Here is a 144,179-nt window from a genome sequence, read left to right on the forward strand (position 1 = left end):
ATGTATATTTTTTCATTTATGTCTGTTTTATGACCTTTTTCTTTACTTTTTGTAACATTTTATATATACTTGTAGACAAGCAGCCATTGCATTATTAATTAATATAGTATCTTATACAATTAACTTGTTTTTACAGATTGAAACTGTAGAAGATCCAGATACACTACCTTTTGAAAATTATTCATATTTGAATAATATGTGGAATCCAGTTAACATAAATCATGATGAATCACCTGAAGTAGAGATACCATACTATAAAGAATCACAGCTTGTTCAACAAGGCTCTTTAATTAAAGTAAATTATTTAAACAATTAGGAGATAACATGAAACCAAAACTAGCATGTAAGCGCTTAAACACACACACATACATGCATGAAGTAATCTAATCAGGTTAAGTAAATTATAAGAAAATATCTATAGAAAGTATAGAAATAATCAATACATAGTCAGTATTACAATCAACTGTGATTATATCTCTTGCGGAGACAATTTGCTGTGGTGAGAGCTGGAGATTGGTGACTGACAATTCTATACTACAATACCTGGGAGTTATACTGCACAAATAGTTAACCTTGAGGGCCAGAAGGGCAAAGGCTGCCAGGGTCATGCTAAAACTAGTGCTTAACCATCTGAAGCTCTATCCCAGTAACCACAAAGATACTTATTTTCAGGCTGTACGTTCTACCTACAACCCGCTTATGCATACTTAGCACAGGGGATGCTAGTGAGTTCAGACCTATGCAAGAGGCTGAATCCATGCAATATGTATTGAAGATGATATTTGGTGCACTGTAATTTGTAACAATCACAAAGATTCCTTGAAAATGCTGCTGCATCTGAGCATCAGCATATCAGAGATATCTGCACAGGAGATGCAATCCTATGTTATGAAAAGGTGTTCGATGAGCTGTAGACAATAAAAATTGGTAAAAAAACAACCTGCACCCTGTGATTACTAGGCCTAGAGTGTCACTACCATTTATTCAGTCCCAATTTTTTTTTTATGTTCCTGTTTCAGATCCTGCTCATTCAACATCACTGGATACTTCTAGCCTACTAACCCTGACTCCACATCCTTAAATTGTTTATGCTGCAAAAATAAAATGTGATGTTACAATGAAGAACAATTTATTCTCCACTCTAATCCTGTACAAAAGAGCTCACAGTAAATCTAACGTTAAAAGACTGCAAAAAGATTTCTTCCATCTAGAGAGTCAGGTAAGGAAAAAGAAGAAAACAAGCAAGAAAGCACAAATGACATTTATAAACTAGAACTTCTTTTTGCTCTTCATTACAGACTAATAGTCAGCTGTCTGCCATCAATCAATCCTACAAATCTTGCTGTATTTGAACAAGTTCAAATAATCAGGGTCTATAATTTGTAAGGAGAGTAAAAAATTGAAATAAGCTAAAATAAAACTCATCTACTTATTTTCTCACTTAACAATAAAGTATCGCTCAACTACAGTTACCAATGACAGTTGAAATTTACAATTTAAAAATACCAATCCTGGACCAGTATATGAACCCAGAATGTTTCAGATGAAAGATAGAAATGTAATTACCCTGCTCCAGAGGTTGTTAAATTTTATTGATGTGAGTAATTATGAAATGTTAACACACCATAATTTTATAATTTATTAATATTTATTTTATTGCAGATAAAGGTTAAACTAGATGTTCAGCTTCAGCCACAGGTATTAAGTGAAACTCTCCGCTATTCTGAATGTTATAATCGTTTAGTTGTTATTACAAAGAATCAACAAATTGCTTCACATATATTAGGTGTAAGTGAATATTAATATTTTATACGTAACATACAATTCATAGTTTACATCACAGATAAATAACATTTGCATGTAAATTCCAGTATTTAACCATTGGAAACAAATATAATTTTACAATATAATTTCTTAGAATATGTGCTTTATGAACCCTCTACAATTACATTTTCGTCTGAAGTTTGTATAATAGTCAGAAATTATGGATCTATGTACAAAAATGTTAATTTTATGAACAACCATCATTAATCAACTTTTTTAAATTTTACTTAAAGTTAGCAGCCTGAAATAAAAAAAGGGATCTAGAAAATGACATTGAATAAATATATGATCTTATTTTTAGTTATTCCTCTGTAGTGGCTAAATTAGATATTTTATAAAGTAAATGGTGCTCAACACAAATTAAAAATATCTGTTGAAGATGCTTTTCATTCATTGTTTTGGAAAGGATGAAAAAGTCATTGTTTTAACTAATTCTGTATCTAATTGCTCCATTCTGTTTGATTCAGTAACTTCTATTGTTGATTTTGACCACCTCTGTATCTCAAGAAATAGTTTTGTGATATCTTTTTTCTTCCTCCAGTATTCTTTAATTAAATTCTTTCTTTCTTTCTTCTGACCAAGTGTTTTTTGTTTTTTTTTTTGACTTCCTGGAAATCCTTAAAGTTGTTAATTTTTTCGCCTAAATTTTTCCTTTTTAAGTCTTATCTTTTAAATGTCCATTTCCTCTGTTTTGTCTTCTTGTATCTGTTTCAAAATTATAGTTAAAATATTCTGTAAGTAATCTGTCTTCTTGCATCTGGATTAAATGTCCATAACACATTATTCTTCTTTTTCTGATATCTTATTTCAAATATATTTCTTTACTACTTCTTTTTCTATATCTGTCTTCTTCTTTTTTGTGTTCCAAGATCTTTCTCAAAATTTCTCTTTTCTTCTTCTCCAATTACTCTTTTTCTCCTTTCCTCGATAAACATTCCAGTTAGATAACTGTCTAATTTTTGTTTTTATGGAAATCGTTTTTTATCGAAGTTATTCTTTGTCAATTGAAATATTAGTTCTATTTTTTATAGCTTTGGTTTTGTCAGTTTTCCAGATTATATTCCCTAGTTATTTAAATCTTTCTTCTTTATTGATCTTTCCATATTTTGTGTTTAAAATATTTAGTAAAGTTTTAATTTTTGTCATAAATTTGATTTTCTCGAAGGATATTTGCATGTCATTCTTTCCTGCTATTTCTTTTAGTAAGTTATTTTTGTTTTGCTTTGTTTCTGCATTTTTAAAAAAATTCACTAAATCAGCTACAAATGCCAAACAATTGATCAATAGATTTTGATATTTATACCCCAATTTAATCTATTTGCTTATTATTTTTACTTTACAAAACATAATCAAATAATAACAGTACAAATTTATCTCCTTGCCAAACTAGTTATAATCACAAAGGCTTCTGAAATTTCAATTATAAATTTAATTTTAGAATCTGTATTTGTTAAAAGTTTATTTAGTTATCATTTTAGTCGTATCATCTACCCCAAATAATGATTTTCTCTTGATAGTTATAAGCTTTCTTGTCATGCTGATAAAAAAAAGTATAAAATATATTGAATGAGTTTTAGCATAACAATCAATATTCTATTTTATTTACAATAAATTCATCTCAAATGTTAACAGTTAACCATAATTAATGTTTATTATAACTTCAGAACCATAAATATGTTTTTATGACTAATATTGTTGACTATCAAAACTACTGTATTAAAAAAAAAAACTTTCACACAACAAAAAGTTGTGTGAAAGTTTATTTATTGCTCTACTATGTGACTCTATATGCTCATGCACATAGAGACTACTGCAATCTTCTGGAAAGTTACTGTGTAAACTATCTTCTTAGGTCAATCAATAGCTTTCAAGGGCACCTGATGTTTAAAATTATACTGTCTTTAAGAACTTAAACAATCAGAAAAAATAAGTCATTAACTACTACTCATAATTTGTACAACATATGCAATATTAGAAAATGTTATTTCATTTAACAGAATGAATTTAAAGCAGTGTATATCCATGTGTATTTTAAGAGTTGCTACTATCTTTACTTTTGGAAAGAATTGGTGTTACCTATGCCATTTTATAGAAACAAAATTATTAGACTGAATTTTTAAAACAATACTTTAAATAATAATGTTTAAACATAAGATATTAAAACAAACTTTATTGCTCTTTTACAGCCTGAAGATAAGTGTGTTACCTATAACAAAATAGTACCACAACACATACAACAGGCAAAACCATGAATTTTTTGAGAATTGTTTAATTTAAAAAAAATAATTACAGCCCTCCAAGTTTGTTGATCTCAAATGGTCATATTGTTTTCTCTTGGGATTTTTGAAAAATATTATTTTAAATAATAATTATTTTTAATTATAAATAAAGACTAGAGAAGAACTAAAAAATTAAGAACTAAAGTATAAAAAATGAAACTGAAAAAAATTATAAAAAGTAAAAAAAATATTAAAAAGATTTTCTGAAGGTAGATAGACATTTTCAACAAATACGAAAAACTATTACAAAAACTGAAAATCTGTTTTAAAATTAAATCAGACAGATAACTGAAGTGACTTTTGTCATAATTTCTATTTGATAACCTCAACCTATTTCTGGTTATAAGATAAATGACAGTGAAAACTCCAGACCATAGTGATTATGAATGGCCTAGCCATGAAAGTAACTAAAGCCAAAAATATGTAAAATATTTTTCTACTACTTTATATTTTTATTTTTTACAGCAATTGATAGTAATTAATGAGACTCATGATAGCAGTTGTGATGGAAAATTAACTATGTTATCGATGTCATCGCTTACAGTACTTGATGTTAACAAAATACAGCCTTATGGGTTACCAAACAAAAATCAAACATCAGGGTTTGCATCCCAAAATCAGTGTTCTATTCAGAATCTTTCTTCACTGAGTATGGGTATTAATAGTAATTCTTCAGATGTAACTTTGTCTTTAACAGGTGTGTTTATAAGAGCAGTACTATTATGAATATTTCTAATAAGCAGTAACACTTTATAACAAATAATTTTGCACATTGTGATGAAAATCACAATTTGTTAAGAAAGAGATTTTAATATTATAAATACGGAACAAAATAATAGAAAAATAAATCAAACTGAAGAAATAAAAATTAAAGTTATTACGTTAAAAAAAAATTAAAGTCAGGTCATTGTTACTGACCCACTGGTTGGTCTAGTGGTGAATATGTCTTGGCAAATCAGCTGGTTTTGAAGTCGAGAGTTCCAACATTCAAATCCTAGTAAAGGCAATTACTTTTATACGAATTTGAATACTAAATTGTGGATACCGGTGTTCTTTGGTAGTTGGGTTTCAATTAACCACACATCTCAGGAATGGTTGACCTGAGCCTGCTCAAGACTACACTTCACTTACACTCATACATGTCATCCTCTGAAGTAATACCTGACAGGAAAAAAAAAGGTCATCGTTATTATCAACATCTGATATTATGACAGCTAATCTCTTAGGTCAGTGTTTTCTCCCATCCATACTTGTTCCAAGCCAATACTTTGTCTCATCTTCTTCACCTCATCTATTATCCTTTTTCTTCTTTGCTTTCTTTTTCTTTCCATAATCGTTCCAATGCAGTTTTCAAGATTCCACTTCCTATAATCAGTTTCCTTTTCTTTACAATACTGCCCATATAAATGCTTTTTCTTTTTTAACCCTGTTCACTACTTCCTCAATTTATCTTCCACGTTACTTTCTTCATATACAAAATTCAAAAGCCTCAATTCAGTCCCTCTCTTTCTTCCTCTTTATCTTGTTTCAGTTCCAAATGTAGCACTTGGCTAACTCTTTAATGCAGCTTTTATCACAGGAATTTCCTCTTCTCACTGAAGGCCACTGCTGTCCTTTCACTTCCTTGTCCTTACCAATAAATCCTTTTTGTTGTTTACTTCTACAAATTAGTTTTCCTATATATATTTTCATTCCATACACTTTCATTCCTTCATCCACGACTGTTAACAATCTTTGAAGCATACGTACAATGAGCTTGAATTACCACATCATCAGCAAAACTTCATCATCCTACACTTATTCCTTCTTCCCTTTCTTCTAATACATTCCTGTTACACACTGCATACGCAAGTAATATCATTTAGTTTATACTTCTTCTTAAATGAAGCAATGATTGCAGTGTGACCCTAAGATTCATTACAATTGCCTTTAGTACCAAAATAAAATGATAGTAGAAAAATTACAATGAACTTCAGAACTGTAATTTAAGTAGCCAATTAATTAAAATTTTTTATTTCTAAAGACAATTTGTTATATTTGTGTACAATATATACTATGTTATGCTGTGTAATTATTTTATCTCTATATTATTTATTAATAAGTTTGGCATATTGAGTTTCTCTACATCCAAACTTTAAAGTTTACTAATTCATATCACATCACCTCAACAAATGTTTTAATTATTAATTTTTTTTTATTTTATCTTTTTATAGGGTTTTTAATTGATTCTGTAGATGAGATAATAATAATGGTAGAAGGTTTATCCAATAAGACATTTCCAAAAATTTTAACTCATGTTTATAAGCTTGATCCAAAAATAAGTAGAGTACTTTTTAATACCGATCTTCTATTTAAAAAGGTATTTTTGAAAATATTTAACTATAATATATTTGAAACTTTATAAAGAATACATGAGTGAATAAATAAATTTGATTGTTTTTTTGTTTTTTTTTCTAAGTGAGCTAACTGGACTGTGTAAAATGGGTTAGATTTGCAAAAGTTAATATTAGGAAGAGGTGGGAGTCGTTAAAAGTCATAAAAAGTGTGTATTATTGTTTTTTAATAACAATACAAATTAAAATATTGATGAAAGTTAAAATTTTTTATAATCCATGATTACAATAAATGATAAAATGTTGATTTTTAAATTTTATCTAAATAAATACAGTAGCCACTACGTAACTGCGAGCTTGGAGGATCAGCCTACACATCATTGTTCTCTGAAAAATTGGCATACCATGATTAGTCATATCTTATTAGCATAAACATGACGCATATGTTGGATAAAAATTGTTGCCACTCCAAGCTCACTGTTACTTGGCAGTAACTGTACATCTGATATTTTTTCGAAATGAGATTTCTATGAACAAACAATAATCGTACATGCAACTTTATAAATTCAAAGCAATACAATGAAATTATAGATTTCAGTTTTGATTATTTGAAAAGACTAAAATTTTAATTGGTGTACAGTTTCCTTCCTGAGAGGGCTTTTTATCTCATTTTAAGATTATTTAGAAATAACCTAATTTGAGACATCTAATACACTATCATCTAGAAGTTAAAAGTACAACAATAATCTTTAATGATTTTATAATGAAATACTAAAAATAATGAATGATGCCACCAATATGGATGCAATGAAACTATCGCTTGACTGTGCACAACAATCTTGTGGAATGCATACATTATGTGACCTTGCATTATAAATTTAAATTGCCCAGGAATTTTCGTCAAATCCTGTGTAATAATAAAAAAATTTTGGACCAGTTGTTTTTGTTTCTCTGGGGTGCTAATGTTTTACATACTTTTTAATAGTATTTTAGAGTAGTTATATGTTTTGTGTCTTAACATTTTAGTTTAAATTTTTTTGTTTTTAATATGTTTTGATTTTGTTTTTAAATTTCTACTTTTAAGTCTTTATTTTGTTTTAATTTTTATTATTGTACTAGGTTTTGTCTTTATATTTCATGTTTTTTTTTCTGGGTATTTTTATTTAATCTTTAATTGTGGATTTTTAACGTTTATATACATTGTGTTCAGGCGATGATAACGCCAAAGCATTTTTCAACCAGATAAAAGCCAAATAAAAAAATAAAAGAAAATGAGGTATCATATCCATTCTTTATGGCTACTTTCTTTATATTATTTATTTCATTATAAAAGTCTTTTTTATTGTTTGTGTATTTTATTGTTCTATTTATCACGTTTTTAAAAATATTAATTTTTTGCAACCAAGGATGGTTGGAATTTTTGTTTATAATTTCATTATATTTTATATATATATATATATATATATATATAACATTTAACAGCAGAAAGCATAAGAAAATAAAATAATGTATTTATTTTTTTCCAGAGAATTTATGCAGAATTTCTTTCAGGAAGAAAAATTGCTGTAATTACATTGGCAGAATCCTTGAAGTCACTACTATCTCGTTACCAAACATATTTAGAAGGGAATATTCCCATACCAGCTTGGAACGTAAGTAGTACTAATAACTCATATTCATAATTTAATTTTTATTTTACTGACTATTGTAGTATAGAAAAGGAAAATAAAGAAATTGTTTTTTTTCATTTCTTGGTATTTTTGGTCTTAAAATGTAAAACTGGAAAAAATGACGGGTGGAATTATGCACGTATGACTAGTCTTAACTCAGATGAAAGAGTGGGGTAGTTAGCTTTTAACCAATGGTGGGAGGTTAAATTCAACTATAAAAACTGTTTTACATTGTTAGCATACAAAAATACCCTTTTTATACTTTTCTTTACAAGTTTAACCATTTTTTTAAATGAAGACATGGATAATCCAATTAATAAAGAAAGATATCAAACTATTATCTCAATAATTAATTAATTATAATTACTTTAGATTAATTCAAACAAGATGGTGCTAAATTTATTTACATAGCTTTTCTTTGTACAAATACAGATTTTATATTATATTTCCAACAAGAGGTAAAACTTTCGATTCCTTGAAAGTGGTCCACTTCGTGTAGTCCTTTTTAACCATTATCAATCAATGTAATCTTTATTTTCTTCCTACAACATTTAAATTTTTTTTCTTACTTTTACAATTGATTTGTAACATACAATGCTATATCCCAATAAAAAAATCATTTAGAATTTTATTTCTAATTACTAAATTTAAGTATGATGTCAGTAAATCTCTTTACTATGGGAAAATTATCCCAGTTGTTTTTTCTTTTTGATATTTTTACATTCTGTCCATCATTTTCAACTTGTCAAATAACAGTTTTTTTTTTGTTTTTTTTTAATAAAAATTGTAAATCAAATTTGGTACTTATACTTATTAACTATTTGTATTAAACTATATAATATAAATACTAATGTTCTCTTCTCATGCCACCACTACTAATAGCATTACATCTACTCAAATATAATTTTTTTGTTGACTTTTGAGTTGATCATTCAAATCATCCATGGGTGCTAGGGATGGCCCTTGTTGTTAGGGGGTAGAATGTTTTCAATGATGTTGTTGGTCGCACCCCTGTAAATTATTACACTGGGTGAGAGAATAATCTACCCAAAACTTCAGTACCACTGGAAGAAGGAAACATGTGTACCACAACTAAGTTGAAATTTAGAATTCCTAAAGTTTTCACATTATACATATATATATTCCTCCTGCAAAAGTGTTAGTGAATATTTTATGATGAAATTATAACTTCTCACATTAACAATGATTACATTTGTGTATAGGTTTCAGTATTATAATTGAACTATCAATTTAATTGCTTGATTTGCTGTAGAACGCACAGTAACCCATTACATTAAGTTAAGTAAGCGTACTCGAACAGAGCAAACGTTTTGTTTCTTTGCTCCACGTTTTTTTATAATTTTTGTTGGTTTTCAGTTTATTTTTTCGATTTGGCCTATTGGATCTGTTGGTGATTATATCAGTGCATGTGTTTTAAAGGAAATTTTGATTAAAGGATAACGGGCTACTTTTTTATAACTTTTTTTCTAACGTCAACCTTATTGCATTAAGGACTATATTGAGTGGCTGTTCTTTTTACAAGATTCGACAAGCAAGCAAATACTATAAACAAGGACTTAGGAAATTTTCTTCAATCTTCGCGGTGAGAATAGGAATCTTCAAGTCCGGAGATAGGAATATAAGGGGGACACTTTTTTCTCAATAGATCCCTTCCTGTACTTCCTATCCCCAAACCCCCTGGGCGTATGGTTGCATAAAAACCGATTACATACTGTACACTTGAACAAGGTGACTAAATGTGCAGAAACTGTCATCGGGAAATTAAAAAGACTGATGAGTAATCACTGGGGACCAAGCCCCAATCTAAGAGAAAACTGATACTATCCGTAGTCATGTCAATAATGTACTATGCCGTTCCGGCTTGGGTGGAGGTGTTTGATAAAAAATGAAACCTTCAATGGGTCTCATCTTTACAGTGTAGGATGAATATAAGCATAATATCGGCTTACAAAACTGTTTCACAGAATGCACTCAAGGTGATTGCGGGAGTTCCTCCCGTACATCTTTACGTCCTGATGTTGAAAAGGATACGACATGGTGTACCACGCAAAGAAACCCGAAATCAGATGTTGGAAGAATGGCAGACATTACTGGTTATTGGACAAGAAGGATGATTCCACGAATTGACTCGTGGGTCTACAGAAATCATGGGGAGGTGGGCTTCCATCTCTCTCAATTGTTTACTGGGCATGGAGGGTTTGGGGCTTACCTTCACCGCTTTGGCAGAAGGCCTGAACCGGTTTGCCTATACTGTGAAGAAATAGATACCGTGGAACACACAATATACTTGTCACCGGTGGGACGAACTGAGGCATACATGGGCCATTTAAGGACTGACACCGGATAATACTGTACAATACATGTTAAAGGGACATCGTGAATGGAACGCCGTAACAACCTTAAAAACATTCGTAAGAAATTCCATACATATACATGAATACTATAAAATGAAAATACTCTTACAAAGAATATATAAAATAAATAGATTTATACTTTTCCATCAAATCAGATTTAGTTGCAGTAGGATAACACTTATAATACTACTCCAGTACTTGAAGGATGTACGTTAACTATTTTCATCCTTGGTGAGTAAATTATTATACTGTCTCATAACTTTGACGCCACGCACTGCAACTTTATTTACAATTTCAAAGTTTTTAATTTTGCCATCTTTAATCCTGGTATGTACAATGATTCATTCTCTCAGATTAATGGATCTTTTTTTTAGAAAAGTACCTGGGATTCAAATTAATCAAAAAATTTCTTAGTTTCTGGTGAAATAACCTTTCCTCGCTAATTCAAAATAATTTTCAATATTCTGTGTTGGAATCACAAATTTTTTTCCCAACACTTTCTATTTGTATGTTCTCTAGATTTTCTACATATGTCTATTTGTCTCTGAACATATTGCTTGATCAAAAAAATATAAAGCCGCACATTCTACTGTAAGATATCAAAGTACCCGCTAAATTTTTGTAATCTAACATTATTTATATTCTTATATTTTTTTCAAAAATTCAAAATTTTGTTGCCGTGCTACTTCAGACATTAGTGCATTGACCATTGTCGAATATATACATTAGCAATGAATATACATAAATCTTTGATACCTAGCATGTGGTCACACTCTAACACATGTTGTTCACTAAAAATAACATTTTTAATACATTAATGGATTTAGCCATCCACTTAACCTAGTGGAAACCTCTAGGCATGTGGGATGAATTCTCTCCAGACAGAGTTCCACCTAGAATTCTAAAAATTCTTCAAACTTATCTTTTGGATGATTTTCTTCTAGATTTTTCAGGCAAAAGTTTAATGTTAATTCTACACCCTGTAATTTTTCATATACATAGTGGTTGTTAATACTTTACTAACAATTTGTTTTCATCTCATAAATATAAATGCAGTAGATCCATTAAGATACAAGTTCCCTGGAATCGTCCCATATCACTTGCTTTATTTTATTGTAGCAAAGGGCTTGCACCCTTGTGGATAAATTCCATTCTTCCAGTAAGTTAAATAAAGTTAACACTTGTTCTCTTCCACTACTTGTTGATATTTTAGGAACTGCTAAAAGTTTTTTACTTTGGTCATATGCAATTATAACATGTAGCCTTTTTAATGAGTTCTTTCCTTGTCAAGCTTTGTAATATTTTTCCATCCCAATGAACTGTTACAAACTTAGATTCTTTTGGAAAGCTTCTAGTAATTTCATAGCTCTTTCAGCTTGCAAAGGTGAATACATCTAATTGAAGAACTAAATCACAACTATCATTCCTAATGCTTCAGCAACAGCAATAATACATACTGCATCAAAATCAGTAACTTTACAGGTGTCCAAAGTTGCCATAAGTTTATCGATAATCTATTTTGTTCCCTTCCTCTTCTTTGGTTTACTTCGACCTGGATCTTCACTGTGGGCATCAAAATTGCCCATCGTAGAACCCTTTGAATGTGATTAAATCTCCTCCATCAATTTCTCTTTTATCATTTGAAGATGTTGATTGAGTTGCATTTTTCCTAAAATATAAAAGAAAAATTATTTCATTTCTTCAAAGGAATGAACAGGAAATGGGATTTATCGAAAATATACTATTATATCTTACCTTTATTTCCTTCATTTTTGAGATCATTATATACAAAGTTCTTCTTTTTTGTTGTCGAATGATTTGCCATCTTTTTTTAATCCTGGTATTCCTTTGATTTAGAAGAAAAGGCTTTACCTTCTGTTTTCATAAGTTCTTTTGGTTCCTTGTGACTGAATTCAAAAAAATCATTTAACGATTCCACATTTCTTTACTTTCTGCTGCTGTAGCTCATTTACATCTTTCAATACTATGATGTGTGTATCTTTCTATTTTCAGAATGTGTGCCTTTTCCCAAAACACTTCCCAACTTCTTTTAAGACGGTGGCAGCACTTGGTCAAAGCTCAAGTTTAATTTTACATAAATTATAAAATAAAACGTGTTAAACTTGCCTGTTTCTGGGAAGTTTCTTGCCAATGATTTGACTTTCATTATGTTCTACAAGAAATATTTTATTATCACTTCTAAGCTCCATTTTTTAATACCTCAATGCACTTTCATGATACAAACATGCAGGGGTATCAGTCAATACTATGGCAAGAAGGTTGTTACGCTATCAAGGCTAATTAAATTCTTTACGATGTTTAAAGGAAAGGATCTCCACAAGCAAGAATCAGAAAGGCTTGAAGAAATAGAGAATAGAGAATAGGGCTGCCCCTTGCTGCAGCCCTATGTTATGGTTCAGATGCTACGTTGTATACTAGATTTTACCATTACTAAATTGGTTAAGGAAACATTTCTACTTCCAAAGAAGAAGAACCTTCCTAGTGTCCATGCATCTTTTGAATGATCAATTCAAAGATATCAACAAGAAAATTATCTAGCAGATTGCTTGTCATACTAGAGTGTCTGTACAACCACCAAAGAAATTAAAATTATATCTATATCACATCTTGGAGAAATTGTGAGCCTGATTATGAAAAACGACTCCATTATTTTTTTACAAGTGTGACCAACAAAATTCAGAAGTTGACAAATAAGGACCATCCTAATGGGCACATTCTAAAATGAATAACTGTGTGAACTTGTTGACATATTGGGTACGTTAACCAATAAAAACTGCAGTAAAGTTTGATTGAGATTGAAAGTGATACAAATATAAATGCATATTGAGACTGTTTAAAATGTATGATAATCTTTTTTATAGCACACCTGCTACTAAAAGGCAAAATAAGTAGAGATTACTTGATTGTTCTGGGTACAATTTTTCTACAAAGTCAAGGATTACTAACTTACCCATTAGTGTCAACCAAAAAGCAAATTTTTCACTTCAGTGGATTAATGAGTGTAGGGTTGTGCAACTATTTGCTCACAATGTACAATATACGAAGAACAAACCTCTCAAATAAAATGAGCTTACTTTATTTTTAAAGAAAAAATAAATTCATTAATTTTATTATATTATTACTGTACCTTTAATATATTTCCTGTAAGATAATTTTTCATACTCATCTAAATTCATATAATGTTTATTGACTTTGTTAAGTAGTTTTAAAAAGGAACTGAGGAAATTAAAATATAAAAAAAACAAGAGCTATTAAATTTATGAATGAAATAAAAAAACTAAAAGTTAATGAGAGTAATTCTAGTGAACTGCTGTATCAAAACAAGTAACTTTTTATTGGTGTTTACATATTTTATACATTTATATTATAAATTATATAAAAAATGTATAATAACATTTTTTATATTATATATTAGTTTTGATCTCTGGATAAACTATATCAAGCAATAAAATTAATAATATAACATATGAAGTATAATGAAAACTTACAATACAATTTAAGTTAGCAGATCAAGATCTTTGGTTTTGTTTCACTGCAGATGGAAAAAAGGATTCCATTTACTACAGTAAATCTGTCTACCAGGAATTCTGTACAAAGGTAACTGTTTTCAGTATTCTACATCATGAAAGTTAACTGTACTGTGGTTTAGAAAGGAAAAAATTATAATTCGGTTAAATAAATAAATATATATATATATATATATATATATATAAAAAATAATATTTTATTAAAATGAGTATTCCATTTTCATTTAATAGGGTATTTCAAAATCTAATTATTTTCAGGCACTTTTAAAATTGGATGTTTTACGTAAATCATATACAATCAATGCATTATGCAGAAATAATCTCTTACCAACAGTAAAAGAGCTCTTATCATTTGATCTTGAATTTGGTGTACCTATACAAACATTATACTAAACTACCAGAACAACCACTTTCATTATCATAATTGAATAAAAAAAATAAATATTGAATAAAAAATTGTTAAAATAAATCAGTATAATAATAAAATTAAAAACCTTTTGCAAGATCTACTTTTTGTTGTTTTATTTTTCCTTTTGATAAAGAATCAACTCATTTTAATCTAGAATATTACAAAAAAATTCTACTGCGACTCACTGCACATAGGCGTGTATGAAATATACACCACTATACACTGTCAACATAACCTAATTTTACTTATAATTTTTTTGACCTTAAATTGAGCCTAACTCAAAAATGATTTGACCAATCTTCATCAAATTTTCACAAGTACAACTTCAAATACACTACTACAGAATACCTATATTTTCATTAAGATTTTTGAGTCAGAAATTTTAAGTAAATGGTATTTTTGTATTCCTCATATCTCAAAATTTAAAAGAGTATTAATTTTCACCACCACTTCCACCATGCAAACGAAAGTAATACCATACTTTTCTTCGAAAAATCAGTAAAAACAGGCTTTAAATAACTATAGATTCAAAATCCTTTACATTTCAAATTTTTAATGTTGTGGCAAAATAAAAAATGAGTAACTACAAACTAATTAGTTTTTAAATTTGTGGTATTAATTATATTAAGTTGAAATTAAAGTAATCAAAAAAGCAGCTTGCAAAGTGTGCTTAAGGCAAGAGACATGCATTTGGATAAAAATAAGAAAAGGCAAGTAGAAAAATGATGTTTCATACTAATTGAGAATGATGCATGGTGTATTACCATACAGATCATAATCATGAACAAAACATCTTTACATTAGTATGTAGTCATTGTTTATATAATTTTCCACTAGTGTTATATGGAAAATTAAAATGGAACCACCAAAGAAACTATCTCAACAAAATAAAAATAAAATCATCCAAGAGTACATAGGTCAAATTGAGAACCTCCTTTTTTATATTGTTTAAAAATTTTTTAAATCCATTTCAAGACTTCACAAATGTATTTTAGATAAAATGGGAACAAGTCTCAAAAAAGGAAGTTACTGAGTTTGATTCAGTTGCCATTCTCGTCTAACCAGAGGCGCTAACCCCTAAACCCCTGCACTGTTCGTTATCCTCATAATTTTGAGAATAATACTGATTAATAACAATTAAAGTATTCAGGCTTTATAGAAACCTGAAAAAGAAAACTTTGAGGAATGAATGAAGAAACCTTTTTTCCTTAATGAATATCTTTAATTTACGAGAAATTATATTTTTAACAATTTAACCTTCAAGGAAGCTGGGACATTGGTCTGTGGCTTAAAACCTTCCATGGTATAATAAGAATGTATCCTGAAAATTTGAAAGCAATTGAGTAATTTTTTGTTTATCCTTAACAAACAAAAACCATTTTCATCTTAAGTTACATGAAAATCTTTTTACAATTTGTCAATAACACTTTTTTTACGGTACTTGTCTGTTATTTGGATGCCAGCTATTTTTCACCTTTTTTTGTCAAAAACTGCCATTACACTTTAAACTTAACATTAACTTAATATTAAAAATGTTTAGTTCTAAAGATATAAGACAATATTATATAAAGATAAATAATAATGCAGATACATCCACAATACTCAACAAACAGCATGCATCCAGATATCCGATAAGTACAGCTATTTTAACAGTTTAAATATGATAAATTTGCTGAAAAGAATCCCATTTCATTAAATACTGAAGACAAATATTATTTTTTTTATTTCTGATAACGAATAAAAACAATTGGCTAAAAAGTCAATTCCCTTGCATACAGATTTAAATTTTGTAACGCACAAGAAATGTTGTTTTTAACAGTAATTAACTGATATAATTACTCTAATTCTTATTCAGTTCATTTTTGAATTTGTATTGAGAGTAACAACAGTTATATAGATAAAAAAAGAATGAGTTTTTTATGCTTCAATTTCAATAATGTACTTAAAAAATAATAAGAATACTGCTGCTACACGAATGAATAATTCCATGGAGAAGAATACAATTCCATGCATGATTTCCTAAGCCTTTAGAAACAATCCATCAATATTTGTAAAGCTGAACTTAAATGTGAAAATAGTGGTGGCATTGGACAAGGTTAATGAAATCAGACAGGCCTACTTAGTAGTACTATTTACACTTCAAAAAAATGATCAACTTATAGTGGAGATATATTACTATAAAGTTTTCAAATTTCCATCAAGAAAAAAAATTTCGTTTCCGTTAGGTTGGAAATAGCAAGATAAAAATTAAGAGAGATTCTAATAGGACTGAAGTTTAAGTTTCATTATTAAATATTTAGCTGAAGAGCTCTATTATAAATTTATAATTCATTCAAAACAGAGCCTTATTATTCAGGTAAAGACAGGACGCTGTATATAAAAGATGTAATAACAGTTAAAAAAAAAATTCTCTTATTAATGGGAGAAAGAACTTTTAGGCTACCTGGAATAATATAAATATCACTGCTTAATAAGTAATTAGGTACTTTCACACTAAAAAAGTAAGTCAAAAATTTTCATACATATATTTATAGAAAAAAGATTATTAAATGACATCAAATACAGTAATTAAATATTGTTTTATCCTGTTACTGAATAGATCCTGGTGAAAAGATCTTTACTTGACGATCATTGAGTTTAAAGTGATATAAATCATTAATAGATTCTTTACAACTGGTTGAATTATTAATAAACTTTCTGTTAATATTAATACAACCGGAGACATCTGATGAAAATCCAGTTTTGAGTCCGCTAATTGATATACAATAATCTGCTACAAGATATAAATTTTTAAATAAAACACACTGTTCTTGATCCTTTTCATTGAAATATGTACCAATGATTAAAGATACACCATTATCGGATAGTAAACTTCGACAATATTTGACAAATAACAACACACTTTTCAATGGTAAACCTAGAAATAGTAAACTACTAATATCATCAATAATTATACAAATATTATTATTGTTATTATTCTTCTTTAATAAATTTACATTTTCTTTTATTATAAAAAATAAATCTTTCAAAAAACCCATAAAACCTTTATTGTAAGTATTACTATTGTTAAGATATTCGTTTACAATTTTAAAACCTTCTAACATAATTAAATTGCCGTTTTTTATATAACTACTGATATTAAACCCAAGTTTAATACTGATATTTTCATAATGTTCTAGACTATTATGTAACGATAACAGACACACATTGTTCTGAATTCCATCATGCAGTGACTTACTACACAATCCTTTCCACAATAAACTTGCTATCATAAAACTTGAATCACAGCCATTTTCTTCACTAATTACTACAAATTTATTATTGATATCATATTCATCAAATCCAAGTGAAGCACATAAACTTGATGCCATTTTTTCTTAATAAATAAATTTCTGATTATCTGAAAACAAAAACAATCAATTACTATTAATATTAATTAGTAAAATATTTGAATATGTTATTTAATTGTTAACTAAATTAATAAAAACAATTAATATTAAAATATTGTTAAAAAGTTTATACAAAGAGTGTAAATCAAAAGTTCACCTTTCCAAAAGCGATATCAATCATCTTAAACAGCCAACTCCCAGTCGAACTCTGATAACAATTAAAGTTTGTTTATGGTTCATTTCTCTTTCCATAAAACTCTTAACTGTAACCCTACACCTCTTCCGAGAACAGATTAGTATCTGAACAGGTTTTGATAACTAACAAAACTGATAACCAATTGACTATGCGGTGCATTGTTCGACTTTGCACTGGTCCTGTCTAAACCGTCTTTCTGTCACTGCTTGTGACACTATCTTGTTTTTTCCTGAAGCTAAGCACCTACTGTGATATATTAAAGAATGAACAAAACTGAAGTCAATTAACTGCTCAGAATTACCAAAAATCTAAATTGCACACTATAATTTAAGTGATCAATATGACCACAAACAATATGAAGATTTATCAATAAAGAAATACTATATTCTTATTCAGATACCAAAGAATGTTTAGGAGGGAAAGAAAAACAAAAAAATCATATGAAAATTTGATCTTTTGAAAACCCAATCTGTATTTCCTTAATTAACCATATATTGAAAAATCAAAGGACAATAACAAACATTTTATAATAGTGTCATATGACTACACTGTAAAGTAATTCAGCTTTCAAGCAAGTCTAGAAACTGACATTTAAATTTTTTCTTGGTCTATAACTTTGACAGGCAAAAATTTTAACAATAAAAAAATTCATTAAAATAATTAGGCTGAACACAGTATTAACCAAATATAGTTTGGCCAGATACCAAATGCTGTCGTTAAAAACTTCTACATTAAGAAATATAATGAACATAATTTCTTAGCCATATCTTCTGTATGGCAAATATAATCACATTCACAAGAAAAGATAACTTTTACTGCTGATAGCAACTGCGAATCCTACGGCTTAAAACAGAATATAATTCATTATATATTATTGCTGAAAACGTTTTTTGGAAACCTGAACATTAAAAAAATTAATTTCTAATATTTATGAGAAATATTTCTACACAATTTCTCACATTTTCTACAGATTATCTAAGTATTTGGGGAAATTACATCTAGGGGGATGTATAATCATATTAGTATTTTATATAAACTTAGTATATAGTATATTATATAAACATATAATATATAATTAATATAAACTACTTCAAATAAATCTGTATAATTATATTAGGCCAAATTTGTCTGCAAAAGTGTATTTAAGAAAAGATAACCTGCATTTTGAAATAAATTTAGAATCTATACATTGAATTTTCCGCATTCATTAAACTATTTAATCCATAACTAAAAACAAATACACAACTTAGTTTCAACATAACCAACTTACCCGAAAGAATCTCATATAACATCATCCTCACATTAAGACTCACTGTTCCCAACACTGTAGCTAAATAATTAGTAAATTTTCATAAACATCTTTTAAACTTTAGTAAAAGTAAACTTGATAGACTTAAATAAAATGATACAAAAAAAAATCGCACTAAAAATAATATAAATACGTCTTTTATTTCTTAATTAAATTTTGACTACTATACCATATAAACTACCAATAACTTGCTAACCTTTAATTTAGCGCCGATTTAGAAAGTCGAAAATTGAGAATTGAACTGGAATACTTTTTACGTGTTAGTGGGTTTTTAAGCTTTCGTATTACTATTTTGCCGTTTATGTTACCTAAAGTATTGTAATAGTATTTAGAATATGAGAGAACCTTCAAACCTGATGCTTGTGGGGAAAAGCACTTCGCAGAAAACGTAAAAGGAGAAAAATCTGCGTACTTCCTTGTCACGAGCTAAGTTTGTCTGGAATATTTATTATATTTTATTTAAGTTTACTTAGCTTCATTTGAAATACGAAGTCAAGGTAAATTAGGACAGAATGTGTACTAAGCTAAACATGTCTAGATACATTACCCAAGTGTATTTAGACACTATTTTAAAAATTTTCAATCAATTTTCGTGAAATTTCGCTTGAAATTAATTTAAGATCAGATTGAAATAAAGCAAAGAATTTAAAAAGATGCTTAAAAATAATGACCACATAATATCTAGTTTAAAAAAATCATTCATTTCTATTATTGAAAGATACTTTTTATGTAGGAATGGTTACTAGAAAAACTAAAAATAATGCATATACACACATATAAACACACAAACCGACTGATAAATATGATTGATTTTCATTTATCTGTGTATTTTAGCAAGTGTATGCTAACTGCTTTTTACAGCCACTGATTTGAAATAAATTTTGTATCACGTGTGAAGTACTAATATTGATTTTTAATCGAATCCAGAAACTTTTAGTATGACAAAAGCCCTACCACTCTGTCACGGTGGTTGGCAAAATTTTAGGATTTAAGGTAAACTTAAATTAATGAAAATTATAAAAAGCGTTCTTTTGTTTACAACGGTGCCACTAATGTTGGGAGGTTATAACCAGCGCAACTGGTTATAGCAAGCTAAATAACTATGTTCTGCTTCTTATCAACTAGACAATAAAATAAAAATGTTTAAGTTAATGGTGAACTTTAAGTAAAATGTGTACAGTTAGAATTTAGGATCTCCCACATTATGAAGAGGAAGCTGTTAGATTTTTGCAGGTTAGGTTAGGTTAATTTGAATAAATATTTCAATTTCTAGTTTTGTGTTTCTACTTTATTCCTAACAGATTCCAACAGCTATCATAAATTTACAGGCCTATTATTTAACCTTCCAACCACAATGGCACTGTTTTAATACATGAGTACCAAAATAGGTTTGTACAAAAATAATTTAATATTTTTTATTTAGTCTAAAGGTAAGCAATACTCTGTATTTGGTCTCTCTACTGCTGATTGGTTGAAGTGTATTATTTTGTGATATTGATTTTGATACATAATGTTCCTGTAAAATTTTATTAGTAAGTGTATTGGGTTATAATGGTTTACTTAGGTGCCTACTATTATAACCCACTGGGTTGATGTAGTGGTGAATTGTCATTGCAAATAAGCTGATTTTGAAGTTGAGGTTCAAATCCTAGCAAAAGCAGTTACTTTTATACAGATTTGAATAGTAGATCATGGATACCGGTGTTCTTTGGTACTTGTTTCAATTAACCACACATCTTTGGAATTGTCGACTGTACAAGACTACACTTCATCTACAGTCATACATATCATCCTTTGAAGAAATACCTTATGGTGGTTACAGCTAAACAGAAAAAGAGAGATAGGACCAACTTCTCTGCTATTTTAAAAAATTCCCAAAAAATAAGCTTTTTTTTTTTTTAGCAGCATATTGGGTTGTTCATTACCCAAGATCATAGTTAGGAATTCAACAGAAACTAAAAACTGATTTGTAATGTTACGTTGTAGGGTATGAGATTGGTAAGAGGGTACTGAATTTAACTGAGGTATATATTAAAATAATAATAAATCTATTATTAGTTTCCTAAAAGAAATAAAGAAGTACAAAGAAATTACAAAATGATTAGCTTTCATCATTTACTTTTGTTTCACTGTTTTTTTGCTTGATTGATACTGTACTCTTGTTTTCTTTGTTTTTTATGTTCTGAAAGTTCTTTGGTCTTATCTTTCTATGCACCTATTTATGTTTAATATATATTTATATAGACTGTAGAAGATGTATAGACATATACCGTTCTTTGAGGATTTCAATTGAAACCTCTCTCTGCATATCATTTTTTTTTTATTCAAATTTACTTATAGTTCCAGTAAATTGGGAACCAATTGTAAATTAAACACTGGGACAAAAAAAAGAAAAGTTGATCAATCTAATTACATTTTCCATTCCACCCTTTCTTGGCATTTAACATTATATCATAAAATACCGTAAATATCACTCTCCATCTGCAATATTTTTTTCACCAATGACCAGTAGAAATCTTTACCATATGTATTTCTTTCCAGATGGTATATTCTGGGGTATATAATATTGTTTAGAAAAAGCCAATTTGACTTCTTTCTAATCCCTCCAAATATCATTGTCCTCAGGCTTCAGACTCAATCTTATCATATAATCTATACATTCAGTTCATAGATTTTCAAATTATTTATTATGCATCTGGCTAAATTTTTAATAATAATGAAAAAATAATAATTTGGGCTCTTCACAGGAGTCAAAGACCTGTTGAATTATATAAGTATAAATGAAATTTAGAAAGGTATATTGAATATTCATAAATATGATAATAGATATATAAGTTTGTTACCTTAAAAAGAGTAAATAAATAAGGATAAAAAGCAGTGTCAGTAATTTGTATTTTTTTTTTTTAAATAAAATTACAAAAAAAATTTTTTTACAAACAATTTTTATTTAAAAAGATATGCAGAAAAGTTTTACTTACAGAAAATTCTATTAATTAAAATGTAAGTAAATTTTATAATTTTGATGTTACGGTAGTAAATTATAAACATACATTTTTTAATTATGGTGTAAATGTAGAAACTATTAAACTTTTTTAATTTTGATACATTACTTGTAAATTTGGTGTAGTTTGGAAATATTTTAGTTTATGATTTTTCCAGCAATGATTAATAAAATTATAATGATGAATTTAGTGATGATTAACATGATCAGTGGTTGGTGGGCAATGATGCCAAACCCAGTTGTGAGCAAAAATCCAAGCACTTTAACAATCATAAGTAGAAATAAATGAATTATATAATTCAACATACTTAATTTGTTATATCTCCTTTTACTTTTGTATCTTTCCTTATTCTGAATTAGAATGATTTTTAATAACTTTTTAATATATGTGATTAAATTAACAATGATGTAATACATTATTATTACATTTAATATTATTTCATAGATAATATTATTTCGGTTAGGATAAATTAGAGAATTTGTATTCTTTTCAGTTCATTTATTGTTTGGGGTTGCCCCATTAAGAAATATTTAAGGACTTATACCGAGACTTTAAAAATTAATCATCACAATGAGTAAATACAATAGATGATAATGAAAAAATTAAACATGGGACTTTGTGTTTAGCTTAAGCATAAAGTATGAATAATTAACTCTTTTTAATATCTCTATAGTTATAAGAACTAGGTACTTGCTGTTGCTAGTACTTAGTAAGTAGTACCTAGTACTAGTGCAAACTAGGTACTTTTATTTTTTTTTTTAATTAGTAGAACTTATATTAAGTCTACATGGATGTGTAGTTTAATTTTCTGATATAAATTAAATTATGTTTGTCATTATTTGCTGAAATTATTTTTAAAATGATAAAAGGGTTGATAAACTTTTTTTCTACGGATGTGTTATAATGTTTGAATTACATCTCTGGAACCTGTATCATAATGAGGGTCATTATGATACTGGTGTTCAACCAATCAAAAGCCTGCTATTTTCAACCGTTGACCAACTGAGTATTGTTAAATATATCAGTTGATTTTTTACTTAGATTTTAATCCAATTTAGTAGTTAGCAAGCAGAGATTAATTTGAAAGTATACCAATCTGTTACATTGTTTATCCTTTTGTTAATTATGTCAGATTCTAAGGAAGAAATGCCTTTAAACACTGATTACCACAGGAATGTAGCCTATTGTTTAATGTATTTTTTTGGGAAAGTTAAAAAAAAATTCCGTAAACAATGTATTATTTTCATAAACACGTGTTTATAAAATGTATTATATTCCATAAACAATATCAATATTTTCAATCAATATCAATATTTTCAATCAATATTACCATTATTTTTCCCCTCATAGAAAAAAATACAGTATGCAACTCTCTATAATGGCTATTAATGCACTCCTGAGATGTTTACAACACCTACCAAGGCTTGTTGCATAATGTACTACTTATATACACTAGAAAAAAGATGGGCCTATGGCCCGCCGCGAAAATGTTAAATAATTTATATTTTGTTCAACATGATTTTGTTGAATGTTTTTGTCAACTATAACTAAATAACGTTCATGAATTTAGCGTACTAACAACAAAAACTTACAACGAAAAGCTTCAAAATCCAGAACATTTTTAGCTGTTGCTTAAGTTATGATTTACGCGGCTCTTATCGCAGTGTTTTTTTTTTTTTTTTTTTATCACCAAAACCCAAATATAATTGTAGTTAAATCGTTCGTATAAAAATTTATAAATTGTTCGAACGAATGAATCGTTTGTAGATTACGTTGCCGCAGTGGTTGCCGCCCGGTGCAACCACTAATGCAACGTAATCCACTCTGCGATAGCAATAGCAGGTAAAATAAATATATAAGCACGTACATTAAACAATCCTTTTTTCATAGGAAAGATGCCTGCAGATGAAATTTTATAAAAGATTGGATTTACATTTTTTTAATAATTTTATCAAATCTGACGATTCTCAGTAGGTTACGTAATTAATAATTTTCTAATTACATATTTAGTATGTAAATACAATAATTTTTAAAGTACACTTAATGAATCTTCTTTCGAGTTGTAAAAATCCTAGACGGATCTTTGCTTCTTCTGCATCACTCATTCATTATTCTTGAATTTCGTTGTTTGTCAACAATTATAGCTTCCTAAAAAAAACCTTCATATCCTACAAAATATCTTGAAACTATCTCGTTCTAGTTTCCCTGTATTTCTCCTTCACTTTAATTCAAAACTTGAATTTAAAAAATATGAGTAAAAATATTTAAAGATCTATGTGTTCCCATTCACCCTTCCTTTATATCTTCTTTTTATGTGCTTTTCTTAACTAAGATATTCTCTGGGATTTAATGAAATATCTTCACTGAACAACATTTCATTGTTGTTTTTTAATCTTGATGGCTTCTAACTCCGGCTTATTTTACTTATCAGTTATCTCAGTTATCAATTTTTTTCATTACATTTTCGCCCTTATATTCTTTTCTGCTTTATTTCCAACAGAAAGTTTCAGTAGTTATAATCAGTGTTTTATATGTGTATTTTAATTTTGGTTTTACATAGAATTAACCTTAATTCTGTTATCTTTATATTAACATAAAGGGTCATCTTGTTTCCAGAGTTTCTAAATATTACTCATTCATGTATTTTTTTCTTTTTCATTATTAAAAATCTTTCAAAGAGTCTTTCAAATTCTGTTTTTTGTAATGTTTTATTTTTAATATTATTTTTTTTTTTTACTTTCTGCCATTAAATTATTTAATTTACTTTATATCACACTTGATACTTTTCTATTTTACTCTTATAATTATAAGTTACTAAATTACAGAACAAAAAATATATCACTTTTTATCCATGATGTGATATAAAGCCATAAAAAAATAAGGAAAACTTATAAACAGTAAATATTCTATTTTGGTGAAACATTACTGATTACTTAAGTTCAATTGTTTAGAAAGCCTAAATTAATTTATTTAGGAAAAATAAATTTAAAAAAAACATTAATAAATATTTTTTTTTTTATCATGAACATCTATTAAAAAATATGAAAATGATAGTTAACTAAAAAATTATTTCATGTCTTCACATGAAATAATGATTTCATGCAGTTTTATAATAATATTAAAAAAAAGATAGAAATGTATAATTTCAGTGTTGGCTCTCAATGAAATTAATGGATTGGCTATAATTTGTTACCTTATTATACCTTGATGTTACAATTGAAAATATTTTGGTAAAACATTTATGTTGTTTTCATAATTTTATCAGCTTCTGTCATTCTCTATTGATTCTATATCATACTCGGTATAATAAAAAAGTAGATTTTGATACAGAAGTCTCTGAAGTATAGTCAATACTGCCTTTGTTTATTTTATCTTATTCAAATCATCTAAGACAAATTAACCTTTGACTAATTTGTTCTGTTGTCAGTTCAGAGGAATTAATAACTGACAAATTAATTAAAAGGATAGACAAATTAATTAATTTATTTAACAATTTCAACCAGTACATAACTTAATATGGAAAAAAATAATACAAAAGTAAATAAAAATTTAATTGATCTAATGCCATTATTATAGCAGCAATTGAAATAACAATGAGAAATGTAAATCAGGTGTGTTTGTCCTTAACTGGTGATTGGCTGGAATATGTTACCTCATGTTTTGTACAAATGATCAAAAATATATTCTTAAGATTTTATTGATTAAGTTATATGCATTTTATTTTCAGTTGCCATCTTGATGACATTTTACTTACCTGTAAAAATTTTCAAATAAATTGAGATTCAAAGGTATGATTATGTAGTTGACAGACAATCTTCTTTATCAATTAATGAATTGTTTTATATGTATTGTTTAATAGCTTAAATGTTTTAAACAACAGAGCATATTCAGACTTACTATTCTATTCACTCAGTTCAAAGTTTAAGTGATACAATGTTTAATTCCTTGTTCTAATTTAATTATAAGAAAAGGTGCAGGAACAGATTCTTTAATCATTCTATTCAAATATTTGTTTATGAAAATAAATATTACTTAACCTTTAAATCATATACATTCATTTATAGAATTAGCAATCGGTTCAATGCATTAGCCATGCAATTAAATGCATGGCAGGATTTGTACATTCTGTCTCTTCATGTTGATAGCAGAGGCAATATTGATTGTCTATTATCTCATTCAGTGTTGCAATCTATAATATTTCTTTAAAATCAAATAGGCTGCCAGATCTTATTTTATGTAGATTTTATTGGATTCTTCTACTTTTTTATAATAATAAAGATGCTGATAAGTTGATCTCATTGAGGCTTCATTAAGTATACAGTGTACTATGCTTTTAAATTATAGTAAAATGTTTTGTTATTTTGTTGAATTCCATGAATTTAAACACAAAAATAATTAGTCAATTTCATTTTTATGTCTGCAATGAAAAGTAAAACTAGAAAGCTATCCTGCTGATTATGTATTTCATTTTATATAAGTACAGCTGATAGTATTATTAATATTTAAAGATTAAAACTAATGAATTATTTTCTTGAAATTTTATTGGTTACGTGCATTTATCAGAATCTCTTTTATAAGTTTATTATTGCAAAAAAAAAAAACGAAACAAAAATTTTCAGAAAAACTGGTTGTGACATAATTAATTGTTATTAATATGTTGTTTGGTAACTAGACAATTAATTGTATATAAAGTGTCTGATAAATCAATACATATTTTGAACTTGATATTACATTATGTTACAACATAATTTTAAGAGTAACTATCACACAGAAAGCAAACATATTCCTCACCAATTTAGTTTCAGGTAACTGAAAATGCCTCCAGTTCTTAGCAAAGAAGAAAGAACAAAAATGCAGCAAGCTATGAAGTATGGAAGGAAATCAGTAGTTCAAGCCCCGTGTTGGTGGAAAGCTGAGAATGGTAAAAGTGCAACACTTGTGCAAATTAATAACAACAGGTATATACTGTATTGGATTTGGTATGTACTGGTCAATCATTAACTTCACAGTCTGAAGAAATTGTTACACAAGTTCGAGCAGTCTTTGAAAGAAGTCCTACTAAGTCCATCTGTCAGGCATCCTGAGAAAGTGGGGTATCACGCTATACCACTCACACTGTTTTAAATAACAATTTAAATTTTCATCCCTGGAAGCCTTATTATAACCAGCAACCCTTTCCTGAGGACTGCGACCAGGAATTTTCATGTTAGGTTGGAAGGAAGATAATCCTAATTTGTTTGATATCATTTTATGGATTGATGAGGTAATTTTCCATGTTGATGGTTTTGCTAACAGGTATAACTTTCAGTGTTGAAGTAATGCTGATCCAGGTGCTACTGTCGAAAACAGTCACATTCAAAAGTAATAGTGTAGTGTGGAATAACATCAACTAATGGTTGGTCCTTATTTATTTCTACTTTCCTGTCTAGCGCTATAGCAGAGCTGTATAGCTTTAGAAGGGAAATTATTGTAATCAGTCCAATTTGGGCATACACGGTTTTCACCGGTTCTTGATGTTTTGACACCTAAGGAACACAAAAAACACAAAAACTGGATGGAAATTTTCTGGATGTTTGTATGTACATGGGTGTGTTTAGTGTTGCACCCTAAATCACCTGAACTACTTGACCGATTTTGAACAAACTTGGGCAGATTACTAATATACACGGGACATTGGTGCTATTAGATTTTCAACTTAAAAGGTCAAGAGCCCTGTTGTAGAGCAAGATCACCCTCAGTATCTCAAGATTTTGGCTAACAAAGGTCTTAATTTTCTTAGGCACATTTGTTAATTAAAAAATAATATTTGTAAAAAGAATTTTTCAAAATTGCACCCTCACCCCAAAAAATGCTCTAAATAAAACTAGTTGATAAGTATGTATACTGTGTTTATAGTACACCTTCTCACTACAAGGAGCGCTAGTGTAGCACTGATGTATAGCTGTTGAAGTCATTTAGTATGTAGTAACATCACAGGTGAGTGATAGAATTAAAAAAATGAATAATTTTTAAAGTGTAAAATAATATTTAAATTAGCCGCTAGTACCACCATACCTGTGTGAATGAAATGTGGTATGGGCGCGCGCTTTAGTTAGAGCCATTGAATTAAATAAATAAAAAATACTGTATTTAAATAAAATGATAAATATTTATTAAGTTGTATGTGTAAGCCATGCATCAGAAAAAAGCTGCTCAATGGGAAAGCAGCTTTTTTTAGAACACAATGGATGCTGAACACTACTCAGTTATGTTTATGAAATTATCTGTCATGAGTTATGTGTTATATATCATTACTCAATGAGATATCACTGCAGAGTTCATATTTACACAGGATGGTGCACCTCCACACTTTCCTTTTGTTGTTTGTGACTGGATGGACATTCTGTTTCCAGGGAGATGAATAGCTTATTGTGGACCAACAGAGTGTCCAGTTAGAAGTCCTGACCTGATAGTCCTGACTTTTTCTTTTGAGGCTGGGTCAAAGAAAAAGTTTACAATATTTATCCAACTCTTGATGAGGGTGGGTCAAAGAAAAAGTTTACAAGATTTATCCAACTCTTGATGAACTTGAGAAAAGAATTCATGATGTTTTGAATGCAGTACCTCACGATTTCTTAAGAAAAGGTTTGGATAATGTACCAAAACGTTTACAAAAATGTATTGATGACAATGCTGGTCTTTATTTTGAATTCTAAGGGGAATTATTTGCAATGGTAATGAGTGTCGTTAAGCTTCCATGGCCAAATACATGGTAAATCTACATATTATATACATATTATAATAATATATACATATTATTTTAGATGCAAGTGAAAGTAGGTATTAACTTATTAGACATTCTGTAGTTAATTAACCCTCGCATTACCAAGTGGGGTATTCTGACAACCCCAGGTTGATTTTTTTCCCTGTAATAATTTTATCTGAAGAGATACATACTTGTGGTTTCATGACTTTGTCCTAAAATGATTGAAATTGTATTCACAATCGTGACTGATCCAATATTTTTTTTTTGTTTTTTTGTTTTTTTGTTTATTGATGGGATATATTGGTGGGGTTGTGAGATACCTCGCTTGGTATGAAATATCTTATCTTCTTATGTGTCAAAAATGACAACTGATAATTTTTTCACCAGTTTTCCTTTGACTGCTGAACTACTAAAACAAAACACGACACTGGTTGATACCCTATGTTCCAATAAGAAAGAAATTCTGGAGGAATTTTTGCCCAACAGAAAGAAAGAAGTTCATTCTTCAATTTTTGGGTTTCACAAATGACTTTACTGTAGTTTCCTATGTTCCAAAAAGGGGCAAGTTGGTAATCTTACTCTTACTCAGCATCATAAGGAGCAAGTGAGTGGTGAATAAAGTGAATACAAACCTGAAATACAAAACTAAAGGTGCGATAGATAATGGAGACAAAATGTCAAGAGAATATAGCTGTGTTAGAGGAACCAGGCGGTGGCAACTAAGACTTTTCATGGAGTTTGTAGATATTGCAGCACTGAATGCATATATTCTGTACACACAACGATTTCCTGAGTGCAGGAGAGTAATTGGAGCCGACGGAAACTCTTCATGACTGAGCTGGCATTTGGACTCAGCAAAGGCAACATCATGGAGGAAAGAGCTAAATATATAAACGGTTTTCATAAGGATCTACAAGATGCACTAAAAGCATATGGTATTGAAATTCCAACAGCAATGATCGAACCCCAGAGTTCCAAGGTACCAACACCACAGTCAATATTGCAAGAGGAACAAAGATTGTAAAACAAGATTCTGTTGTGTAATGTGGAAGACTCCTGTTTGTAATATACACAGAGAAGAAATGCATGTTGTACAGAAATGTACCTGAATGATCAGTTCAAAAATGTTATTTCTTATTTTGAGGCATTTTTAGTTTACTTCAGTGGCATCCATTTTTAATTTTACAGGTGTCCAGTATTGAATTTCTCTTGTGAATGATATAAAATTTATTATACTTTGCATCTATGTTTTTAAATACTTTTAATGACTGTATTTTTCAATACTAAGTAAAGCTATTCATTGAAAACAACAGAATCTAAAAACAAAGCACAAAATTATATTGGTGTAGTCAAAATACCCTGCTTGGTAAAATAAAGGTGTTGAAAAGCTTGGCAATGAGAGGGTTAAAGAGATGCCTGAGTGATTCTATACAGCATGAAATAATCATGCTGTCTAATTTTTTTTTTTAAGATGCTACCAATTTTATGCAAAAGGTGCATAAATTAAATCGTATAGGGCAATCTTAATTTGAGTTTTCAGTGGTTATGAAGTTGTTAAGCTAAATAAGTTTTTGATTGGGTTTATCTAAAATGACAACAGATATGTATTTTTTTTAATTAGAAGTATTTACTTTAGTATTTGGTAAATTATTGCCTAATTTTTAATTAATATTATTGATTTCCCATAGTTGAGCTATTTAGTTGTACTATATAGCTCAGCATACTTCATTAGGAAAGTATACTAATTGGGTCAAATTTTTCTTGTCAGAGTTTTTCAGATCTGATGCTTCATGATCTCCTTTAATAAAAAAACTTTCACTTGAAGGGAGGGACATACGTTGAATTATATTTGCTTGATATCTTCATTCTCAATGTGCTGATTTGGAGGAAATTTAGTACAATGATTTTTATATGTGAGGTTATTGACGCCATTTAATTTTGGGGACAGTCAAAATTGGTCAAAGGGGATTCAGACCTCATGAGTTCCAAGGGTAGGTAAATTTTTCTATATAATTTAATATCCTTAGGTAGTTAAGATATTTTTGTGATAGTGTTTGGTGGTGTGGTTCAAACCCTTGTAAAGTGATAGGGAACGAAAACACTTTTTTAAATTAAAAACTTTTGTTACAAGGATCTGGCCAGTTTGCGTAGTAAGTAAACTAAACTGTTAGTAAATCTCTTGTTTTCTAACTTAACCCTAATTCATATATTATAGTTTTTTCATGTAAGGAAAATGGAAGAAATACTTGGCTTAACTTTCCTGGAAGAAAGGAATTACATTATTCTTCACTATTTTTTAAATTTATTTGTTTGGTTTTTCATTTATTTTTTTAGTTTTAATTTATTTTTTTGTATAATTTTTTTCAATATTTGCTGATGATGTGATTGTTTAACAATCAAAGTAACCAACTAAATTAAAATAATCTTCTGTACATTGCACAGCTTCAGTAAGTGTGTTCAATATAAAGATATGAATCAGTAAAATAATTTATTAACTTATTTATCAAAATAAATGACTTATTTGTCGTGAAGTAAATATATTGAAGACTTATGTGGTTAAGCAGCAGTGGTGTATTTTGTTTAAGAGAATTTTTTGTACAAAATAAATTAAATGCAACAAATAATTTTGATCTAAGTTAATGTCACATATTATTTATGGTATCGTGTCTTGTTCATTATATTGTCATTTACAAAACTTTTAAAAATTTAGGAAATAAGTGTTAAATCTATGCAAAACATGAAATGAACTAATAGAATTATTTATATAGGCTTTTGTACCATTAGATTTAATGACGGTTTTAGTTTTGAACATGTAAAAAAACTGTTATGTATGTAAAATGTTTCTCCTATAAAGTATGGATGGCATCATGATCATAATACTATATAATTAATTACAACTAAATTCTTCAAAGAAACATAAATTTGATGTTATGTATCAACTAAAAAGAATTGCTCTAAAATTAAAATGAAATGCCTTAAACTATTCATTTTGAATGACAAAAACATGTAAAAACAAAATAAAACTATTCTCTAAACTTTTACTTTGTATGATTGATTTAGTATTTTAATAAATTTCTTCCTGTCCATAAATCATTTCACTTTTAATACTAAGGTTACCACAATCAGCAACAAATTATATATCACATCTAGAAAATTTGTCAGCTTATCAACTAGTTCAATAGATGATAAAAAATTTCCCTATGTTAAATTTTTACTAGATAACTATGTACTGTGGGCTAATAATAGTTTTGGGTAACTTATAAAAATAGAAAGCTTAGGGATGAAATTAGTAAATTCACAAGTCTTTGATAAACATTGAATCATGAAGGATAAATATTTTAATCAATAAACAGTAAAAGTTACATATTTCTTAAACTTTTGTGTAAAATAAAATATGAGACAAAAAATTGTGGAAATAATTGAAACGTAGTACTGATGGAAGTATTATTTTCTTTCATTAAACTATTTTTGAAATCTATAATAAAATTTTGTATTATTTTTTGTAATTTCTATTTTTTTAATGTTAACAGAATATAAGAAAAGATAAGCTTCGTAATAAATTATAAAAGTTATTGTTCATATTATTTTGTATAAATTTTAATTGATCGATTATTGTTATATATTTTTAAGAAATAAAAAATGCCGACCGACACTCAATGTTATTAATTTAATTGTGAAGTTCTGTAAAACGCGTTGCCATAATCGTACGCTATATTATTTTTTAATTTGTTATGCTTAATCAGGATCGATTTCTAATGATTGCTATATTGTATATACCATATTTTTGAAAAGGTTAGTACGTCAATTGTATTGATTCTTCCCGTTCTGTTATTTTGACTTGTGTATCTGGTGGGGCGCGGGTGTCATACCGAGTATGTGCTATCGGGTAGTTTTCATTGCTTCAGTATCAAGAAATCTTATGCGTCCACACACATGCTTATAACGCTCTCGCGACGGATAACAGTGATACTGATAAATTTAACATAATTTTTGCCTTTACGTAACAAACATTTTTAAATAAATATCTGAATAATACGTTATAAAATATGAATTAAAAAGTCGTTTTACTATATTTTTATGAATACTTAACTTACACAACATTTGCTTTATTTTTTGTTGTGTATCTAATTTGTGATCGCTTGGAATATCTTAAAAGCAGCACGGGTAAGTATTTTGATGTTAGATACATATTTTATTTATTTAATACATTGAATACATTAATAAATTATTTTTTATAATACATTTTTTAAACTAAAACAAAAATACCTGCACGATTGCTCGTGTTCACAACGTTCATATACAGTCTTACACGATTGCCATTGTTTTATTTCATAATGGTCAAACACGCAATTGGTACATTAAATTTATAATTAATTAATCGTTATTTTATTTGGGCCCAGATCGCATTAAATATGTAAGGTATTATACCGTGTTCAAAAGAAACATTGATGTAATTTATTTTTTTCCCGTTTGCAAGATGAATTGTAATCTTACAAATTCTTGATGATTAGCTTTTTTTGTTATTTGTGTATTTTCACCAAATATCTCAATTTCAACAGGTTTCGTAAGGTGCTTAAATATGGGTTATCTTATTTACTTTATACTCAAGTTGTGTCCGAGCAGCTATCACCAAAAACATTTCGTTCAAAATTGATAAAATAAAAGGTACAATAAGATAAAAAAACATAAGATAGAGATAAGATTACCTTTAGATAAAAGGTACAATAAAACAGATAAAATATTTTGGCTCGTTCTACTGTTCGCGATAAGATAGAGTTTTGAATGGAAGCAAGTAGGCTAAATGTAAAATTCTCAGTTTTGATGACATTCTATTTCTCTAGATTGTAGGATATTAAATTCTCATAAATCTAGATTGTAGGATATTAAATTCTGATAAAATGCATCGTGAAATGCATAAATAAAGTGTACAACATCTCGTTACCGTAGAATGTTATCAGGAGAAAATCGAGTGTGGCACGTATTAAGTTAAGGACTGGTTGGATATTGGTAATGGTTTTTGAACATTGATCCCAATGAAAGAAAATGATAATTTTTATTTCTTACAGAAGAATTAGATGATTATTACATTTTCTTGTTTTACATAAACAGTGAATGTCAGATTATTTATTTCAAATTAAAAATTTTCATTAAATTTGTGTTTTACCTTTTCAACCCGCATTGTATCACTTCAATGAAAACTGTTCAAGAAATCAAACAATCTATTAAATACAATTATTCATAAAGAAGTAATGTACTAGTTGTGTCAGGTTTTTTCTGTGGTTTTTACCTATTCAGAGAAATTAACAAAACTGTATTGTTATAGAACAGTGATCAGTTCCTTACTGTTGCTGGGGGATCAACAAGCCTTCTGCTGTTTTTCTAAATATTTTATTTCATTGGTATTCAAACTAATTTGAACAATTTTAGTCTACAACATAACTGAAAGTTTTATAGATCATGTGTAAAAAAGATAATAACATTGTTTTATAAAAGGGAATCATTTTTCTTCCTAATATTCCAATCTACATAATGGAGTGATAGGGCCTTTTTCTTTCATCTGAGAGGTTCTGGGTTCAAAACTGGTCACACATAATGTTTTTCATAATGCTAAACAAAATAATCTCCAGTCCTAAAATTAAAATACTTAACCATAATGTGTTGTTGAAAATATGAATAAATAAGCAGAGTATTCTTGATTTAATTGATGATATACATCATTTATATCAATTGTTATTATTATATTAATGATTTGATAACATTATGAAATGATAAATCTCTTGTGGAAAAGATTTGGAATGTGCTACTAAAATTATCTAATGTTTAAATACTTGACAGGTTTTGTTTTTTATTATGACTTGAGACATTTTTTAAAGAGAAAGATAGGTGGTATAATGATGAGATAAAAATATGCCAGACTCTTGATAGAGCTTGAACTTGGTATGAATCACAAATCACTATTTTAGCTTAAAGTAAGCTATTTTCAAGAATAAAAACACATGCGTTTTATCAGGGAACGTGAGGTGTAGAATGGTTTCCCATTGATTTCTTCACTGAAACAAATATATTATACTGCTTGTTAGTTTGCCAGGCTTATAGAACTGCATATGATATTTATTCTGGCAAGAAAAACATTTACTCGTATCATAGGCTTTATTGTTCACTATACATAGTGAACATCATTACTTTAATAGAAATCATATCTGCCCATTATATTTAAGTGCTTTACATTTGCTATAGCTATAAAAATGGGACAGATGGTAAAAAAGATGGATTAATGTACCAGTCTGACATGTTTACTTATACTACATAAACTCAGAAATGTAATATGCCACATAATCCATTGTAAAATGTTTTTTTTTAATTAAAATTTTTTTAGATTTTTATGTACTGAAGTTATATTTATTTAGGTATGACTGCCAAAATGCTACATTAAAGTTTGTTAGTATGCATGCATGCACATCTTTTAATTTTAAAATTAATTTAATGAAGTATATCTTTAATTTTTTACTAGATTTATAACATAAGATGGCATTACCAGTGCGGACGTGTTTCAATGTATTAACATTAAGACAAGGAACAATTCTAATAGCAATTGTAGAACTGGTGAGCAAACAATTTTGATTACTATTATATTAGCAAAATACTTAGATGAAAGTTTAAGATTTTTTATTTTATTTATAGTGTGTAATTTAATTATTTATATATATATATATATATTAATTTTTATTTTTTTTTATTGTATTCACTAAAAAGTAGGAATAAAGTGCTGAGAATAGAATTCTATTTTCTCTTCAGATATTTTTTTAACACTTATTCCATTTATCCTTAATAATGCTAAAGTATCCTTAACATGTACTGGTTTACTAGTTCGAAAACATGAATATAGAGATTAATTGCAGACGGTACATATGGATAATTTGATTAGCTGAATGAATAGTATGAGGGCTATTAACTTCCGATCCTCTGTATTGTGCGAGGGAGTGTGGGTAGCAATTCTATCTTTGTACAGTTGAATAGCCTGGTTCAAGTAGTGTAATAGTAGTGCCGTTCTAGTAGTGTTATTGAAATATCACTTGCTGTCTTGTTCATACAAAACTATCATTCAAATTAGCTGCTGTCATAGAAAATTCCGCCGATTGTGAAGTGCATGCCGTCATCTGTTTCCTTCACACAAAATACCTGTCAGTCACTGAAATTCTTCATGAACTTTGTGGAATATACGGTGCCGTATGTTTTGGGAAGGTCAAACAAACATTCATGACAATGAAAAAAGTTATCGACCCTCATTTGTAAGATGCAAGTGTCGATGTGAAAATTCAAGAAAGTTGTCGATTCACAATAACAGATTTATCCGAATTTTTTCCTCACATATTGCGAACAGTGCTGTATGAAATACAGAACTGTTGCGAACAGTGCTGTATGTAGGTTTATAGACTTGTGTTTGAGATTCCTGACTCAAAATATTGTTTTTAAAAATTACTCTAGGTGTTTTTTTCTTACTGAAAGTGGTCAATAAAACAGGGTTTGAACTTTTTTTCTTTCAGGGTGTAATTTTTTTACATTTGCAATGTAAAAACCTTTTTTTTAAATTTAAACTCTGTTCATTTTTTGGTGGTGTCAATGATATCATGGACACTTAGGTAAGACGCATTGTTTGCGAAACCTGTAAAGTTAGAAATTTTTGAAATTAGTTTTCAAAAACAATGTTGTGGTTGGAAGTATCAACTTTTTAATTATAAACAATGTCTTAATATCACTGAGCTGATATTATATGATTAATTTTTAGAAACTGATCACTGCCCCAAAGTTGAAAAGGCAATAAAATCTTTATATCCTTGTACCTGATTTGATATAAGGAAGAAGAGATGGTAATATGAAAGGTAAAAAGTTCCAGACTTTGCCACCAGTAAACTGAAGATTATTTAATTTAGAAGTTGGTCCAGAAATTTCATGATGTAATTGAAATTCTGTTTGATCAAATAATTTACTGAAACCAAGTAGTACTCCTTATAGTTTGCCTATAATAGACTAAAAATATGTTTATTTTTCTTCATTAGCAAATTACATTCATCAACTGTATAACACATACTTATAATAAATACCACTGCTATATTATTTACCCTATTCAGTAAAATTCAAGAAAGCTGTTCTTACTGTTTTATTGGTTCAATTTAAAATATCTTCCTTGTATTTTACTATTTAAAGTGGATTATATAATTTTGTTTTATTTTATAAATACTAATAACTATATTATTAAAACTTATGATTATTGTCCTCCATTTTGTGTTTTCATTGTTTACAGTTTTTGTCAACATTTTTGTTATTTCTTCTGCTGCTATGTAGTGCTGATGCACAAGAGATGGCTGCTGTTTTGGAAGCAGATATAGAAGATAGTGCACAAAGGGAAGGTATAGCATTGTCAGATGATACTTCATTGATTGAAATTGCTCCAATTGGTGGACACAGTCAGAATAAAATACGTCTTCATAAAGCACAACATCTTGCACTTGGTCTGTATATTTAGATATAAGTTTAAGTTTTTAAATTGTTAGACATATTATCAAAAGAAACTGTCATATACATGTGCATGCCATGCTTTTCATTATTTTGTACATTTAGAAACTATTATGCAAAGAACACCATTAGTAAATGTAGATGCCACTGCAGTAAATGTAATTATAAGATCATAATGCTGTCTTTGAATCTTTTGGTATCCAATCTGATATGTTAATTTGGTGAGAAAAATTTAATCAGAAGTGTCAGTTTAAGCCACTATGCAATGCTACAATTGGCTGTAACATATAAAGCTTACTCAACAGTCAGAATGAGATATCAAATCATTAGTTTATTCAAACTGAATGATGACATTCATAAAAAATATCACACTTTTTGAGTGCTGTTAATTTGTAAATTAAAAATTCGATCAATTTATTTTCTTTTCAATTTTACCATAGTTTTTATATTCCAACAATAAGTCTATACACTTTATGTTCAATAGAATAGGATTCTGTAAGTTTTTAATGTTAATTTATAAATAGTCATACTAATGTTAATTGATGGTTTATATATATATACATATATTTACTAGCGGATCCAACAGACGTTGTCCTGACACGGCATTATTCTGTAATAAATGCACAACACATAAATATAAGTAACTTATTTAAGTTAAAATTAGCAGGAATGTGTTCGAAATTTCATTAAAATGACTATTAGTATGATATTTTCAGTGTGTGATTGTTGTATTATTGTAATGGGTTTATTGATTAATTATGTGTAGTATGGGTAATATTTATTTCCACTAAATATTGAGATGTCCGATGAAAATTGAATTAAAAAATCTAAACGTCGTAAAATTAATACTTAGTGTAATTAATAAATTTTCATCCACATTACTACTAATTTTCACTTAACATCATTCTAAAAAAGTACCTCCTACATATTTTTTTTTATTTAATAATTTTGACATTTCATAACCATGTAACAGCTTAATTAATAAATTAATAAAAAATTAAAGCACTGTAAAAAAGCAACGTAGTTAAAATTTTAGTAGAAATTTTTATCATTTTTCTCATTCTTTATTTTAACATCTATTTTATCAAATTTTAGATAATTGTAAATAAAAATAAATTTAGAAAACTTTTTATAAAATTAATCACCTAAAACATTATAAATTTCAATTTTTTAAATATACTTTAAACTATAATTATTATAAGTAACTTATATTTTAATTTTATAATTGTTATAGTTTATTTTACAAACTTAGATTTTTATTTTCAAAGAGCTGTTCAATACTTCATAAGTTACATAGAATCAAATGAGAACTGACAATTTAAATTTGTAGCTTAAGTTGATTGTTATTGAATGCAAGTATATACATCATTAAAATTCATGAAAAATCATGTAAAATACTCACTTCAATACTGCACCTTACAAATTTGCACAATGTACATTTTTTAATTAAACTATAAAATGTTATTTCCATAAATAATAATATAATATAATTATCTCAATAAGCGCGCAATTCTAGCAGACTCGGCAATGCTTCGTTATTGCTAGATTTGAGTATACATACAGATTAAATGAACACAATTGAAAGTTTCATAAAACCTTAAAAACTGAACATTAGCAATTTAACAAAATTTAACCATTCACTTTATAAAAGTCAGAATGTAAATAAATCCAAATGGCAAAACAACAGCACTACCTATCGGATTTAATTCAAACTATTCTCTAAACACAGTAGTCCGTTAAAAATACGAATTTTAATGTAGGAAACAACACTAAGCTACGACGCAAGTAACTGATATGCGAAAAAGCAACAAAATAAAAAAAATTCCTAGAATCCGATCGCAGCACCAACTACCGGGTTTGACTGATAAGCCAAAATTTAAAAAAAAAAACTTCTAAAACGCGATCGCAGCGCTGCCTACCAGACCCAATTGTGAACCTTAACCATCCCAAGATCAACAACACATAAATAAATTTTAAAAAAAATTTTCACTTCAATACTGCACCTTAAAAATTTGCACAATGTACATTTTTTAATTACACTTTAAAACAATATTTCAATAAATAATAATATAATATAATATTTCTCAATACGCGCACAATTCTAAACACGATCGCAGTGCTGCCTACTGGACCCAATTGTGAACCTTACCATCTCAAGATCAACAACATATAAATAAATAAATTAAAAAAAACATTTTCTATCGGTTCAAATTGTGAATCTAAACCATTCTCTAATCCCCTTGAACACACACAAAAAATTTCATCAAAATCGGTCCAGCCGTTTAGGAGGAGTTCAGTGACATACAAACGCACAAAAGAAATATATATAAAGATATATTTTTACAGTTATTATTTAGAAGGTAAATAATGATAAAGCAATTTTTTTTTTGTTGCAAGATCCTTTATGGATATCAAATAGTTTGGCTTCCCAAGTTATTCAGAAATACACACCCTTAGCTGTGAAAGAAAATTAATAAAATACATTGCTGTTTTTATTACATTTATGTTCTCTTTCTTAACTACATTTTCTTTTATTTGTGCTAAAAGTTTTAAGAATTTTGGAACCCTATGTATTATATGTATTAAATATTGTGCTGTACAATGCATCTATGACTGATCAGATATTTGAAGCTAATTAAAATCAAATAAAAATTAAGAAGCTGAATATTTATATATAAAATTCACCGGATTAGTCTAGTGCAGAAATTCTCAACCATTTTAGCTCCATGATCCCAAAAAGTAAAAAAATATATATAATGAATATTTCCCGACCCCCCCCCCCCTCCGCAACCACAACCTAACGAAACCTAATTAAAACTATTTAGCTGTGTTGATAGTGATGAATATGAACATACATGTATGAAGTGTACAAATATGAGCAATTTACAGGTTCCAACTTGATGTGTACATGCTCCTTATAATTTGGTCTGCTTGCATAATATTCGCTGTGAGAGCTTCACATTCGAACATGCATAAGATACATTTGAAAGAGGCGTAAGGGATTGTAGAACATGAGTTTACTTTTGAATGTGAAGCATGTGTCTGGTGCCCCCCCCACACACACATGCACACACACACACACACACACACACACACACACACATATATATATATATATATATATATATATATGATATATGCATACACACATACATGCATATACTCATACACACATACTGCAGTAGCTGGAAAAGTGGTTTGATATATATATATATATATATATATATATGTAATCTACAAGTTGTGTATTTAGTCTTCTATCAACTATATCTAAAAATCTTTTGCCTGACAAATAACTCACGATTTGTTTTTTTTTGTTTACATCAAAATATTACACTTTCTTTTTTTTTTTTAGTCTGATAAAGTTAGTAAATATGTTGGAGATCAGGTTATAATTATTTCAGTGAAAAAAATAAATAAATAAGCTATTCTCTGGAGGAAATAGTTTGGATTTCTAATCTTTCTGCCTCGTGTTGAAAAAATTTAATTTTTTTATTGTATACTAGTTAACCTGGCAATGCTTCGCCATTATTAGATTTGAATATATATATAGATTAAATGAACAAAATGAAAGTTTGATAAAATATTAAAAAACTGAACATTATGAAACTTCACAAAACTTAACCTTCCCTTTTTCCCTTCTTTTCTTCTTTCCTTTTTCTATTTTTCATAAAAATATCTCAACCCCAGCACCACCTAGTGGATTCATTTTTTGCAGAAGTATTTCTTTCCATGTAAGTAACACATATTCTGAGTATGAGCCAAATTGGACCATAAGTAACATTTTTTTAAATATCTTGACTCCAGTGTTACCTAGCGGGTCCATTTTTTGCAAAAAAATATTTTTCACGTTACTAACATGTATTCTGAATGTGTGCCAAATCAGATCATAAATACAATTTTCCGAAATATCTCCACCCCAGTACTACCTAGCAGGTCTAAATTAATTCAGAAACCTTCGCGGGTGTGTGCACAACAACTCACTAATGTTCATTGCAATCAGATGAATGGTATAGGAACACATACAGGACAAACAAACATTCATTTATATATAATGTTAGCAGATAATTAATGTTACCCGATTCATTTTGTAGTAGTACTGCATTGATTTTCATTCACTCATCAAAAATTTGTTATGTATTAACTTCTCACATGCTTTAATTACATCCAGAAAATTAATTAAAATGTATTTTAATTGTAGTTAGTTTTTTATTATTATATTTAGAAATTTTGAACTTTTTCTGATTATGACTTCTTAATTTATTTTTTGTATTTCTTGTTAGCAAAAAAAAATATAATGCAATGCATTAACAATGATCAATTACACTGGTCAACATGATTTTTGTCTCACGAGTTCCAATAGGTACTTAATGTAGTTTTTATCTGATTTTCAAATATGTATTCAGATTTTCTCCATCACCTGCAGTTTTTATGTTATTTTAATTTTTTAAAATATTTTAAAACATCTTTTTGTTCATTTGTCCATTATCACGTAAAAGCTCCTAGAGTATTGAAAATATGATGGAACCAAATAAGTTAACTCAAAGGGTGCTATGAATTTTATTTTGGGTGTAAAGTTGGGGACCAAACAAGGACCTGGGCCCCCACATATCTGTTAATCATGTTCTAGGCTTCTTACTGCATGAACAAATGGCGCACACCACATGCCATTTGCTATCCTTATGATTTGGAGGAAACCCAAAGATCGCTCTTCTGATTTTTATTTCTGCTTAACAAACATTAAAGATACTACTTCAAAATCAAAACATACAGTTTACTCTAACTTGCAACCTGCAATGAGAGACCAGTTCCACATTGAAAGAATTGCCCATACCAAAAACTCCAGAACATTTCATGTGACATTAGATGAAGAGTCTTCAGAGTATGATGGAAGTAAGGAAGAAAAAGAAAACAAATTCTTCTGATACAGCATTGAATGGAGCAGTTTATCTGAGCCTCATTTACTGACAAGAAAATCTTAACAATCTCAAACAAGATTTAAAGTTATCCAAAAAACAGTCTGAATTGCTTGCTTCCTGGCTAAAAGGATGGAATCTTCTTCAAAAGAATAAGAGTACTTATGACATTTTTTCTCTTACAGGGACACCTTGTAATGAACATAACCCAACAGAATGGGGCTTGTTCATTGATTCCTCTAAAGTTAGCTTAAAAACTGTGCTTCTGTATAATGGCATTAAATTCCCATCAGTACTTATGGCTCATTCTACTAGTGTGAAAGAAACATGAAAACTTTAAATTTATATTGGAAAAGCTTCAATATGCAGTGTACGAATGGAATATTTGTTGTGATTTGAAGGTAATTGTACTTATTCTTGGTCTGCAGCTTGTGTACACAAAGTACTGTTGTTTTTGTGTGAATGCGATAGTAGGAACAGAAAAAACCATTTCATTAGAAAAGAATGGCCTGAACGCAAATCACTCATACCTGAACAGAAAAATGTGTAACATGACCCATAGTGTAATCCTAAAAATGTGTATCTACCTCCATTACTTATCAAATTAGGTTTAATGAAAAAATTTGTCAAGGCCACGGACAGTACTCCTGGTTTCATATACATAAAACAGAAGTTTCCTAAAATTAGTGATGCAAAAATTAAAGCAGGAATATTTGTGGGTCCACAAATATGATCATTAATGCATGATGAAAAGTTTGAGAAACTATTGTATCGACTGGAGAAAGCAGCTTGGCAAGCATTCAATTAAAAAGATTTCTTCCTGGAAAATCTTGGTGCAGTGAACAATGAGCACGGGGAACACCTCCATCAGGAGAGTTCAGCTATGGAAAAGTGGTATCAAAGCAAATGGAATCCTAATATGCTGGCCGATTATTGTTGGACCATTAAGAGAGATATTCCACAGGCAAAATTTAGCAGAAAATCGTCATTTCTTACTTTCTAGGTGATTAAAATGTTTGAATATTGTGTCGTTAAGAATGCAGAAAGTATTAAAATGTTTGAAATTATAAATGCCTGTCTCTTGGAAACCTTGCGTGATGGGGAAAAACCGATATCATATTTGAATTCAGGAAAAAACTATCAGAATCACATATTTTTCTTTCTGAGACAAAAAATTCTTTTTTTGTTCCCTAGTGTTATTTATATGTAGGTTAATTTTGAATTTAAATTTAACTATTTGTTAAAATAATACACTGAACTAAAATAAATTTGCGCTTCATATTATTAGAAATTAAATAATTTGATTTATTGTAATTTTAGATTTAAAAAATTTAATAATATTTTTAATTTTCTGTTAAATTTTTTCAGTTGTTATAATTTGTTTGTACATTGGTGTAATAATAGCTACAGTCCATTTGGTTTCTGGAGTACTTCTTTTGTACGGAACTATTATGGTAATTGTTACAATTTACTATTTCTAATTAAAAAACTGTATTTTTAAACAAAAAACCAACATAATTCATTTAACTCTTGAGTATTCAGTAGATTGATTATCTGTGAATGTCAGATGTTAATTCTTATTTTTGATATAATGGTTAATGCAAATAATGGTTAACAGCAGACAACATAGAAAAAATACAATTTAATAATTATAGTAAAACTGTGAAGGAAGAAGATTGTATATTTATGTATAACAAAAATCAACTCTTTCATTGTCATCTATATCTTGGTGACCCAATACTCATAATGGTTGAGGAGTGAGGCAGTATAGTAAGTTCTCCAAGGGTCATTTACCTTCAAAAGTAGATGGGGAGATATGCTTGCTTTTGCAGCTCATCTCATTACAATGATTCTAATGGCATTATTTTGGTGGGAAAAAACCGATGTACTTAATAAAACTTAACTACAGGAAAATCCTCAGCAAAATACTGATTAATCAAGCATTTGGCCCCATAATTTATATATAATAAATTCTATTTCTACTAATGTATTAAGTACATACGTATGTACATTCTATTTTATTATTATAAATATATATATAATATTGTATATATGTATATTTTTTATTGCTTTTCCAATTTTTACATTAAGAGCACTTTTGAGGGTTCCTCTCATCGTCAGTTAATCAAAATTTTCTAAAAAAATTACACGTTAAAAATTATCACACATTGTAAAATATGTAATAAAAAATTAAAATAAAATAAAATAAAGTATTGCCACTATATTATATATATATTGTTAGTACAGTACTGTACTAATATTACATGGTACTGTATGTGTGGCTGGCCACAGGCGCAATATTTTATTTTATTTTAATTTTTGATTACATATATTACAATATGCAACATTTTTAAAGTGTAATTTTTTAAAAAAAGTTTGATTAACTGATGATGAGGGAAACCTTCGAAAGCGCTCCTAATGTAAAATGTAAAAATTGGAAATGCAATAAGATAAGGTAAGAAATATTGTTAGATTCTGTACTGTTTGTGGAAAGCAAAGTTTTACTTTTGTCTTTGATATAATTAGTACAGAGGAAGATATGGACAAATGCAATAAAAAAAAATAATTAATTGTACTCAAGTAATATAAATATCTATTTTAAAATTCAATGAAGTTTATGTTTTCTGTAGTTAATATGTCTGTCTACTTGTAGTTCAGTTCATGAGCTTACAATAAATCTATCCGATTTAATTTTTAGTGAATACATAAAAATGTTTTTGTTAAATTGTTGACACATCATTTGTATACATAATTGTGCTTCTCTTACCTGTGTTAAACTTGTCAGTTTAATGTTATGAATAAAAAATAAAATGAGAGCTGGAAATAAAATGCTGTAAAAATCAGTATATCATTTTAAGACTAGTGTCTGATAAAATAGATTATTTTTAATAAATGGGTGATGAGTGATTATAGCCATTACTGAGTGATGAATTTTTTATTGATCAGAAATAAAGATATGAATATTTCTTTTTTTGTACATTCCTCGGAATCTGTCTTATAGAGATATTCAAAATTATGTCTTAAGTAAAGACAGATGTCGTTTGCTATACTTAAAAATTAACAGATTTTATTCATTTAAAAAAAAAATATATATATAATGCATCTGATGATCTGATGAAGTAGTGATGGCTACAAAAATGCTCTTGGAATGCATAAAAAAAGCAGTAGGTAAACCTTAAAAAAAAAACAAAATTATATGTATATAAACAAATTTAAATGAAAAATAATCAGAAAATATAACATAGCAATCACCTTTATAGATTTTAAGAAAGCTTACAACTCAATTACAGAATATCATTATTTAACAAACAAGAATTTGGTGCAGATAAGAAACTATTAACTCTCGTAAACCAAACGCTAACAAAATTGAAAGTCAAATTCAAAGGAGAGGTCTTACAAACAGTGAAATTAATCACAAACAGATGTTAGACAAGAAAATGGATTATCCCTACTTCATTTCAATTCATTCTTAGATAAGTGTATAAGAGAATGGAGAAAAATATTTTGAAGAAAATGGGCTTTTCTTTAAAAAAGTCCAAATGAATGTAGTTTTTTTAAACTACATACAAAAAAGAACAACTGAACATTCTAAAGGAGACAACAGAAAAGACTGGGCAGCTGATGTTTTTTGAAAAAAAAAACAAAAAGCAGAATATATAAGAAATGTAAAGTAAGTTAATTAGAATTAACATTTTGAAAAACCAAGAAAGCAGAGAAATTCAAATACATTCATTAAATCACTCAAATGTGTTAGATAAAGAAGCAAATAAAGTAAGGATCAGCAAAAGCATAAAGCCTATGCCTTGACAAAGAATATATACAACGAAAAGTTAATATTTTTTGTAAGGCATGGTCACTGCACCATAGTGTACAACCTGAAGTTCTGTCTGTGCAGATTGCATAACACTGCATCTGGGAGAAGTAGACAAAATATAAATTACTGAGAGAACGATACTAAAAAAGATACTTGGGTCAAGGAAAATGGATGAGGGTTGGAAAATTTGGAAGAACAATGAATCTACCTCCAAGTAGACTCGCAGGCTATATGAAAATGAAGACTAGCCTTTTATGGACATTTAACAAGAAGATCTCAGAATTTCAAATATAAAACTTAAAGATAGAGAATAGAAAAATGTTTAGAAAGAATGTACAAAATTATGAAGGGATCCAGAAAGGAAACAGAGGGTGTAATAGCAAGTAGTCAGAAGAAAGAAAGAAACAACACGGCTTGAAAGTGAAAGAGAGATGGGAGAATAAGAATTGAGACTAACCAGAAATTAATTATTTAACATGGTTCTGTAGTGACTGATGATAATCCAAAAGAAATAAAACAAAAAGAGATCAAATACATATTTTTAGAAATTGTTATCCAGATTAGTGTTTTGTTTGGATTTTAATATAACATATTTGTCTTGTTGCCGGTTTGCTTTGACGCCACGTGGCATCTTATGAACAACCTGACAGCCCTGAAAAGAGCTGTTTTGAGTTTTTTAGTGGTGGCTCTGAAAAGGGCTGTTTGTGCATTTGATGAGGTAGCCATGAGAAAGGCTGAGTCCAGTTGCTCAGCCTTTCTTCTTTGGTGATATCGGCTCCGCTCGACGGGTTGTAGTTGGGAGATGCAGCTCATATATTGGAATCAGACCAAGCTTCCCTTCAGTAATAGTTTGGACCCCACTACAGCATGACATTAGTGCCCCCAGAGCCCTGCAGTGTTGGATCAGTGTCAGTCGTCTTTTGCTGGTGCTCATTAGGCTCATCTTTATTGCTATGCTTTCTGATGCTAGTGGGCTAGTGCTGGGCTTGACAGGCCTGGTGCTCGGGTGACGATGTTGGCATTTGCTGATGAAAGATTCCATGTTGGCTGGCTAGGGGATTTTTTCTTCTTCTCTTGGTGGTGGTTAAGAAGCGAATGCTTTCACATTTCTGTGTTGCTGCTTATAAAGTTGCCAGTGTGTTTTGGGGTGCTGGGCGCTCAGCTGGCAGATGTATATGTAAACTGCAACTTCCCCCGACATGTTACCAGCAAGCATCACACTCGCTGATTTGAAGCACAGCATGTGGCAACGATACAGGCAAATAGTTACGTATAAGTTGAAATTTTTATCTATCATTAATATTTCTTGATATTTCACTTTTTTATTTATTTTTTTTACAGAGGTTCCGTCAGTTGATGCTTCCATGGGTAATGATTGAATTGATTGGAATTGTGCTGTTATGTACAGCTATGTTTGTTTTCATGTTTTTAGCACACAGTTATGTTTCACTCATAATATTTGCAATTGGAAGCCTTATAATTGGTAAGTTTGTTAATTTATTTCAAATTAAGTTGCTTATCAGTTAATTTATAAACACATTTTATCATCTGTTTCCTGGCTGATTGTTAATAGTTAATTGTTAGTCAATATTTAAGATAGGTATATTTAAACTGTACTATATTTTTTATTAGTTTCTGTGGAACAGAGATGCTAATAATAAATAATTATATTTTAAACAAAACTATTACTAGGTTAGTAATTTTTAAGCAGCTCTTTAGAAAGAAACCAGAATTTTTCGCTAGAATTTTCTAGAAGAACTTTTCTCAGTCTGCATCAAAATGACTAAAGTGCCTAAGCAAAATAGTCATAAACGTTATGAAAATGACAAGTTTTCAGTTAAGGTAATTAAAATTAATTGAAAACCAAATTTTTGGTTAATTTTTGTAAAGTAAAATCATGTAACATAAAAATGCCCTTTTTATTAATGTGTACATCAGATACATACAGATGTATATTGAGTTCAAAATATAGAGCAATATAACCAAACAAATTGGAAAACGATTAATTTAATATTATCTTAATAATACTGAGTGAAGGAGTTACTAATACTACTACTATCTTTTAAAGCAAGCACTGAATTCTGTTTACCTTTTCATCTTTCAAGATTCCAAAGCATTCACCCTCTTTCTCTTGATGTTAGTTATGTTAATGTTTTTATATTTGTTGTTAAGACTTTAATTACATTGAAATACAAATTTTTCAATCCAGGTGTAAACAAAAAAATTCCTGCAATTTAATTAAATATTACATTAAACATACTGCACCAAAATTTACCCATAACTGTAAAACATAGCAACATATATACGAGGGTGAATCAAATATAAACCAGAAATTTTGTTTTATAATTTATTGAAGGATAATAAAAATACATTCTCACAATATTATTTTTCTACATAATTTTCTCTTTCGGAAACACATTTTTTGCAGCAGGTAGGTAGCATTTTGATTCCATTATTGTAAAATAAAGGTGGGTGTGACGTGACGTCAACCAATTGTGCACGAGCGCTTCAACAACAGCATTGTCATCAAATTTCTGTCCTCAAAGTGCTTCTTTTAGAGGCCCAAACAAATAATAATCACAAGCGATAAATCCAGACTGTATGGAGGTTGCTCAAATGTAGTCCAGAATAAGGATGCAATTTTTCTTGAGTTTGAGCAATGGTATGGAGGCAAAGCATTGTTGTGAAGCAGAATGATTTCTCAGATTGGAAATTGTCTTTTTTGATGATATGCGAGTTTAGCTTTGTTTAAAAGTTAACAGTAGTATGCAAAATTCACTCCATGACATTCATGGAGAAAATCAACTTGCAAAACTTCTTTGAAATCAAAAAAATACTGTGGCCAGAACATTTTCAGCTGATAGTCAAGTTTTGGCTTTAATGGAGTTTTTTCCTTTTTTTACTACTCCATACTTGCCTGTTTTAATTCTGGAGTTTAATGATGCCCCCAAGTTTCATTGCAGGTCATGATTCGATGGAAAAAAAATTCTCCTTTAAACAGCTCAACAACCGCTGGCACACCTCTAGCCAACAGAGCTTCTGACCTATGGTGAGAAGATGAGGGACCCCCACCCTGTGCTGCCACTTTTTTAAATCTAAGATCGCAGTAATGATTGCCATACTAATAATTGAGCATTGCCATAGCTTATTCTGATTACAGAAGCAGTTTCTCCAATTGTTAATTGATGGTCATCCACGATAAGGTGATGAACCATGGGAATGTGAGAATGTTTTCAGCAGTAGCACTTGTTCTTAAGCATTGTTCTGAAAACTGCTTATGCCAGTCATATACTTGAGTCTTTTTAAGTGTGTTGTCCCCTTACTGTGCCTGAAACTTTCTGAAAATTTGAGATGGTTTCATTCCCTCTGCCATGAGAAATTTAATAATAATAATTTGCACAATACACTGTGATATACCTCCTGCTCTGACATTGTGATACTGACTAGAAAAAAGTAGTGAGCTGGTTTTCTAAGAATGGGAGGATCACCTCCACACATCCCTACATACAACACTGAGAAGCCATGTCACTCTCCATTAACCATGCGTAAACTGACAACAGAAATGCAGTTTATATTTGATTCACCCTCGTACAACAGAATCAATTTTTCCAAATAATCTAAGAAAACAGGACAAACACACAAATATTTTTTTAAATGGGTAAATTTTAATTATAGAATATAAAAACTATGTGCGCATTATGCCCAGAGACTAAGAAATTCACAACCTATTACCTACTAAAACAAAAATAAAATATTTTTTGAGCAAACAACCCAGTCAAAAATAAACTTTTTGATTGTGTGCTGTACAGGGTTTCCTTAACTCTAAACTTTTAAATTTTAAGTTGGCTAATGTGCAACACAACTGATTTATATATTCATTTATTAGTATACAATAAGGATACTCAATTAGGATGTATATTAGTTACAAAGTTATCAAGTATTTAGAAAAGGAGTTGTTTTATTTAAATCACTTTCTCAACATTTGCCTTGCGATTTTATTCCTTATTAGAGATAGAAGAGCTAATATTTAACTTAATGCTGTACAATTTGATAAAGTTTTACTTTGATAAAGAATAGATCTGTTTTTACTTATTTTATACAAATATTTTTGCTTTTTAAAGTATTTATTATCTCTTGAATAAAAATAATAAAGTTTTTTTTTTGCAGTGATTTGCTTCTATAATTGGATGGTAGTATATAGCCATTACATAGAGCTATGCGAGTTGGAAGAAACAACGTGTAATGTGAGTCATCATACATTGAAACACAGCTATATCAGATTTAATGAAAATGCATACAACCTTTAAACAAAAATTAAGGAACAAAAAATGTAATATTATGCTATAGCTTTCAAAATAAAAGTAAGTAATAAAATTCTGTGGTTATTAAAAATGTTAAACATAGTTTTGTTGCTGTTTTAATGGTCTTTTAATCTCAGCTTTATGCATGTACAACATTGAAATAATAGATTGTGAATAAGAAATTAAATGAAGAGTAAACTAAATTTTCAACAATGGTTTAAAATAAATGCATAAATGATGTTATTTTAAAGTTTTTTTTTTAAGTTTAAATAGTTGACTGTACCTAAAAATGATACTGCTTGGTACCTCAGTAAGGTTTAAAAGATTTCTGATATTGTTGATAAATACAAACATTTTGATTTATTTTAAAATGAAACACATTTAACATATTATATCTAAAAAAGTAAACACATATTATTTTTTAACATTTAATCGTGTTGGTGTTTAGAAACACACTACCTGATTGAACGTCAGTGAGGTGGAACTTCAATTTGGTATGGTTCTCAACTGAGTAGATGAACAATACTGAACAGGATATAGATAACGCAGCAGAATAGTGGTTTAGAAGATGGAGATTTCCAAGAAAATTGGATGAGTCTATTTTCAGTTGTTTGAAGAATGATATTAGACATTAAGGCCTTTTCTTGGAAATATTTATCAATATTAAATTGCCTGTTATCTAAAAAAATTCTTAGTACTAATTTGAGAAAAGTTTTTAATCTCATCTTTCTCCTTTGCAGGTTCAGAAAAGGGAAGTTTTACTATAATAATAATAATAATGTTACTTATAACAATAATTAATGTTGTGCATAACAGTACACATACTTTTATGTTGATTTTAGTATTTTTGTTTTGTTTTTGTGCGAGTCAGTTACTTGAAAGTATTGATTTGTTGATCTTGATTTTTTTTTTTTTAATTTTTTAAGTAGCATAGTTCATTTTTTTTTTAAAAAAAGGTTGAGTATAATTCAATATTAATTTTACTTTTTTTTTCAGGAGTAACATGTTTATGCAAAGTTATTTCATCTGTTATTGTTAAATAATTCAAAGGTTGTTCCGTACTTGAAGAAAACTTACTATATTGGATAGAAGCTGATTTGTTTGTATATAGGAAGGTGATATATAATAATGCGTGCGTTATGTTATATATATTTATAACGTGCAGTGATATGCAACGGTATGTGATAATTATGGTATAATATGAGGATTAATTTATATATATATAATAAATTATATATACTGTATATAACATGTAAACAGTTATATTATAATTTTATGTAAAGATTAATTACTTTTTTTTTAATTTTGTGTAAATGAGTTTTTTAAGTCAAACTTACATTGGTATCATCTTAATGCCTTTATAAATATTATTAAAAAATATTTTGTTATATTCTTATTCTTAAACCACTTCCATTTTAAATTTTTATCACATTCAAGATATATTTAGCTTTATATTTTTAGTTATTTTCTTCATCATTCTTTATACTTAGCACAAATTTATTTTAACATCAGTAACTTTGTATGTTTTTATTAGAATTCAAATACAATATTTCCAAATTTCTTTTACAATAAGGATTTATATCATGTATTCTATTCATTAAATAGTATAGTGAAACATGTAAACAGTTATAAATTATGAAATAATAAATTCCATAGAATAATGCAAAATAATTTAAAACTAATGGAAATTTTTGTTCTGTAGGACCAGCTAATTACAGCACCTTCTTTTGCAGCATTACCTTCTTCATTGGTAAAGATACTGTAAATTAGTTACAAAACGTCCTATGGAAGGAAAAGTTCCTATGTTATGAAAGTAAGTGGTTCAGTAATTTTATAGTATTTTTTATTTTTAGTAATAAATAGATAAATTAATTCAAAATATGTTAATTTGTTTAATTATTTAAGATTTTCATTGTTTATCTTTTTTGTGGTAAAATAATACTTCTCTAAAAATGTTAAAGCTACTAATTTTTTTTTTATCACACACATTTTATTCTTAAAATAGAATGACAAATAACTCATCCTGTTAGGTTGTAAATAATTTTTTTTACAACTACAAAGGCTGTGTTTGCATTTCTATTACTCATTCTTTTATTTAAAATGATTATTTGGCAAAATAGGGTGATTAGTTTAGAAATAACATACTTTGTCCTTAACATATTTTTTCATTTTTTTTATATATATAATGGTTTTATATTAATAAAAATTTAGATTTCACAAATTCACAATTTTACATTAAGCAAACTTTGATTTATTCGCATGATTAAATAATCTTGATGTTCATTCTGTATTTTTACTTGTAGTCATTGATAAGTGAAATGAAATATGGTTATAATTAAACACTACTATATGTGATTCATTCATAAAAAGGTTAAGTTACCAAATATACAGGAATGTAAAAACATTCAGACATGCAGAAAACGTACAAATTAACTTTTATTATTTTTATTTTGTTTTTTTAGATGTAAAGTGTTAAGGCTTTCATGATATTTTCTATTTGTGATTTAGTATATATTTTTCTAAACTTTTTATTTAATTTGTATTTTAAAGAATTTCAATCCTCTTTCAAGCGATGCTGAGCTTATGTAACTATACAAGAAACATTTAATCTAATTTTCACTTGAAAATATTCCAAAGTATTGTACTGAGGAAAATAATTCATCATATACTTGTCTGAACAGCAAGGTACAGGTCAAGACTACAATTAAATTAAGAGAAATTGTTATGTTATCAATGACTCTTAGACATCTAAATCTGCTAAGAAATTATTCAAGTGCTGAAAAAGTTGTTTTCCTGAGTAACTGCACGTATAGGTTTTTTTTTAGGAAATTCCACTTTTTCAGTAGCATATACATGTGTATAAAGTTTATCTTTACTATAAATTTGTAATATAGATGTAATCCAGACATTTTCAAGTTTATCATACTTATAATGATTTCACCAGCACCTATAAATATGAGGATAAATTTGTGCTACACTGTTTTTAAAACATTCTGAGCTAGTTTTTGAATGAATAAAGCAATTTCTTTCTTATGTTTGGTAACTAGAATGACATACAATAAAGGGATCAAATAATCTTAAAACTTATATTTTGATTACATGTGTTGTTGAAATCTTTTGTTTTTTTGACCTGTAACTTCTCATTTTTTCCATTGTCTTTAATGATTTTTGTTGAATTAGGTTTATTTATTGTAATTAGTTTTTCAAGAAAAATTATTAATACAGATGCCAACATTAAAAATCCCACTCCAAGAAATTGGAGCAAGATTTCTGTTGTTAAGTGAGCTCGTAACAAGCATAATGAAACTGGGCATAAATTTCCAGGTTGAAGCCAGGAATATTATAATTTATAAAACCAGTAAGATTTTCTTAGTCTCCAGGTCTAGTTTTTTAAAGTATATTTAAGGAAGGTCCTAATTTTATTACTGGACGTAGATCTTTCCAGATGTATTTTGTGCTATGAATTGATTACATTCCAGGTTGATGCACTGTTTATATCAGTTCCTAGGGACTCCTGATTATACAGTAGAATATGAAGCTCAGGATCACTTTTTTTTTATCCTCAGGATCACTTTTTCTTTGAATGTGATATTCCAGAAGGCTAAAAAGGGTCAGTGATATACACCTGAATAAGTTAGGTTAGTTTTTGAGTGGGCACAAAAACATTCACAGCTGAAGTATCTTGGGAATTTACCCTTGATTTCACAAAATATAAATTTATACGGGAGTTTAAGAAAATTCAAAAGAAATAAATAATTAAATTTTTTATGGTTTTACTTCTATTTAAAAATAAATTCAGTTGAAGAATTTTGTTGGTTGTAAATACAGGAAAAACTACACTATATAATAACATAATGGAATAAAAAATAATTTTAATACAATAGTTATCAGCAAGTGATTTGCAGTTCTATGTGAATAATTTTGAAAACGGTAAATTTTAAGTAAATATATTTGAATGATAATTTATTGTAGTGTGTCAATTATTGATAGATATTTTTATTGAATACTAAACCTTTCATCTACATCATAATTATAATTTTATATGATTAATAAAACTCCTTTAATATGTATTTCTTTATTTAATTTCTTAAGCAACTGCAGAATCATATTTAGTTTACAGTCATTACATTTCTACTTTTTTTTTTTTAAATAATAAGAGTGAGATGAATCTTATAATGTAAAAATGGTAAGTTAATTATAAATTCCTTTCATCCAGAACCTTATGGATGAAAAGGGAAAATATTTCATTTGAGAAAAAGAAAAGTCAAAATATTCAGTACTGTCTTCTGCAAGATTAATCATAAAGCTCATGATACAACTTTCTAACTATAAGGTGTCTGTGTTTCTGGTGTGGGCCACAGCTATGAAAACAGCTTGCTTTTTTTATATTTAACCTAATTTATTTGTTATTAATGAATAGTTTTTTTCTTAATGACTCACTATATTGCTTTTAATTCAAATTTATTCATGAGTGTTCATAGCAATAGCTACTTCATCAGCTAAATTAATATATCTGTGAAAAAATATTAAAAAAAAATATTGTTTTTAAAATACGGCTAAAAGACATTTGATAAAACTGTGATTTACATGCTGTTATGATAATATTTTATGCCAAAGATTTTTCCTAGTTTGTTTTTATATAGAGTATTTGATCTAAAGTGGATTAGTGCAACAAGCAGAGAACATGGCAGCAGGAGGTATACTATGTGGACAAAACTATATGCCAAATCATTTAACAGTCTTGAATGATTTTAATCTTTACAGAATACTATAATATGTAATAACACTTTTATGGCTATGGGACTTCTGCTCAAGTCAAGGTGACTGCGCAGTTAGATATGATAATATACATTATCATTACTTTTGTTTTTAATTTCTTAATTTCAAGTTGTGTTATTATTCTTACCACTAGAAATACATATTATTCTTCCTATTTCATTATCTAATAAAATAAAAAAATATAAAAATGAATTCAATACTCCTTAATTTATATTATATTCATTATTATTGTGTTATTTTTAGAATTCTAAAACATTTAGACATTCAAAGATTTAGTGATTTTTTAAATTTATTTTCTTATAATTATGAGTACATGCACTTAATTAAATTTAGATTCAACTGTATAATTGATTAGAGAAATTAGATTAGAAAAAAATAATAATATAGATTCCAATATTCCTTTTCGATTTAATTATGAAACTAAATAAATTTACTATATTATGGTAGCTTTCTAAGGAAATTAAAAGGCATTAATAATTATTTAAGTTGCTATGCGTGAAAATCAGAAAATTAATCTTTCAGTTCCAGTACTTTTAAAAAAATTTTTTTTACAAAAATATTTACACGTACTTGATTATGTACATTATTTTTGTATCATATTCTCCCTCTCAGTTGATGCATCTGTCTAGGATGAATTCATGAATCAAATCTGTATTATTAAGAGATGGGAAATTATTGATGCCACCATTCTCTCTCTTTGCTCTTTTTTAGGATGCTCCCACACCATGAGCTGGGATTTTGTTTCAGGACAGTAATGGATTACACATACTTTTCATCAGCAGTAATTATTTACTCCAAGAGTTTATTGATTTATGTAAACTGGAGATGATGAGTAACGTCCAAAACCATCTGCTACACTTATTTCTGAACCCTAGATAATCATGAGTAATGCCCCTGACTATGTAATCTAGGAAAGTGAATTACACTTCCAAATATTTGAGTGTTATTTGGCTATTACCACATAAATCTTGTTTAATTGCTGAAACAAGATCTACTGATGTGGAACGGCATTTGGTTCTTTATTCATTCATCACACTTATTTGACTGTTACAGTATCTTACCTGATGCATACTCATCACATTAAGCCTATAAACTACAAGAAGTTCTCAGTGAATTTCAACCTTTACTATTCCCTGTTCCCACAGAATGATAATTGAAACTTGTTTAGCAAACAGAAGATAAAAAAATTGAAATTGTTGAGCTATTTACAAGAAGATATAGCTGGGACTTTATTAATCACTCACTCTATCTAGAAGACATCTAATTTAAGTGTTTTCTGAAAACCAATTTATTGTATTATTTAGTACATCAGCAGTAGTTGTGCCAGGGAATTATTTTTCTGTCCTCCCCTTATACAATTTGGTAACAGAATTTTTTAATCCAAAATGGTTTTGGTTGCTACAATCATTACCCATTAACAAATGCCAAAATCATGCGATGAACTGAATCTTGTGCTGGATTCAATGGGGATCAATTGGAACTGATTATTAAGTATGACTTTAGCCATTGTAATGTTATCTTACATGTGTGTTATCATGTGGTGTTAACATTTTGAAAGATTTCCAATCTCAAATGTAAGGAAATTCAGTTTACATTCTTACCAAAAATTCTGTAAAATAATTAATATGTATATATAATGAAATTTTTGGTTTTCTGTAATCTGGGGAAATAATTATTTAAGTGCCTAAAATTATTATTTTTTGTTTTTCAAAAGTTATTAAATTTAATAATGGAAAATAGTTTTTATTTATTTCAGGTTACTGATTAAGCAAAATTTTGTCAGCTCCTTTAAAAAATATATTAATATTACATTTTTTAATTTAAGAATATTTGACCACTTATATATATATATATATAGAGTTCAATAATAGTATAAAAAGTTGATTCTATCAGTAAATCATAGTATCATTTCCAGTTTTTTTTCAAGTCCTATTAAATCTTCACTTCTGAATGAATAATTACAAATTGTTTGCTAGTTCTTTAAAAAATTAATCTTAAAATAAATCCCACTAAACGCTATGATTGTGTCAATGAAAATTTGAAATGATCATAAGTTCAAAAGCTGTTATTACTGAATGCTTACTAGAAACCATTTAAATATGAACTTTATTTATTACTGTGATCTAAAAATTTTAATTTTTTTTTAACAAGCTTAACCAATTATAAAATATAATGTAATTATTTTATTTTAATCAAATTATTTTAAGTATATTTCAGTAATTTTCATCAGACTAGTCTTGTTATTGTTGCACTGCAATTTCAAATAAAATTATTTCTAATATATACTGGCCACAGAAATAATCAACAAATCTTATTGGTAGAATATTTTTAGAATCTTCTACAAATATTAGTTACATGAAATGTCTTGATTACTGTAACTTACGATATGTAGAGAATAAGATCTTAGTTTGATTAAAAATTCCATTACATTCATTAAACTGAGTTGATGCTTATTGTAGACAACGTATGTTCAGCATTAATTTATTATTGTAGAATGGTTGTAAGTCAACTCAAATGCGACACTAATTTGAAGAGCATGATTTGTTGTGCATTACTGAAAACAATTTGAAATAAGTAAAATACTTCTACGTTATCTTTAATTGAATTCAGTCTACAATACAAATATTTATTTTAAGTAATTTCTTTTATCGTCTGTCATAAAAGAATTTTTGTTAAATTTTAATGTCAATTCCTGGGACCACTGTCAAAAAAAAAAAACAACCACTAAAAGTGATAATTTATTACACGTTATTTATTATTATTTTATACATAAAGGGTACACCTACTTTTAAGAAATATTTCAACATAGAAATTGTGTCCAATTATGGTTGTAACATTTACTTCTGACATTTTCTTTTTTAATATTAAATGAAAGTAATTTATTGCTATTATCAGTATATTTAAATATAATTTGAAAAAAAAATTGTCAGCTTTTTATATTAAATTTTACAACTTTTGTCTATAATACAATAATAAATAAAAAAACAAAAACACCATTTATTAATAAGTTTATTGTTGATGTGAAAAAGCCTTTAATCTTCCAGCTTCTTAACTTTCTCCTCCCGTTGTTTCAATAGAGCCCACATACTTTCTTTCTTTTATTTTTTGTTTGTTCTTCCTTTTTTTTTGGTCTTCCTTATATTTCCTTAAAGTTATATTCCTCTAAGTTACTTATAATTTTGTCTCTTTTTTATGTTTTTACTAAAAGTAACTTTTTTTTTAATACTTAATTTTAAAAAAATAATTTTATATTAAAAATATATCTTGTACTTTACAAACTTATTTATATTTATTTATGGATAAACACAATATTAATATTAAATAATAACTTAATTTTGTTTATTATTTATAACATAAAATAAAAATAATTATAACATGGTCAAGGTGATCATTAAATCAGTTGTTAGTAGAATTTGTTTCAATGTGTGTAAGATTGATACCACTAGTACAGTCATGTTTATGTGTTGAGAACATAATACACTACTAACGGCACAAGCTGTTTTTTAAAATTACATTGTGTACTGCTAGTGATGAATGCTATTTGTACAGCTAAGTTGTACCTATTTATGGTATTTCAATAATATACATATAACTATCTGACATTGCTAAATCTGTGCTCTTGTAACTTAGTGTACACGTACAGTAATGAATTGATAATTATTGAGTATTGTGGTGGTTATGATCAGAGAATTTATAAAGGCTGAAAAATGCATGATATTTTCAGTAATATACTCGTACCATCACTTTGAAAATTAGCTAATTTAACTGATATTTCATGAGGATGTTATTTCTTTTTACTACATTAATAATTGCAACAAAAATGTATGTATTGTTATTTTAGTATAAATTATTAGTAAATTTCTATATTAAGATACAATGATATAGCTTCGGTGTGTCTGGGTTAACGATTTACTTTCCATGTTATAGTTTTGTAGAAACTATTTACTTTTTTCCATATTATAATTTTATTTTGACTTCTATTACCGTAAAATTCACTTCACTTCTTAAATATAATTAATATAATAAATTTGTTAAGACGTTTAATGATTAATTCATTTTATTTGTGATGCTATAATAATGTATTTACAAATTTTGTGTAATAATTATAAGTTATTTATTTAAAGCATTTCACTGTCGTGCACAAAATGTGATATTCTATATATTTACAGTAAAAAGAGATTAAAAACTATTATATTTATGATGAATTTATTAACAATATTATTATTATGCCTGATATTCTTTATTTATTCTGAATTAATTACATGAATTTTTTAACTAATCTTATTATCTAATGGCATTTTGGTCTTTTTTAAGAGTATCATCTTGGATAATCAGGGTTTGTGAGTAATAAGGAAAAGAGAATTTATATTTTTATCAATAAGTTTTGTTAAAAAATTTGATGTTAAAAATTGTCCATAAATAAATTTACTTTATTTCAAGTTTTTATCGGTAACTACATGTAAACACTATTTCTCTCTGCACACGTTATTACTAATATAAAAACCAAAATATGAGTTTTGGATACATTTAATTAATTTAAATTTTAAAGGGCCTCTGTATACACTTCAGGATCTTGCTATCTCCTCCCATGAAAATTATCTGCAACTAGGCATCACTGGGGAGGAAAATTACAAGAGAACAGTCTCCTTTGTGTTGGTTTCAGTAAAATTCTTCATCATAATTTAAAATTCAAAATATAACAAGTACATTATATTATATAAATGTAGGCACTATATTATATAAATGTATCGGTAAACAGCATCATGAAGATAAAATTACTTGGAATAACATATATAATTAATATGTAACAATCGATATAAATACATTTATTTAATTTTATAAATAAAGTCGCTACATATATTTGCATTTACAATATGTTTGGTTGTTCAAAACCATAGAAAGTTAATGGTTGTTCCAAAAGGTGTACTGAATCAGCAGTCTTGATAGAATACATGATGCATCTTCCTACAGATGAGATTATTTTGGGATCATTTTTATAAAAATTATCTGTATTGACAAATATTTGCATAAGGAACGTATAAACCAATGAGTTCAGTAAATCATTCAATATATTTATGCAGTAATTTATAATAATAAAACACTAATAAACTGGATGTTCAAACAGACAAACCAATCTTTTTTACATTTTTTGTAATTATGAAGTAAGGAATTAAGTAATTATTACATAAGCAAGGTTTAAGAAAGCAAAGAGAAATAATGTAGCTTCTTTCCGTTCTTTCAGAATTAATTTAAAAGTAAATACTGTTATTAAGTATGATGTATACTTTAATGGTATATATATATATATATATATATATATTCTTTTTAAATAATGATTCTGATTACCTTTAATTTTTATCATCTGTGAAAAAAAGATAATATATCATGAAATCTACATATATATTTTGTTTAAAGTGATATTTTGAAAATTAAAAAAAATACAAATTTATTTTTATGCTAATTAAAAAAAGAATAATTTTCAATATATTTTTAATTCTGGTCTAATTTATTTGATATTATTTAGAAAAAGAGGTAAAACTTAACATGTGAACTATAATTGTGTAGTTATGTAGGCACTTATTTAGAAGATTGATGCCTTACAATCATTTTTCTTTTTTGTAAGAAATTTAAACAGTTAATGGTAAAAGAAGTTGCTATATAAGATTAAAGTCCAGTTTTAAGGGGTGACAGATAATATGATTATGCAGTATGCATTCAGAAAGTCTCTGTAGAGTTTAAGTATCTATGAATAACACTCCCTACTTTTTATTTTTCATAAAACTTTATAAAATTTCAAAGATGTGTTTGATATCAGTAGATTACAGTAGGTGACTTAATCCATTTGATGAATCTAGTAATTTGCAAAATGTGATAACATTTGAATACTATGTATTTAATGAGGCAGTACAACATACTATTACGACTGACTTTAAAAGTTGCAAATTGTTCTATTTTCTATAGAACACTGTCGATGGCTACTTGTGTATTTCAAACCAACTTTGTAGTTGCTGGACTTTGCCATATCTTTCACTGGCTAGTTCTGAGCTCCATGCTGTATAGTAGGTTTCTATGGTTGGTTAATTATTAGTGAAATGAGTGGAACCAAATGACTACCTTAAAGAAAAAATGGAAATCCTTTTAGCATTTGGTGGACCCAGGCTGATTCTTAAACATCTGTTGCTCTTGCAGAACTTCACTGGAAGAGCCCAGAGAGGTTTGATTTATGTATCGTTTGCTGGTATTCTGAATGCATATTGGAATTTGATTGGCAACTAGAAATGCTAGTGAGTGAACAGAAAGAAATTTTGTTCCTCAGTGCATGGTGATATCTGGATAGCTTAACTATAACATTTGGCCTACTAAGATGATAGCTTATACTATATTTATGTATTATGCTGTTGAGGGCAGTGGATGGATGCAGTTAGGTCACACAATGATAGGTCCCTAGAATTAGTGTAATTTCATTTATTGCTTGTTCACTGTAGAATTGCTGCAATAGGAAAATCTTCAAAGGATTTCATCCTGTATCAACAGGTGCAGCCTAATTTTTTTTTACACAAAAAAGTAATTCTGAAAAAGTGTATTTAATTATTGTAATGAGATGGCAGTTATTTTTATAAAAAGAAATCTTTCCAATTTTGGTAATAAGTTAGTTGCTTCATAACAATAAAAATGGAAGGGTTCGTATTATCCAATTATCCAATGTTCTTGTACAGAACGCCTTAATGATTGTGTCTGGCCCTGTATGTAGTATTAATGCAATTCTAAATTATTTATTAAACATAAAGTTATATAAAATACTTATAAACTATCAATTAATAAGTTACCAAATAATGTTGTCAACACTATCAATCATCTTAGTGAAGACACTCTACTTGAAAACCTTTTGTGTACATAGGTAATCTGAATTTTCAATAAACTCTTCTTTCCTATCAAATATCTTTCACTATTAATATTTCTTGTTTCTTGTCCTATCTGAATTTTGATTGTGGTTAATGTAATAAATGCAAGCCAAAAAGATTTGATTATTTTTGTAGTTAAGTTGCATTAACAAACCATTTAACTTACATTTAACTTTACAGTGATGGACTACACTGTAGAAACAAATTCGATGACAATTAGCTAATAAGTAATTATAAAGTCAAATTTTTTGAAGTATATAAATATTATGACATTAAATTATAAAAAATAATTGTTAAACTTTAAAAGTGTAGATAAATAATAAGCTATTAAAAAATGTTTACATCAACTTCCATGTTAGCTGCTGGATTCTAGTACTAAAGTAGTAATTCATAAACTACAATAAATACAAGAACATAATTTGAAATTAAATCATCACAAGTGTTATTGATTCATTGCTAGAACAGATAAATTATTTTAAAAAAATGATAAGTTACGATAGACACAATATCTAAAAGAATAAAAATAAATTTGATACAAGAACAAGCTCATTAATTATAATAAGGTAATAACTGAGTAGATAATAGAATAAATTTTTAAGTTATTCTGCCTCACAATAGGCTGTAATTCATCAACCCAAATATTGTTAGATTTTGTATACTTTCTGCCCAATCATTTCTTTATAGATTAACTTAATTGAATGCCAGTGACCAGTCATATGAATAGCATGAATTACTAGAGAAATGCCAATGGGTAAATCTATAAAAGGAATAATTTTCTATAACTATTAATAATTGCTTTTTGTCTTATCATTAAAAAAAAAAAAGTTTACATTTGATGTCGGTCTTCTAAGTAAGTACCTTAAATGAATAATTAATACTGCTAATCTAATTTATTTTTATACAAAAAAAAAAATATTAGTGCTCTATATATTGTTAATAAAAAAAATTATTTATTAAAAAATAAGTTTAAATAATGTGTTCTTATTTTTGTGCCTCATGTTATTATCGTACTGTAACGCACTCATATTTATATTTAAAATTTCTATAACATACCTCTTATTTTCATTATTAGTTAGAAAATATACTTAAAATTATACTTGTTATTTACTATTATTTTAATGCCAATGAATTTTTAATAATTTAGTACTGTTTGGTAGGATATGTCAACTTATCTACACTACAATAGACTTCCACTCTCTTCCTTTGTAATCATCGTGCAATAGTGGTATAATGCCGTATAGTTATTAAGTAATCATCATCCTGCCAAATCGGTGTTTAGACTAATAAAAATCACTATTTTATTTAAATTTATGGTGAATTATTTGTAGTATTATAGAAGATAAATAGAATGTTATTTGGCTAACAACTGTGAAAATAGAAGTAAGTAATAGTTAATTTAAATTAAATAACTATATGTATATTATTATTTTCATACATAATATTCCAGTTACTATATATATATATATATATATATATATATATATGTATATATAAATAATGGTTTAAAAATATATATATTAAAATGGTATTTGTTTATTATCGCACTGCCACTTTTTTCACTTTGAAAAAAAAACAATGTACTATTACAATGTATTAAAAAAAATATGTCAATTAGTGAGTGAAGTGAGCGTAGATTTTTGTTTAGAATATGTTGACTCCATGTACTGACAAATCGTACATATTTCAATATAACTTAAAACATAACCTACGCTTGCTTTGCTCACTAACCTAGCCTAATTAATGATAAATAGCATATTATACGCGTATTGTGTGAGGCTTGGCTGATAAATTTTGGACATATTTGCGTAGCATGGGAATGAAAAGAGAATGAAATAAAAAATGAATAAAAGTACAATACCTTAGCTATAAAATGCAGTATTTGTTTTTCAATATAATCTCCGTTTACACTGATTCATTTTTCCCAACATGTAACAAGTTTTTACATTCCCTTTTACTGAAAAATTCTGGTGATCTTTCTCGTATCCGAGTGGTCACTGCTTCCTTCATCTCATCATTGGTGATGTAATGATTACCTTTAAGATCCCTCTTAAGATAAAGGAAGAAATGGAAGTTACACAGAAACTACCAAATCTGGTGAGTATGGCGTATGTAGAATAGGCTTAAACTTCAGTTTGCGGAGAGCCGTCTGTGAGTTTGTGTGGTATCCATTGTACACAGATTTTACCGTAACCCAATTGCTCGATAATATGGCCTACTCGTTCTTTAGATATGCCTAACTAAATAGTGATGCATTTCTGAGTGATTCGCCGATCACTTTGAAGTAAATCATCCACCTCCTTTCGATGTTTCTCATTAGTCACAGAAACTGGTTGCCTGCTGCGAGGTGCGTCCTCATTTGTCGCTTTACCAGGTTCACATTCTCAAAATTTCATTGCCCACTTATTCACAGTAGTCCTGTCAACAGTTTCACTACCATAAACCAGTTTTAAATTATGAAAAATATTCGTAGGATTCACATTTTCTGCCATTAAAAATTTGATCATTGCGTGCTGTTTTAACAGATTGGCCGTACACAGATTTCAATGCATTATCACAGGTTTGTAGAGGGGGGGATTTTAGGTATCATGTGCTGCCACAGCCAACTCGTACAGTACCTTTTGTCTCTGTAGCATGCTAGTGTGCAATAATTTATCAGCCAAGCCTCGTATAATAAACATTATTCATTTTTCTCATGCTGAAGAAGTTCAAAAAAAGGTGAAAAAGTGGTTGTGGGATAACAAACAAGTGTCATTAAAACCATCATTTTAATCAGAAAAAACAAGAACACTTTTAATATATCTTAACACTTCAATATGCAACATCATACAATATATACTGTGAAATATATAACATCATTAATTATTACTTCATTTTCAGCATAAAATCTTGCGTTAAAAATGTACGTATAATAAAAATGCATAATACTTGATTAATATTTGTCAAACCTCAATGGTAAAGTAAAGCATTTCTGTCTTTCATCTTGAAGGTATAGTTTCGAACTTTGATCAGGCTAGTAATTTTTCACTCATTACAAATATGTATCGTATGTGATATTTTGATGCACAAGTCTGCAGTCTTTTTTTTTAAGATAAGTGTTAAAAAAATGCTGAAAATGAAGTGTTTTAATGGTAAACTATCTATGAAATTTTGTCTAATGGTAAGTGTTTTAATATTTCTGACTATATTTTTGTGGTTTTGTTATTGACATACATGTTATTACTGTAATATCTAGAAAATTAATCAGTGTTAATCGATGATTGTCAGAAGTAGTTATATACATATATAAATGTTTATTACAAAAATGTAATGGTTTGCCGTTCTCTTGCTAGAGAGCTATCTCAGGGATAAAGGAATTAAGGGTAAATGAAAGAATATCTATTGCCCAGAAAAATGCTTCGACCAATTTTCTGCATGAATCATCATATAAAAGGGTCTTAACTGTTACAATGTATTTTGATATTTTTATCACTGTTTTCTTGTCTGTATATATCATTTTAATATTGATAAAATTACAACTGAATCTATGTATTTAAAATTTGAAGATTTTTTATAAAAAAAAAATATTTTTGATATTTTACAGGATTACTTTTAACAGCTATTGTCTTAATGCAATCTGATTTTTATATCTATACTTGCACTTCAAAAAATTAAAAATGCTGATTTTGTATTTTTTAAACCAATTTTGACTGTAATGGTTTACAGAATAAAAAAATAATAAGTTACTACTATCCATTCATTAATGATTTACAGTCTCAAACAGTGGTTATCATAGTTATTTCATATTCTTATATTTTCCAAGATGCTAATTCTTGTGGTGCTTCACACATTACATCACCATCTAGTTGAATGATATCGTTCTATTTTCATTTGCTTTTAATTATTTAAAAAAAATATATATAGGCCTCCAATTATTGAAATAGAGTTTGTTGCTAAATGCTTATTTTCAATGATGGATTAGAAAAAGTTTTACATAATTCCAAACTGTTTCAGTGATGAATATTGTACTTTTAATTTGCCAATCAAAAAAAAAAAAACAACAAAGGCGTATGTATAAATGTTGATTTTTCAATTTAAATGTAAATGAAAAAGTATACTTTTCTTGAGCTGTGTAGCAGCCTAATCAACTAAAGAACAATAGAAAGAATCACTTAATCACGTGTCATATGTTTTTATGTTAACAGTTATCCAAACCAGGTCGATTGTTGTTCAAGAATCAAGATATTTAGCATGTTTCTCTAGGTATTACAGTGTAATAAAATGTAACTAATTGTATCATAAATATACTATATTATCAAACACAAGATAAAATAAACTTGACTGCAATATGTTAATTATTATAGTAATAATAATAATTATATTTTCTGATATAAACAAATTAAAATATATTATAAATGAATTACAAATATATCATAAATAATTAATTAAACAGAAATAGTTTAATAATTTATTTTAACCCACATAATACACATCGCAAGAAAATAATTAGTCCTGATCTGAGATACTTTTTTAATTCCTGAAAATGCTCATTCCCAGATATAACAAATATTGTGTCCATACTTATTAGGTCATATAAATGCTAGGTAATTTTTTATTCTTTCTTTTATTAATGGAATTTACTTTTGTAAATCAATACAAATCCACTAAATGCAGATGATATTTAGCATTGCATTTCATTTCTATCTTTTTCCTGTTCATCATAAGTCTAGGTGTATAATGAACAATATTATTTACAGAGAAGCAATTCTGACTAGTGCTGCTTGGATCCTCACAAGTTTTACATGCACAACAACTATAAGAAAGATAAAACAGAAAACAGCAAATTAGTTTTTTTTTTTATATACATATTTTCCCACCTACTCCCAACAGATCTACAATCAAGTTTCACTCGAACCAGAGGAGTGTTGTTTACTCTAGCTCGCCTCCCCGGGCTGTATGTCCGGCACGGCAGGTCAGCTCACCGGTTAGCTCTTTTATTTATTTTATAGATGTTCATCATACACTGATTACTGAGAGTCCACCATCCTTGTTCTCTCAGCAACAGTCACCCCTATTCTTTAATCTCTCTCTTTTTTTATATGATGTCATACCAACCCAACCAATTAGTTTAAAACTAAGCCACGGAGTCCTCAGGTTTCTTCACCTCTCTGTCCATCCACGCAAGCACGAACGAGCATAAGCTCCACCTTCAGCTGTCCGTCATCACAATCGAGTAAGAATACCACCTTGATTTAAATTAATCTACATATACTGTCTTAATCTGGTAAAAGAAACTTATGAACTGTTTAACAAATTTTCCTTGGAGTTAAAGAGTTTAGTTGTAGCATATGCAGCTGCAAGTAAGACTTATTCCCCCAATGGGGAGTCTTATTCTTTAAGACTTTGGGGGTTGGCATCCCCATGGCCCTAGCCTAGGCAGCTTTTCTTCCTACTATACCCTGAGCTGCTGAACAGTTTACTCTTATACATATTCACTACAACAAGAACATTACACAAATTACAACATATACTCTTACACAACTATACAACATCCTACACTTTCTTCTTACATTTACACTGTGGTGTTGCGACATCGTATTTAAGTCAACCGTAACCTAAACTGGAAACTATTGGGGCAATGGGTGGATGGTTCTATGTAGTGAGTCTTGAATGATGTCCTCTGAGCACCTGAGTGAACCAAGATCTAGCTACTGTATGTGTGAGCTATGGCCGAGGTGGTCTTGTATTTTCCCGGTACTGTGGGACCAAAATTAGTATTCCATAGAAAAGCCTTCCCATCACAGTATAACGATAGTGCTGATGTCCTACATCAACTTACCTCTTTTACCTCCCTGGAACTCGAGAATGCTAGTAGAATCGTTCCACAAACAGGAAATCCAAGCTGCCTCTCCATTCCCTGGTGGAATAATGATTGCCAAAACACAATTAGGAAACGACGACAGACACTGTGTAATTTTAACTGGAGATCTACAAGTAAACATTACATTTTTATCGTTTACAAATTTTAACATTATACTTATGCGGGGTTTGTTCCCGGCTCCTACGCGGAACGGAATGAGATTGCGTTCCCCTTGTTAGGTGACCTAAACTGGTCGACTTAGTTGGGTGTAGGTCTGAATTTCTATGTTGCGTAAAACATAATTTTGATTGGTATGAATGTAGCTCTGATTTAACTTTATACTCGTTCGTTTTCTGAGGCATTCACAGTCTCACAAACTGTTGTCAAATCTGTAATTAGGCGCCTCCGCGGTTTCGGTTAGTTACTTTGAGGGAATCATGTTAGGTTGGATGTAAAGATGTCCGTTTGAGGCCTACATGAAGGCGAAATTTGATATGTGTTGACTGATGAAAATGTTTGCCGAGGCATTTACATCGGTGGCATCCCGACCGAGGCCTGGCTGATGACTGTGAGATGTAATCAGTTAGAGGGTCTAAAGACGACCTCCGGTAAAGCCCCTCACAGCTCGGAACGGAGAGGGTGGTGTGGAGACCGGTAACGTCACAAGGTGGGTGTCTTCCCCCTACGGGGTTGTGATGAGGTAAATAGTACACCAACAGAATGCCGTCTTTGTTCCAGAAAACGGAATCCATCATATTTTTGGCAGATTTCTGGGCACGAAACTTCTTTGGCCGAATCTAAGGAACTTTTCAGCAACACCCCCCCTCCCGTACTGTATGTACGTACTGTCATACATAAATACGTACGTACAGGCGTCACTCTGAAGCTAGTCAAAATGGATATTTCCGTTGAAATCTGTAAACCGAATTTTTCGCGATCACAATAATTCATTTACATCGTATAAGAAAGTGAAAATTACAGTATGACTTCGTTTTATTAGAAGAGATGAAAACCGGGAAACATTTTTCGTTACCGTAATACGAAAACAATGCGTTTCCAGACCGTTTTTCATTATTTTCACCAGTAGAACATGTCCTGCAAATTTTTTCTTCGTGGGACACTAATTGTGTGTGTGTATATATATATATATATATATATATATATTATGTTTACGTATAAAATATTAAGAAATAATCGGGTATGTAAGTTCTTTATCTTACAAATGCTCAGGTCATATTAAAAATAAATAAAATACATCTTACTACCTCTTACGTGAGTTATCTATCGGTTCATTTAATATGAAGTAAAAAATTAGTGCAAATATTTATAAATACTTTGTTTGATAATTTTTACGGAACGTTCCATTTTTATAACTAATATATTAATGCGTAAATAATTAAAATATGAATGCAACGTAATAGGAAGTATAGGGCAATTAATTTTACTGTTTAAAATAATCAATATATGTGTAGAAATAAATACACACAAAAAACTAATATCCGTTTGTCAGTAATTTACCTGATGGGTGTTTATTTTATGACTTAAATGGTTAATAGCTTTTCCCATGTTTAGTTAACTGTGACGTATTCGAGTTAATATAGCCTATATTAACTTAGGTTTACTTATACACAGGAAAAGAGAAAAGAGAGAGGAGACCAGAAGGCGAAGAAGGACGGGATAGATAATTTTTTAATTTACATTTAAATTATAATTATTATATGATAACAAACTTTGTTATTTATTTATTAAAAGTAGATTCAACTACTATTAAAATTGTATTAACTACAATTAAGGAAGCCTATTAAAAATAAACCGATTTTAATTAAATATTAAATAATACGAAACTAATAACTAACCTGTTGTCTATATTCTTTACGTCTATGTATATGTATATATGTAATTACAATAAATAGTACAAATTATTAGACATCGTTTAGGGTCTGTATTTCAATCTTCTCCAACCCCTACCTTTATAAAACTGGTTCGTTTATATTCTCTGCTGCAATATCTAATACAACATTTTCTATTTATAATATTTGTATTTTAATTAACTTCTCTATAAACGATATGTTTCTTTACGTAGCCGTAAGTTTAAATTAAACATGTTTTATATTGATAAACTATTCAAATAATACATTTACAGATGGATAGGTAGGTGGGTTGTCGCTGCTTACACCCGCGCTATGTGCGTGTAGAACTTCAAAAATTGGAAACAGTTTTTTAGTAATAATGTTACTCTCGAAGTTTGCTACTCACAAGTTACCGTTAAAAATAGATTAATTTGGATGAATAACAATTTTTCAGTAAAATAAAATTGCATGAAAAGTAATAAAATTAGATAACTATAAAACTTACGAGTAAATTATATTTATTTTTATATATTTTTTCTTTTTCAATTTATCCTCCGGAACCACCATAAGGTTATTACTTAAGAGGATGATACGTATAAATGTAAATGAAGTGTAGTCTTGTACAGTCTCAGGTTGACCGTTCCTGAGATTAATTGAAACAACCACCAAAGAACAACGGTATCCACGTTATAGTATTTAAATCCCTATAAAAGTAACTGCCTTTACTACGATTTGAACCTTAGAATTCTCGACTTCCCAATCAGCTGATTTGCGATGAGTTCACTACTAGACCAACTCGGTGGATTTGTTTATATTATATTAGTGTAACTAATAGTAAGAAGGATGAAGCTAATCAAAAACTGATTTGAGACCTAACATATTTCTCGATTTTGAGCCGCCATGCGTATTCGTTGCGTCTTTGTTAACCCTCTATTGTAAATGCACGTTGTCTACTATAATAAATTTTGGTAACCCTAAAAGTTCTTTTTCCTATGCGTGACCTCACCTAAATACGGATTATGAAAATATTAATGTCGAATTGAAAGTAGAATCTATTACCAGTATTACGGCTAATTTTTTTTTTTGTTCAGGTTATAAAAATCTACAGTGTTATTTTACTCGAATTTTTTTCTAGTGTGTATAGTGCAATCTATTGAACTAGAAAACAATAAGCAATCCCTCAAGGCCTAATGGCATGAAGTTGATATGTGTGTGAGAAGTAATGAAGTGAAGTCTTGTACAGACTTATGCCAACCATTGCTGAGACGTGCGGTTAATTGAGCCCTAACCATCACAGTTCACCGGTATCCACTACCTGGTATTCAAATCCGTATAAAAGTAACTAAATTTTACTAGGATTTGAACCTTCGACTTCGAAAATCAGCTATTAATATGCAACGAAGAGTTTACCATTGCCAGCCCGATGGGGTAAATTGTAATACAAAATAAAAAAAAAAAAAAACTCAAATAATAAATATTTCAGGTTATTTACACAAAAATTAGTTTTTAAAAACTATTTAGTAATTAAATGTCTTCTTGTGTAATAAAGGTTGAAAGTTATTTTCACTCAGACAATGTTTCATTTAGAAAAAAAATGTGATGTGGACACCACATGACTTCCTTGTACGCCTATTAAATTACATATACACATTTCTTGCTGCACTTTATTTAAACTTATTTCATTTGAAAGTGAGATACGATCCTCCAATTCTTTAATAAAGTTGACCGTTACACAATTATTAATATATTAGTTATTAACATTAAATATTTATACAATTATTAATTCAACAATCTTATCTGAAATATTAAGATAGAATAAAAGTCCCTTTATTGTTCTTTAAATAAATGTATATCTTATATCTATCTAAAACTATGTTTTTTAAATTATTATGATGTAACCATCAACAAAATGAAATCAAAAATGAATAATCGGATGTTTCACCAAATCTGATGTGGATATCACATGACTTACTTGTACGCCTATTAAATTACATATACACATTTTTTTTAAATGAAAAGTACATAAAATTTTATTTCATTAATAACTTCTGATGTATAATATATATATTTTTTTATTGTTATTACTGAATTATAATTTATTGTAAAAATATTTTTTCAATCAGATATTAATAATTATTAATAAATCGATATATTTAAATTAAAAAAAAGTTAAAAAACAAGAGATGAAGTCTGATTCGAACCGATGTGCCTTCCTCTTGTAAGATCCAAATATTTCATTAATTAAAATTTCATTTGGCTATAACTCCGACACCAATGAAAATAAGTACCACTTAAGTAACATCGTTGAAAAGCTCTCAATGAGAACTTATTACTGCTGTTAAGGAAGAGTCCAAAATTTTTTTTAGATTTTGGGCTTTTTTGGACACTTTTGGTTCAGTCGATTACAATCAAAAGGGGAGGTGCACAACTAGACAACAGTTCTAAATCCATAATTTCAACATCCTACGGCTAATCGTTTTTGAGTTATGCGAAATACCTATGTACGCCGAAACTAGTCAAAATGGATTCTGGGATGGTCAATAGGATATTTCTGTTGAAATCTGAAAATCGAAATTTTTCGCGATCACAAAACTTCCTTTACTTCGTACAAAGAAGTAAAAATGATAAAAGTTTTTTAGAAAAGTTAATATGAATAAAATATTTTTTAATATTTCCATATTATTTGTAATGAGTGAATATTTATTATATTAGTTAAAAAAACACACAAAAGTAGAATTTATATGAAATTCAACATACTTTCAAATATAACATTTCTTGAATAACTACTTCGCTCTTCAACCGATTAAAAAAAATAATAAATCAGTGTTTCATATACAACGGGATTTTTGGCTAATCTATATATATGAAAATGAATGTTTGTCTGTATGTCTCTTATGCCTTCCTAAACCGTTCATCCGATAGCGATGAAACTTTGGAGAATGGTTGGACGCTTGCCAGGGAAGGTTTCTGAATTAGTTTGTACCCGCTAAGTGGCGCTGTGGTCGAGATATTTCCAAAAAATTGGATTTATGGTCCGATTTGGTTCATATTCACAATATAAATTAGTTACGTGAAAAGAAATATTTTTGCGAAAAGGGTAAGAGGAAAAGAGATGAAGACGTGAAGAGGGATAGGGGAAAGAAGGAAAAAATGGTTACATTTTATGATGTTCCAAAATGTTCAGTTTTTTAATATTTTAACAAACTTTCATTTGTGTTCATTTAATCTGTATATATATATATATATATATATATATATATATATATATATATATATCTAGCAATAGCAAAGCATTGCCGGGTGTGCTACTTATTAAATAAATTTCAACTGTTACACCCGAAAAATAAAATTTAGCAGATGTTTCTGTCTAAACATCTATTTTTCGGTATAAAATCATCATATCCCAAGCACCCTAGAGCCTTCAGGGGGAAACAGATTCAACATTTTAAATGGAGAGGGTATGATTATGATAAAAGTTTAGTTTAAAATAATAAGAATGAAATTTATGTAAAAAACATCGAACTACGTCCACCCTTGGCAGAATGCAACAGTTTAATATGTTTCACCGGTAGTTTCAAGATTGGTCTACACTACTTTTGAAATAGCCGATCAACAGTGACCCAATAAAAAAAATAAAATTCATCAAACGATTCTACTTCAAAACGATCTATTTTTCATGGTATGAGACCAGTACTTTGGATGTACTGTAGGCCACTTTTGAAACGAGCTATGAAAAATACTAAGCAGCTGCCAGTTTGATTATGGTACTCGTACTTCAATTTTTACGTCAAGATTGTTTTTTCAATGCCCTTTAAATTGATGTGTCACAACCCTATCTTTTTCATTTAAAATTATTTACTTTCCTTACCCTCTATGTGGGCCCCAGTGGGTGCTTAAGGTCGATGGTCTCGACCGAAAAATTGATCGTTTCAACCAAGGAATATTTGATTAAATATAATATTTATATTTTTAGCAGTGAAAAAGTTATTTAAAGATATCCCTATTTTTTTTAACAATCTGTATATGTAGATATTATATAAACATATACGTAACTATTGTAGGCGATCAAAAGTGAGTCTCAAATCCCAAAAATGACAGTCATGTTTAAAACAAAAATAACAGTATTTCGTGCCAGGTTTACTAGGGAAAGTGAGGAATAGAGTGGTTTCTCGTTAACGTTTTTGCTGAATCAAATATACAGTTGCATATTAATACGACAAGCCCACAAAAAAAAAAAATGATATTCAACCCTGCAAGTGGCACGGCTATCCTGTTCATCGCAGTAGCTGACCGACTATAATGAACATCATTACTCTCAGGGAAAAAACTAACTGCTGCCATAAAAAGATTGATAATTTAAAGTAACAAATTAATATACTCATTCTTATAGTATACAGTCCTTAAAATAAGTAGAGGGTATATATGTGCATGTCACTCGCCTATCAATTTTCATGAAAAATGAATAATCAGTTAAATATTTATGAAAGCAGATTTTTAAAAGAAAAATATACGGTATTGTAGTCTACTGATTCCAAAATAGGTTTTTCTCTTTTTGTCAATTTATTAAAATGACATGTTGAGAAAACCTTGTGACATATAAGTAAAAAACCTAAGTAAAAAATGCATAAAGTAAAAAGCATTTTTATAAATCAATTTAATTTTTGTTTATTAATTATTTTATTTGAAAAAAGTTCCGAAAAAAAGGAAAAATTAAAAATAATTGCTCCAAAACAAAGCATTATTGTTAATGTTTAGCTATTATTGTTTATACATATCAAGATAACGCAGAGAATAATTAATAGAATTTTTATATAAAATATCGATAAATTAGGTAAATGGTTCAATTATATTTTGGTTCCTCAGCTGTATTCCAGCTACTTACTATTTGTTGAGCTTTAATTAAATATAACTCGCAATGTATTATTAATCTTTTACTTTTCCATCTAGCGCTATAGCTCTAAAAGGGAAAGTATTGTAATCGATCCAATTTGAGTATCCGGTTTTCACCGGATCTTGACGTTTTGACACCTAAGGAACCCAAAAAACCGGATGGAAATTTTCTGGATGTTAATGTTCTTGTGTACGTGTGTGTTGTTGACCTATAAATCACAAATCTTCAGATCTACTGGGACGAATTTGACCAAACTTTGTCAGAATACTTCTATATATGGGGAATTGTTGCCATTAAATTTTCAACTTAAAAGGTCAAGGGGGTGAGGCTGTAGAGGAAGGTCACCCTTGATATCTTGGGATTTTGCCTGAGGTCATATTTTTTTCTTAGACACATTTGTTAACGATTGAAAAATAACAATATTTGAAAAGAGATTTCAAAATCGCACCCCTACTCCAAAAACTTCTATGTTGTGACGACACAGTTGAGCGGTAGAATGAAATAAATGAATAACTTTTAAGTGGTAAAAAAGTAAACTCGGTCTGACTGGGTCTCGAACTCGATTGCCCGGTTGACTCGGTACGTAGTGCGTTAAGCCTCGCGGCTACACCAGTCTGCCGGGGTATAAGCAAATTTGTTTTATTTAAGTTGTGAAATTACATTTGTTTAGTTTGTGTCTACTTTTATCTACAATTCTGTAAAAGCTTTGCGGTTTTGGAACTTAATACACATATAAAATTAATAAATTTATTTGTATATTAATTCAACAAATTAAATAATTAAAGAGAATTTTAAAAAAAGCGGGAAAAAAGAATAGTAGAAAATCTACAATTTTTTATACAAAAAATAGTAGAAGAAAAAATAAATTTTAATTCTGGGTAGCCAATAACAGTTTTTATAGCGCCGCTCCGCCATCAGTCGGGTGGATGTGTTAAATAAGTCATTAAGTAAACACAAATGCAACACTCATGTATCTATATATATATATATATATATAAAAAAGGTGAAGTGAATGGCGGATGTCAATGTAATTCATTACACTACAATGACTAGGAGGAACTCGGGGTCCGTTGTGTGGTATATGATATCAGTAATGTCATTATAATGTCAGTTTCGCGTGGCACTATATAACTCTTGGAAAAAAGAATAATATAAACTTTGATACAACTTAATACGCACGTTTTCTTTCCAATGTAACTTAAATAATAATAGTCTTATATAGTAGTACAATTTCTTCCTTTTTTAAATATAATATTTCTAATTTCCTTTCAATCATTATTATTATAATTTTTTATGGGTAAATAATCTGATAGATTATTATCATTCTAATAAAATAAAAGATTCTTTTTTAAGAAAATAAATCCGATTTAAAATAATTAAATAAAAAAGTAAAAATAAATAATGCTTTTTTTTAAATTTCCATTTTTGAAGTTGCCGTCAAATTAAAAATAATTACCATCAAATACTAATCATTTGTTTATGCCGACTTAAAAAAGACGAATTTTGTTGTAGTATTATTTTTTAATGTAAATTATAGATGTGTTAACAAAAAGTGCTGTCCGTCTGTACAGAAAACCGTTTGAAAGAAATAAAAAAGGGGAAAACTTGCGTCCTGATAAAAATAAATAAATAAAATATACAAAGAAACGAAATTTAGTAAGCTTTATCGAACATAGGTTAAGCTCTCTAGATGTTCGGGGATATGAACTATTATTTTAATTAAACATTTTTAGCTAATATGTTGAATTTTTATTTGAAAATATATAAAATATCAGAAGAATATAAGATTATATAATCATATTTCTTGAAATAATTCCTAGTAATAATGACGAGATGAAATTTAAAAAATTTCAAATCTTCTACATAAACAATAAACTTCTGTTAAAAAGAAATTTTTTTTAAAATTATCAGGAAAATACTTTAAAAAATTGTACTAGAGAAACTACCTCTAAAAGTAAATCTTTAAGAGGTTAACTCTATTTGGTGAACTCTTTAAGTAGTTTAATAAAATGATAAAATTTAACGTTAACAAAAATAATAATTTTGAATTAGTTGTAGAAAGAAACAGAAAAATAAGTATACAAAGTCTAGAAAAGAATCTAAAAAAAAAATACACAAAACAAAAAAAACCAGAGACTGGATAATATACTGTGATTCGATTATTGATTTTTAATTTAAAAATGCTCTTTTACAGTCTCAGGTTCTAAAACTTGTATTAACATTTCATTCATCCTGTTACCTGATAAAATAAACTTATGTATAAATTCAGATTCCAACTTGCATTTACAAAAACAAAAAAATAATCTTGAAGAACAATATGTTTCGCTGCAGTAGCGGCTCACGTATGGGCACTGTGGAACTGCCGCACCCCCTATTTCTACTTGATATTATCGATAACATTTAATATAATTAGTCCTTTTTTCTTTAATTCTTTCTTTATACTTGTACAATATATAATCCTTAAGCTTAATGTCAGTAGCCATCCTCCACTTTATGAAAAAGTTACAAAAATCGTTGTATGGAACTGTGCGCTTCACAGTTCCAGCGGCGTGGTTTTTGGCTGTTGTTCGCATGCGCACATGCGAGGCTGCGAGGGAGAGAGCACTATCGCTTCCGCAGTGTTGGCCTGGCGTGCTGGTGGAAGGTAGTTTTTTTTACTCCGAGTGTGTATGGAACGTTCCTTGTCGTTCCCTTTTCTAGTTTTATCGGTGGAAAGAATATGAAAGCGGTTTAGTTATTTCCTTATCAGAAGATGGAGAGAAGCAAGGGTTCTTTGGTTGCCAAATCTGTCCAAAAACACGCTGGAAGGGCGAACGAGAAGGTAATAAGTAAAAATTAATTATGTATTTGTTTCTGTGTACACAGAAATTTAAATTAAGCACCGTTGGACTATAATGTTTTTAAGCGGACATTTTATTAAGTTATTACCTAATAATACTAAAAAATATTATTTGTATTGACATTTTATTATTTATTCAGTTGAACCGAATACGATTTGTAAGCACAATGCGCTTAAAAACCGTGTACCATATTCTTGAATGTGATGAAGTGTAGAATTAGATTATTATCCTGCTTCTAGCTATTCTATTTGATTCATTTTTGTTCGTTTCTTTTGCAATGGGAAGAAAGGATTATGATTAAAGGAGAAAAAATATTTAATCTTGTGATTATATCATTAAATGAAAAGGATGTACAATCTTAATTGCTGCTAGTGGTTTAAAAAAATTGTTAGCTTATAAACATGATACGTCAAAATTATTTTACAACAGTTACTACTGCTCAGTGGGAGGAATCATTCACTGATTGATGGGCGTGGCAATCAATGTGGAAAAGAAAGGTTACTTATAGAATGAAAAGCGGAGAGGACTGAGGACCAATAAGCAATCAGTATTTCATTCGCCTCCGATTTTCGCTATTCACCTATTGCAGTTCATAAGTGAACTTCTGCATATCTATTAATTGTTGTAAAATTATATACTGAATATGTTTTTGTACATTTCAAACTACTTGATGTCTTTGTCCTTTTTATTTTGTTTGCACAGTATTTCAGTTTACATCAATGTGCATCTGTGTCTCTATATAAACGTTTCCCTGTTAGATGTGTTTTGTAAATTCACCGCGTTGGTCTAGTGGTGAACTCTCATCGCAAATCAGCTGATTTCGAAGTCGAGAGTTGTAAGATTCAAATCCTAGTAAAGGCAATTACTTTTATACAGATTTGAATACTAGATCGTGGATACCACCGGTGTTAGTTTTAGCGGATAGGTTTCAGTTAACCACACATCTCAGGAATGGTTGATATGAGACTCTACAAGACTACACTTCATTTACATATCATCCTTATTTATCCTCTGAAGTAATACCTTAAGATTGTTCCGGAAGCTAAACGGAAAAAAATATGTGTTTTGTTGCTTTACTTTGTATAAGCTCTATTGTATATTCTTTGAAAAATGTAAATAATGATCTACCTGTCTGTCCAATATAAAACTTGGAGGAAGTGATTAGAAGTAATCTTATAAACTGTAGTGAAAAGTAATTCCACTGAGGGGTTTTAGGCATAGAAAGTTTTTTTTAATGTTCTAAATGCGAATTTCTTTTTTTTTAATTCCTTGTACGAAGTAAAGGAAGTATTGTGATCGCGAAAAATTTCGGTTTGCATATTTCAACAGAAATATCCATTTTGACCATCCCTGAATCCATTTTGATTAGTTTCAGCGTGACGTCTGTACGTATGTATGTATCTTGCATAACTGAAAAACGATTAGCCGTAGGATGTTGAAATTTTGGATTTAGAATTTTTGTACTATGTAGTTATCCACCTTCCCTTTTGATTGCAATCGACTGAACCAAAAATCTCCAAACAAGCCCAAAATAAAAAAATAAAAATTTGAATTTTAGACTTTTCCTTAACTGCTGTAATAAACCCTCATTGAGCGCTTTTCAACTATATATCATAAGTGATACTTATTTTTACGTTTCCAGAGTTATAGCAAAATAAAATTTTAGTTAATGAAATAATTGGATCTTACAAGAGGAAGGCACATCGTTTCTGTATATGTATATGTCGGTGTATATGTAATTCAATAGACGTACAAGAAAATCATCTGGTGTCCATATCATTTTTTTTTAATTTTAGTTACCTATTCTTACATATTAATTTTTTGGTTTACAATATTTCTTCTAGTCTTCTTTATATTTGTGATATATAAAAAGTACCTGATGTACATGATTATCAATTGCTAACGGCTTTTTCTTAAAGTAATGATGTTCAGTATATAGCCAGCTCCTATGTTGTACAAAAATGTTAATTGCACTACTAGATGTTACCAGCATATTGGAAAACGTGTCATGGTGATATGAAATAGTAAATATTCAATCAAAAAACAACGATGAACAACTTTATTTCTCTTGTTTCCTGATCAAGCTCGGTATGAAATACTTATTTAGGTATCTTTCAAGGAACGGATTGACTAGTTTGTAATCAGATAACTAAAATGATGTGGTTGTTGTGTTTAAAAATAATAAAAATTAAAAAAAATCGAATTAAATATCTGCGTATTAGTAAAAAATAACTTTGTTTATCTGGTTTTTTATTCAGATTTCTATTAAAATTTATTTTCAAAATAAAAAAAAAAATATGTAGTAAAAATATTTATTATAGAATGAGTTTAACAAATTGAGAAGAGAGATTTAAGTGTGAGAAAAACATTATTTTAATAACATTATTGTTGCCAATCGCAATGACAAAATATATTACAACATATGAAATGTTAATCAGCACTGATTGAATACGAAAAGATAAAAAACTAAGGTGAATGGTAGACAGAAAGAAAGACAGTTAAAATAGATAAGTTAGTTGTAGTTATACATAGTAACTTATAAATAATAAATATTATAGACACACCGAATCTCAGTTCATTTATCTAATATGATAGACAGACGGTTTTTAACCACTACAACAGAATAATCATCGTCTTCTATTCTCTTGATTTGACCGGCTCGTTGTTGTAATAATATTGAAAACAAATTGAACAACACCTGGTCTCTAGATATCTTAACTCGCACAGCTCACAGCTTACAGGCAGCAAATGGTACAAATCATTTCTGATGCCAACCTGTTTTCCAACCGTAAGTAACTGTCTTAACACTGAACCCGAATACAACAGCACCGGCGTAAAATAACTAGATTCATATTCATAAACACTTTGCCTATATATATATTATATATATATATTCACACCTGTAATGTATATATTATCCTATTATAACATAGCATTTCTTTTTCTTATATTATAATATACTTGTTAGTCGGGATGTGAATGTATTTGTCTAAATTGAACTGTGGCCTCTTCTTTTTCTTCCTCTTAATTCTTTCTTTTCCTTCGTATATAGTTCTGTCTTTACTCATTCTATATGGTACAACACTCATTTTTCTTTTATTTTTATTGTTTTCATTTAACGAGAGTTATGCATAGAAAATAATAATAATAGTGTAATAAAAGAATGAATAATGAATGCTTGTTAAAAAATAAAAGATTGCTTATACTGTATTTTTAAAATTAAATTAAACGCTTTTAACAATATAATCAGTCTTTGTAGCATGCAATATATATATATATATATATATAAATATATATAGAAATAAATATAAAATATATATAGAAATTATAATTAATATATATATATATATATATATATATATATATATATATATAAACTATAAATTATTAATATTAATTAAATATATTATCAACTGTTATATAAAGACTAGGATGCACTGGAAAATTTACTATGATTAACAGATTGGACCACACATAATCCTCGTTATTTAAAATTACAAAAATCTAATAATACCTGATAAACTTATAATCTTCCTTCATCCAAATATATATTTTCATCATACGATAAAAGATTTATCATACTTTGATTTAATATTATTAAAACGTTTATGATAGTTTCCATCCTTTACTTTCAAAACACTGTTGCTATATTTAAAATTTTACAGTTTTTTTTTGTGATCAATAAAAAAAGAAGAAGGTGGAATTATATAGAAAAATATATTAAATAATATTAACAGTGAAAAAAACCCACCTTACCAGTACATTAAAATAAACTCTAGATGTTTCGACTTACTTGAAAACCATCATTAGGAGTTAAAAATATTAAATTAAAGTCAAAAAAAAAAAAAAAAATCATAGGTTAAAATGTATAGCAGTCATGACTGTCCGGTTTTAACAGTATATTGAAGGAATATATATGTACTATGGTGGATTAAAATGAAATCAAACGGAACCATATTCCCGGCGCGAGATGCTAGCATCTCAGCGTTTCATTTGAAGGTCCCGGGTTCGAATCCCGGTTAGGCATGGCATTTACACGCTACAAAAATTTTCATTCATCTCATCCTCTGAAGCAATGAGCTGGTGAAAGTGCACCAGTTAAATCGGAAACATTTCCATCTGCAATTATGACTATGATTTTTTTGGATTCTCTTGGTGTGGTGCTCATAGACCAACTGGAAAAAGACAGGAACATCACCGGAAGTATTACGCTTCCCTAATGGACTGATTGAAGGGAATTATTCAAGATAAACGAGCCACATTTGGTCAAAAATGTAGAGCTCTTTTACCACGATAATACTCCTGCACACATCTCGGGTTGTTGCAGCAAAACTTCACGATCTCTATTTCGAAATGCTTTTCGTACATGCGCCGTATTCACCGAATTTGGCCCCCAGCGATTACTTTCTTCCCAAACCTGAAAGAAATTGCTCGTTGGACTAAGATTGACTTCCAATGATCGGTCAAAGCTGAGACAACTGCTTAATTTGCAGAGTTGGACAAATCAAATCTTACTAATGGTATTCAAAAGTTGACAAGTGATTGGTCTAAATATATCGAATTGCAAGATGAAAAAAATCTGAAAAATATTGTTTTCTTCGGTCAGGCAGAGAACTTTCCGAACAGTCCTCGTACTTAATACGAGGGACGATCAGAAAGTAAATTACATCTTCTCTATGAAACAAACATATATTTATGACAATTTTTTTTATTGAAAAAAAAACTACATATTTTTATCTATTTTTTGACATAATCACCAAGTTCTTTAAACATTTTTCATATCTTGTAACAACTTTTTCAATTCCACTCTCATAAAGACTTCAAAAGTCCAATTTCCTTCAACCATTTACCGACCGCTTTCTTCAGTTCATCATCATTAGCGAAACGCTCCCCTCACAGGTCTCGCTTGAGAGGACCAAACAGGTGGTAGTCGCAGGGTGCTAGATCAGGGCAGTAAAGCGTATAAGACCACACTTCCCTCTTGAATTTTTGCAGTAACTTAACTCCTTTGTCACATGAGCTGAGTGAGAAGTAGTGATGTCGTGAAGAAAAACGATTCCACCCAAAATCATCCGGGTCTTCGATCTTTAATAGCCTGACGTAATTTTTTGTAGTTTTACAATAAGATTTGGCATTGACTGTTGTTCCTCCGGGCATAAATTCATTGTAAATAACTCCCTTAGAATCGAAAAAGACTGTCAGCATAACCTTTCAAACATTTGGGGATGTTTTCACTCTTTTGGCTGCGGCTAATTTTTGTGTCTCCACTCATTTGATGCTCGCTGTATGCTCAGGAGTGTAACGAAGCACCAGCTCTCATCCCCTGTGATGATTTGTTTCAAAAACTGTGAAGACCAGACTTGGAATAACGTTGAAGAAAAGAAAGAGCAGACGCAAAACGTTGATATTTGTGGTCCTCGGTCAACAGATGTGGCGCCCATCGTGCACACATCTTACGGTAACCGACCTGATATAATAATCAATAGTCAATAATCGCAAATACACTCCATAACTGATGTTAATTTCGCTTGCAATCTCTCTAATTTTAATGCACCGGTTATTCAAGATCATTTAATTCACGCGTTCCGCGTTACCCGTCGTGTTTGCAGTTGAAGGACGCCGAGCACGCAGTTCGTCACTCACATTTGTTCTTCCGTTTGGTACCATTCTGTGATCATGGGAAATGACGCTGCATTCTCACCTTATACCTCAACAATTTGGCGATGAATTTCACAATTGTAAATTTTAGCCACTACTGAACGCACTTCTGTGCTAGACGAAACCTCTAGAGGATACAACAGATTGACAACGACACTACATACGTACTGAATGTCTTACAGAATTGCTGCTGGGGTAGCGGAAGATACCTACACAACCAGTGCTGCCACCACAAGACATTAACATATCCCTTTCAGTTCAAGAACACGGCAAGGGTGTTACTTATTTTTTGATCCACTTCTGTAGAATGAATTAAAAATTAATTTTTCTTTAATTTATAAAAACATTAATAATGGCATAGTATAATATTAAAAAAAATATTGTTATTAAGATAATAATAAGTATTATACTTTTTGCTAAGTTACATTAGAGGTACTTTAAAATTTCTGTTAGGCTTTATATAATGTCTAGTCAACGCCCCTTCCTTTATTTGACATCATGACGTATCTGGCCTTCTCTTGTTTATTTGTTATTGACGGATGTACTTATCTTTTAATTTTATTAATCTATTTTCAGTAAATTGAGGTTCTTAAATAGCACAACCGTTTGATTGTTGATCTGTTCATTTGTGGTTGTTTTATTGTTGCCTTTTAATTTTAAGATTTCTAAATTTTATAAAATGTTCATTCTTTTTCTTTAATACACTTATGAATTAATTTCATTGATTCTTCCGTTTTCATTTGGGTATGTCTTTCTTTTATTAAATGTGGTGAATCTTTTTTTTTTTTTTATTTTTGTAAGATCTCATGTGTTCGTGTTCTCTTAATTTTTATTTTCTTCCCGTTTGTTCAGTGTATGTGGCATTGAATTTATATTTTATTTTGTATGTACCATTACTGTTGTATGTATCTTCTTCTATATTACTATTAAAAATATTTTTTAATGTATTATTTGTATTTATAGACATTTTTATATTATATTTACTAAAGAATTGTTTAATTGGGTAAATTTATTTTTCCGTAAAAGTTAATTTACTCTTTAAAGGTTTCTTTATCGTTTGTTGTTTTAATTTCATTTCTTTTATTTCTATTTTTATTCATTTTTCTGATCATTTCTTTCTTTATATTCGTTATTTTCTGCTACATGAAAAATAGTGTTTAACTCTCTTTTATAAGCTGGTTTCTTTAATAGTAATTTTCGAAGTCATATCTACCAGTACAATAAGTTCTGATAATGGAGTTATTCCAAAACGCGTCAACGTATAATAAAAGAACAAAGCTAAGAAAGGTAACAGTACTCAACATAGAAATCATAAAAACAATTTGTTCAGTAAATTTGTTTATTTTGAAAAACTTCCCCGTCTTTATTAGAAATTTATGGGAAAAAAATTTTGTATTGTTAGGTATTTACTCGTATGCACTAAGCAAAAAAGATGGAATATAAAGAATGAAAGAAGCTTTAATTTTTATTTTAAATTTTGCAGTCGTTGCATCAACTAGTTTTACAACAAATTCAAACAAATTTACTCTTTAAAAACGGGATATATTATTTATTTTCGGCCTAGTATGATCCAAACGAAACAGTAATGTAATATTTTATATAATATCTGATATTACATATATTATTTTATATTATTTATTATTTTATATAATATATTTGATATAATGGTAATTTTCCCTTGATTTATTTCTATATAAATTAAAAATTTTTACAACAAAAATATTGTTTTCTTAATTTTTAGCTTTTAAAACACAAGTAAGAATTTCTGTATTTTTCCAAAAGGTAATATAATTTTAAAAAGATATCCGTTATTTTTTTTTTAAGAAAAATTTCAATAATGAAGTAAAATTGAATGGGCTAAGATTACAGAATAAAAAAAATCTTTGATTTTTTTTCGTTATTATGAAGTAAGTAATTACATTTCAAATTCATTGGTAAAGATATAATGTGAATATTAGGCTATAATATAATAGAAACAATATTAGTAGGTGTTACCTTATTAAAGTCACATATATATACTAGCACCCCCGTCGCTGCTTCACCCGCTGTATGTGGTTATTTGCGTTTCCCTCGGGGTTAATTTTTTTTATTTTATGTTTTTAAGTTAAGTAATCGGAGGCAGGTGCGTCGCACATACAGTCCCTGTGGTTGGTGTTGGTTGACTCGCCGCGCCTTACACTGTTGCACCCTTAAAAAATCAAAGTAAAAAAAAAAATCGAAAATGGTTTTTATATATTTTACTGAAGAGTATTTTTAAGCCAAAATCTTGTGAACATCTCGTTTAGAAGTCACAAAATTTGCAATCTGTAAACATTTTTTTACTTTTCTTCACTTCCTTTAAAGGTCGAATTTCAAAATATCTAAAAATGGGTTTTTAGATATTCATATGAAGATTACACATACAAAAAATCAACTTGATATCTTCATTCGTTAACGAAAATTAAAAAAAAATAAAAATAGCAAGATTTAAAAAAAATCAAAAAAACAATTCTAACCCTTTAAACTCGAAATTAAAAAAAAAATCTAGAAATTATTTTTTAGATATTCACATGATGATTACAGACACCAAAAATCAAGTTGATATCTTGATTTGTTACAGAGAAATTCAAAAAATAATACATTTTATTGTTACTCTATTTCAACCCGTTAAACTCGAAATTAAAAAAAAATCCTTTTTTAATGGGCAATTAAACCGTAAAAAGAACATGTATACAAATTTTCATCAATTTATCTTAAATAGTTTTTGCTGAGCGTTGATTAAGAAATTACTCAAGACATGCTCTTTTCTATATATACTAGGTGCAAGGCGTGCCTCGCCTCCACAGCTAAGCCCTCCGGGCAGGTTGCCCTGGCGGACGGCGTCTCGGAATGCTATTATTAAATGTCCAAAATTGATTAACTCTTGTGTAAAAATGTTTTTTTTTTTTTTTTTTGAGTGATGAAAATTATTGATCAAGTAAAAGCGAAAAAAGGGTTAATCATCGTTCAGTTAAGCACCCTTCCTCATTAGGAAATAAGTTTTAGGGTAGGTTACCATCATCGCGTTTTCTAAAACCAAAATGACTTCAAAACAAAATCACTTTCAGTACATATCTAATAATATTTTTTAAAGATTGCACACTGTCAACATTTTCATCAATGTCCATGTACATATTCATTTACTACGAGAGCTGGAAGCTTAAATACAAATTAAATTAGTTTATCATTTATATATTATATTCAATTTACGAAAAAATTTATCGTAATACGAAACTAACTTTCCGCGCCGGCCCCCATAGCGCGAGTAGTAGTGTCTCGGCCTTTCACCCGGAGGTCCCCGGGTTCGAATCCCGGTCAGGCATGGCATTTTCATACAGATCATTCATCTCATCCTCTGAAACAATAACTTAACTGTGGACCCGGAGGTTAAAAAAAAAACCTTCCCACAAAATATCAATGGATTGTACATGAATAATCGATAGTATTTTCAGTATCGATTTATTTTTATCGAAAGTAGTTGTTTTAGGATCTGCTACGATATTGAATGAATGAATTACAGTGGTAAAATTTATTAATTTATTTTATAATTATTATTACTGTTGTTATTTATTGTTTATAAACATTTAAGAAAAAAATCTTAGGATCTTTTGACGAGCAGTATGTTTAATCATGTAAGCATGTGCTTTCTTTTTGCTCTTATTTTTTGGTGTTGCTTCTCTTAATTATTGTTTATAAATATTTAAGAAAAGAAAATCGTATAATTTTTGACGGCAGTATGTTCGATCATGTCAGATGTTCTCAGCTAATGGGGACGCACACTGACAGACATACATACAAATGCTCTTTAGTATGGTAGGATATATATATATATATATGAATAGATAAATATATTATACGAGCAAATAGGTAAATATGTATTTTAATAAACGTGAAATCGAATTATTATTACTATTATTATAAACCATTTATATATGAAGTGAAGTGTTTTAAATGTTTAAAGCCACACAAGATAAGTATTTTGTTTATTATTTAATGCATTGTTTTAAACTATTACGCGTAAATGGTGTGTAGCCTAGATTGTGATTTTACTAACAAATCACCTGAGGATTGTTATGGTTTTTGTTTATATTATATTAATAGTTATAGTATTAAATTACTTTATATTTTAACGATAAAATAAAACATTTATAATAAAAGCCCTTAATTTTCTAATTAATGTCTTTAGTTAAAATAAATATTATCTATTAAAGTGTAATTATGAAAAAATTACATAGTAAGCATTTCGTAGATATTTTCAATAAAACTGTCATATTGATTTGGTATTGGTCCTCATTAATTAAACTTATGTTTTAACTTTAAAACTTATGTTTAAAGTTCATTAAAACATAAGTTTCACAGTAGTAACTACTATTAGTACTCTTAGTAAAAATTACATAATTACATAGTGAGCATCTCGTAGATGTTTTCAATAAAACTGTCAGATTAATTTGGTATTGGTCCTCATTAAAACATAAGTTTTATTCCATTTCGAAAAAATATGTTGAAAAGCCTACTATTAGTAAGAAACTTTATTCATTTACTCATTTATTATTATTATTTTTTTTTTTTTGATAAAAAAATAATAAGAACAATATTTATTCTTAATCCTTTTACTTCCCCGGCGAATATAACTAGAATAATCTATATTAAAGGGGGAAGTACGGTGATCATGTCAAAAATGTGGTATCGGACGGAGTTTTTGCAAATATTTACGTTTTAGGATCCAACCAATTAGACTATAAAAAACATATTTAATATTTGTACTTACGTGCGTCGCAATGCTTTTCGCCTTATATCTCAGGATTAATCGGACTGATTTTCTTCAAATTTAGTTCAAATATTTTTATATATGGGGAATTGATTATATTAATTTTTTTTTTAATTCGTTCAAGGGGTGGGGGAATATCATGAGAAAACCAATTTCAACTTTCTTCAGAGGTATGTTAGCAAATTTGTTACCTACATTGCATATGTAAATAATCAAGAAAATTTTATTTAAAAAAATTAACCCTTCCCCCTAGCTAGGTGAAATATATTTTGTTGTCTTTTTTAATCTATCTTCCTTAGGTTTTAATATTAAACACTGTTTTTTTTATTTTATTTTATGCATCATATATATATATATGGCTATCACAAAATGTCTATAATTTTCAAAAATTATAAACCGCGAACCTCAAACACAGAAATTTTTTTGACAATTTTTAAGTTCTTGTTTTAGTCTTTATTGGAGAGTGTTAGATTTAGAAAAAAATTTACTTACGTAAATTTGTTAAGCTTAACTTATATATGAATATTTTTAGAAAAATTGAAAATAAAATTATTCCCTACTTTTAAAAAAAATCTGATGTGGACAACACATGAATCCTTGTTCGCCTATTAAATTACATTTACACATTTTTTTTTTAAATGAAAAGTACATTAAATTTTATTTCATTAAAAGCTTCTCATTTTTTTCTTTTTTATTGTTGTTATGGAATTTTTTATTTATTATAAAACTTTTCTTCAATGAGAGGTTAGTGTAATTAATAATAAATCAATATATTTAAATTAAAAAAGAAATAAAAAGGAGATGAAGTCGGATTCGAACCGATGTGCCTTCCTCTTGTAAGATCCAAATATTTCATTAATTAATTAAATATTTAGAAATAGATATTATTTCATTAATTAAAATTTCATTTGTCTATAACTCTGGAACAAATGAAAATAAGTATCACTTATGTATACATCGTTGAAAAGCTCTCAATGATGTCTTACTACTGCAGTTAAAAAAAGGACAAAATCCGAATTTTTTGGATTTTAAGCATTTTTGGATACTTTTCGTCTAGTAGATTGCAATTAAAAGGGAAGGCAAAACTAAATGTTCTAACAGCCCTAAATCCAAAATTTCAACATTCTACGGCTAATCGTTTTTGAGTTATGCGAGATACGTACGTATGTAAAGACGTTACGCCGAAACTAATCAAAATGGATTCAGGGATGGTCAAATAAATATTTCCGTTGAAATTTGAAAACCGAAATTTTTCGCGATCACATACTTCCTTTACTTCGTACAAGGAAGTAAAAATATAATATTGCTTTTTTTGGCTTGCTTTTAATTTTTACTATTAAACTTTTTTTATTTATTTTTTATCGTTAGTCTGAAACAATTTTTGATATGACCAACCCTTACAGCAAGTGATGACCAAAATGTTGCTGGAATTGTAAGAAGGTGCTTATCGTATGCTAAACATGTGAAACTTTTTTCACATGCAATCATTGTCGTATTGAGTAAATTTGAAGTTTTTCTTAACTTTAAGGTGGAAATCTTTTTTATCCCCTACTTAGCATCGGTGAAATCTACCTCCGCCTTCCTGGGTGCCGAAAGGGATTTTTTTTTCATTAGATTAGCACACAGCTAATTAATTAACGATCACATCAAATTTATTTTTTGCAACACTCACGGGTTTTTAAGGATATAGGGGAAAGGTTACGTAAATTTTCCACTTTTATAAACATGAATTATATAAAAAACGATGAAAAAGTCTTAAAGTCATAAACAGTTAAAACGATTTCGTGATTGTTAAATAACAATTTTAAGTTACACGTGAATAGTTTCATTGTCAGTAAGACTGAAACGTCTTTATTTTTATTCGTTTTTAAATGAAATTTTTTTTAACTCTTAAAGAGCTTCCTTAATCGTTTTTGTCTTGGGTTCTTTAAATTCCTACCCTTTGGTGGATATTCATCAAGTCATTGTGCAATATGATGCCGATAGATACTTCACTCATTTTACAATGCTGGCATCTTGGGCTTTCACAAATATTTTCAGTCGCTTTTATTTTACAGTTAACTCAAATGAAATTATACTTAATTGACTTATTTTCATGGTTGTATATGTCATCACTTTTATTCCACTATTTCCGAGGCAATTTGTTATTCTTTAATGATGCATGTCAACCCCCCTGTCTGTGTACCTCTAAGATATTATTAAATCTTTTAAAACTCTTTACTTATTATAATTTCTTATTACTTTTAAATACAACGCCCTATCTTATTTTGTTAGTAACATGCGTCAATAATTTCAATATCTGTACACAACACAGAGCGCACGATAACTAAAAATTACTGTTGTAACAGAAATTATGGAGAAAGGAAACCATTAAAATTATCAATTGAAGAAAAAAACGAAGTTTATGTTAATATTATATTATTATGATTATTATCTTTGCTAATTTCAGTTGCGGAGTGGTTGGGTCTTGGTTTTTCATCTGGAAGTCCTGTGTTCGAATCCGGTCAGGCATGGCATTTTTCACACGCTAAAAAATTCATTATCATCGATTGGCAACTGTAAGTTGGTATAAGCCTGTTGTTACTGTTCAAATAAAAAGATTATTATTAAGTAATATACAGTATTACTATATTAAAATAAATTAATCATTTACATCTAACTATTTAAATTTATGAATATTATTAGATTTAGATAGAGTCAAAATTATAAATTATTTGCGTATTTGGCAGAATGCGATTCCTTTTAGGTTGGTATTTTTGTTCGTCGTTGATTATCGTTTCTTATTTATCAATAAAAATAGATATATTTCGGTATATAATGCATGAAATAAATGAAATTGTGCCATCAACGGAAAAAAACTTAAATTTTTTTTTGAATTTCAGTGTTTAAAAAATGTATTATGTATTTATTACAGTGATTCCCAATCAGTAAATAATTAAAAAAAAATTGAATTATTAATATGAAAGAACTTTAGAAATTATATATATATATATATATATATATATATATATACATTAGATTTTGAAATTGCTTTTATATTTATTGTGTCAGTTTTTTAATTTTCTTATTTTTGAATGAGCTGTCTTTGGACTAATAGAAATATGTCATTTTAATAATATTTTGAAGTAGATGATTGGGCGTGTTGTGAAGATTGGAATAGTCAACGCATGAATGAATATCCTTCTTACGATTGTATATTATAGGAGAAGGAGAGGAGAACGGAAGAGTTGAATCGGTTAAAATGTTAAGAAAAAGGACGAAAGGATAACTTATTAAGTTGAAAAAAAAAATTAAAAAATAAAAACAGACGTTTGACGTCTTCTTTTGTTAATAAAAAGGATAACTCAATTTGGAGTTGTTATGTTCTCCCTGTGTGTGTGTGTGTGTATATATATATATATATATATATATATATATATATATGATGTTTCTAGTTCGCAACGTAAGATAGCGTTGAGGGTGTAATGTAGCCTTTCTCATCGCTGCCGTCGAAGTTGGTGTGTCATCTCTCGTGGCCGGCTGGCCGAACAGAGATTCTTGCAGCAAGGTAGAGGTAGAGTTAAAGTGGTTTGTGAAAGAATTTAAATAGAATATTATAATAAAGACATAAATTATCGCGTTAGGTGTCTACGCTAACGATAAACTAATCTATTTATTAAATAAAAAAGTTTGGAAGAAGAGGAAGGCGTGAACACTATACTCGTCCGACACGTCCGCCGCTTCCACTGCTCCGCATAACACATACACACTCACACATAGAAATCACATTCGCCTTGGGTTAGAACGAAAGAAAAGAGGAATAAGCAGGAGTTGCGTCGGTCGGTCCGATAGAAGAGACGTCCAGAGGGAGAGACAGAGAGAGAATACGTTTTTGTGGCCATCCTTTTGTTATATTCTCCCACCCTGTGTCATAATCTTCTTCACCCTTTCTCGTTCTATCTCTCATAATTTTTAACTGAATCGTTTTCTTTCCCACGAAAGGACATTAGGCCTGTAAAATTTATTAGCCATATACTTAAATATAATCCACTGCCCGGTTTCAACCGTATCTTCTACCTTTAACTACACACAAAAAAAATAAGTAAAAAAAAATATATATGTATAAATAAAATTAAATCTTTATTAAGTTTGTATAATGGACCGTACAGTGGTATATAATATAAGATATAAACACTCTCCTATCTTTCCTTGTTATGTCCTTCGTCCTGAAAATTGAATCTAACTACTTTTAACTTTAACCTTCCTTATGATTGTATTTTTAATATACCGGTTCAACAATTTTTTTTATATATATTACCTATTTATAAATAAATTATTAATTTTATTATTAAATTACAAAACTTGAATTAATAATAATAATAGTAAAATAAGTTATAAAAACAAGTTTGTCTATTAGCCGACAACATACCGTTGCAGTTCATTGGGTTTGGTTAAACATGATATTATTACTTATCATTTAACTTAATTATTTGTACTACCCGCTGCGTAGGGTGTTCTTGTATAATTAAACGTTTTACACAAATATGTTATTACGTATTTATTTATGTGTAAATTATGTTTCTTAATTTTATAAAGCTACCGGTTAAATCTTTATTTAACCGATTTTAAATTACAATAAAATTTCTGTTAAAATTTGTTTAAAAAAAAAGTTAAAATGACTGGAAAAAAATACTAAAATGAAAATATTAAATTGCAAATAATTCATCTGTCAATCAGCTATTAAAGAATAGTTGTAAAAAAAATTACAATGTTTTTTTTTTTAATCTACCCGTATATCTATATCTGCGATAAAAATAATATAGATACTCATAAAAATTAATAATTTTAAATGACAAATGAAATTAATTTTTTTGTTAATATGAAGTTTTATAAACTTATCATAAATTTTACAAACCCTTTTGTGGTTGTCTTTACTAACCGTACTGATGTTTTATATTTTGGTATCAGCAGATATTATTTATTGGTTGTGGTCTTTTTTTTAAAGTTAGAAGACTCGTATTTAAAATGTGGTCTAAAATTGTGTCATTTAAATTTAAGTTTAATAAAATTAACGAAACAATTAATAATTTTTCAAGTTTGCAAAAATTAATGACTTTAATTTTGAACATAATAAAACGTTTAGAAACATACAAATATTATCTGTAAAGGTACAGAATGTATACATTTTATCCTTATGAATGATAGTAAAAAAACGTACAAAAAATCATTATATACTTAGGGCTATGGGACTTTGTTAAGTCGTATGCCTTCCTGCTTAACTCTAATTGTATCAGCGGAATCATCTGCCTTTCATCGATAACCAATATCCTCTACAGCACCAAACCTTATTACATCGGTTGTTGCCTAAATAACCTGCCGGCTATTTTCCTGTTACATATTTTCATGGATTGTAAAATAAAATTTATTAGTGTTCAGTTAACTGGCCAGGGTGACACACGGGAGACGGACTTTTTTAAATAAGTAATACTCTGTTAATTTTTAAATTAAATTATGTTTATTGACACGAAATTAAAGTTCAAAACACGCCATTTGAATGTAATTACGTTCACCTTATTTATAAAAACTAATATCCTTGAGGTGATGTCCATCAATTTGAATGCAGTTCTCAAGTCTCTTCTCGAAATCCTTCATCACAACATCTCTGGAAAAATGATAGCAATTCCTTAAATCATGACATTCTTTAACTCGTCCAAATTGCAGAGTTTGTGGTTGTAGACATGGTCTTTGAGATATTAGCACAGAAAATAGTCAAAGACTGATAAGTCGGGAGACCTTGGAGACCACGGAACATTACCAAAGCATGAGATAATGTATCCGGGTAATATGCGTTGAAGAACTGCCAGTAAATCGTTTGCGGTGTGTGTTTTAGCACCATCCTGCTGGAACCAAACGTATTTTAAATTGATTTTTCTTCTTCGCAGTTACGGCCTGAGGAATGTTTGAAGTATGTAAGTATATCGAGCCGAATTAGCAATGACATTAACGACATTTTCCTCAAAATAATACGGTCTGATAATGCCAAAAGAGCCAACAGCGCACCAGACTGTCACTTGTTGAGAGTGCAGAGGACGCTGTTGAATGATGTGTGGATGTTTAGGAGCATAGTAACGCAGGTTTTGCTTATTTAAAGTACCGTTCAGAGAGAATGAGCTTCATCACTCATCTTACAATTTTATTCAATCCCAAAATCCATTCTGTAAGCAAAGTAGTCAGGTGCAGCAAAATTTAACTTTTAACAGTTGTACAATATGCATTTTGTACGGGTGGAAATTAATTCTTTATATAAAATTCGTCTAAAAAATTCACTATTGATTGTTAACTCATTAGCATGTCATCTAACTGACCGTCCTGGGCTTTTGACTACTGTTTCCGTTAACCCCTGCTATGTTTTCCGGTTTGTTACACTGCGTCTCGGGTTTTGACGCTTCTTATTCATAATATTTCCAGTTGATTTAAATTATCTACCCATCTGAGGATTGTGTTACGACTCTGAACAGCTCCATGTCGACCGAGATTGAATTTAATACGAAACAGTCAATGCCTGTAGTAGACTCTACCGCTTCTAAAACTGTCATACGCGAACATCCATCCGATATTGCAAAGTTCAACAGCTCCATTGTTACTGAAATGGTGTCTTGTGAGCAATAGAACTATATCCCCACCTTGACTTCTCCCACCACCGTGCTCTCAGTACTACGTAGTTCAAACCGTTTCCCGTGTATCAATATGAAAAGCTCATCCAGATGCAGTGATAATCTGGTCTGGATATATTATCTTTACATTATTCACTTTCAGTGAAAGCAACTTGGACTGTTGTCTGTTGTGATTCAAATATTACAATAATAATGAACTTCGGGTCAGTGGTTCATTGTAAAAATAAATTATAGTTTAAATCAACCTTTCTACGGAGGAAAGGTAAGAGAAAAATCTTATTTTTGTCACTAGAACCACATGAATTTTGATTCAGTATTTAATATTATATATTATACTGAAGTATAAATTGTAATAACTGTTTAAAATTTAATTAAAATCATTTTTGTAAAATACCGTTTTATTTGATTTTTGATGGAACAGTTAAATTTTGTTGAACGAAAATAAATCATGGACTAATATTTTTTTTGCTGAATTCGTTTATTTATAAACAGTTTCTACATTGAAGCTATAAGTAAGTCGTATGATAGACTATTGCTTGAAATAAAATCATCCAATGTCAATCCTCAACGAGTACAAAAAAACAATCAATATGAATAAATACATGATAAATACTAATAAATATGAAATAACATAATATTTAATAGTGTCTGAGAATGTATTTAAATATTTTCACACTATTAATCAATTCGGGTAAATAATAAAACAAAATAAACAAAACATTAGCTTTAAACAGAACAGCAATAAATGAAACATTAACTCTAAGGTAACTAAAGATAAATAATAAACGTAAGCATCCATAAATTTTAATTACAGAAAATAAAACAAAAATAAATATATGTGTTATTTCCATCAAACCGGTTTATCATAACGGTCCATCAACCATATCAGGCACTTGGAGTCTTTTCAGTCTCTTAACGTCCTCATTGTTGTCAAATAGATTCAAAAATAAATTATTAAAATGCTTCTCAAACCTGAACATATATCTCGAAACAAAGCGCTCAACTTCTCGAACATTTGGAACGCCTATGTAATCGTGGATCTCAGTATTCCTCGCGAACAACGGCGATTGGCTTATGTTCGTAGTATTTTATTCTGGAACCGTTGAATAATCTCCACATTGGTGTTACTGGTTGTGCTCCAGATTTCAATTCCGTAATTCCATACCGGCTTCAAGAAAGCCTTGTAAAGTAGAATCTTATTGGATAAAGAAAGTTGTGATCTCTTACCCAATATACAGTCCACCTTTTTTAAATTTAATGTCAGGCAACTTCCTTTTCTCTATTAATGGAAAAATATTGTAAAATAAATTCAGTCATTCAGAGAGAGAGAGAGAGAGAGAGAGAGAGAGAGAGAGAGAGAGAGAGAGAGAGTTCTTCTGATCAAGTACAACCTACTAATTAAAAAATAAATTGGTTCAATGGTTTATCAACCAATAGTCGGGCTGAAATAGAAAAATGTATTAATTTTACTTATAACTAATTTTTAATTTTTAGCCTTCAAAAATTCAAGACCTATAAAACAAATAGAATTTCCTAATGGAGGATTTTAAAAAAATAATTACATTCTGTGGAAAACATTTTCAACATTGTATTAAAATAAAAATTTAATGGGATCGATATAATGCTAATGACAGCCCAAAATATACGTATATATCTTACTACGAATTCAATTAATTTTAATCGTATTGAAAGATACAATTTGATTTATTATAAACCGCAATTTATTTTCTCATTAAAATTATTTAAAAGAAAAGGAACAAATAAAGAATGTTTTATTTATCAAATAAATTCTGAAGACCTTTATATATACTTTCCTTTTAAAAGGATAAATGATTTTTTACATTAGAAAGAACATTTAATTTCTTAGACTTACAGTAATAGAGTACATTCTTTCCTTTAATGTTTCCTTAACTTTTTAATTATCTTATTACTCTTTATCAGGGTACATAGTTTTAACTAATATAGTGTATAAGATAATAATTTACTGGTAAAAAGGCAATAATTTGTTTTATTTTTGTTACGTATTTGATTGGTCTTAAATTGTTATCACGTACTTGTTTGTAGATATTTTGAAAATATATTTGTAATTTAACAAAAGTAATAGTTGAAACAAATAATAGACCTTGGCGTTGTGCACTTAAAAAAAAAATTATTTTATCTGCTATTGTTTACAATCGACACATTTTATCTGCTATATATATATATATATATATATATATATATATATATATATATAATGATATTAAAACAACCACGTCATACATTAAAAGCTAATCGGTAGAAAGCTGTTAATTTATCGACTTATCATACAAATTTATAGATTCAGAACATCGGCCTGTGATCTATGTAGACTCGATCAGAATGTCTGCCGATCATTTTTAAGTAAATTGCTTATTAAAAACAATTATTAGCTTGCTTAATTAAGTCTAAACACACGAAAAACTTTATAGGATCACGATGTCTGCCTGCATTTTTGTCGAACCGACGAAATTTCTACCGTTAGGTTTTCACATGCGTTTTTTTAACTTACAATGGTGCAACCTCAATTAAACTCCTTTCCCGATGTCATACAGTTGTAAACCTTTACACAGCAACGTAAGTCGGGTCTCCGTGGCCGGAGTCCCGAATTTTGGTAAGGCATGGCATTTTTATAAGCTACAAAATTGTCGTTTCATTTCATTCTCCAAAGCAATATTTAGCGGTGGCCCCCGAGGCTAAAAAAAGATCAAGTGACTGTTGAGGCGGATTTTAATATAACTCGTATAAATTTACGTTATAAAATTTATGTATGCTATTCATTTGATTTAGTTATAAATAACTGGAATCATTTATAATAATGGATACTAATTCTCCAGGTTATAATACAGAATAAAACTGCACATAAATATTTTTTTGATTGCTAAAGAATTAAAACAACTAAAAGTAAAAACTTACTTGTCAGTTTAAATATATATATATATATATATATATATATATATATATATATATATATATATATATATATATATGGTTATAGTATATAGTATATAGTGGTAAAATTAACACTTTACGAAGAAATTTTATAACTTAAGAGAATTTAATTTGTTCAAATACGATTTCAAACAACTCAGTTCTGTGGAGGAAATAAAAAATGGAATATTTAACGATATTATAATAACAGCGCGCTTTATATATATTACTAATGTAAAATTTAATAAAAATTTCATTTATTTCTAACTAAAAAAAAAGAAAAAAGATTTAAAAAGTTAAAAAAAAGTGCTTTTTCTTCATAAAAAATAAGAGTAACAGAAACAAACAATTCTTAATTATTTTACATATAAAATTATTTTTTTTACTTTTTAGTACGAATTGTATTTTTTTGCTTCTTTTGTTTGTTTTTGTTTTTTTTTTGAAGTAAAGTAAGTTTTTAAAATTAAATTTTTTTTTTAGTTATGACCAATAATTTATGTAAAAAAAAAATAAAAAATTTTATAAATAAACCCAAGTTACACAAAATATTACAAGTTTATTAATCAAGTTATTATTATCATCATCAATAAAAGCAACCATACAACACCATTTTCCTACTGACCTTTTTGTCTACCATTTAGAAAACTCAAAATATTTCACGCGTCCAACAACCACAAGTAAATTAGTCATGAAAATGTGCCTAGCTACAGGTCTATGATTAATTTACAAACTTTCAGCACATGTTCTACTGATGAAAATAAAGGAGAAAGCTTATATAAACAAAGGGTCGGAAACGTTTCATTAGCAAATGGCGACTGGCGAAAGACTTTGCCCTGATTTCTGCGTCGTAGGTAAAATTAACCCAGACGATAATTCTAAGGATCCAAATTAAGGAGTGAATTTAGTTGTTTATATGAAATTTGACTTGAAAAATTGAAAATCGGTATTTTTAGTAGTTTTCTTAAAATCTGGGGTAAAAAAAAGATTTGTGTTGAAAAACACACTATTTTATATCTGGCATAAAATAACTTTGTTAAATGGGTAATAAACACGAATAAAATAAATATTAGTCATGTAAGGTCGCCTAATTTACACCTCTGGACTATTACTTGTGGGGCCTTTTGAAATGATTAATATCTGAAAAAAAATGTAGCACAATTTTGAGTTAGTAATTAAAATTCTAAGTGCGGTATAACTAATACAAAACAACCGTGTTGAATTACGGAAAACCATCAAAAAAATTGTTTGTCGGGCAGACTGCTGTATCCACTGTGATGAAGAACATTTTCAGGGATTTATTTAATTATTTATAATTTGGTTTGATTGTGTTTGTTATTTTTTGAAGTATTTAATTTATCTGTTTAGTAATATTGGAAATACTGTTTCGTTAATACCTTGTTAAAATCTGACACATTTTGTTTTTCAAAATTCTTATATTTGTATTTAATTTCTATGGAATTTATTCAAATTGTTTTACTCAGAATCAAATTATCCACAAATTTTGTTAAAGGTTTTCTCGTGTTTATTACCTATTTAACAATATTATTTTACACTAACACAGTGTTATTATTATTTTTTTTTAATTAAAATTTCATTACCTATTGTGATGGGTACCATGATTCGACTTCCGGAAAATTTCGACATATCTTCGCGTTTCACATCCCCCACATCCCAAAACCATCATCAGTTTTAAAGTTTATATATTCATTTATATATATACATATTTCACTTTCTTGTGGACACGATAACTGCCGTAATTTTGCGCCAATCACTTTCAAATTGGTACATAAAATATAACGACCCAAAATCTCGGCCGATTATGGAAAAATCGGACCATAGGGGTGGAAATGGGAGGGCTTTTTCGAAAAAATAAAATATCGCTATAACCTTCCTATTAAATAAAATATGGAATTCGTTTAAAGTTCCTACTATTCTTTTGATAAGAGCCTAAAACTTATCAAAGTAAAGTTTTTTAATATCACCAACCATTGGCCCAAGGGGTGGAAAAAATTTGGTTTCGAAGACAAAAAATATCATACCTCCCTTAATAGGCAAAGTATCGTATCGGTTTAAAGTGGTCGTTAGTCCTCTAAACATTACCTAAAACCTTTGTTTGAAGCAATTTTTATATGATTAACTTTTACGGCAAGGGATGACCAAAATGTTGCTGGAATTTAAGAAGATTGGACTTGTCGTACGTTAAACTTTTTATCAACCATGCAACCATTGCCTTATTGAATAAATTTGAAGTTTTTCTTACCTTTAAGGTGGAAATTTTTTTATCCTCTACTTAGCACCGGTGAAGTCTATCTCCGCCTTCCGGTGTGCCGAAGCCATTTTTTTTACTCCTTAATTCTCAAAAACTACTAAAAATACAGTTCTGGGACTTAATTTTTCGATTTTTTCAGATAAAATTTCATATAATCCACCAAATTTACCCCTTAATTAGAGTGTAAAAATTACAGTCTGGCTTAAGTTTACCTAAGGCGCAGAAATCAGTGCGAAATCTTTCGCCAGCCGATATTCGCTAATGAAGCGTTTCCAAACTTTTGTTTATATAAGCTTTCTCCTTTACTTTCACCGGTAGAACATGTTCTGAAAGTTTGCTACATTCTTCGTGAATCATCTTGGATATCGATACATCTTTTATACCAAACAAAAAAAAAAAATCTATTATTATAATTAATAAAGGCCTAAAATATGTAACCGGTTTTATTAAGTTAAATGATGAATTTCATTTAGTAAAATTCATAGCAACTTAAAATGAACAAAATTGAATTAATTAATAAATTACAATTTAAACATAAAAATAAAAATGAATAAATTTGCAATAATACACGAAGTAAAAAAAAGGAAAAAAAATAATTTTTATGTTTATTTAAAATAACAACCAACATAAATTTGTCAGAAACATTTACCTGCATCCTCTATGTATGTATGTGCAATATATAACCCATATATTATAAACCCAATATTTTATATATTATTTCTATATAATAATAAGATATAATTAAGATAATATTTATTTAAAAATACTATAAAACAAAAAAACTGATGAAGATGTAGATGTAATAAAAGTATTAAATAAATATTTTATATTTTAGTACCAGATGTTGTTTACTCAACATGTACAGTTGATCATCAATTATACTGTAGACTGTTATTAGACTTCCGTAATTCATTTATTACTGACGTATTAGCATTCTTTATTTTGTAATGAAGGAAAGGAAAACTGGCTCAAAATTCAGGAGGATCAATTAGAATACTTTCCCATTTTGAAATTTAAGCGCTCAATATAATACAACGATTTTCGCCGAAACTCGGAAATTATTTTAAATCTTATTTAAATATATCGGTGTCATGATAGCAAAGAAAGCAAGGGCAGATAAACGTGAAGAATACAGAACAATTAGGTTAACTACACGAGCATCAAAAATCTTAGCTAGAATTCTGTAAAGAAGAATTCAGAGGAGAGTGGAGAAAGAGTTAGGAAAAGACTAATTTGGTTTCAGGAAGATTGTAGGGAAAAGGGAAGCAATTTTAGCATTCAGATTAATAGTACAAAGAAGATAGAAGGAAAACAAATCAAAATATATAGCATTTATAGACGTAGAAAAGGCATTTGATAACGTAGACTGGAATAAAATGTTCAGCATTTTAAAAAAACTGAGAGTTCAAGTATAGAGAGAGATAAAAGAAAAATTGCTAACATTTACAGGAACCAAACTGCAACAGTAATAATCGAAGAACATAAGAAAGAAGCCGTAATACAAAAAAAGAGTACGATAAGGATGTTCCCTATCCCCGTTACTTTTTAATCTTTACATAGAACTAGCAGTTAATGATGTTAAAGAACAATTTAAATCCGGAGAAAACAGTGCAAGGTGAAAAGATGAAGGTGCTTCGATTTGCTGATGACAGTATGACAAGTTATGGCATGGATCTTCACCCATGCCATAACTTGTCCTACGCAAAAACTACCGCATGAAAATAAACAAAAACAGAACGAAAGTAATCAAATGTAAAAGAAATAATGTAGATAGACCATGAATATAAAAATAGGAAGAGGAAAGATTATGGAGGTAGAAGAATTCTATTAAAGAAATATAATTTGCTTTTATTAAAACCTAATTTAAACGTCAGAAAACATTTTTGAACTTTCTGAACCCAACTCTTTACGAATTAAAAAATAAATATATATATATATAATATTATAAACGCAGACTGAAATATTCTTTTTTATAATGTTTCATTCATGATTTTCATTTATTAACGCTGTATTGATTGCATATTGGGTAAAAATACTGCTATCTTTCAAGAAATAGTTGGTAAAATTTATGTCCAATATCTGGAGAGGATCTTGAGCCAATTCAAACAAAGGAATTTAAATGTCTTATGTATGAAAGTTAAAAATATTATGATTTTATAAAATTAAAATTTAATGAAACCACATTTTTTTATTTTTAAATCAACTACAAGAATGGTTGATGGTTAACCCGTTTTTTTTTTGTTTTTACGCGATATCCCCAACTCTTTACGAATTAAAAAAAATACATATGTATATATATATATATATATATATATACTCGTATATAATAAATTCCCCATATATATTAAAATATTTGAGCCAAGTTTGAAGAAAATCGGTTAGGTTAATCCTGAGATATAAAGCCAAAGGCAGTGCGACACACATACATAAATATACTTTTTTTATACTTGATGAATTAGTTGGACCCTAAAACGTAAATATTTGTAAAAAACCCGATATCCTATTTTTGACATGATCACCATAATTTCCTCGTTAATATATAGCTATTCCAACTATATTCGTTTGGTAAATAAAAACTGAAATCGCAAATGATTATTTCCATTAGTAAGTAAACATCATTAGTAGATACTAAAGAATTAATATAAATAAATAAAAATTTTTTTAACAAAGATGGAGAAGTTTATTACTGAGTACGATAGAGGGATTAATAACTTATATCTAATAGGTATTTAGAATTTTAAATTTATTAAAAATATTTTTATGAAAGGTTTTCATTATAAAATCATTTAACAGATAATCATTTTGTAATTTCTTTGAGAAAAGAAACATTTTTTCGATTGGTTGAAAGTTCACATTATCTTTGTCTTTCTTGAGATAAATTTTTATCTTATCGTGTTATATATGTAAGGGACCTGTTAATAGATGCTCCATACTATACCATAGCCTAATGGTTTTGGTGGGCAGTCTGATTAGTTTACACTGTTTTTAAGCTAACTTTCTTCTTTCGACTGGGATTGTCTAAAACGATACTATATTAATTTGAATATTATAAACACCGATTGGAATATTCTTTTTTATAATATTTCATTCTAATTTTGCTTATTTAGTTATTAATTATTAATAACTCGTTACCATTTTTCTTTAATATCCTAATTATGATTATTTAAAAGTACGTCTACTTTTATATTTCATTTATTATTATCTTCTCCGTATATTATAAAATAGTAAGAAAAAACTGAAAACACAAAAATTGTAATTATTCGAGACCTAATTGATCTACTTGGACGTGCAATAGGTTAAAACACTCGGAGAATCAACTTACCTAACGAGCCCTCACCCAAAATTTTTCCTCAACTCTGAGTCGAGATAGAAGCGAAAAATGGTTCTCCCTATATTATAACATGGTAAGAAAAATAAATTCTGACGTTTTAAATTTATTTACATTTTCATTTTCTAATTTTTAAAATATTTAATCTTTATAAAATCTTAAAGAAATTTATACATTTTTCTTTCTTTATTTTTTAATAATTCGGAATTTTATTTTGGTGATAGTGAAGGGTCATTTTAAGGGTTTACTTTAAAGTGCTACCGCAAAATGATTTCCTTACAATCTATTATCTCCTCGTTTATTTCTGTTGGTATAGCATCCGTAAATTGCTGCTGAAGTATCGGTATTGTATCAGACGCTGTTTTCTAAGATGTTACTTTAGACATGTTTTAGCCTACTTAATTATGTTTATTCTACCGAACTTAACGAGAATCTTACTCGTATGTTTTTAATTTACTCGTACGATTATGTACTTACTTATGTATGTTAACGTACTTTACTCTGATGTTTTAAATTTTGGTTGAGTTAGATTAGATAAAAAGTTAAGGATATTCATCTGCTGATAGACAACGTATATTTATCCGGGTAAAAACGAATTTAAGGATGATTTTAGATGATTAAGTTAAAAATTAGTAAGTTAATTTATATATATATATATATATATATATATATAAACTTTTTATAATATTAATTGATTTATGTATAAATTGAAAGCAAATTAATAATCAATTAATCAAAAAATAAATTGAAACAAAATGGTAACGCAGCTTGCAAAACGTAACTAGGTATAAGATTGATTGTATTATTTAACGTGTCACATTGATGTGATGTCATAACTAGATACATCTGCCAACTAACAATGTTACCTCTTAACAACATAACTGATTACCTACTGTTGTCTCTGAAATCATAAACATATACACGCACACTCGCACACAAATACACAAATTCTCTCGTAAGCAGCAATTCAATTGAAAACGTATTTCGAAAACGTCCCTAAACACATAAATCAAATCGTATGACAGGCTATGAATTAAGATAGAGGGTGAAGAAGAGTTGTTATGAGGGGGGAGGGTTAATAGACCTATAGTATACGGGTTGAAGCACTTGACAGTCGTTTCCAAACTTCGACTTTTGCGTTTGTCATTGTTTATCATTATTATGAATACTGTTGAACTTCCATTATTGAAGGCGCGTTAGATTGGTGTTTAGGAAAATAAGGAACTTTTGATCGGTTCAGTTTTCGACTATTATTATTATTATTATTATTATTAAGGTGGCGTTTAATGCATCTTTAAAAACAGTTCAGTGGACTGTAAGGATTTCATTATTATTATCGATTTAAAACAGGAGTTAATTTATAATGGAAAGTATTTCAGTTAGATTAACTCAAATATGATTGATTAGCCGAATTATTATTCACCGAAGTAAATCAAATTTTTATTTATTAACACTGGTTGTAAACCTATATATTCTGCTCATAAATAATAATAATAATAATAATAATAATAATAATAATAATAATAATAATAATAATCAATGTTTTTTTAAAAGAGAGCATGTAAATATTAGGAAGGGTCTATTAAACCTTAATCAAATGTAAGAAATTCAAGAAGTAAATATTTTTTTAACATTATTGGAAAAAACGTGATTGTGATTGGAACACACATAAAACAGCGTGTAAATGAAAAAAATAAAAAATAAAAACAAGTTTTTAAAGATGCGAAACCGGTGGTTTTATATCCAAGTTTCCCTTCAGTATGAGTCTTGCTGAACAATTTATTGTTCAACTGGATTCTTCCAAGTACTAAATATATCTTAAGAAATATCTGTTTTTCTGTTTACCCTCCGGAACCACCGTAAGGTATTATTACTTTAGAGAATGATATATATGAATGTAAAAAAAGTGTAGTCTTGTACAGTCTCACCACGACCATTCCTGAGATGTATAATTAATTGAAACCAAGTCATCAAAGAACACCGTGATCTACGATCTAATATTCAAATCCGTATAAAAGTAACTGCCTTTACTAGGATTTGAATCAGAACTCTCGAAGTCGAAATCAGCTGATTTACGATAACGAGTTCACCACTAGATCAACCCGGTGGATTCCATAAGGAAGCCTGATCAGTGTTATTAGGTGGCTCTTTTCTATTAAGTAAAAAGAAAGTAGATTTGTAGCTTTTAACGTAAAAAAAATCATTTATCAGCGCTGTATTGATCCCATATTGGATAAATATACTGCTACCTTTCAAGAAATAGTTGGTAAAATTTCGGCCAATATCTGGAAAGGATCTTGAGCCAATTCAAACTAAGGAATCTAAATGCCTTATGGATGAAAGTTAAAAAATATTATGATTTTATAAAATAAAAATTTAATGAAAACACGTTTTCTTTATTTTTAAATCAACTTCAACATTGGTTGATTGTTAATCTGATTTTTTTTATGTTCAATCCTTCTCACCAATAAATAAATTTGAATGCTTCTTTATTTTTACTTCCTTGTACGAAGCAAAGGAAGAATTGTAATCGCGAAAAATTTAAGTTTTCAGATTTCAACGGAAATATTCATTTCGACCATCCCTGAATTCATTTTGACTAGTTACGGCGTAACGTCTGTACGTACGTATGTATCTCTCATAGCTCAAAAACGATTAGCCATAGAATGTTGAAATTTTTTATTTAGTACTGTGGTAAGATCTAGTTGTGCATTTCCGCTTTTGATTGCAATCGACTGGTTCAAAAATGTATATACTATCAGACCTCTAAATTAAGCGGGGTTTCAATTTTGAAACATTTGGATTTTGGACTTTTTCCAAGTGCAAAGTTCAAAAGTGCAGTAACAAGCCCTCATTAAGAGAATTTCAACGATATTTCATAAGTGGTACTTATTTTTATTAGTTTCAGAGTTATAGCAAAATAAAATTTTAATGAATTAAATAAAATTAATTTTAATTAATTAATGAAATATTTGGCTCTTACAAGGGGAAGGCACATCGGTTCGAATCCGACTTCATATACATATATTCTTTTTTAACTTTCTTTTCTTTTAATGTAAATATATTGATTTATTAATAATTATTAACCTCTGATTGTAAAAAAAACGTTTTACAATAAATAATAATTCAATAATAACAATAAAAAAAATATGAAAAAAATCAGACTTTATTAAAAATTTTATGTACTTTTCATTTTAATTCAAAAATTTATACCGTCAAAGATTAATGATTATTAATAAATCAATATATTTAAATTGAAAAAAAGTTAACAACAAATTTATGTAATGAAGTCGGATTCTAACCGATGCGATGGGTGTATAGTTACGGGATCCGACACGTTCTCGCTTACACCACATACCTACTTGAGCGACGTGAAACAAAATTAATATATAAACTAATGTAAAATGTTAAGGAAATTTTTAGGGTCATTTTCTTGAGTGTAACTGAATATTGCGTGTTAGTATTTTGTGATTGACACGTGGGTACTATTCATATTCACAATATGGTTCAAATCGGTGTCCCGAAACCCGTGCCTTCCCCTTGTTAGGTGCAGTAATATGGATCTTAGGTGCCTTTTACTGATTTAACGTTTTATAGATAAAGGTCGATATAATTATTTTCTTTTAGAATTAGAAATAATTTGTTTACGAAAAATAATTTTGGAGGATCATGGTCTCACTTTCAGATGAAATAAGTTTAAATGAAGCGCAGTAAAAAATGTATACGTATGTGTATTTTAATAGGTGTACAATGAAGTCATGTGGTGGCCACATAAGATTTTTTATTTTGTGAAGGAAGTCGCTAATGGTTCCATAATTCATTTCTTTCAGTTAAACAATCACAACGTTCCCATCCCGTCAACGATTTGAATAAATTTAAAAAAAACATTTATTAATAATATAATTACTTAGTACTGGTCTGTTATATCATAATGATGTATAAATTGAAATCACTTTTGTACTCAAATTATTTTCATTTTAAATTTCTAGAAAAATAATTAGAGAATTTTGTGTAAAAAATAATATAAAAGTATATTCCCGCATTCTAGATAGCTTTAACTTACGTTAATTTGCAATTAATATCATATTTACAATTATTTTATCTATATATATAAAAATTAATGTTTGTCTGTATGTCTCTTATGCCTTCCTAAAAAATCGATTTCGAAACATCAATGAAAAGTGAAGGATAGTAGTAATTAATTAAACATTTTTTTTTTTTAAATGTGCGCCAAATTAAATTAGTTATTGACATATGTTTTTCCTATTTTCCCGTCTAGTGCTATAGCAGAGCTATAGCTTTAGAAGGGAAAGTATTGTAATCGGTGCAATTTGGGCATATGCAGTTTTCACAGAATTTTGACATCTAAAGAATTCAAAAATAAAAAAAACCGGATTGAAATTTTCTGGATGTTAATGTTGGGTATGTACGTGTGTTCGGTGTTGGCCTCTAAATCCATTTTTATCTCGAGAACTAGTCCACCGATTTTGACCAAATTTGGTCAGATTACTTCTATATATTGGGCATTGATGCCACTAATTTTCAGCTTAAAAGATCAATGAGGTGAGGCTGAAAAGCAAGGTAACCCTCAGTATCTCAAGATTTCGCCTAATTAAGGTCTTATTTTTCTTAGTCACATTTCTTAACAATTAAAGAATAATATTCGCAATAAAAACTTTTATAAAGTCGCACCCTCACACCAAAAAAATGTTCTAAACTAATGGCTAAGTGGGTATACTGCGTCAATAGTATCCGCTGTCACTACAAGGAGCACTAGTGTAGCACTGATGTGCTAAATTAAATTGTGTGTATATGCCGCGTGACGGTAAAGTCCTACAACTGTGTTTGCTTTTTTAATTTGGTTTCCTCTTCAAAAATTAAAAAAATTATAAAATTTCCAGAAATTTTATTTTATTTGTTATTATTCATTTTTTATTAATTTTAGGCGGAAACAACTTAAAGGTCATTTAACATTAAAAAAAAAAATCAATATCACAGTGAAATTGCACACAATGATATTCAATTTCATTGATCTACGTCAACTGGAATTAATCATGATTTCGGCCATTGGCCTTTTCATTATAACTTTACATGTTTTAATTTCCAGGATATCAATTCCAGATTCGTTTCAGATGTTGTGGAACCATCAGGTTTCTCAACTGGTTCTGTAACCGAAAAGAGTTCCAGTTTAACTTCTTATCCAGTGGTTCACTTTCTAATTAATCTACAAATTTATTTATTTATTTTATTTTAAACACACACGCGAGCGCGCACAAAAAAATTATAATTTAACATTTACCATAATTACAAATATAATGAAATAAATCAAAACAAAATACTGTAATAACATGTGAAAATACAAAAACTATTTGATAATTTCCTTATTATTTCTATTTACAATTAACATAAATTTAATATTTTAGTTTCAGAAAATTATTTTTGTATTTTTACTGTTTAAAAAAGCAGATAATTAATAATATAACTGTGGAATGCTTTAAAAAAATAAACAAAAAAATTAAATTAAATTCATATTTCTGGAAGAATTAGGTAACTCGAAGACGACTATCCTGACGTTAGCATTACTGAAATAGAAAACTATATCCTAAAGTTCTTTTGTAGAAAATTGTTTATCATACTACATCAACAAAATAATGATTGCAAGATTTCTTTAAGTAACAAGGAAGAGATCTCTTATAATTATTAAGAAAAAGGATGTTTTCTGATTTTTATAAAAATTACAAAAAAGCTAATGCAACCTTTGTTAACCAAGGTTATCAAGGTTAATTTTCAACCTTGGTTAACAAGGTTAATTTTCACATTTTCATCAGTAAATTTTTGACATTAATTGTTGTTGACTTGGGTGTGTATAAAAATATATCTTTAGGGTATTAGATTATTAATATAACTAATTAAATTTGACCAACATCTACATCAAAAAAAATTTAAAGGCGTAAAACTTATCTGGTTTAATCTATCACTAGCTGCAGAGGCGGCTAGTGAAATATGCAGAGGTTGTAAGCACAACCTCTGCAACAAGACCCTTCGGGCGGGTGGCATCTCGGAATGGAATTATTAGGCGCCCAAAATTGATTACCTCATGTGTAAAATTTTTTTTTTTATGATGAAAATAGATATAACTAAAGTTAAATTAGAAATTTTACTTTAAATTGATACTAACGAGTCCGGATTTTACGCTAGTGTTCGATAAATTCCGGTGCCTACGTTTTGGTTATAACTCATTATTGTATGAAGAAAAACAATCACATAAATAAAAACATATATTAATATAAATTTCACATATCTATCGATATATATGCGACATATCGATATATAATGATATAACAAGTATACACCTGACCACCACGAGACATGTACTAACGAATCGGGAATTTCCGCTTGTGATCGGTACATTCCGGTGCTAAGCTAAGTGGAACGGACACACACACACACACACACACACACACACACACACACACACACACACACACACACACACACACACACACACACACACACACACACACACACAGAAAGACAGACAGACAGACAGACAGAGAGAGAGTGAGAGAGAGAGAGAGAGAGAGATACCCACACACAAGTGCCCTTTAGTAGGACAGGATTTTTCTAGGATGAGGCTAGAAATTGTAACTGTAACAAATTTATCCACCTTACTGGACTAAAACTGTATCCATTAGATTGTTTTGTTTCAGAGTAGAAATATTAATTTTTTGCTTAATACTATCTACAATCTCATAATGTATATCAATTTTTTTCAGAATTTAATTCTTTACAAGTTTTTATAATAGTTCGTACGCACTTAATAGTCATTTAACAAAGTTTTTGTATTACAAAAGTAAAAGAAAAGAGAAATAATTTTTCTGTTTTATGTCGGATATTATGAAAAATATTAGAGATATGGTTTTGGAACCTGTTTATTCAATTTGTCAAGTCAAAAACCAGTTTACCTCCTAATTTGGGTTCCAAGAATTTCAGTATCGTTTTATTTCACTCTTTGCCCAGGAATCAGGTCGAAATCTTTCGCTAGACGTAACTCGCTAACGAAACGTTTCTATCCATTTTTATGTGAATGCTTTTCATTTTTTCATTAGTATAATGAGTTTAGAAAGCGCCGGTAACACTACTTAAATCAGTCTGTATATCAATTTTTCTTGATTATGATGCACCTGAAATATAAATAGACGTGTAAAAGTTGCTTTTTCTGAAAGTAATGATGTTTATAGTTTACAGCTGTTTCCTATAGCATGCAAGAGAGATGGTGATACCTGATACCGCAGAATGCTTATTATTTTTGATAATTATCGTTATCGGTGATGACTTGGAGTCATGAAAAGTGACTTACAACTGTTACATGTATAGCAATCAACACATTTACTTTGAAACAGGTTTCAAAGTACGAGGGTTTTTCAACAGTTAAAGAGACAAATGACTGATGAAAAATGATTAATTATTCATATTATTAATAGTATTATAAATTTATAATAAATAATTATTTATTAATAGCAAAGAAATTAATGCTATTTTTCAACATAATCCCTGGCTACATTTAAATAGTTGTCCGGTCTGTCTGTGAGCTTTCTTAATCCATTGATTAAGAATAGTTTACCTTGGTGTCTGAGTTATTCTTGTACCGCATTGTTGACCCGCTCATAGTTATAAATTCGGTGCCACGGTAAAAGCTCTTTGAGAGAGCCGAACAAAAGAAATCTGATTGGGCGAGTTCGGGGCTGTAAGGTAGATGTGTCAACAACTCTCTACTTGACCTTTGAATAGCTCCCTGTTTCTTTTGAGCGGTATAGGCGCAAACGTTATGGTACAGAATTACATATATCTGAAGAGAACAAGGAAGTTTTCTTTTTATTGTGAGTTTCCATTTTATTTTCCAGCTTATCATAGTAGTACTTCTAGTTGATTTAACGTTGATCTTCTAAATAATAGCAATAAATCAGGATTGTTTTAGTCTCAAAACACGGTTAAAACAATTTATTGGCTGAAGTGTAGGTTTTGAATTTTTCTCTGGAGGGCGTACTCGGATTTTTCCATTCCATACTTTGACGTTTGGATTCCGGAAAAAAATCATCATCGAATCCCTTTCATCACAAATAATTATGCGATCTAAAAATGCATGAGCTTTCGTTAAAAATTTTGTTTGAGTTCCGTACAAATGTTAATCGTTGTTTTTTTTTCAATTTTGATTGAGTTGACTGTCTCGGAATATATAGCTTGAACACGTTTTGCGGTATTCAGTTTATTATGGACAATAAAGTAGATATAGTTCCAATACTCGCCCTAAAATTTTAGCACTTTCCAAAATTTTTATACTAGTCTTCGTAAATAAGATTTTTTTTTGTTTAACCTCCGGGACCACTGTTAGCTATTGCTTCAGAGGATGAGATGAATGATTTGTAGCGTGTGAAAAATGTCAATTCTGACCAGGATTCGAACCCGGGACTTCCGGATGAAAGGCCGAGACGCTACCACTTGCGCCACGAAGACCGGTGAATAAGATTACTTACTCGAATTTACAAAGCATCAGTCGAAACTTCCATAAGTCTTCCACTACATTTAAAATAAGTGACACTTGTTTTGCTCGATTTAATCTGTTCGATCCATTTATAAAAATTTGAACCGGTAATACACTTTAACCATATTGTTTTAACATCCGCAAATGAATTTTGACCTATTTTACATCTCCAGAAAAAAAAAATCTTATTACAGCACGCTGTTCTTTTACGGTACACATTTCAAGGTGAACCGACATTTTGAAATAAATAAAAGAAGTTATAGTAATGAAACTTTGTTTTCGAACAGCTAATATTTTTTGTGTCAGGATTACCAACATAAACGCCAGAGAGTTTCAGTTTATTCTAGTAAATAATTTTTTCCGTGTTCCCATTTGTCACTTTAATTATATTGAACGACCCACATAATTTTGTCATAAATTTATTTTAACAGAAGATTTTTACCAACATTTGTTTATTAAAGAAAAAAAAATTATTTATAAAATTACATAATCATTTTTATATAAAATTATAATACTTATAAATTTATTTTTGACGATATTATTAATGGTGACTAGTAATTTATACGGACTCTTTAAAAAGAACTGTTATAGACATTTAGATATTTCAAGAAGTTTTACAAAAAAAAAAATATATATATATATGTATATAAACCATAATTTATAAAGTAAAAATTTCTAATTTATTACAATATTAATTCTTATTTAATTTAAAAAAAACTAAAATAAATTTAAAGAAAAATATTAATAGTCCTTTTCCGGTTAGATATTAATGTATATAGTTTACTTTGACAGATACATCTTTTTTTTTAGGTCTAATGAAACTTAATATTTAAATAAATATAGTCCTATTATACAAAATAAAATGGTCATCGAACGTAAAAAAAAATTAAATATGAAACAAAAAAGTTAGAATAAAAACTAAAGCCGGCTTATAATTTAGCGTTATATTAACCGTGTAATTTAACTTTTATAAAAACACTTCATGTGACGGACGATTGCACACTTTATAATACGCGTAGGATTTACTCTTCTACTAGCGCACCACTAGGGAAGAGGAGAAACTACATCATCATGTTGATGGACGGGGTGGAACTCGGCGAAGAGAAAGATATCTTCATTAATAAAAATATTTACCGTACCGTAGTAAATATGATGACTCAAATTATTATGAATAGAAGTAAAAATTACTCTCGGTAATAATAAAAATATAATAATTTATTTGAAAATTAATTACCATATTATTAAATAAGACGTTAGAGTGGAACTGATGTAATTTGACATTCTAATGAAATAATTATGTAAATAATTTTAAATTATATATCTTAAGTAAGTTTTATCTAACATTTTTTTTTGTTATCAGATATTTCAGTATCTGATAACACCCCCGTCTTTATTATTCCATACTAATTTGTTAATTTCAACATAGATGTCTTTTTTTACATCGCATTTAATTAAAGCAATATATATATGTATTAAAATATTAACGTATATACATTTAATTTACCATCGTTAAATAATAATATTTTCATACTTTATTAATGTAGAACACAAAATAAAGTAATTAGAGAAAAGATGAAAGGTAATAAAAGAATTTTTATTAATGAATGAATCCTGGAAGGTTAAAAAATAGGTTTAAGAATGGTTATGGAAGAAGAAGAAAATATTGGAACCATGAAATTCATGACATTTGGGGGCAACAGAGAAAATGAGAGATATTAATACAGGTTATGCAAATTTACTTCATGGTCATGGATGGTTCTGTAATAACTTGAAATAATATTGGATTGGTCAAATAAATTTCACATAAAATTGAATTCGTTATAGTTTTATTTTCCCATCTAGATAGCGCTATACAGAGCTACAGCTCTAGAAGGGAAAGTATTGTAATCGGTCCAATTTTTGCGTATGCGGTTTTCATCGGACCTTGATGTTTTGATACTTAAGGAACCCAATAAACCAGAAAAAACCGGATAGAAATTTTTAAGAAATTAATGTACGTGCGCGCGCGCGCGTGTGTGTGTTCGGTGTTAGTTTCTAAATCACCTTATATTTCCAGAACTATTTGACCGATTTTGATCAAACTTGGTCAGATTAGTTCTATATATGGGGCACTGAAGCCATTAAATTTTCAATTTAAAAGCTCAAGGAGATGAAGTTAAAGAGCAAGTTCACTCTCAATATAACGAGATTTCGCCTAATTAAGATTATATTCATCTTAAGCACATTTATTAACAATTAAAAAATAATGTTTACAAAAAGAATCTTTTGCAAAATTGCACCCCCCACCATAAAAAAACGCTATCGTAGTCGTCTGCTATGTTGTGAAATCACAGGTGAGCGGTAGAATTAAATAAATGAATAATATTTAAGGGTAAAAATGTAACTCGGTCTAGCTGGGTGTCAAAATCGATCACCCGGTAACTGGTGCGTTAAGCCTCCCAGCTACACCAATCTGCCGACCGTAATTTATTTTATAGAAAGTTGTAAAATTACATTAGTTTGGTTAGTGCTGACCGTCGCCGCTAGTACCGCCACACCCGCGCGAATTAAATATGGTATGCGCGCGCGCTTTAGTTAGAATCATTTTAATTAAAAGAAAAAATATTATATTTAAACAAAATGATAAATATTTTAAATTAAGTTGTGTGTGTAAGCCGTGCATCAGAAAAAACTATGTTATCAAATTTGTTAACAAAATTATTAAGTTTTTAAAATGCGATTCTTTTATCTTTTAATTAAAAACTTTTTGGAGTTACCGAATTATTCTGCGGATACCATTCCTGTGCCTCTACTCAGATAAGTTATTAAAGTAGAAATAATATATAAAATTCATTTCTCGTCTTTGCAGACGAGAAATGTTTTATTCTTATATTTTATAAATTCGTATATTATATTTATTCTTATAAATTGTTATATTTGTTTTATTCAATTATATTCTAACCTTTCGTGTAAAAATATATGTGAACCATCTGAGGTAAAAGGAACTAGTCTTTCTACCAAGTACTTTCTCTTTCTATAAACGAAATTAGGTTCTTCCAAAAGAAATAACGATGTCCTCTTATCTACATACCAGACACAATAGAATTGCTGTGTGTTTTTATTATAGGAGACAACCTTTCGTTTATATACGACGGAAAAAAAACAAATATGTTAAAAGTCAAATAATTTTGCCAAAAGTGACAAAGTAAATTTAGAAAAAAAGGAAAAAAGAGGATTAAACTGACATTAAAAAATGTGTGGGTTGTAAAAATTTCAAATTTTTTTTCGATTTGTTTTAAAATATTTCAGTTTTGAATATTATCAGATTATTCAATTTGTAACACTCTTAATAAAATAAATCTTTTTTCTGGTTCTTTTGTCATCAATAATTCTTATTTAAAAATATTTATACAACATAAAAATATTTATAACTATGAGTGGATTGAAAGGGTCAAAGCAAAATTAAATAATATTCATTAAAATCAATATATTCATTATGATTGGCTTTTAATTTCATCTCTGAATAGTTTTTTTAAAATCTGATGTGGATACCACATGACTTCCTTGTACGCCTATTAAATTACATATACCCTTTTTTGTTAAATGAAAAGTACATAGAATTTTTTTTCATTAATAATTTTGATATTGTTTCATATATATATATATATTTTTTTTTTATTATTATTTATATTGTTTTTATATGTATTATGAATTATTATTTATTGTAAACTATTTTTACAATGAGAGATTAATAATTATTAATAAATCAATATATTTATATTAAAAACAAGTTAAAAAAAAGGAGATGAAATCTACTTTGAACCGATGTACCTTCCACTTATAAGATCCAATTATTTCATTAATTAAAATTTCATTCGTCTATAGCTCTGGAACCAATGAAAATAAGTATCACTTACGATATATCGTTGAAAATCTCTTAATGAGGTCTTATTACTGTAGTTAAGAAAAAGTCCAAATCCAATTTTTTTGGATTTAGGGCTTTTTTGACCGCTTTGACTCAGTCGAATGCAATCAAAAGTGGAGGTACGCAACTAGATGTTACAACAGTCCTAAATCCAAAATTTCAACATCCTACGCCTAATCGTTTTTGAGTTATGCGAGATACGTACATACTATACGTACAGACGTCACGCCAAAACTAGTAAAAATTGATTCAAGAATGGTCAAAATGGATATCTCCGTTGAAATCTGAAAACCGAAATTTTTCGCGATCACAATACTTCCTTTACTTCGTACAAGAAGTAAAAAACAATATTAATTTCATGTTGAAAAAAAAATTAAATAAGCTATAACTATAGTTAACTACAATCAATTCACTTTGAGCTATCCTGAGTTATAAACAACGCGTGGCGATTGTAATAGACTGTCTCTCTGTTATTTGTCGCGTACAAATAGGTAAAAAAAATTAAATAATGTAAGATTCATTCATTTATTATTTGATGTTCTCATCTGGCGTCGACCGAATCGAATTATTTACGAATTGATTACATGACAGCTACATTTATCTAGTTATATCACAGTTGACAAAGATACGATGGACAGTAAAATATTATAAATACTGGTGAGGACTAACAAATTGATTCACCCGGTATATTACAGCAATAACACAGTTTCACATGCTGCAGTAAAATCTTACAAATTACAGTTAAGATAGCTTTTACCCTGAACATCCTGACTCCGTAGGGGAAGACACCCTCCATGCGTCGGTCGTCACGCCACTCCCTCCGTACCTAGTCCTTATGGGCTTTACCGGAGGTCATCTTCAATACCTCGGGTACGAAATCTTCCAGTCTTAATCTCAGTCAGGATGCGACTGACGTGAATGCCACAAGCAACAATCACATCAGTATACAACTAACTAAGAACTCTAACGAAAAAAAACACATCTCAAGTCTTAAACAAGACTGAAAAACTAACAAGTGAAGGAACTAAAAAAATATCTACCCGGAATAGGTTAATTGAGTTCGATAGACGTAGACAACAAACAAAATATAATAAATAACACAACACTAATGAAGGAAGAAAATAAATAACTATAAAATAAATCAAAACAGTAAGATAACTAATATACAAATAACAATAACTAACAACCAACAAACCAAACATAACAGAAACAAACAAAACAAAACAGGAAAAACCCAGGCATATCCCATAAATTCCTTCAACAATTCTCTTTTTTGCCGAGTAAATAAAAAAATTTCTATTATCATCCATTGGGCCCGACTCATCCAGTTGGCATGAAAATCAAGTGCCGACCCGATAGTATCCAGCCGACAAATGGTCTCCGTATGCATCAATTCGTACTTTGAACGCTGATAAAAGACGCAGTGTCTTTTATGTCCGCAGTGGACATATGCCCAAGTCCACCAGGCCAAACTTCTGAAGTCTCTCTCGAAAAGCGCCATGGCCGGAAAGAAACTGCGTCACATATTTATTAGGGTGTACTCAAGAGGCGTCCCGCAAACCTATAACATTTGGAATAAGATCAATAGCACCCACTCTCTCTCATCCCATCTGGCCTTCCATAAGGCGTTATACTATGTTGTTCTATCTCCTGAATTTTTTCTAAAGTCAGCTCTCCTGACTTCTTGGTAACATAACACTGCTGCCTCTCAGATGCAATCACATCTATCGGTTTCATGTCTGTGATCATCAAGATAGCCTCCCGTGAAATGGTACGATAACCATCCGTTACCGTTAATAATATAAGGCGTTGAGCCCTTAATAATATCTCTCGGTAATTTTTAAATTTTAGACTACCCGCGCATATGAGCGCCGCATATAGCATAATAGCTTCGCCTTTATACTCGACGCCTTTATACTGGATGCTCGTGGTTAAGAGATTTAACCCCAATCGGGACTGACCACACTTCGAATATCAAAGAAGACACTACAGGATTTTTTTCGCGACATAATGAAGTTGATTCTTAAATGACAATTTCTCATCGAGAAACTCCCAGAGATACTTTTGAGCCTAAACATATCTAATTCGTTGACCTGACCTCGAAACGAGTACCTTTTTTTTATTTTTTTTTCTGTTTAGCCTCCGGTAATTACCTTTCAGATAGTACTTCAGAGGATGATATGTATGAGTGCAAATGAAGAGTAGTCTTGTACATTCTCAGTTCGACTATTCCTGAGAAGTGCGGTTAATTGAAACCCAACCACCAAAGAACACCGGTATCCACGATCTAGAATTCAATTCCGTGCAAAAATAACCGTCTTTACTCAGACTTGAACGCTGGAACTCTCGACTTCCAAATCAGGTGATTTGGAAAGACGCGAAACGCGTAGATGCCGCTTTATAGATGCCACTGAGGAGCCAGTGGCTCCTCAGTGGCATCATAAACCACTATGATGCCTGAGGAGCATCATAGTGGTCTTCTCCGGTCTTATCCTGAACACAGAACATCACTAAATGTTCATTAAAGTAAACAGTTGATTACAAGAGTACGTTTTTGTCAAATTATTCAATCCATATGTACAGTCGCCGCCAAGTAATGGCGAGCTTGAGTGGCTACAATTACTACCCAACGAAAAAACATGTTCCTCGCTCTTAGTAATGTCCCTTACCAAATTATTATTCTATTTTTAGAAATTAATGAAAAAAAAATTGAAATGAAATAGAGTTGGCTAATTCTGTGCTGTACATTGTAAAATGTAATAACGGATGACAAAATATTATCTATTACTTATTGGGATAGATTGTTATTAGTGTAGCTTTTACTGCAAAATGAATTATCCGTTTAATTTTTCAGCTAGAACGCTCTCCTCGCTGTCATCACTAACTTCAGTGTAATTGTCCCTATTGTCACTGTTACTACATAAAGAGACGGTGAAAGTCTCTGTCAGAGAATTTATTAACGATTCTTGGCTCTAATATTCAACTTCGATTTTTTTAACCTTTTCACTGTAAGGTTTCCAGTGTTCATCGCTCATCGAATTCATTTTATCTTAAACAATTTCTGCACTTCAACTGATATCTTAAACGTTGTGTTGTGGTTCGCAAAATGTCGTTTTACTTTTGATCATACTATCTCGATCGGATCTAAATCAGGGTGGTAAGATGGAAGCCGCAAAACTTGATGCTCATTTTTTTCAATCATTTCGTCAAATTGGTATCGTTTTCTGTTACGTTGTTGAACTTAATTAGTTCATACAATTGTATTTAAGCATTTGAGACAAAAATGGAATGTGATGGCAAAGCTAAAGAAAAATAAAAATAATTGTTTTATAAATGTCACTTTCTTAAGACTGTACATAAAAATACGTTGCTTCTTAAACAACAGTTGCATAATATTTATGCTACTAAGAAATGACGACTAATTTTTGTGTCAGTGTTTCAGGGACACATCATTGCGATACAGCAATGATGGGTGCGGGCTGATCATAAAAGCTCGCCGTTATGTGGAGGCTACTGTATGTATAAATATCCTAGAATAAAAAAAAAAATTCTTCCTAGTGTGGTAACAACTAGTAGACTAATAAATTATATGAACTAACCGTTTTGGCATAGAGTCCCGGTTAGCTGAGATATTCGCAGCTAGGATGAGAATGGATGTGTGGAAAACACTGTGATGGAGCTGCGGTATGGGAGGGTGTAGACATTGACCTCGCTCCCGAAAGCCGACCAGAGCAAAAAGAGATAGGGTGTATTTTCATTAGAGGCTAATTAAATTTGTGAACCTGTTTCTTGATTTTTAAGTAAATCAAGAGAAGTTTGAGTAAATTGAATTGTAGGACAAAATTATTGCTGTTGCGATAAACACTTGTTTTGTTGGTATGAAGTTAGTATTTTTGGTGTTTAAAAAATTCATTCAAGTAATGATCTGAGTGCATAGAATAATTAGAAATAATAAGTTAGAAATAGGAAAAGCTTTCGTGTTAAACCTTCGATGTTAGAGGAAGGCACGGGGATCGCGCTTCCGTAGATCGGTTAATCCTGACAGAGGCCAAACTGATGACTGTGTTGTGTTACTAAGTTTAGAGGATTTAAAAGACGATCTCCGATAAAGCTCATCAGGATTAGAAACGGGGGGGATGGTATGGCAACCGGGATCGTCACAAGGGTATCTTCTCCTACGTCAGGATGTTGTGTACAGTAAGAATTTTTGAAATTTTATTTAGCGGGATGCGGTTTTATTTTTTAGTTATTTTTATACGGATTTTAATACTAGACAGTAGATGAAGGTGTACTTTAGCGGTTGAGATTCAATTAACCATACAACTGTATTAACCAATTAACTGCATTTACTTAACGGAAAGACTCCTAACGCATTGCTATGGGAAGCTAACCTTGAGATATATGGCTGACCACCAGCCAATTAGGGCTCCAAGCGTTTTAATATGGTGGACAGGTACTTGCTGGCATTCCGTGACCTAGGCGTGGCAGAAAATTGCTGCCTAGACGAAGTAAATTTTACTTTATGCACGTCATAATATATTTTTAGTAGTTGACGGGGTGTGCCTACCCATTTTAGTAAATATATGACAAGTGAGCGGTTGGGACACGTAAGCCGATGGTGTATGACACCGCGCTTAGTTCGCTCATGCTGTTAGGTAAGCTCTAGGAGCTATTTATGACACTGGTCGCTAAACTGTTTCGAGACTCAGTAGCTGTTTGTGGCGCAGACATTCGGTCTTATGCTTTAGGGCGACCGAACGGGGTTGTGGCGGGAGAAATTCCAAGTAAACCATACAACTGCATAAGCGGTTTCCAGGAGTGGTGGATAGCCAGGGATGGAGGTTAAGTCGGTAGTGCGCAGGAACACATACGCACCTAATAATACCTTGCGGAACCTGTTAGCGAACCCGACACTGCCTAGGCACCCGTAAATGGGGTTCCTCCACCTCTGTAAAAAAAAAACAAAACAAAATATCATACATATCTCAGGAACGGTTGGCCTTTAATTTGTACAAGACTACACCTCATTTACATATCATCCTTATCTCATTAGGCCATGGGGATGCTTATTGCTCATAATTGAACAGATTTTAAAGATACGTCTGAGTTTAATGGCTTTGAAAATGGAGTATATAAATACTTTTAAATAAAACCTTTTGTATCCAGACTTTGGAACGTAATTTTATTTTCCAATTTATTTAAATAACCGTTTAGGATAAATCTTTATTTCTTCTATATGCTATTAAATACATAAAATTGGATTAATAGATCTATTGAATATCCACATTTTACAAATTAAAGATAGAATTAAATTATCCGTACAACCTCTAATCATACCATCTTTTCAGTCGTAATAATATGACAGTAGTTACTGTAAATATTACAACCTTTCTTACGCCTCATTAATGAAATATAGTTTAACGGAAATTGTCAAATAAAAAGATTTCAGATCGTTCAATCTACGACTGTCAAATTTTACATCTGTACAATGACAAGTATAAACGAACAGCTGATTTATAGTTTATCGCGTACCTTACATAAAAACTCCTGTTGTATATTATTGTAGATTTTAATGTTGCAATCATCATTTCTACTGTTTTGGAAATGCCCATTATAAAGGTTTTATATAATACAACTACCTGGGATTTCATACGGTTATCTGTTTCATGTTATTATTATTATTAGAAACCTAACCTACATTTTGGGTTTCTGATGGTTAACATCTGATGAACCGGAAATTCCCAGAATAACGTAGGTCGATTTCCTGTTTTCTGCATTATTAATTATGTATTTGTTAATTAAGGAATATAACAATGGATGAGTGGGTTTCAGAGGGCTTTAATATAAAAAGAGGGGTTAATAATATTTATAATAATAATAATACTTTAAAACTAGTTTATTTTTATTTATTTTGATAAACTATTAAAAATAATATCCGTAAATAAATTGTCTGATAAAAATCAACCGAGAAGATATTTTCTTTTAATTGTCTCACAATTATTAATATTTCTGGATTTAATTCCTTATTATTATTTTGATTTTATCGTGAGATTGATTTTAATTTGAGTGCCACATCATAAATTTAAAAAAAAAAAATGTAAGACCAAGAGACAAATATTAAAAATTACGAAACTCGATTACCAAAAAAACATTGCTCTTTAATATAGGATAATTAAAAAGCGTGCGGGTGACAATTTTGTACACAATATCAATTTTTTCAAATTTATTTCAAAATGTTATTTATATATATAAATATATCAACCGTTGAGCTGCTACGGTGCAACAAACAAACAATGAAACACATATACGCCGTAAATACATTACACTCCTTTTAGGTAGTCGTGTAAAAACAATTTCTCTTTGTTTTTCTGTTTAGCCTCCGGAACCACCGTAAGGTATTAGTAAAGAGGGTGATATGTATTAGTGAAATGAAGTGTAGTCTTGTACAGTTTCAGTTCGACCATTCCTGAGATGTGTGGTTAATTGAAACCCAACCACCAAAGAACACCGTTATCCACGGTCTAGTATTCCAATCAACAACTTCACACGTATGTACTAGGATTCCGAATCGTTCAGAATGAAGCGTTGAGATGCGAGTTATTCAAAAACGATTCATTTATATGATAGATGCTTTCAAATTTTTAAATTTATTTAAACCTCCTCTCTCTTTCTCTTTGTACTGTTTAGCCTCTGGGAATTACCGTTCAAGTATTACTTCAGAGGATGAATGAAGATGCTATGTACGAGTGGAATGAAGTGTAGTCTTGTACAGTCTCAGTTTGACTATTCTTGAGATGTGTGGCTAGTTGAAATCCAACCACCAAAGAACACCAGTATCTACTATATTAAACCTCCTATATACATATATATATATATATATATATATATATATATATATATATATATATATATATATATATATATGTATTTATATAGCCTGTGACACTTCCCGTAACGTAAGAATTCCAATGCAGGGTCACACTTGTAAATCGGTTCAGCTGTTAATCTGCTACGGTGGAACAAACTACATACAAACATACACCCTAAATACATTACACTCCTTTTTGGGCAGTCGTATAAAAATACTATAAAGGGTATTTAAATATTTATTTTTATTTATTTATTATTGGCTAAATAGTTTATCATAAAAGGTGATATTAAAGTATGAAAATGGCTTCGTATTTCAAAACGGGGGATACTAGGGATACTAGGAGGTAGAAACAAGCGCAGATCTACATATTTACAAAAATACCACTTTACTGTGCGTTTGATATTTTTGTCCCCCCATCTTGGATCCGCCATATTGAATCGAACTTTTTTTTTAATCGTTAGGTATATCGTCATCTAACATGAAAGGTTTAAATTACTAAAAAAGGAGACAGCTATATATTAGATTTTTTGGTTTATAGGGAAGAAATCACAACTATTCCTATCTTACAAGTTACTGCTCTGTAAAGTGATTCTAAAACCGGTTTGGACATATGGAATTTAACTCTGGAGTAGAGCGAGTACCAGCAATATAGAGATTATTCAGCGTTTCTAGAATAAATTTGCGAGTTGAATTATACAGGCGCCATGGTTCGTACGGAACAGCGAAATTCAGGAATACTTTCTAAAAATCGATTATCGATTTGAAGTTGAGTACAAAATAAAATTTAACGTTCACGTAACCTATCTTGCTCTTAACCTTTCAGACAATGGGGAGGATGGAAGGCGGTTAAAGTGGGTTCATGTATTAGATCTTAAAACCTAATTTTGATACTTAGGACGAGGCCTCTCTTCTTAAACTGAGCATCATCAAAGAAGTTATGTTTATGTTTATGAAAATTTATCTTTCTAACGTTATTTGTTCCTCTGTTACTATTATTCTTTTTATGTTGTGGTTTTCTTCGTAGTGCTGGACATTATTATGATTTTTAGTTCGTTAGTGGCAGGACTTTATCAATGGTTATGCTACGTTTGATTTATTGTTGATGTGTAGAATGTATTGAATTAAGTGTTTCAAGAGAAACTCCTTTATAACTTGAATATTGTGACAACATTTACTTATAGGTTCTAATCTACGAACCGATTGTAAATTTATGATAAAAAAAAAATGAAAATTAAGGTGGACATGTAATATACGATTTTTAATGTACAACTTTACGAGAAAAACGATGCCGAATACCGTTCCTCGATAAATGCCTTCAATTTCGAGTTATAAGCAATCAAAGTTGCAGAAATGGAAAAGTCGCGAAAGTAATAAAAGGAAGTAAAACGCCTCGAAATAATTTTTTTATTTCTTATTACCTTCAGAATCACATCCAATAACATTACTTTAAACAGTTAATGTTGGAATTAATAGCCCAAACAACAGCCTTCACAATAATAATAATAATAATAATACACAATAACTAATAATTTGCAACACTTTTACAAATTAAATTGTAAGGTCAGATATTATTTACTTTAATTAAAATTTGCAGTCAATTAGAAAAATTTGCGTCGGAGTCTCTTTTTTTGCATTATAATATTAAAAAACTCAATCCAACGATCAAAATCATTTCCTAAAAGTTCTTGTACAAGATATCGCTTATAGGGTGAAAATGATATATTTTTTTTTAATTTTGTTAATTGAAAAATGATTAACATGATATAAGGTAAACAGTTTTCCAAATCATTAAATTAGGGTTTTCCAAATCATTAAACGTCTGCAAAACATCTAATGGTTATGCAGAATTAGTGATTTCTTATGGTTTTTGACTAGAAAAATCAAACACAATAGATCCTAGAACAGTATCTGCAGTAGCTTTTGAGAAATCTTGGGTGAAAAAAGTCACAAATTGGGGTAACAACCCCATGTTTGATGTACAATAACTTGTTAAATGGGCAATAAATACATAAAACGTTTAAAGAAAAGTTATAGAGAATTTAATTCTGAACAATACGTTGTAAGATAAGTTGAATAAAACATAAAAAAAGGTAAAAAAATTTGAATTTTATTTCGAAACAATACACTAGATCAAAGTGCATCATTATACGTACCATTTTATAATAAATGTTCAAAAATGAGTCCGCCATATACAACACATTTCTTGGCATGCTTCTATATTGTTTTTGTTGCACTTTTTTGTTCTTCAGGGCTGTCCGTAATTTGCTCAGCCTTTTGTTTAGAACTTTGTGTTACGCTCTGTATATGATTTTATAAATTAAACTTATAGTTATTAAATTTATTATTATTAAAATTATTATTAAAAAAAATCTGATGTGGACAACACACGACTTCCTTTTATGCTTATTAAATTAAATTTACAATTTTTAAGAGTACATAAAATTTTATTTCATTAAAAACTTCTGATATTTTTTATTTTTATTTTGTTATTGAATTACTATTATTCATCGTAGAAATTTTTTTACAATGAGAGGTTAGTAAATTATTAATAAATCAATATATTTAAATTTAAAAAAAAGTTAAAAAAAGGAGATGAAGTCTGATTCGAACCGACATGCCTTACCCTAAGATCCAAACATTTCATTGATCAAAATTTTATTTGTCTATAACTCTGGAACCAATAAAAATAAATACCAATTGTGATATATTGTTGAAAATATCTCAATGAAGGCTTACTACTGCAGTTAAGAAAAAGTCCAAAATTCAAATGTTTTAGAATTTTAAGCTTTTTTGGACACTTTTGGTTTAGTCGATTGCAATCAAAAGAGGAAATACAACTAGATGTTGCAACATTTAAATCCAAAATTTCAACATCCTTTGTCTAATCGTTTTTGAGTTATGCGAGATACATACGTACGTACATACATACATATGTACGTACAGACGTCACGCCAAAACTAGTCAAATGGATTCAGGGATGGTCAAAATGGATCTTTCCGTTGAAATCTGGAAACCGAAAATTTTCGCGATTACAACACTTCCTTTACTTCGTAAAAGGAAATAAAAAATGGTTATGTTCATTTATTTTAAATTAAAAGGAAATATTTTACTTTTGTATTAAAAAATATAATTAAAAATTTAATAACATAATTATGAAATTAAAATGTAATTTTTATTCCGTTTTTATCTTCTTTAATTTAAAAAAATACTCAGAGTTACGTAAAAGAAAACAAAAGCAAAAAATAACAGAATAAAACAAACATGACTGTAGTAAACGAATTGTATTTTAAATCAACAACAATTAAATATACTACTGTATTATTTTTTTAGATGAAAATAGTTTAAATACAATAATTACAATCCAATTACAAACGAAATAAAATTTAATAGACGTAATTAAACAAACATACGTTAATTAAACAAGCAATTATTAAATTGTTCATATTTTATCCAGTGGTAATTTTTATTTTAATTATTAAAAATCAAAAAGGTATGTTGTATTATTAATGTTATTGTGTAATTATAAACCTGATGATCTTATCAAATATAAATAATAAAAAAAATATATATATATTATAATGCTTATTCGCTGTTAGTAAGAGATATTGTAAGCTGGAACAATAAATTGTAGAAATAAAATTTGAAAAACTTTAATTAAATAAATAAAAAAAAAATTAAAAAATAAATATAAATTTCCTATTAGACTCGTATCGGCACATTAAGATTATAAAGATATATTAAATAAGAAAAACATCATTTTACTCGTTTAGGCATAAAAATTACAAATATAAATTAAAAAGAAAAATATACCGGAAAAATTTGGAGATATTACATATAAAATAGAATACAAACATAAGGCAGAAGTCATAAAACAGAAGTACTAAAAAGTCCCGTAATAGCTTTGCTGATGAGTTTGAATTTTAACAGAAACGTTTGATTACAGCATTTAAAAATCAAGTATTGTCTTAATAGTTATCTGCGATGGATAGATTTGGTAAAATTAAAGGTAGAAAATTAGAAATTATGAAATACTAAATTCAATATTAAGAATGATTCTGTTTAATTAAAAAAAAGGAAAATGTTGACTCGAAAATTTTTATTTCTTCTTGCTAAGAGCTTTCATTTGATCCAGGATTGCATCGGTTAAGGTTCGCCGTATAGAAATTGTTACAGTATTATTTTATATTTAAATTACAGGTACTATATATACTGTCATATATTAATTATATATATATATATATATATATATATATATATTTTTCTGGGATTTTGCCAACATCTTTGATATGATATCTTTCTGCTGAGATTTGAAAAAAAAGTTGTTTAAGTTGCTTAAGTTGTTATGGTGAACCCACCGGGTTGGTCTAATGTTGAACGCGTCTTCCAAATTTATCTGATTTGGAAGTCGAGAGTTCCTGCGTTCAAATCCTAGTAAAGTCAGTTATTTTTACACGGATTTGAATACTAGATCGCGGATACCGGTGTTCTTTGGTGGTTGGGTTTAACCAATTAACCATACATCTCAGGAATGGTCGAACTGAGACTGTACAAGACTACTTTTCATTTACACTCATACATATCATCCTCATTCTTCCTCTAAAGTATTATCTGAAAAGTAATTACCGGAGGATAAACAGGAAAACAAGAAAGAAAAAAGTTATTATGGTGGCTAACGTCCGCCATATTGATCATATCTTGACGTCACCTGTATTATATCACCCGCAATATAAAGACGAGTCAAAAATGTGAAAAAGTTACTCTCTTTTTGCCATTGCAATAAAAATAAAGACTGGTATTATTTTATTTCTAAATTCTTTGTCTTTTAACAAATAGAGTTAAATTTTATTACCGTAATTTTTCTTCAAAATACTGAAGGAAAGTTTCCTTTTTTTATTAATTTTTAATATAGTTCCTAACTGAATGGGAAACAATTAAGCGTAAGACATTTCTTGTTACAGAAAAACCATTGATAATTTTCGGAATGGAGAGGTTTTTCTAAGAACAGAAAAATTTGTGTCAGAATCTTATAACAAATAAGACATAGATTTATGTACCAAATACCTTAAGGCAACTGCTGTCAGTAAATTTTTTTTTGGATTTTTTCAATCCCGAAAAAAATTCGAAAATGCTTGACAAAACGTCTATCACTTCTTCACTTCGGAAATTTTTATGTACATAAACAAAAATTACGATTAAATCATGGTCTAATTTGTTATAATATCTGTTAGATGAAGTGAACAGTGTTGGGTTAAGGCTAAAATTACAGGTTTAGTTATACTCATGGCCGTAGATTGAATTCCTACCATTCTGCTCGATAGAAGCACGACCAAAGATGGTGACGTCTGAACAGAAAGCATTTTATATTTTCCAGTTTCCTAAATGTGTGTCTAGTTACAGTTTAAGGTGCGTTCTTGGAAAGTTTAATTTTAATCCTTCGAGTGATAATAACATTCGTCGATGGCATAATCAATTTGAAATGACCGGATATCTGGGAAGAGTACGGGACGACAGAAGATGTCTAAAGAAATAATGGAAGTGTCAAGGAATCATTTCTGCGTGGTCCAAAAAAATCTCTTAGGAAGGCCGGCCGCTGAACTATCGATGCCGGTGATGACAGCGTGAAATGTCTTAAGGAAACATTTTGAAGCCTACGGATTACGCTGTAGATGCTGACTTTACGATTGAAATGTTACTTGAAATGCAGCAAAAAGATGACAACTTTATCGATCGCATAGTGTTTATTAATGAGTGAATATTTCATTTTAGTGGAAAATTTAACGCATATAATGCCCGTACACATAAAATTAACACATAATGTCCGTTTTGAGGTCAGAAAATCTTCATATAAATGTAAAAGCGATTCCAAAATTAGATATTTTTTATACAATACGTATCTCAACGGCAATTTATTTTTCACTGAGACAAGCTAATAGGAGTTGTATATTTGGATATGCTGCGTACACGACTCTTTCCTCAACTTCCACGGTGGACAAGAGAATTTTATTTGGCAACAAGATGGTCACCATCTCATCGATAACTCCATACGGATTCAGTTGAATGACGTTTTCCCCGACCGTTGGATCAGTCGGCATGGACCCGATAACACAACTAATTTTCGGTGGTCTCCGAGATCACCCGATCTGACACCGTGTGATTTTTTCTTCTGAGATTTTATAAAGGATTTTGTATGTGCGCCTTCGCTACCTAATTATCTACCAGATTTGAGGCGTAGAATTGAAACAGCTGTTGGTTCTATTACTAAAGTATAAAGTTCGGGATAAACTCTGATATCGGTTGGATGTATGTCGTATTACGATAGGTGCTAACATTGAACACTTGTAGGGAAAAACTGAAAAAGTTACACTTTTACTTTATTTGTGTTCATTACTGTATGTTAAAAGTTATATTAAACAGCTTTAAAACCCCGATATTCTTTTTTGTAAATCCTGTACAATAGAGAATATATTTTTGGAGTATAGTGTCCAAGTAGTACTCTTTTATAATTTTTAAAAATTTTCGTATGCTTTTAACTAAATTGTAAGAAGATCCTTCCAATATTTTAATTAAAGACTTTTCATACGGCTAACAAATAATAATTGTCAATTCAGTTCTAGTTTTGAAGGATATTTCTTATAATTTGAACTTGATAAGTATTTATTTATCTTTTAGATTATTTTTAAGTAAAGACAAATTATTCTAATCACCGAACAAAAAAAGAAATGTATGGAAATAAATTTATTTTTATAATTAGTATACTGTTAAAGTTTAAAACAATCAGAATGTAAATCGTAAAAATTAAAGCTATTTAAAAGTACGCTTCTTTATTTAGTGATGAAAATTTTAGTAATTATTTTAATTTAATGAAAAATTTTATTTTTGTAAAATTTATTAAAATATATTTAGAAGGTTATATACTTTTAATTTTTAAACCGTAAAATTTATAGTAATCCTTCAGCAATAAATCCTAAAGTTATACAATTTCACCGTAGTAAAGCTATATCCTTCATAAAAAGAAAATTAAAACTTTTTAAATAGAAAATATGATTAATTTCGTGCATAAAATCGGGGAATCGTTAATTAATAAACATATTAAAAAAAATTAATAAAAAATACAAAACTTTTATTTATTACATCACAGAATTCAATAAAACAAAGTTAAAATCAATTTTAAATATTATACAAGATGTGGATGAGTGAGGGAAAGAAACAGAACGAGTGGGAGAAAGAGTATGACCGTGCGTGGAAGAGCGAGGGGGTGTAAGTGAGTGATAGAAATTACGTGGCGTGAAAAACTGAACTGACACACATACAAAAGTTTATTATTGTACCTTAGAAAGAAGGGGAAACAATAAGGAGGTATGAGTAGGCACGCGATCACAATAGCAAGGCTGGCTACTCCAGAATTAACTGTCACAAATGATATCTTAATTTTAGTGGATAACTTTATAAAATGGTTGTCTTGTAACTTTAGCTATCATTTGATAGTTATAGAATTTTTTTTTACGATTAAATAATTATTATATTACTATGACTCGAGAAATTTTTATTTTTATTTTTTTTTTTTTAACGGACATGTAAAAGAATATTTTCCAATAATTCAAAAAATGAAATATGACTAATTTTTTAATTATAAATCTAAATAAATATTCTTTTTAATTTTTAAAGTAATATAATTTTGTATTTTTCTTTCAGCCTACGCTGCTCTTTATAATTTTAAAAATATTATTACTTTAAATCCTAAATTCTAGTAAATATATTGTAGTTTACGAAAGATCAAAACCTAATTATAGCTAAGGGTTTGTTGTTTATTTGTATTTAAAATTTATAAAGAACTTTCGTTTATTTTATTGATTCATTCAGTTTAATTTTAAAAAAAATAAATAAACTAATTTAAAAACAAAAAAGCTATGCTAAAATCAAATTAATTCTTCTTTCAATTTAGAATTTTAGAATTTGTCGTCAATTTAAAGTAGCTATTAAGACTTACTAAGTCGTAATTTGGTCCTAGCTTTAAAAAGTTGAAATTAAAGAGGAATTAATAGCAAAAGCTGGCAAAGTATTCCATTAATTTCTCGGCCATTAATAATAAGAATTAAAAGATTTAGAACCAGAAACAGAATACATATTTTTTAAAGGTGGAGAATAAATTTTAAGAAAATTATCTAAAAAATATTAAGCTTATTTGGTTAAGTATAAAGTTTACAGTAAATCTAGCCCCTTTCAATAAAGGCTAAATTAAGAAAAAAAGAATTTTCAAAAAAACCCTTCTACATTTTAGGTCCGGGGTATATAATTTAATAAAATAATAGATATTACTTAACTCATATATGAAGTATAAAATTTCAAAAACGCTTTGGAAGATATTTAAACCGTAGGAGAATAGAACAAAGGCATAACAACACACATTTCAATTTTAGAAGATTGGAGGGTTGATTTTTTGAAAAAAAATTCTTTCGACTGATTATGTGTACGTTGTAAGGAAAAATTCGGTTTAATAAAATTTTCACTAAACTAAAAAAAAAGATCGAAACTAGTTTTCTGAAAAAAAAAAAAAAAAAATATGATTTATGTCACAATATAAAAATAATTGGGTCAAATTTTAAGAAAATCGGTTCAATAAATCCTGAGATAAAAGACCCAAAACCAGTGCGACACACATATTACGCACAAACATTTATATATATTTTTTTTTTGAACTAGTTAGATCCCAAAACGTAAAGATTTGGAAAAAATTCGATACCCAATTTTTGACACGATCACCATATTTTTTCTTTTAATGTACTTATTCTAGTTATATTCGCTCGGAAAGTAAAAATAACAGTGAACGAGATGACAAATGATTTTCAACTAAAGTTTATAAAAATTCATCAGTGAAAACTTATTTAGAATATTTTATTTTTATGTAGGAGATACAAGTTATTGAATTTTGAAGTAAGAGTAGATATTGTTACACGTAATTCTTAGATTAATATTAAAAAAATAAAATATTTACCAGATTTAGTAAACATAAATGTTGAGTAAGATATACACAATTTACAAACTGTCAGCAACTTAAATATATTAACTGATCATATATTAATTATCAACAGCTAGAAATGAAGTTTTGATTTACAGAAACTGAAAAATGAAGAATTGATTTGTTTTTTAAAATGTTTTACTGACTTTTCAGAATGTTCTTTTCAAAATATCATTTTGACAAAGTAGCCTGTTAGAATTAAGGTTGGAATAACTTTGCATTCAATCCTGTTACTTGTTTTGGTTGAATGTAAACACGGCAAATAAAGTTAAAATAGTTTCATTGAGAAAAGGAACATTCTATTTCTATAATTTGAACAAAGTGTAACCCAAAAATATGAAAATTAAATCATGCATTTTTAAAAATAATTTTTTTAAGATAAGATAACTACGTCGAGAGAAGTTTTAAGAATATGTAGTAGAATCAGTTGAAAATATTAATTAGAAAGACTTAGAAACATTCAAAAGCTGTTTTGAAGAAACATGTATACTGCAGCACCTCCTGGCGGCTTATAACCGTAAAACTAATCTAAGAACTTGGACGAGGTGATACCTATGTAATGCAAAAAATCGCATCAAAATCGATTCAACCGTTTTAGAGAAACACAACTACTACATAGCCTGCTGATAGCCTATAACCGTAAAACTAATCTAAGAACCTGCTCTGAGGTGATAACTACGTAAAAAACCGCATTGAAATCAGTGCAGTAGTTTTTGTGGAAAATGGTAAAACACACACACAACTCGCGCGCGCGCCCTCTTTCTCAAACGCATATACCGTCTCCGTTCCGTCGTGGGTAAAAAAAATACATTATCGAAGTCAAATAATGAACAGATTTAAATAATAAGCAAACGTTTTTTAACAATCTACGATCTAAAGGTGTAAGTTATGAAAGAAAATATTTTCAACTTTTCAGTTTTCAAAATTATTATTAAAAAAAATGACCCAGCAACGTACAGCAAATGTACAGCAAAACGTTATTCTTCTTAAAAAGGAAACAAATCAAATATGTTAAGTACATTAAAAAAAAATAATACTTCTTTATAGATTATGCGGAATGAAAATCGAGAAGTGAAAAGTTGAAAAATATTTTTAAAAAACAGGCCTTGATTTTTCTATATAAAAATTTTCTATTTATTATAATGATTCAGCGGTGATTCTGAAACGCGCTGTTACGGTGTTTTTGCAAAATTAGGTAAAAATAAACGGTAATGTAATAAAAACAACTACAAGTTTTTAAGGGAAGGCGTAAAGTAACTTTTATAAAAGTTTTGGACAAAACATAAAAATTAGAAAGAAAGTCGTTTTGAGTTTTTAATTGGAGCATGAACTACTTCCATTTTTATTTAATTATGAAACAAACTTTTCTTTTTGAAGTAGTAGAATTAATTTCGGACTGGGATCTTCGCAAATATCCTGAATTTTCATTTCTAACACTTCTTTCAAAAGTATTTTATCCACCACTAACAACTGTAAATCTAAATTTTTATTTTTACCATTTGCAATACAAAACCATCCAACCAATTTATTCTAGTCGCGAGAAGCTTTTTATATTTTTTAAATTGTGAAAAAATGAAGGAACACAAATTAAATCCTATAAACATAGAGAAATGTAGTGTCCATTGAACGGTATTCCTATAATCGAATTTAAATTTACATTTAAAGTTTAGCATTGTTTTTTCTGGATTATAAAAAAACGTTCTATTAAATACATCCGTTTAAAATATTTAACTCTGTCGAGACTTGAAAAACTTTGAATTTAACTGGAATAAAGATTTTCAAGCTTACGTACAAAATGCCCCATGAGGAAAATACATACTTCACAAGTGTATTTCTCTTATCAAAATAATGAAAAAAATTCACATCAACATAGGTCTGGAAACGCTTCTTTAGCGAGTTACGGCTAGCGAAATATTTCACCCGGAATTCAGCTACCCTGCTGAAATGAGATCGTACTGAAATTTTTAGAACGTTAATTGAGAGACAAAATTAATAGTTTCATATGGTTTTTGAGCTGAAAAATTGAATAAAATAGGCTTAATAACTGTGTCTGTAGTAGTTTTTATGATATTAGAAGAAAAACTGAAAAAATGGTTGTCTAAAAACCGTTTTTTTATGTTTGCAATACAATAATTTTGTTAAATGACTAAAATGCCTAAAATTTATTAAAAAAAACTTGTAGAGAATTTAATTATAAAAATGGTAATGTAAGTAAATCCAATAAAAATAAAATAAACGTTTTAAAAAAATAAAATTTTACTGATAAAGAAACAGAATAAAATAAAGGAAATTACTTATTCTGGATTTTTTTGCAATCCATTCATTTTTTTATTTAAAAAATCTATGTGGACACCACATGACTTCCTTTTACGCCTATTAAATTAGATATACCCATTTTTTTTAAAAATGTAAAGTACTTAAAATTTAATTCATTAATAACTTCTGACATTTTTTCATATTTTCTTTTTATATTGTTATTACTGAATTATTATTTATTGTAAATTTTTACAATCAGAGGTTAATAATTATTAATAAATCAATATATTTAGATTAAAAAATAAAAATAAAAAAAAGGTGATGAAGGCTGATTCGAGCCGATGTGCCTTTCCCTTGTAAGATCCAAATATATCATTAATTAAACCTTTATTTGGCTATAAATTTGAAACTAATGAAAAGAAGTACCATTTATGATATATTGCTGAAAAGATCTCAATAAGGGCTTATTACTGCAGTTAAGAAAAATTCCAAAATCCAAATTTTTGGATTTTGGACTTTTTTGCACACTTTGGTGCAGTCGATTACAATCAAAAGGGGAGGTGAACAAATAGATGTTATATCAGTTCTCAATCCAAAATTTCAACATCCTCCGGCTAATCGTTTTTGAATTATGCGAGATACATACACCTACGTACAGATGTCATGCCGAAACTAGTCAAAATGGATTCAGGGTTGGTCAAAATGGATATTTCCGTTGCAATCTGAAAACCTAAATTTTTCGTGATTACAATACTTCCTTTACTTCGTACAAGGAAGTAAAAAGAATAAAGTAGTCGATGCCCTTAAAACCTCAAAAAAAAAAAATTATTTTATCTTTGTACATTAGAACAGCTTCTTAATCGTTGGTATATTATATATTCAAAACAAAACACTTATGTACACATAACCTTAACAAATACACGCAAGTATATAAACGTAAATAACATGAATCTGTTTATAACACAATAATAATCCAAAAAATTACAAATATAATTTTTTCATATTATTATATGATCTCCAAAGATAAATTATAACAATTTTTCACTATAATTTGAAAAGAATTACAACCATTAATTAAACGCATTTCACCTAAAAAAGCAGTACACAAACAATATTATTATATCATAAATAACTATTATTATGTTATTTACTACATGATGACTATTTGTAATTAATGTACTCAAATTAGGAAAAAAAATTATAAATAAGATATATTTTTTAAATAAATTAATTTAAAAAAAAATAATAATGTATAAATGCATTCAATAAAATTCAATTGTAAAACATGGAATACTAATATTTTATATTAGTAACATTTTAAGGCTTATATAATTTTATTTTATGACTAACTGGTATATAAACAACCTAACTTATAATAATAAAAACAACTAACATATCAAAAGAAAGACATATATACACACACACACGCGCACACAAGAGTGCTGTAATATAAATGATTAAGTTGTAAAGGTATAATGTAAGAGCGAGGCGCGAGGCGCGGTATGGTGAAGCAAATCACTTTTCGTGCTGCATGAGCCAGATTGCTGTTATTCCCTATACAGTAGTGTAGTAAAATTACCGTTACCCGTGTGTCCGATATAAATGTGTGTAGGTGTTAGTAGTCATATATATATATTCTATACCGGTGTGTATGTGTGGGGGGCCGCTGAGAATAATTGGAGTAAAAATCAATTTGGCAGGTCTACTCTGCAGCAGCAGCAATCAGGATGGGAGGTGAGGTGTAGATGAAAGGGGGGAAAAAGGAGTAAGATAGAACGAGAGAGGGAAACAGAAACAGACTTTTGGGGCTAATCAGCTAACACCTCCGGCCTTTCCCTGCCAGGAGGCCTTTAACTATCAGCTGACACGCGATTTCCCTCTTTCCCTCTTAGTTCTACCGTTCTTTCTTATACCCCTGTCTCACCCTGTAATATGTACTCCCTTACTCTTATTGATCTTACCTGTTAATTCATGCACAACACTCTCTTTCCTTATATCTAAATCTATTATTGTTATTATTATTAGTGTTGTTTTATTTTCAATTTTCCAACCCGCGAAACGATGTAAAAAAAATTATAAAAGATTTTCTTTTGCTGTTAAATTCTTTGTTAGTCACGAAATAAATGTTATATTAAACTGCATATCTAAAGTTGTTATACAGAAAGTTAATCGTAGCTTTTCATTAAATTTTATTCTATTTATTATTTTTATTAATTTAATTCTTAATGAGGAAAAAATTAGTTTATTTTAAACATGAGAACGAAATAAAACAATACGATATAATTCTAAGTTTGCTGAATATAAAATTCTATAGTAGCATGATAATTTATAATATCTACAGAATTTCTTAAAAAAGTAATCAAAATAATTTTTATTATTTTTACGTAAAAATAATATTTAAACCTGATTTAGTTATATCCCTCCTCTTTATAGTATGAAATAATTTATAATAATAATGTAAGAGCCTCGCCTTTACAACTTAATCATTTATATTACAGCACTCTTGTGTGTGTGTGTGTGTGTGTGTGTATGTGTGTGTATATATATATATGTCTTTCTTTTGATATGTTAGTTGTTTTTATTATTATAAGTTAGGTTGTTTATATATCAGTTAGTCATAAAATAAAATTATATAAGCCTTAAATATATCCCTCCTCTTTATAACTGAAATATACGGATTTTAGTTGTTAAAAAGTTATCACAAATTGATATAAATGAATTACTAAAAGTAAATACAAATATATAGCTTAAATGTAGTATAAATTACACACTACCCTTTTAAACGGACCAATCATTTCTTTACCTCTTTTAAACGGACTAAATCGAGCGGAGAATTTAATTGGTTTAGATCGTATTTAAGTTAACCTTCTACTTTCGACTTGGACTGTAAAACAAGATATCGCACTAATTTTTAATTACTAATATTTTACTTAAATTTTACTTTCCCGTCTAGATAGCGCTATAGGACTGTAGAAAGGAAAGTATTGTAATCGGTCCGATTTGGACATATGCGGTTTTCACCGGATCTTGACGTTTTGACACCTAAGGAACCCAAAAAACTGGATGGAAATTTTCCGGATGTTAATGATCGTATGTAAGTGTGTTTATTCAGTGTTGGCCTCTAAATCACCTTATATCTCAAGAACTACTGTACCGATTTTGACTAAACGTGGTCAGATTACTTCTATATATGGGACATTGATGCCATTAAATTTTCAACTTAAGAGGTCAAGGGGGTTAGGGTGTAGAGCAAGATGACTCTCAGTATCTCGAGATTTTGTCTAATTAAGGTTACATTTTTCTTAGGCACATTGGTTAACAACATCTGCAAAAACAGTTTTTGCAAAATCATACCCTACCCCAAAAAAATGCTCTAAACTACTGCTTTGTTCTGATGGCACAGATGAGCGGTAGAATAATTAAATAAGATTTAAAGTGTAAAAAAGTAACTGGTTAGGCTGGGTCACGAACTCGATCGCCCGGTAACTGGGGCGTTAAGCCCCGTGGCTACACCAGTCTGCCGAACATAGAAGCAAAATTTTTTCTATGTAAGTTGTGAAACTATATTAGTTTAATAAGTGCAGACCGTCGCCGCTAGTATTGCCATACTCGTGCGAATTAAATATGGTATGCACGCCCGCGCGCTTTAGTTAGAATCGTTTTAACTAAATAAACGAAAATAATTATATTTAAATAAAACGATAAATATTTTAAAATAAGTTGTGTCTGTAAGCCATTCATCAGAAACAACCCACTGTGTTGTTAACTTTTTTTAAAATAAATAGAGGTAGAAAATGTATATTTGTTTATCATAACGTAAATATTGATTTAAAATAAATAATTAATTTGTTTTTTATTTATTTCACATTCATTTATTTACTCTAGTTTTAATATTTATATTTTCCACTTAATAATTCTTTTGTCTGACGATTGCATAGCAATTAAAATGCGGGTATACTTTGAAGCCCGCATTTCTTTTTAAGACCCGTATTAATCTTTTGTTAACGGTTCTTAGAACCTTGTTATTTTTTTTATAACTTTATTTCAGTTTACGGTTAACGTAACTTATTCTTGATATGCATGATAATGGTCCACTTGAAACTTCCATTTGCTATACGATTTTATGACTATAGATTATCCATTTAAAGATATTGTGTATGTTCTCGGTTGGTTTTATAATTTGTAAAACAAACAAAAAATGCAGCATGTAGTTAAAGTAGTTGATGCCCGATGCAAAATAATTGATTAATAATGTTATATTCCCAATTGAACGAAAATTTCCTAAAGGATTATGGGCGGATGAATTTCCACGGTATAGAGAAGGGTCTTGAGCTTTTGATTTCTTAAAGCGGGGTTATTTGTCTCGAAGGTATGATGGATGAGGTGGTAAATCGACTTTTCTCACAAATTAACTCTCTTCCTTATTTGATTTCTTTATTTTCAATTTTCGGTTTTCTGGGTGTAGTTCTGATAACTTGGGCGAGGCTGAGGATATCAGACCTAAAAAGCCTAGAGGGGGAAGGATCAACTCATTTACTGCAAAATAAACCTAATGGTTTAAAGTAGCTGTCGAGTGACAGGATTCCTAATCTTTCCTAAGAAAAACAAGTATCAAATAGGTATGCAGGTATATATGAACTCTCTAGCAGGAATTCTGAAATCTTGATGAAACACCTAGTTCATCACCAGACTGTACGATTGGACATGAAGATTAAAATTTACATTAGGTTCTTAATAGAAGAACCCACCGGGTTGGTCTAGTAGTTAAACTCGTCATCGCAAATCAGCTGATTTCGAAGTCGAGAGTTCTAGGGTTCAAATCCTAGTAGTAGCATTACTTTTATACGGATCTGAATACTAGATCGTGGATACCGGTGTTGTTTGGTGGTTGGGTTTCAATTAACCACACATTTCAGAAATGGTCTACCTGTTACTGTACAAGATTACATTTCATTTACACTCATACATATCATCCTCTTTCATCCTCTGAAGCAATCCTGACGGTGGTTTCGGAGACTAAACAGAAAAAAAAGGTTGTTAATAGAAAGTAAAATGCAACCGTAACTAGAAAAATATAGCGTTTTAGTTCAATTTGTACACATACAATAACAGTTTGCAAAGGGTCAGAAATCGAACTATGATTTTACAACTGTCAATACCGAACTAAAATTAAGCTTGCTTTGTAAAGAAAAACCATACTGAACTTTATAATTTAGATAGACTTTTGAGTAAATAAAAATATAATTTATAGTATTTTATTTCTTTCAATATATTCGTATGTATATCTTTTTATAAAATTATTTTGATAATTTCTAAAAATTTCACGAGTTTAAGGATCGATATCTTCAGGAACGTTAAAAACTAATTCCACCTTAAGCAACACTGAGTAAAAGCATAACTCAGTTAAGTAACACAAATTAAAAAAATAACATAGCCAAAAATTATACTTAAAACTATACATTTTGGCATTTATTGATTAGTTAATATTAACATTTAAGAAATTTTAAATTAAAAAAATACATGTAAATCTTTTTTTTCGGTTAGGCATACTATGGACCAGGTAAATACCATTTCTTCTGGTTTTTTCTTTGCTTCCAATATTCTTTCATTCTTTCCATGTGTGTTTAATCTTCCTCTCTTCCGATCGTTTTACTTTGGTATGATTCTTTTCTTTCCTCACCGTTTGTCAAATTCAACTTCTTGCATTTTTTGTGAATAGATTTCTGTATTTCATTTCCCGTTCTTGGAACCTTAGGTTCTATAATTCTTTCTTCATTTGTTGTAGGCACCGCTGTTTTGTTTCCAGAGTTTAATGAATATTTGCTTTTCGTCTCTGTTCGTCCATTCTGTAGACACAAGTCAGGAATCTGGGTCTCCTTCTAATCGCTTTTTTTATATCCTGTCGTTCTTCATGCAGTTCTTGGTTGGATTTTAATGTATTACCTTCTATTGTTTTCTTAGAACCTAGGATTAATCAGTGTTTTTTCTCTATTTTTTTAAGGTTCCAGGTCATTAAGGTGCAGTATTTCACTTCCGTGTAATATCACTGGTCATCCCACGCAATATTTGAGTTTGACCCTTTTTGAGAGCTTCTTTTTAATTGTAGATATCTTTGAACAGGAAACGTGATTTATCCAATTTGTTTCTTCTCTCGTCTATTGTTGCTCTACCCGTACTGTTGTATTTTATTGTTTCCCCTAGATATTTGAAAGTAAAACCACTTTAAAATTGTGTTAATTTTCTTTTGTAGGTAGTTTTTAATGCCGATTATTATTTCTGATTTTCAAAGGAAATCTATAAGCCGCTTTCTCAGCCATAGATCCTCTACTTGTTGAATCGCTTCTTTTTCTGCTTCTACTACCAAAGCCAGGTCATCCGCAAGGCCAGTCATCTGATTTGATTGCTGCTGTTTGTTGTTCCTATCCTTATTCCTTTTTCGTTTAGAAGATTCCTAGAAGATCTGTAATATTTTGTCTAGGATAAGGTTGAAAAGCAAGGGAGATAATTCGTCTCTCTTAATCCTCCTTTAATTTCGAAGGGAGGCTTAGTTGTCCTCTGAATTTAACTTTTGATATTGAGTCTGTAAGGATTAGCTCTGTGGTTTGAATGTTTTGTTATCCACTCAATATTCTTTCATCGTCTGTAGCAATTTTTTTCTCTACGAAGCCGTATCCTTTTTTGAACTTCAAAAATGTAATAATTGCTGTTCCGGTTTTTAATATACTTCAGGATAAATTTCAGGCACAGAATTTGCTCTGGTAAATCTGCTCTTTCTGAATCTTCCTTGGTATTCTCTAATTGGGTTCAAATCTGTTTAGCAGGGCTTTCGAGAAACCTTTATACATAACTGGTAGCAGTGAGATCTTTCTATAATATTGTCAACGTCTATTTTGTCACCCTTCTTCTAAAATTGATTGATTACAGCTAGCTTCTATTTCTCAGGAATTTTCTGTTCCTGCCAAATCTTTAAAAAAAAAAACTAATCGTGATATGAAGACCCTGATTCACTAATTTCCAGATTTCTGTAGTGATTCTGTCGTGGCCAACAGTTTTACAGTTTTCTTGTGTTGGAGGAATTTGATGATTTTTTTTTTTGTAAGGTGGTCCTGAATTAGGGTGTCTTGGAAGGTGAGTTTATTTACCGGTTTGTCGCAATTTAGGAACGTCTACTTCCTTGTACGAAATAAGGAAGTATTGTGATCGCGAAAAATTTCGGTTTTCAGATTTCAACGGAAATATCCTTTTTAACCATCCTTGAATCCATTTTTACTAGTTTCGGGGTAACGTCTGTGCGTACGTATGTATCTCGCATAACTGAAAACTGATTAGCCGTAGGATGTTGAAATTTTTAACTTTTTTTTAATTTAAATATATTGATTTATTAATAATTATTAATCTCTGATTGTAAAAAAAAATTACAATAAATAATAATTCAATAATAACAATAAAAAAAGTAAATATAAAAAAATCAGAAGTTATTAATGAAATAAAATTTTATGAACTTTTCATTTTAAAAATAATGTGTATATGTAATTTAATAGGTGTAGAAGGAAGTCATGAAGTCATGCGATGTCCACATCAGATATTTTAAAGTATTTGGTTAAGATTTCACAATTCTAATGGTCGTTCACTGCCAGTTTCTCTACTCATTCTGGAAATAAAGACTTGCGGATGTGTACTTGGTGAGTTATGATTTGAAAATTTTATAATAATCTCGAGTGTTATTTATTTTTTTTAAAGCTCTTCTCTATATTTCTCGTCTGTCTTCTGATGAAGTTTATTCTTTCGTTTATCATTATTTTTTGTTCCCATTTCTTGTGTTCTTTGAAAATTCCTATGTTCGCTTTTGTTTTACTGGTTTTATTTGATCTTAAAAAAATATTACTAATGAAAAAAATAAATAAAACGAGAAGAGAAAAGATAAATAGATGGCAGAAAAATAATTCTTCGAAAAAACGAAATATTTTTAATAAAGCAATAATGATAATACTAAGATAAACATAAAAAAAATTCAAGGAAATATTTTGATAATTTAAAAAAATACTATAAAATTATTTAGTCTCTACTACCAAGTAAAATTTAATGTGATTTTAATGAATTTGAATCTAGTAATAATGTAACGTTTATTACAAATGTTGCGTATTTATTAAAGTGACTTAGCATTATTAATATAATCATTGTTATTATTATATTTTTAAATTTCATAATAAAAACAAAATAAAAATGTTAATAAAAATAAAATTGACATTTTAGAAGAAAAAAAGTTAATGTTAATAACATTAATAGTCAATTAGAATAGATTTTTGTTTTAAACCAGTATTTAAATCTACATTATTATAACAATAAAATTATTAAAAGAATAGAGAAGTGTCGGTGAGAATTATTTGCACTTTATACTAAATTATTAACCAGCAATTATATACGAGTATAATAATTGTAGATAAAATTACTCTGTACCAGGTAGTTAAGGTGGGTAAAGCAGGCGGTACGGAACATCATAGACGGGGCGGAAAGTTAAGTAATATGGTGTTGGTTATATCAAATGATAATGACAAGTGTAAACAAAGAAAGACATCTGCTACTACCATTAAATTAGTGTAATTGCGAATGGTTTATTTTAGTTGTCGTGGCTTAGTAGTTTTCTCACGATTAAAATAATTCATTGTCAACAAATTAAAATGTTATTTATAAAAAAATATGTAATTAAATGGATTTACGTAGTGTATATATATATATTAATATATAAATATTTATATAAATATATTTTTATTTATATAAATACTTAAATTTTATTTGAAAAATAATTCAGAAAATTCTTTTCTTCTTGATATCTTTTTCATTTAATACAAAGTGTAACATATTTTATCTCGAATTCTACTAAAGTAATTTTTAAATGCATCACGTAAGGAAAAGTAAAGTGATTTTAATATAACTAAGGCAAAATTTTATCTTAATCCTACTAGGTAGGTAAACTATGTTTTTATGTTAAAATATTATAATCAGTTACAATCGTTTTTTTAAACAATTTTTTTTTAAATAAAAAAAGGCGAGGCTATCATTTATAAAATTATGATAAAATTTATAAAAAAAATTGAAAGATGAAAATTAAAGAGAATACAATTTTTCAATACATTTTAAAGGAAATATATAATTTTTTTTTACAGAAATCAATTATTTTCTGAACAATACATTTCCTTATCAGGTAACTCAATAATTATGTAATTCAGTAAAATATTTGAAGACGTGATCATAATAATAAAATAAAAATAATAATAATATCATTGTAAGTAGCTGGCGGGAGAAAAGTTCCATAGAAATTCATCGTATCTTTTTAAACGACGTGATTGTCTGTAATGCCTTATTCTCATTTAAAATTTATTCGTTAAAACTGAAGGCCTCTATTATGCCATTTAAGACAGTATTGTAGGCACATTAAATTATAGGAAACACATAACCAAAGAGCATTCAGTAATATCGGATCTGTGTCATCAGCATTTTGGTACTACAGAAGAATCTATAAAGAAAAAGTGTATGCACTATTGTAGCTCCCCAAAAATACACCGATCACTATAACGATGTGTGCAAAATCCAGCATCAAAGAATTGCTTTAGGCCACGGTTTCCTTGATTTGTCTACTCCTTCCTTATGCTATGTCTCTCAGTCAGTGATGGAAGACGTTGCTATGAGATTTATTACAATCGTTCAGTATTTTGGTGTAAGCAAGTGAAAAATAATAAACCAGATATTATTCTTACCGACAAATTTAAGCGCGAGATATGAATTACTGATAAATCGACATCATTGCATCACACATCAATAGTATTTATAACGAAAAAATTTCCAAATATAAGGAGTTTGCAGATCAGATCGGATAGATCTAGGTACAAGATAGTATTGATAACCATCGGTGTCGTGGAAGAATTACACTTTTCATGTATCCTTAAAAACACTCAGCATTATACCAAAGATATATCTCGTTACGCAGAAAGCCGTTCTATTAGACACCTGTAGTAGATACTGTGTAGTTTTTTGAGAAGACACATAACAAGTTATGTAGGCACGAAAAAAATAATCATAAAATAAAATCGGATTCAGCTGTTGCTTGTGAGAGTCGGATGAAGGTCCAAACTGGTTTCGGCCATGATAAACTAAAATTATAATAAAAATGAAAGTTGCCGATTAATAAGTAATCAAATAGAAAATGCAATATTTATTTTAAAAAGGA

The 144,179-nt window shown here is 29.0% G+C and overlaps 2 protein-coding genes across 9 annotated transcripts; one reads left to right on the forward strand and one right to left on the reverse strand.

Moving 5' to 3' along the window:
- Nucleotides 1-15,638: 15,638 nt before the first annotated feature.
- On the reverse strand, nt 15,639-19,413 carry Elp6 (Elongator complex protein 6). Of its 7 annotated transcripts, XM_075375503.1 has the most exons (4): nt 19,181-19,287; nt 17,985-18,269; nt 17,677-17,838; nt 15,639-15,759 (listed from the first exon to the last, which is right to left on the reverse strand). In XM_075375503.1, exons 3-4 carry the CDS (start codon nt 17,807-17,809, stop codon nt 15,698-15,700), a joined length of 195 nt encoding a protein of 64 aa, XP_075231618.1. In that variant the 5' UTR covers nt 17,810-17,838; nt 17,985-18,269; nt 19,181-19,287; the 3' UTR covers nt 15,639-15,697. The 7 variants fall into 7 exon arrangements, with proteins under 7 accessions (XP_075231618.1, XP_075231614.1, XP_075231616.1 ...); XM_075375499.1 differs by lacking the exon at nt 15,639-15,759 and having other exon boundaries at nt 16,945-17,838; nt 19,185-19,287; XM_075375501.1 differs by lacking the exon at nt 15,639-15,759 and having other exon boundaries at nt 16,945-17,838; nt 17,985-18,266.
- A 158-nt stretch (nt 19,414-19,571) lies between these two features.
- On the forward strand, nt 19,572-52,102 carry LOC142330457 (uncharacterized). Of its 2 annotated transcripts, none has more exons than XM_075375697.1 (8): nt 19,572-19,829; nt 30,848-31,070; nt 35,591-35,682; nt 37,382-37,589; nt 43,878-43,963; nt 47,665-47,806; nt 50,491-50,684; nt 51,621-52,102. In XM_075375697.1, the coding sequence occupies exons 3-7, from the start codon at nt 35,605-35,607 to the stop codon at nt 50,628-50,630; spliced, it is 654 nt and encodes a 217-aa protein (XP_075231812.1). In that variant the 5' UTR covers nt 19,572-19,829; nt 30,848-31,070; nt 35,591-35,604; the 3' UTR covers nt 50,631-50,684; nt 51,621-52,102. The 2 variants fall into 2 exon arrangements, with proteins under 2 accessions (XP_075231812.1, XP_075231814.1); XM_075375699.1 differs by lacking the exon at nt 19,572-19,829 and adding an exon at nt 26,060-26,122.
- Nucleotides 52,103-144,179: the final 92,077 nt, after the last annotated feature.

Source organism: Lycorma delicatula, chromosome 9 (genome assembly GCF_047948215.1).
Source record: "Lycorma delicatula isolate Av1 chromosome 9, ASM4794821v1, whole genome shotgun sequence".
Lineage (NCBI taxonomy): Eukaryota > Metazoa > Arthropoda > Insecta > Hemiptera > Fulgoridae > Lycorma > Lycorma delicatula.

Excerpts from the sequence above, each read along its gene's own strand:
- Elp6 (XM_075375500.1), bottom strand. The coding sequence starts at position 17,809 with ATGGCATCAAGTTTATGTGCTTCACTTGGATTTGATGAATATGATATC.
- LOC142330457 (XM_075375697.1), top strand. The coding sequence starts at position 35,605 with ATGGCATTACCAGTGCGGACGTGTTTCAATGTATTAACATTAAGACAA. Across the intron at positions 43,964-47,664 it reads TTTTGTACGGAACTATTATG|AGGTTCCGTCAGTTGATGCT; the intron begins GTAATTGTTACA and ends TTTTTTTTACAG. Across the intron at positions 47,807-50,490 it reads AATTGGAAGCCTTATAATTG|TGATTTGCTTCTATAATTGG; the intron begins GTAAGTTTGTTA and ends TTTTTTTTGCAG.